Here is a 133,874-nt window from a genome sequence, read left to right as displayed (position 1 = left end):
ATGTTTTATTACTATTTTTCATGCATTTTAAACGAATTAAATATAAATATTATTGAAAAAGCTTTGGTTTATATACTTTTTAAGAACTATTATTTGTTCATCTTTAATTTTAATATTATAGTCTTGTAAATGTTAAATTAGTTTTACAACTTAGTAGTTATAGTAATTATATTAAAAAAATTAAGGAGTAATAAGTGAGTTTGGACTAAGTCCAATTAAAGCTCACAACCCGAATATTATGTAAGTTTGGATTTTACATTTATGAACCCGAAACTCATAGTCTAAAGCCCAAAAATATTTTAAATTAAATGAGTCGAGATTGAACTTATGAAAGCCCGGCTCATTAGACTTGATTGAGTGGCCTAGGTCCAGACAGTCAAAACGTAGACAGTAGCCATTGGTTGGGCCAACACAGCCAGCCAACGACTAAAAATTGACATGCATTCATTTTCACAAGGCAGTAAATTATATTGCCATTTCGTCACGGCTAATTTCTTTGAATATCAAATGAAAAAAAATAGTACAAATATTGAGCTTTTCTTCAACTCTGCACAGGTTTGAGAAATATATTTAAAAAAAAAAATTGAAGACTGCTGGACCGACTCGCTCAGGATGTTGTTTTGAAAATCAAAATTTCGTCCAATTTTAAGAAAAAAACAAGAAAAAAGTAAAAATCCAAGGGGTATGCACTATGCAGAATATCAAATAAAATTTTTAGATGACAATTATGAATTATCTAACTGTCTAACATAATAATTTCATATAATAATATGATTTAACCAATTTTCAAGCAATATTTTCTGGAACTTATAAAAATTGAAATGAAATAATTAGTAATATTATTGATAGCACAATACCACTTCAATTACCAAAAAAAAAAAAAAAAAACAATATGAAAGGGTTTGTGGAAGACAAAAAAAGGTCTGCCTTTCCTTCCTTTCGGTGGATTTTCATATGTTTTCATTTCACCTGCACCCAACAAAAAGAGAAAAAGGAAAAAATATATATATATATAAAAGCCAAAGCCAGCAAAGCTCTCTCTTCTCTTGTCTTCTGTCTCTCAGCACCAGATTTCTCACTCCTCACAATTCACAGCCCTACCACCGACCCTTTGTATATCTTCAACTATTTCTTCACCCGAATCAGTAATCAAAGGGATCATTTCAGGATCAGACCCCAGCTCGATTCTTGTGGCAGAATACCAGCTAATATTTTGCCACCCCTTGCAATTATTGTCACTGTTTTGGCTTAGCAAATCAAGAAATAGCCATGGATGCTGAATCTTGGAGTGCCCGTTTGTCTTCTGCCTCTAGGAGTTATAAATCTGCTCTTCAATCTCGATCTGGTAAGCCTTCCTACACCCCGCTCCCCCCAAGAAAAGATTTTCTTTTTCTTCCTTTTGTTTTGTGTGAATTTGGGATTTGTTTTAGCTCAGATATGGACTTTCGTAGCTTGGATGCTGTAAAGTTTGGATTTTGATGATGGATTTTTTCTTTTTTCTGAGTTGTGGATAGGTGGGACAAAGTGGGATGGTTTTGATGCAGAATTATTGATGGGGTTCGAGGAAATTGAGGTTGCAGATGATGATATCAGGGAAGAATATCCATGCCCTTTCTGTTCAGAGTATTTTGATATTGTCGGACTCTGCTGCCATATTGATGATGAGCATCCTATAGAGGCCAGGAATGGGGTGGGTATCTGTCTTTGATCACTTTTTCTTTTCTTTTTTTCTGGTATATGTTACCTAGACTGTATTGCAACTGTTAGGAGCTCTTTTCCCATATATGGATGTCTAAAGATTAGATTTTAAAGAAAAGGTTAAAAATTTTTATTGCAGTTTTGGAGTATGCTTGCTAGCCAGTTTCAGTAATTTTGACGTTTTTTTAATATTAAAGAAAATAAGACTGAAACTTGAATTACTAAGAAAAAATAATAAGTATCATTTCTAAGGTATGAATATGGATAAGTATCTTTATTGCCTTTTGGCTTTGCAATTTTCAATTGTACTTTGTCAAGTTTGATTGTAATTTCAGAAGTTTCAGAAAAAGATTTCACGTTTCAATTTCTTTTCCTTTCCCTTAATCTTCAACAAATCCTAGGTCTTCGATGGGGCTTTTGAAATCTTTAGTTTTGCCTTTTCTACTATACCTATCCCATAGGTATAGGAAAATGATTTATTTGAGATTATGGATGACTGGTTACACAGGAACCATTTCATTTTCGTAGGCTGGTCTGGCCTATTGTTCTTTCTTTGTGCTTATTTCCCTTTATGGGGTTGGCGTAAAACAAAAAAAATCGGTTGATGGGACTGGGGGCATACTATCTATAATGATTCCACCGTTAAAAAAATAAAAAGAAAAGCCATTCTATTTCGACAACAGATCGACACCCAAGTTCCATATCTTTTGGTCCGCTATCCCCACCATCGTTTTACAGTCCATTCAGTACTAATACTTCTCATTTGAGTCCTTTCATCTCTAAATTGCAGTGTATCAATTGCGTATAAATATTATAACAACTGATAAGGTTGCGTGGTTTGTCCTGTTATGTTAGTGCTCATATTCATAGAGTCATTTGCTTATATTGCTATCTAGTCCTGTTTTTTATGCATTTGGACTACTGTTAACCAACTTTGGAAAAGAAATCACCCTATTTCCTTTCAAATAGACTACAATTACAATGAGGCAATTTTACTTGATAAATGAATTGACAATCATTTTAGAGCTGTAAGAACTCAGACAATCTAACATCATGCTTGCGCATATTTACTTGCTCAGTGACACAGCCTCAGTTTCTTTTTATGATTAAACTTTGGTGAAGAATGCCTTATATATGACATCTTGCTAATTGATATTTTCGTGTCCGTGCAGGTTTGTCCGGTTTGTGCAATGAGGGTGGGGGTTGACATGGTTGCGCACATAACTTTGCAACATGGGAACATCTTCAAGATATCCTTTCTTTTTAAGTCCATGTTTCTTTGTTTTTTTTTTTAGTTTAATCAATATTCTTTTTGGTGCTTAAAAATTTGTCATGCATGCTGCATGCTATGGGCTTTTCTAACTGAAAAATTCTCTTGATTCTTCTACAAGACTCCCCTTTCTTTGTTGTATTTTAGACAGGTTGTGATACATTTGCAGGTTGATTATACATTTTGGCCTTGAGGGTATCCGGTTGTTCTTTTGAATTCTCTAAATACACTTGCTTTATTATGAAAACTCAAATATCTTGCCTTTTTGAGCTTAACAACTTGGCTTTGACAACTGAAGGAAATAATACTGGTTTCCCTTTTTTGTATATTAAGTTTTTTATCATGATGAGGATTTACTTGTCTACAATGGGCTCCTTGACCGTAGATTACATGCAGCGCAAGAGGAAATCACGTAAAGGTGGCTCACATTCAACACTTTCTATGTTGAGGAGGGAGCTGAGAGAAGGAAATTTGCAGTCTCTTTTTGGGGGATCTTCATGTATAGTTTCTTCAAACAGTGCTGCTCCTGACCCGTTGTTGTCATCATTTATTCTGCCAATGGCTGAAGATTATGGAAGCCACCAATCACATTCTTCTACTGATACAGTTACTGTCAAGAAAAGCAGCAGTGAAGTTGCCGCAGAAAGGTATTGCTTGCATTTTTAAGCAATTTATATACCAGTTTGTTGGCAATGTATGAATACTGAAAAGTCCTGCTTCAAATCCAAACCATGAATATGGGGACAAATCACTTGAGCAAATGGATTCAGACCTGTAAAAACTTAGGCACTAGGCTTTTAGCTGTTTATTGGTCTAATTGAACTAAACTTTCTCCATATATGCTTCAAAGGAAGTTCTGAACTTTAGATTTTGATTGCTTATAATTGCTTTGATTTCCATCTCATTCTCATTGCTGATCATTTGGTAAATTCTGTCAGTATGCCGGACCTGGACGTTACTCAATGTTTTTTATTTATTATCTTCTTCAACTCTCAGCTCGAAAAATTCCTTTAATAAGAGGTTTTTGGTGGGAGGGTATTTTTAATAGGGCTAGTGTTTTCTTTTTTTGTTTGTCATGGTTGTCCGGCTAGTGTGTTCATTCATTTTAAATAGTCTTAGTGTACATTTTTTCTATCAGAAGGCTTCCTTTTTTTGCAGTATCACCTCTTTAAGCTTTTTTTTGATTCGTTTGCAATTTAGTTATTTGTTTGTGAAAGGATTGCATCTCCTTCCAATTTCCTTGTGAGTTTTTTTTTGGGCCCCCTTTTGTGTTTTGCTTGTTTCCATTGAGTGGGAATGCATGGTTGAAGTCTTTATCCCAAGGTTGCCAAACTGAATTTTGGGAACTCAGAAGAGTTGATGTTAGTTGCAACTACAAATCTTGTCAGTAACAAGAAAAATTAGTTATTAGCTGTTTTTATTATAACCAGAAATGACATCTTTTCCGGGCATGAAATTTTTAGCAGACATTACTTCATTTGAGATCGCAAACAAGATCTAGAACTGTTTGTTGGCCCTTTGGCTTTTCTACATAGTTGATCGGTGTGTATTGCGCATACAGTAACAGTTGGGCAGAAACCTAAAGAAGTAGGTGGGCATACGTTAAACATCAAATTATACTTTAGATTGAATTAGAGGAATTTTTTTTTACACTGCACTGTAGGAATGATCAAGTCATCCCGACGCACAAGACCTCTGAAACTTGGGTTCAATTAGTTCCATCAACATACAGAAATAGGTAAATTCCTCAGCTGCTGCAATCATGTCGGTGTTTGGAGGCCGGCAGCATTTAGAGTTGGATATTCATATTGCAGCTCGTTGTTGCAAGGATATGAATATTTGGCATTTTTTTCCTGCCTCTATCTTACCCATTCTCCCTTCACTGATTTATCAGTGCTTCAGTTTGCTTGTATTCCTTTCCAAACAGATTCGGAAAACTTTCATCCTATCATTTTGTGTTTACTTCAGCCATCCTTGTATCATGCATTTGATTTTGAAACAAGCTTGAAGCCATGGTGGCTAAGCTCATTACTTTGTAAGTTACAACAGTTTCAACTGCCTTTTTTTAACCGTTGTTCTGATAAATATTGATTGAGCACCAAGAGCTAAAACCAAAAATCATGCTGTATAGATTGTAAACAGACGCAATTGGAGAGAGTAGGAACTTAGTTATGACAAACAGGACATGTTAGAACTGGTTTACAGTGTTTTTGAATTTAAACTCAGTAGTTTGTGTCTGGATCACATAATTCTGGTCTAAAGGGGGTTTGCTTAGGTAGTCACCTGAACTGAGAGAAGGAATGCTTGTGCAATCTCATCATATGATATCTGAAGTGCCATCTTTACTGGAAGACTGTGAATAGCCTTTTTGTAAAAGATGAATGCGAAAGGAAACTCTTTGGGCAATCTGGTCCTAGATACCTCAAATACTGGGTTATCTCAAGGACCACAAACATATGCTTTTTCCTTTTAGGAGCAGTCTTAAAGGACAACTAAATTCACCCCTTGGTGGATAATCTTTCGTTCAAATGCTGAGCCTATTCAGTGTTGTACTAGCTGTATGATATATAAGAGATTTGCAGGGCCTTGAGTGATGTATTTCTTTCTCCTTCTTTACACCCGGGTTGGGGATTGCGAAAGAAAAAGAAAAATAAATCACACTTTAGTTAGGAGAGAATTAAACATTATATTGTTATTTTCTTTTGGTAGGAAGCTATGAGGAGAAAAGAGGTAAACATGTATTGCAGTGTGGGGTTTTTCAGGCTTATTATTCATCATCACACAGAAATAGGTAATTCCTGATGTTTGTTTGATGGGCAAAGTGGCCCTGCAAATAGTTTTAGTGCTAAATCTACTTTCTTATCATTGAAGCGTGCAGAAAAAACCGGTAAGAAAGCTGGGCGTTTAGACCCAGAGGAGGGCTGGGAGGGGCTGGTCCCCACCTAACCCCCCCCGCCCCGGGGGGCAAAAAAGATCCACTAATTTGTCTTTTCACCTGTTAGAAAGTTAACATTTCTGATACAACTTAAATAGTTTACCAGCGTAGTCTTTAAATAGTGAATTCTATTCCGCCTAGGCCAGTGTATTTTTTGCTTTCTGCCTGTGAATGTGAGTTTTAGGATCTCTCCATGCTTTGGCTTATCTCCATCTTATAACTCCTAAATGAACAAACATTAGATTTTTGTTTCCAAATCTTTTCTTCTATAAGTGAAAAAATTGCCTATTTCTACGAGTGACAGTTTTAAAATTATGCATTTTTTATCAAAACAATCTGATAAAGAGAATGTGTTGAGTGTTATAGTAGCTTCAAGTTTTAGTGTAAGCTCTCTTCTCTGCACCTCATAATGCTGCAAGAAGAAATTTCAGTCTGTTCAGTGCGAGCATGAAAGAGGTGTTTCATCCTTTCATTTGTTTCCGTTTATTTATTTAGCTATTATACTATTTGGTGTCACATAATACGGTTGTTAACTCTTTAAGAACTTGAAAGAAGGGTTACTGTGAATTGATTTGAGCAGCTTGCTTTACTATTCTTAGTTGAACATTGTATAACAAGCCATCTCAGAATCTGTATTGGATGCTCTGTTTGCAGAAAAGCCCAACAACCTCCTTTGTCTATTAAAGATCAAGAGGAGAAGACGAAGAGGTCTCAGTTTGTCCAAGGACTACTCTTGTCTACAATTCTTGATGATAACTTATGAAGTTCCAGTGGGGGATGCTTCGGTCAGAGAGATAAGTTTACCAGAGAAACCGCTTGATCAGTGGTTTGTCTCTAGCGCTTATGCCAGTGTATGGATAAGCTAAGATTGAAATAATCTGTAGTAATAAATGTAATTTATGTTGCCTGTAGAATTTAGTTATGTAGGCAGGAAAACAAAGGAACTCGTGTATCATCTTTCTTCAAGTGCAGTTTATACTTTTGATAAAGATGATGAATAAACCTACTGGTAGTGCCTGTATGAGTTTCTGATCTGTGTTTTGATTTCTTCTTTGCTCATCTCATTTTCATGGAGGTGATCTTTTATTTGACTGCCAATCAAGCATAGAAGGTCGTCTACTGATGGAAAACCTTCATACTGGTATTACTAAGTCGGATGATACTGTATTGTAAAACTGGTATGTTACAGAAATGAGCTTTATGGTGAGGTTAACACCTCACTTATGGCCATCAATACGGAGTTTCATTTGATTCTTGCCATTACATTTCTTGTTCAGGAGGTTTGATATCTTCTCCATCGAACATTTCTTGTCCATATCATAACATAAACAACATGATGACTGATCTTTTGGATTTGGGGCCTCAACAGGCTGTTCACAATCTAGGCCATCTACTTACACCTCACTTATGGCCATCAATCCAGAGTAGTTTCATTTGATTCTTGCCATTACATTTCTTGTTCTGGAGGTTTGATATCTTCTCCATCGAACATTTCTTGTCCATATTACTACATAAACAACATGATGACTGATCTTTTGGATTTGGGGCCTCAACAGGCTGTTCACGACTCATATAGGCCATCTATTTACACACACATAGATACATATATTTGTACACACAAGCGCGCGCGCACACATATATACATGCATACATGAAGAGTTCGCACGGCCTAGATAAGATTGGGGAACATCAAACTTGGCTTAATTGGAGCCATCAATTGCTGTTGACAGTTGCCACAGGCAATCACCGGACAGCAGCCCCTTGACTGAATGAACACTTGCATTAGCCACCATCTGATCTGAAAGGTTTGATGTTTGCCACTGACAACCATAGACAAGTTCAATTAAGATAAACAACGCCCTTAAAACTCAAAAGGATTTCACAACCCCTTCCATCAATGAACACTTGCATCTGTCATTAACTGAGGTTTGATGTTTGCGACTGAAACAAATTCAATCAACAGAAACAAACGCCTTTAAAATAAAATAAAACACAAAAAAGGGTTTTCACGGGTTAAAAAAAAAAGCAGGTTTGCTTAAAAGGGATTTCATTCACAAGAAAAGACATGGGGCCTCAATAATTGGTAATTTTGTGCCAGTAGTACAATATCGTGCACGGTTGCACACCTCCTAACCATTTTCACAGGCTACTAAACCTCATGACAAACTATTTTAGTGAACCAATGAGCTTCAGTTCAGTGATCCAGTCTGTCTCGAGTTTGAGGCTTTTTTGGAATTTTAAACTGCACAATCATAATGTCAACTCTCATGCTAAACAACATGGCTAATTGAGACTTGAGACTACTCCATCCATTGTCGATACAGGCTGCTAACTTTCTGGAAGAAAGAAGTTAACAATTGAAATAATTTGCTGCTATCTACAATAATAAAGAAATGAACGGTTAAGGGATGCTTAAGAAAAATTCAACAATTTTACATGAAAGACAGTGGAAATAGACTGTCCCACAGTCACAAAATCATCAAGTTTGTCAAAGAATACAAATCTTTAAATTGATAGTGGGAAAGCTCGCAATTTCTCGAGAAATGGCGACTAAAAAATGTCTCCTGTATAGACAACAATGACTAATTATTGCCCCCCAAAAGTCAATGATTGACAAGGAGACGACCCATTCTTCTATAATTCTTTCCATTATCAACAGCCTAAGTAGAAAAAATCTATAAAAACGAGTTGCCCAATGGGGTCAATGGATGGACAGAAAGAATGGTAAGCCAAGCAATATCAACCTAACTGAATCGAGCCCTTGGAGGAGAGTGCAACTCTGGTGCTCATTCTCTCTCTCACCACATTCCTCACAAGCAAATCAAAACAAGATGAGCAGTGATCTTTAGAAGGACTTGACTGTCCACCTGCCTTTTGCTCTGCATGTGAGCAGATTAAGAGTGCTTGCATAGGGTAGACTTCATTCAAGCGGTGCTCAAGCCCACATGCAGCTAAAATGGTGTGTGTAGAGCTCCTTGCAACATCCTTGAAGGTACTGTAGTCTGCAGCAACGTATGATAACATTTTTCAGCTTTGCCGTTATCTTAAACTTGAAGAAAGAGATCAAGGAAGGGAAACGGGAATAGAGGAACAAAACTTCTTTAAACCATTAAATGATTGGAAGACGCACTTCTAGGCACTAGAAAATTGTCTTATGCTTGACCACTTCAGGACTAGAAAAAACAATATGATTAAAATTCACAGGAGAAGGGCATTTTCAATGTAACCAAGTGTTGCTGCATATTAAACTTTTCTATTGGAAAGAAGGCACCTAAATGTTCTGATGGAGGACAAGAATCAGGAAAACAAAGAGGATACTTCTAACATGAGTATGCCAAGATGGCCAGTTAGCTTTTAAAACGCGTGTTTGCAAAAATGATAAGCGTTGGTTGTTGTAACTCAAGACTCAAGATAGGCAAAATGCATCTATCATTTAACTGACTGCAAGAGCTCAGTAATAAATGTTATATTAGAACATGAAGAACCCTTCTAGTCTATTGCATATTATTTAGAATTTTAAAGCGCACTTCTGCCATATGCAGTTAAAAGCGGATGATTTCAAACTAAACATACCTAACTCCAATTCTCGAGATAAGCTTTTTAAATGACTTTTAACCATTGATTGCACTTGTTCCTTTCCAACATTACGTGGGCTCACCTCTCTACATTGATGAAGAGACAGATTTGCATCAGACCCAATATTGGATCTACCATTGCAGGGATGTATTTGTTGATGACCAGATCCTAAACTGTTCCTGGTATTGAACCCAGGAAAACCATTCTGTAAGGATCCACCAAAAGAACCATCACCAGATGTTGAAGCTTGAGATGGAGTCACTGGTGCTCTCAAATGAGTCGGTATAGGAGGAAAAGCATCCCTATTTTGCACAAGGTGTGTAGCAGTGTCCTGGACTCTTCCCTGAAAAGTTATATGAGATGCTATCCTTTCATCTGGCACTACTGCATGTTGAGGTGCTAATTCCCGAATCCGACCAACTTGAGAGCCAAAAAGGCCATTCCCGGAGACTGTAGGCCGTATACCATTAATTCCTGTGTCCTGTTGTCTTCTGTTGGAAAATATTTGGTGTATCTGACGCTGTATTCTGCGTCTTTCATATAACGTAAAAGCCCCAGATCCAGAAGCAGGTGAAGTTGCTTGAAAGTCTGCGCCAAAAAGCCTAGGAGATGGCTGTCCAGCTACCTGAGTCAATGGTGTGTCAGGAACATATGCTTCATTGAGATCGAAAGTCTCCCTTACAGTGGTAATGGGGGATGATACACCTGCCAAGCTGTTACTTGTTCTATGATTGGGTGTAGGATTCAGACCTTGGGGATTCAAGGAATCAAGAGCAGTTGGTCTGCAGCCTTCACAATACCAGTTACCTTCAGGAACTTCACGTCCAAGCCCAACACAATAGGTGTGAGCAGGTGAATCACATAGATCACAGAGAAGCATGAGAGCGTCATCTCCCCCATGGTTGCATTCAGTACATATTACATTTTCATATGGATCCAGATAGCCCCGAAGCTCTTCCTCAGATGGTTGATAAACCTGTACACCAAAAAAGGACATTCACTAGAAGAACAATACAAGTTGCACACTTCAATTGAAATATCAAATTATCTAATTTTACTCCCAGGAGATTTAAATGAATGGCTGTATAATACCTGGTCACGCTCAGGAATCTGAATAATCATAGTCCTCAATTCAAATCCAGTGTCTGACCTTGCAGGTTTACTTATTGTCGCAAACCTTTGCTTACAGAGGGGGCAACGGGATTCCACCTTAGACCATTCAATAATGCAAGCAAAACAGAAGTAGTGACTGCAACAATTCAGTGTCCCTCTGACAGTCCTCTTCCCTTCTTCAGACAAACAAATTCCACACACCTGCTTTCCTGTTTCAATCTTCAAATCCTCTTCCTTTTCCTTACCCTTTCTTACTAGACGTTTTCTTTGCGGATAAACAGATTCTTCATCCTCCCTCGACTTCTTTACAGGAGTAGAACTCCTCAAAGTGGTCGTCAGACTTCTGCAGAATTCATTAGCTTCTCTAACCTGTTCTCTCTCTTCCTCCGAGATTGTATACTCATAATCAGATAAACCAGAATTGACAAAATCTGAATCAGAATCCAAAAGCACCCTCCTTCTCCCTCCCCGTCCTGTTATCTTCTTGTTCTTTTCGACCAGTCTAGTTTTACTTTTTCTAAAGTCCCCATCAGTATTATGCCTTGATTTCCTTGGCAACCCATGATTCTCTCTTTGTTTCTTTCTAACCATCTTCTTGGAAACCTTGGTGTTCCTCTTTCTTTTCTGACCTTTGGAAATCCTCTTCTCTGGCATCCGAGGCCTACCCAACTTTTTATTTTTCTTTCTCTCCACCATCACGTCTTCATCATCTACATCATCATGAATTTCATCAAGCGTAAACTCCTCATCATCATCGTCGTCGTAATCATCATCTTCTTCATTCAAATCATCATAATTGTCATCATCTTGTTCTCTATAAGAAGTTCTTTTTTTCTTTCTTGGCTCTGCAATTTCATTTCTCCTTCCACCAACATATTCATCTGAGTCATCACACTCATCTTCTTCACTATAGGAAACCCGTTTCTTAGTTTTTGGCTTAACAGCTCCATTTTGATTTTTCCGAGGGAAACGCTTTTTGGGTCTACCGACCTTCTTCACTTTGTTCAACTTCTTTTGTACAAATTCCTCTTCCTCATCCTCCTCTTCTTCCTCAAACTCACCCAAACTGTCTTCTGATTCATCCTCATCGACAAACTCCTCTTCTTCTGACTCATCAAATCCTTCATCCTCACCCACTATATAATCCTCATCTGACTCATCCGAACCCTCATCTATTCGCCTAACCCTCCTCCTACTTCCCTGCTTGAACCCAACCTTGCCTCCCCTCCCCATCAATTCACACACCGACTGGAACACAAAATACCCTGTCTTCAAATTAAATCAAATCATATAACAAAACCCTTGACCAAATCAAATCAAAACTGGTAAATACAAGATCCTATCAATACTTCCTCCAAAAAACACCTCTCCTATTAAAAACCCTGATTCTCAACACCAAGAAGGTCTCCAATTTGAGCTATCTAGGCAACAAACAAATCTTCTAGTTATTCTCCAAATTTATTCACTTCTAAATAAGCACCTTCCCATATGGCAACTTACAGCATCAAGATCAGATTTTGATCGCATATAAATACATGATAACAACAATATTCCGATCTGGGATTCTCCAGAAATGAAACCCCTAGCAACAGAGCACAAAAAAGCAAAAACCCCAGATCGAGATAATTACTATGCTACAGTACCCAGCTTCAATAATACCTCCAAAGCTCCTTAATCTTAACTTAAGGTTCAAATTCAGGACCCAGTTAGATGAGTTTCTTAGTTAAAGAACAATTCTAACCATATATGGCAAGGTCAAATTTTCTCAATAGAAAAACCACAACTTCTTGTTGAAAATAAAGGAGATAAAAAAAAAGAGGGAATAAATAAAGGGCGGGGAGAAGTCGGGAGGTTTGGTACCTGCTTTTTGGGGGAGAAAGCACCAAGAAGCAAACTTCAATTTGCAAAGATTTTTTCCTCCTCATTATTTATACAGACATAGATGGGAATACATACTTATACGTACATATGTACGTACACCTGTACGTAAATAAACGTAGACATAGGGGCCGAATACGTATGGTGGCGAAAGAAAGCCAAGCCAGCGTGGGGTGTGTGTGTGTGTGTGAAAATTGTAGTGTAAAGTGCGTGTTTCTGTCTTGATGATGAGACTTGACAACGTTAAAGCTTACGAGAGGAAAACGTATATTAGGAGGTATCTAATCCATATCTTAATCTAATCATAGAGTTAGTGGGGGGGATTTTGATTTGGGTTGGAAATGGGGTTGATGTGAGATTACTAAAATACCCCTGAATGCCGGTTTCCGTCCATGCGTTGAACTTTCGATCTTGGTTTGGTTGGGCAAAAGTGGTTGAGGAGCCAAACTAATAAATTGGGAAAAAGGCAAAATTGCTGTAATGGGACCCCAGATTTTGGAACTTTTCTATTCCACTTGGACAAATGTTTTTATTTTGGTCCTCCAACAATGACCAAAGTTTTCAATAGATTGAGTCCCTAAAAGTGAAAGAGGTTTCAATTTGACCTTCCAACATTGAAAAGTTGTTAGAAAATTTTACTTTTTTGGATTGAAGTTTTTTCACAGAAAATTTTTTATGTTTTTCTGGTGATCACTTTTTTTTTTTTTATCTCATATATCAAATCACTATAGTATATCTTTTGACAAAATTTCAGAAAATGGAAATCCATTAGACAAAAAAGAAGTTGCGAAGATAAACAAATTTTGTTCTTTAAGGGTCAAATTCGAACTTTTTGACTTAAATTTGGGGTCTCAATTGAAATTCCTTACTTCTTTAGAAGGTCAATATAAACTCATCCATGATTTTTTTTTTTTTTTGGAAGTAATTAATCCCACTGTCTATTATTGCTAATGCGTTATCGCCATGAAGATTTGTAGGTTTACTGTATTACTAGTTCGTAACCCTACAAATTCTCATTCTTGGAACCAAAAAAAAAAAGGCATTAATTTATACACTGAGTTGAAATATGCATTCAATAGTTCTTGAGAATTGCATATTCATAGAAATTTTATTCTGTTTGTTTTCCATACTGTATGATTTCATAAATATTTTTTTTAAGGTTTGAGGGATCTCAAAAAGATTATCCTGTAAGAAAATCAATGGCATGATGCTTGACCATGCTTTTTATAGCCAATCACAATTATCTATATTTATAGAATAAGTTGATTTGTTACTCAAAACTAAAGGATATTTATTAGCTTCAAAAAAAAAAAATCTTCAATCCAGTATAAGTATCATTTATCCTTAAATTTATTGTTTGTAACTGAAAATTGTGTAATTAATAATTCTCAAAAAAGGTTAGGTGAGCATCTTCACAATTAGACACTTGTCTCAATTTCTTTACACATGCACCAAAGTATTTAGCTAAAAATGTTTCACTTAGAAATTGGGACAAACTTCAGAGTTGAGCATGTGAGATTGGAGAAATTTTATTTTCCAGATTGTACTGGGAAATTCTTGCAAGTTTCTATACAAGAAAAAAGAAAAAGAAATTCTTACAAGGCTATGCATATTTGCATTCTCAATAGACTTTAATGTACTCCATATTTAGAATTGCAATTATGAGAAGCAAGGCGATTACGTTATTAATTAATGTATATAAGATTTACTTTGTTTGTTATATATGTACTTTCTAAGACCGAAATAAATAAATTGCGTTTCTACTCTTTTTTCTCTTTTTTTTTGGGGCAAATCAGCTTCATTTTATCACACACAAGTTTGCTAATTACTACGAACTACACGCAGAATGGACACGATGAAGGCTAACATTCAACAGAAATAGTTTCGTTTCAATGAAACATTCAATTTTGAAGGAAGGAATGATATATTTCTATATATAAACCATGCAGAAGGGATTTGATATTAAATTTTATGTCATCTCCTGGTTTTCTCCCAGTTGGATTGTTATTTTCTGGAGTTTTTGTAAAAAAAAATATACTATAGCAATTTAATGTATATCAGATAAAAAGGTGATTAAAAAAACATACTCACGAAAAACTTAAAAACTTTTGGTAGAAAACTCTAATCCAAACACCAAATTTATCCTCACCATATTAAAGATTTATTAAAAATAACTACTTAAGTTTAGCAACTTCTATTTCTTTCTATGTATAAAGCATGATAGGAGATTTGGTTTCAAAATTTTGTCTCATCTTTTATTTTTTTTTTTTAAATTTACCCTTATAAAAGTAGAGATTTACTAAAAATAACTACTTAAATTTAATAGCTTTTAATAGCTTCCACTTCGAATAGCTTCCTTTTTTTTTTTTGTGTTTGCCAAAAAAGAATAACTTCTTCTTTTTTTTTTTTTGACAAAAAAGGGGCCTTTGATAACTTTCATTGGTTTTAATAGAAATAATTTAATTTTTTTTCTTAATTTGCACGCCACACAGAGCATATTCGCCTTTTCGCTCTAGTCTCAGGGTGTGGCAGCCAAATAGGAGTGACGGTGAAGATCAAGTCCGGCCGTGCAAGTTGGATAGTCATTGATGGTTAGGATTTAGGCACGTCAGTTTATACTAATTTATTTCTGCTCCTATATTGGATTCCTTCTGTTCAGTGCATAAGATATCATGGGAGCAAAATATTCCGATAGCCATTGAACTTTTTGAATAGTTAAAATTTGGCCACTAAATTATTAATAGTACGTTTTTATCCATTAAACTATCAAGCACGTAAATTTTGGACCATTCTGTCTGATTTCACCGTTAACTCTGTCAAATCTAAGGGTCTACACGATTTACAAGACATACTATTAACAGTTAGATTTTTCAGAGTTAATAGTAAAATCAAACAGAATGATTCAAAATTTACACCTTTAATAATTCAATGAGAAAAAAATATACTATTAATAGTTAAGTAGCTAAAACTCAACTTTTCAAAAGGTTCAGTGATTACCCGCATAATTTGCTCAATGTCATGGTAATGTCAAAGTTTTCAACTGCGTTATCATGCGACTTGGAGCGGCGGCATCTGCGATTACGCCCCACATTCACCACGGCTTCGATTATACATGTGGGGTTCGGGGATAATAAATTTCAGAAGAATTTGTCAAGATCTTTTGGTAGGACTAAACGTTAAATTCATTGTAGAGTTTGCAATTAAAACGTACGTATTAAATTGAGTATAAAATATGCGAGATAATTATTTTATTTGTCAAACTATTGAGGTACTACTTAGAGAAAAGGATTGGTATTATACTCGTAATAAAAAAAGAAAGAAAAAAAATTCCATACTCCCTACCTTTTAACCCTCAAGAAACTTAACTGCTTACACATAATATATGCAGACGCATATGATCTTGTATATTAGCCCATTACTAACTGCTAGCTATCGAGACACACTTGATGCGTGTGCAATTTCCAAAAAAAAAAAATTATTAATTAAAAAATCAAAAAAATATTGCAAGTGAATATAACCATTTTGTGTAATATGTAATAAAAAGTGTATGAGAATTAGAGAGAGGTGGTTTTCGCTGTACAGAATTTGTATGTCAGATGATAATTATGTTATGTATAGTTCTGCTCAGTTGTTGTACATGTTTAAATTTTTGAATATTTTATTCACATAAAATACTTTTATTTTAAATATAATAATGTAATATAATTATGCATCAAATAATATAAAAAATATAACAGTCGGGAATCGTACTAGACTCCAACTGCACTAGCCCTTCTCCCCCAAAGATATGGTGTCGTTCTATCTTGAGTTGAAATGCATGCTAAGTTGTTGAATTTAAAATTTCACAAGCTTAAAAATCGATGACTAAAATTGACCCGAACTCGTTTAAGTCGATGTGAGCCATGTATAGGATGATACGATTAGTAATACGATTTGTTTCAAAACCCTACCCTTTTATGTTTCTAAACAAATTAGAAAATAGATAGACAAAAAGCTTGTGAGGCCTGATCTCTAGATCCACAAAAAATAGATAGAAAAAAGCTTGTATAGCCTTGTTCTCTGGATCCACTTAGAGATCATGTGATAAACATAATAGTAACTGAATTTTCTTATATATTTTATATTGCTATCTGTTATTTTTTTTCTAACATCATCATACTCATTATTTAGTTTTTCCTTGTATTATCTTATGACATTTTAACAGGAAGCATTATTAATCACATCATATTACCACATATTTTAGATTAGCTCTAATAAATTTGTTAAGCCAAGTGGGGGAACATCTAAGATGCACCAAAATTTCTTTTGCTATCTCTTTTCCTTTACATCTTAGTAGTTAAATGAATAAAAGGTCAAAATTGAAGCAGAAATCGAGCTAAAATAACCATTGTAATTGACTTGATAAATGCTTCTCATTGTCCTTGCTAAATACATCTCTCTCTTTTTTTTTTTTTTTGCAACAATTATTTGATTGCTTGATTTTCCTTCAAGGAAATATAAATTACTCGAACTAATCCAGTGTAAAATTCTCAACAAAGAGGAAATAACATGATCAAACGACTCAGATTTTGATTTTGAAATCTGAACCATTCTCTGAACATATTCGATGAGTAATGATTGTTTATTTGGTGGTTAGTAAACAAAAAAATTGATTTCCATGTGATCAAGAGAGTTTGAGAGCGAAAGAGTAGAGGTTGCAGGTGGGCTTGGTAGATCAACAATAGTAGCTTTGACTAACAAGAGTAAAATTACCTTCTTTTTTTTTTTCAATTTCTTGATAAAGCAGTATAATTTTCTTTTTGCTACACAGAAATAAAGCCAGCCCACGTAATGTAGAAGATATATTATATACAATCCAAAATATTTAGCATAGTTAGATAGTAATTAAATCCATTTCTAGCTTGAGATATCAGAATTCAACTAATTTCTGAGGCTTTTTTTTTAATAATAAGAAAAAATAAAAGTAGGTACTCTCGTACTGATTTCACTTATAGTGACACTCAAAAAAAAAAAAAAAAAGAACCACATAATCATCTGGGGAACTGGTTAGTTATTAATTACAATCCAGCATAAAAGTCACAAGATAATTTAAAAAAAAAAGCTTTACTGCAACAATTAAATAAATTTAATTTTAATATTTGATGGCATTTGCTTATGGATACTTCTTTTTGCTATATATTTGTTTCAATGATGATGAGTAAATTAAGTATATTGTCTTAAACAAGGGGTATCTAACGTTAGCTATTTATATTGTTAGCTTTGCATATTCATGTGAAGCATCTAATTGTTGAACAAATCGACAATTTATTCATCACGCTTATGATCATAAGATTTTCATGCTTTATCTAGTGTTATAAAATATGACAAAAGGATCAAGATTCAAACATGCTATGCACAATCTCGTCTCAGGCTTTTATTTGGAAATCATTTGTATTAGTATACTTGGATAGATCAGATTTAAAAAAATTTAATGGTCTAGATTGTGTCACATTATGGTGTGGTGTGGCACAATTTGGACGATTAAATTTTTGAAAATCGGGTCTACCCGAGTTCTGAATCTAAACTAATACACGGTATTATTTTTTTTCCCGAATTTTGGACGATATAAAAGCTAAAATTATTACTAAATGCCAAATTCACATCAAATTAAACATTTCTCAAAAAGTTGAGTTTAATTTAATTTCATACCTCACTATTTGAGGGTTAAGTTGTAAATCTATTTACATTGATCCGACCACAATTGACTGAGTTGTGAACTTTACTTTCTTAAGCAAAATGATTATGAACGTGCCATTTTTGTAGATTTGGGACTTCCACAATAGCCCTTTCACACACACACGCTATATAGTATAGATTCTCTTTTCTGCAATCTTCTAATCTAGAAGCACTTAGATATCGTTTACTTTATCATACATGAAGATTTGAACGTAATAATTGGCTCAGTTCCACGAGGAATTGAGAGCCAATCCAAATGAACCAAATGAAAAGAGCTACTTCTGGACAGCTCAGTTGGTCATAGAAAGTCTTCTGGACAGCTCAATTGATCATAGAAAGCCTTTTAAGGTTCTGTTGTTCATTTTTTTTCACTAGGGATCAAATCTCAATGATTATCGATTCGAGGGAATGGAGTCTCTCCTCTCGAGACTTAGGAGGATTAGCCGGGTCCGTATATCTGAAGCCGGGATATCCCCTGAGTAGAATAAAAAAAATGAAAAGCAATAAATAGACAACTCACAACATTTAGCCGACATGCAAATGAATACAAGAAAAGAACAACATTTGACTGGTAGAGTATACGTGTGGGTTTCGGCTTCTTAGCCATCAAATCTGCTACAGAATCTAAACGTGCATGAATTTTTGTATTTATGTGCCGCCTCAGAAACAGTGGACTGACTAAAAGTTGACAGCTATGAATTGGTCCTTAGTCCCTGGCAAAGTTGGGTTAGAAGATTAAATGATAATAGGCCCAAATGACAAGTTGACAACTATACGACTGGAGTCACTGCCTAGGTCCAATGTCTCTAGTGCTACGTTTATCCAAGCTAATCTAGGATTCAGACAATCCAAAGATTCCTGAGGAACTTACATAATCAGTGTAGATTGTTCATCAAGTTCGCGTTTAATTTAGAATCTCTTGCTTACGATTACCATTCAATCTAACCCTTCTTGAAGTCGACCGTGTAATTGAACACATGTATGAATATCAAAAAATACTTGAAGTTTTTTGAATCAACAGCTAGTTGGTAAAGAACAAAGCGTTTAGACTCGTGTGTGTTATGGGATCGCTTTTTCAGCGGCGAGTTAGAGAATTAACAAGTGAAATATTTTTGCATCATTGCAAATTGATTGAACAAACAATCACCTCTTTGAAGAAATGGTGTGGTTTTGACGATAGTGGTGTTGTTTTATTACTTAGAATGTGAAGTGGACTTTCTGTGCCGGAATGTAGCTTTTTAGTCAGCCCACGAATTTTTGTTTTTTGGAATATGAATGCTATGACAATGTTGCTCATGGAGGTGGAAAACTGAACAGAACTCTTTGGACATTCATATAATCAAAAAGATTCTGTTAAAAAATAAATAAATTTCAAAACTTCACTTAATTAGATCCTATTGCACATCAGAGATTGTGTTAACCTCATGAACAATTTAGATTGTTCAGTATAATATTCACTAGCAGAATTTAAAGCATTGGGATTGCGACTGCGTTCCTGCAAGGCTGAAGGAGAAGAAGAAGAAGAAGAAGAAGAATTTTGTTGAAGTTGATGATTCCTTTTTCTGGTTGGAGGTCATAGGTACTTTCCTTATGATTCTTCTCCTGTTTTAGAAAAGTCTTGATAATGCATTTTCAATAGGAATGAGGCCACTCTTCTTTGGTCCCGTGAAGCAAAACATTTTTACATAATTCATTTCCCAGCAAATGTGAAGCAAATATATATAAATTTTTTTTATCAACTTGGGTTAATCACTTTTTTTTTTAATTTTTTTTTTTTTGTAGATTCGTCTATCTAAATGATCTGATAATACGTGTAGTATGTTTTGTAAGTGCTAATTCACCATAGTTAACAAAAGTTTTATGTTTTAATGGTTAATTATCTTTACATTCCCTCCTAACCTTTTTCGCTTTTTGTCTCTGAACTTTATTTATTGATGTATGGGGAGATCCTTAATCCTCCATGTATGCAGTTTATCAGCTGAAATTGAATACAAGCACTTGCTTGCTGTGGAGTGTTACTTGTAACGATTTGAAATATCATATGATATAAAATAAGGGGTAAATCACCTTTTACCAATTTGGTGTTTATCATATATCCCCATAGTTTAAAAATTTATATATAACTGCTTCATAGTTTGGGTTAATTAATATGTCATCATTAGTTTTCTGTTAAAACTAACAGTCAATAGTAAAACATCAAATTTAAACTAATAAATTGACAAATTTATCCTTCCATTACTTCTATTTTTTCTCCAAACATAAAAAAGAAGAAATTGAAATATAAAATAGATAAATAAAAAAAAGAAAATACCATTAAAGATTTGGTTTGAAAACCTACAATCATATTTGTAGTAAAAAAATATTTTGTATTTTTTGTATCTTATTTATTTGTTTTATATTTCCCTTCCTTCTTTTTTGTTTCTTATTTATTTATTTTTTGTCTTCCTTCCAACTCTTTTGTATTTGGAGAAACTTAAGCTTTTATGAATCAAAGAATAGGATTTCAAAATCATCTCCTCTCTTCCCAAAAAAAAAAAAAAAAGAGAGAGAAAGAAAAGGAAAAAAGGAAATAGAAGAAAAAGTAGTGAAAGAGTGAATTTGTCGATTTATTAGTTTGACTTTGACTCCTTACTATTAACCATTAGTTTTGACAGAAAAACTAACAGTAACGCTTTAACCTAAACTATGAGGGCGTTATATATAGACTTTTAAACTATAAGAGAGTTATGTGGTAAAGTACCAAATTATATGGGGCAAAAGGTAATTTACCCGAAAAATAATCAAACGGACGAATTGAAAACTTAAAGACCAAAGTTCAATTTGTTCACAAAATTGGAGGTCTTTCAGTCTATGTAATTATCGTGGGAGGAAGGTTGAGTCGGATAGTAAAGGGGAGACAGATTGTAAGTAGGAGGTGTTGACTTCACTTAAAAAAGAAACATAATTAATCAAAAGTACACCCTTACTTTGTTACATTCATTTTGACACTTTAATAACCACTTCATATTTTGTAGAGTGTGATATACCAACGCTTGGTGTGATGTGATCTAAGTTCTAAATTCTAGTGTTGGACATGCCTTTCTGTCTTTTTTAAGTACATAGAAACAATTCGCTTTCTCCAACATTGTGCTTTAGAAAATGTCATTCGTCTCCTTTATAAACATGGCAGAGGGAACTTTAGAAGCGTTGAGTTGTTCCAGTTCACTGATTAGCAGAATGAGGGGGATATGCTCATGACGTCCATATGTTTTTAACTAGTAATAATTAGCTCAAATTTCTCAATTTATCACATCAAGGCCTAATCAGGGGACCGAAGTGTGTATAATAATGGAAAAAGTAGTATTTACAGCATGAAGAGACGGAATAAAGATGGTTTATCACTTCATAAAATAGAAAAAAATGGGGACCTTGCTGCTAAAAAGAAAAACATCCCCATTGAGGAGAGCCAAGTCCCTGATTATCAATTTGCAGTCAATCCTCCCCCTCACTGCCCTCAATGCTGACACTATCTAATTTAAAGGTTTAAGGAGGTAGGCGTGGATTATAATTAATTTGACCTATTGCTTTGCCAAAAAAGGATTATTAAAACATGTCAATCAATTAGAGTTATTGTTTAATTATTTCACTTGATTTTAGACTCTAATGATTGAACTTCTGATGTTCTCGTTTACTTTTGTGAAAGCCAAAATCTAAAACAAATCCAAGAATAACTTTTGTCGATTCTGATTAATTATCTTTTTGCAAAATCAGCAACAACAACCAAGAACAGTCCCTATGTAATACCTTTGGCTGTCGCATCAATAACATGGCATTTTTTTTCCCCCAAATCTAGTGAAGCATTATTTTTACTTAAAACGGATGAGTAGTTAGCTAGCCATAGTGCCTCCCTGTTTGTCACTTGAGTTTTTTGTCTACCACAGGCTCCGTTTGGATTAGCTGTTTTTGGGGTTGTTTTTTAAAAACAGCACTGTAGCATTTCGTTTTTGAAATACAACTCCGTTTGGATTAGTTGTTTTTGGAGTTGTTTTTCAAAAACTATATGAAAAACTTTTACTGTAGATGTTTTTTGGATTATTTTTAGAGGTATTTTTAAAACATATTTTTGGATATTTTTATAATTTATAATACATTTATAAATATTTATAAATAAATATATTTATATATTTGCTAAAAAATATATAAATGTATTATAAATGTATTATATTATATATAATACATAATATACATATATTTATAAATATATAAGTGTATATTATTATAAATGTATAAATTATAAATGAATATTATATAAATGTATAAATTACAATTTATAATTTATAATTTTTATATTTTTATATAAATATACATTTATGCATTTATAATACATTTATAAATAAATATATTTATATAAAATATATAAATGTATTATAAATTTATTATATTATATATAATACATAATATAAATGTATTTATAAATGTATAAGTGTATATTATTGTAAATGTATAAATTATAAATGAATATTATATAAATGTATAAATTATAAATTATAAATTATAATTTTTATATTTTTATATAAATATACGTTTATGCATTTATAATACATTTATAAATATTTATAAATAAATATATTTATGTATTTATATAAAATATATAAATGTATTATATTATATATAATACATAATATAAATATATTTATAAACGTATAAGTCTATATTATTATAAATGTATAAATTACAAATGAATATTATATAAATGTATAAATTATAATTTTTTATATTTTTATATAAATATACATTTATGCATTTATAATACATTTATAAATATTTATAAATAAATATATTTATGTATTTATATAAAATATATAAATGTATTATATTATATATAATACATAATATAAATATATTTATAAACGTATAAGTCTATATTATTATAAATGTATAAATTACAAATGAATATTATATAAATGTATAAATTATAATTTTATTAATATATATTAGTATTAAGTATAAATGTATTAATATAATTAATATAAATGTACAAAATGTATTAATATTATGTATAAATATAAAATTAATATTATGTATATTAATAGAAATGTATAAATGTATTATAAAAGCATTATATTATATATAATACATAATATAAATGTATATTATAAATAAATATACATTAATATATATTATGTATAAATGAACATTTATATAAATGTATAATATATATAATATATAATATATGTTATATTATATATAATTTATATAATATATAATATTCATATAACTATATAAAAATATTTATAATATGTATAAATAAATAAATAAATATTTAAAATATATAATATACATTAATATTAATTGTAAATATTATAATATTATAAATATGGTGTTTATATAATATTTCAATTTGTAATATTTATTGTATATTTCATTATATAAATATTCATATAATATATAATATTTAAATTTATAATTTATAATTTTCAATTTGTATAATATACATAATATTGTATATATATAATATAATATACATAATATAATATGTTATATATAATATACATTATTACATTATTACATATTATGTCTATTATATATTATACGTAACACTATTATACATTATTATACACAATAATGTACATAATAATATTATACATTAATAATGTATATATTATAATATAATGTACATAATATAATATGTATAAATATTTACACATTTATGTATACAATATTACATATTATGTATATTATATTATATTATGTATAATATTAATTTATATAAATATTTATATAATATATAATATATATAATTTTCAATTTGTATATTTCAATTTATATTAATATAATATAATATATATTTATATATATAATATACATAATTGAAATGTACAAATTGAAATATACATATGTAGTTGTTTTTGATATAATATTTGGATATGGTGTTTTTGGAGTTGTTTTAGAAATACACATTTACTGTAGCATTTGGAATGTGAAAAACAGTTTTTCAAAAACAACCCCAAAAACAAGGGATCCAAACACACCCACAAGTTTTTAAAAAACTTTTGCTACAGTAATCGCAAAAACTTCTCAAAATTTTTAAACTATACACTTCAAAAATTTTTAAAAAAACTTTTACAGTAAACTGCAGTAACGTTTTAGACAAACACCCAAAAAACTCACTTGTCAAACGGGGTTTGGTTAAGATGGCTCTATTGAAAATGTAGTACAAAGAAAGATTGGAGAACATGAAAAGTTTGAGATATCAAGTCATTTAACCAAATTCTGATCAATGATGGAGATAAATATTTAAATTAGACCTCCTACTGATAATCCTTCTCGTCTTACCGAAAAAAAAAAAATAGCCTTAAACAGTATGTTTGCCATAAGCCAGTTAACCTAGAGAGGACCTAACTGTATAGTAAGTAAAGGGTAACTAGCACACATGTTTGTAATAGGTGCTGAATATACATTCTAGTTGTGTTCATTTTCTTTTTCAATCGGCCTGTTCATGTGCGTTGATTGACCCTGCCATGGCAGATAAATTTTTACCTTCCATTATTTATGTGCATTGATCAACATTATCAGATATTCAAACTCTAACAACAACACTAGATATAATACTTTTTCATTGTGCTGATTTTGTATCCTCCAACTCCTGTGCACCTAAAAGGATATCAAGTAAGTTACACATATTTTTCTTGTTAAGCGAAGTTCTCCTAATGCAGTAGAGGTTGATGCTGGTTGTAAAAAGCTCATACTTTTCTTGTACTTTCAACTGCAATTCGTTGATCCAGACAAGATAATTTGTAAAGAAATGCCAGTAATCATGATTAAAACTCGGGGGCCATAATGATTTGTTGGGAATAAATTCATCAACTTGTTAGTTTAGTTCATTCTTTAGCTTTTTTGAGCTATATACTGCATGATTACTCTTAAAAAGTCTATGATACTTCATCAATTGCTGGAGATTGAGGGCTAAAATCTTATGTCTTTTGTGTCAAATAAATTAATCAGCGGAACTTATTCAAATGCAAAAGGATGGGGGAGAAGAATGAAGGGCCAGGCTGCAGCAGCGGCTCATAGGAAATAGGAGGCCATCTGTTCGAAAAATATTCAACCATGACTTTGGAAAAGAAGCAGTCTTGACTAAATAAAGTTAAAACTTTTTTTAAAAAGAAAAAAAAAAAGTAAGCTCAGAAAATAACCTATCAAGCTATTAGCTAGGAGCTAGGGGCTAGGAGCTAATGCTTTTGGTTTTTGTCGTTTAGGACTTGAAGAAATTAATAATATCACTAGAAATTGTCATTTTCATATGCAAATTTTGGTTTAATTATTGCAATTAAGAACTATGGTTCAAGAATGACAAATGTTTCTCAATCTACAACTTAATCAACCTTGAACCATAAATCTCTTGACCTATTTATGGCCCTTGAGAATATCAAACAAGATAATAAGACTTTAAAACAAACTATGGTTAACATTCACAATTATCAACCCACAAATAGCATTTAGCCAGACTTGAACGCAAAACCTCTTATTCCTGATTTTCAATCCCACTTTTAAAACTTGATCATGAAGACCTCATTGCCCTAAAAGGGGACCAAAATTTTGTGACAATCGTTATCAAGAGTCAGTTTATCGTTTGGTAAGGAGCATACACTTTTGCTTCTCAATGCCGGTACCAAAAAGATGTGTCACTCCTCTCAAAGCTTTGGGGCATCAAGTAATTGACATGATAGTGATTAAGAAAGTGAGCCCTATACATGTCTGAATCTGATGCCAAAGTTGCTGAATTTGGAAGAGGGTGTTTTGACTGTTTTGTAGAAGGGAAAGAGCGAAGCCTTTAATCTCCTAACATATTGCAGCAAGGATAGATGGCATTTACCTTCACAAGGAAAAGGCATTTTTCTGTGAATGGTCCATCCACAATGAGGGACTAATTTTGTTACTTCTACAAGTTATGCCCACGATATTTAAGTTGGAGTTAATTATACACGAGTATACCATGTGATTGTTGATAATTATACAACTTTTTCATGTAGTTTTAAATTTACAGCATCACGCTTTTATCTTTAGGACCGAGAGATCTCGAGTTTAAACTCTAATTGAAGCCAAATAGTACTAGTAAATGTTTTATATCATGTTTGAATTTGAGTTATACATTGTTGGTTTTAGCAAATGGTTTGATTTTAGGCTTTCCTTTTACAAATAAGATTGGCAAAAGAGTAATAGCAACGTGAAAAAGTTGATAGAGGAGGCCATCATAAATCCAGGAAACCATAGAGAAATGTTTTTGTATTTTATGACAAATTTTAAGGAAGTTCTAGAATTCTTGATTACTAACATTCCTGCTGGCTTTAGAAATCCCTGCATTGAATTTTTTTTTTGCTTGATTGTATTCTCCTTTGGTTTGTGCTCGTTAGTTATTTGTACAAGCTTTCTGGAGATGAGTCTACTCGAGATAGTTAGATAGATTCACCGAAAAAAGTCAATACAAATTAGTTCAATTGATAAGGATGAACTGTTTCTCCATAAAAGATCGTAAGCGATGTATAATTTGAGTAGTGATAATTGCAAGAAGAAATTATACTACAAATGTTTGGGATTGACCGTTTCCATGAACAAATGTGAAATTTATAAGGGAAAAAAAATGAAGTGCAAGCCTAGAGGATAAAAAATTCTTAAACTTACGGGATATATTTGTTTAATTAGTTTTGATTTCCACTTAAACGATTTCAATTCTTATGCCAATTGCCAAATGGATGACAAATGGAAGAACCAACGGCATCAAAGTCAACTCTAGAAAACACAGACACGATCCACCGAAACGAAAAAGGAGTTATCAATATGATGAGAATATTATTTATTTATTTAGTTATTATAGTTTTTCTCTCCTATTTTTCACCATTGGCTAATTTAAATTTGCTTTTTTCCCCTCAAATCTTCCAATCAGAGGAAGAGATATTTGGGATCTAGCCTAAAATAATTCTAAATGCCTTATTTTCAATTTTGATTGTAGAGGAGTTAATTTTTTTTCTATTCTCAATTACTTTTCAAAAATATGTTCTTAGCTCTGTCATAAGTTTTTTTTTTTAAAAAAAATCAGAGGTGGTACAACTTCGAATTCTTTTTTCTTTCTTACTTCTAATTCTATTTTAAGAAATCATATTAAATTCAAAACAAAATTTATGATACTTCTCAGAAAAGGGAAGGTTGAGTTGGATGATAAGATAAGAGAGACTGTAAATGAAAATTTTAGACTCAGGATCTCCCACTTACAAAAGATTTAAAAAAATATTCCACATAAATAATTTCTTTCAATAACATAATTACACGAAACATCAGCCCAAAAAGGATGATATTTTAATACAAGTCTATTATTAATTCGAAGGTGCCAAACCGGAAATAGTGCTAAAATATTGGGTGACCAAAATAATACTTGCTTCTTTGCTAACATGTTTTGGCGGGCCTTTGGCCAAGCGTTGGGCCCCTTTTTGCTGCAAAAGATAGATTTCCCGCCGGCCGCGGGCTGCCGGCGAGCACGTTGGTAAAACAAGCCTAGTCCGAACCTAATCATCGATAGCTTCGGTTCAACCCTGTATTTAAACTGATGGTGTTTATTAATTGACCATAAAGCCCCTTCGCGGCCATGAGTTTAAGCCAAATCATTTAAAGCATTAAGGAGTGGGGAGCAATTAGAGTAAATTTCAGTTAATCACATGTTTATCTCACAAGAATCTATATTAAATGAGGATATTGTGCTGTTTTGAAGTTACCATTATAACAAGAATGTGATCATGTTACACATCGATCAAAATTTCCTCTGAATTCTTTTGTTCTTAGCCCTTAAGGAGTGGAGCAATTAGAGACATTTTCTCTTGGGCTAGAATCTATGGTTGGCCTGTTCTTGGTGGTTGTGGAGTGGAGCATGCAATTAGAAGTGCGTTATGAATGTAGATATTTGGATCGTTTAACAAGGATTAACAAGGATCGTTTAACAAGGAGTACTTCTAAAAAAGAATACAAAAGAGTTTGAGAGAGTGTTAGGAAAGATACAACTATGGAATAAAAGTAATGACAGGAGGGGAAAAAAAGGGATGGTTAGACTACCATAGGTTAGAATTTCACTAACATTACAAGAGAAAAACTACACTGCATAAGTTTTGGACTCAAAAAGCAATTAGTATTCATATAACTCTTTGGATGACGTTTAAACAACTCTTATTTGTAATTATGGCCAACTATTTACAGCATCAATAACAAATTAATGTATTTTTTTGGGGTAAAGTATAACATATAAATGTCTTTGACATACTATGTGTTGTCTGACTAATTCGTTATGATGTTTGATCTCTCAAGATTCCTTTTTTTTATTCGTAACTTTTCTTGATATCTTGAAGATATAATTAGAATACATGTAAAACAATATGATTTGAACTATTTTGCATACCAACTTTATTTCAAACCATAAGGTTTGCTTTCAAGTATTAACAGAAAACATATTTTTTGCCAATTACCTCGTACAGATCTTCTGTGTCACTCTCTATTTTACTTTTTATTATATTGCTATTTTTCCTTCATAAATACCATGTTTTAGTTCTTTTTTTGTTTCCTTAACATCTAATAACTATTAATTGAGTAAAACATAAATACCATAGTTTCAAAAAAGTAATATATAATGGAAAATTAAAAAATACAGTAGAAAATTCATAAAAAATCTAAAATTTTATGCATTTTGATTTTTTGAGTTTGTTAAATTTTGTATATTACTCAATTAATAGTGATTGGATTTTAAGAAAATAAAAAAGAACTAAAACATGATGTTTATGAAGGAAAAATATCAATATAATAAAAAATAAGACCGAGAGTGATACAAAAAATGAAACAGAAGATCCGTTATGCAATTAGCCCCAGACTCACTTTAGGAAATAATCCATCCATATCCTTGGTTCCTATAGTGGACATCTCACGTGCTTCTTTCCCGCAATCTCATTTTGTTCTCTCTTTGCAGGAATTTGTGTCAATTAACAAGCTTCACAAATCACATATCTTGCTCTTGAAAGGAAAAAAATAAATCTTGAGAAATGCTTCAATATTGGAATATTGACGAACATGGCATGTGATCCCAATCTGTTTGTGCAAAAAATTTGATTCATCGATCATTCTATTCTTATCATTTATGTTCAATGAGTGTAATGTGAGAGGTACAAGACATATGGCGTTATCCTTTGCGGAAGCATAATTTGTCCTCCTTTTTCCATCCTCAGTCCTATTTTTCTAAACCTGTCTTCATATCCAGTAGTGGAGTTGAAAAAGAAATCTTTAGGTCATACCTACAGATGTACAAGGTCCCTCATATTGCACTTCTTTTGCTTTTCCATTGTATCTGTCCAAAGATTTCCGTATACTTCAGTTTAGAAATAACCCCTCAAGATAGGACTTCTCATATGATGGGATAAACTTATGATTATGTGTTTGATCTTTCGGATTTTGGACCATTGCTGGAAAGGAAAATGCCCTTTTTTTCTCTTTTCTATCCTCACTTAAACCAGAACGTGGTTGGGGGTCAATTTTGTGGACTAATTTCACACACTGACAATTTAGTTTGCTCGTAAAACTTTGGCCATTGTAGTTGAATTTGCTACAATTACCTCCCAATATTAATTAGTATCTTGATTTGATTCTTAAGATATCATGCCCTGTAATGTTAGGACAAATACAGCCACTTCCAATTGAGCAAACATTTCCACCTGAGTTTAACTATAGTATATGGGTTGAGCTAAAATTAAGCAACCAAATGACGATAGGGTACAAGCTACTACAAACTAAAGTTAGAGGAGTAAATAAATCACAAGCATAAATGATAGCTAAGATCTGAAGTGAAATTACCCAACTTTGGTTGAATCTTGGGAGTTGTTAGCTTCCTAATAATTGGGACGAAAATGTATTCTCATGAACCATATTTATTCTTGTCCCCTCGGGGCCATCCAGGACAGGAAGCAACATCTCTTATCTAAAAATGTTAGCTTTAAGAGATGCAAACTTTTGCAATGATTTTGTGAATTTAATTCATGACTAAATTTCTTTGTCCATGGCTTCCTGTTTTGTTGGTCAGATATCTGATGTAGCATATACTGATGGAGAGAGGTGTTAACAAAATCATTAGTTACCTTGAATACTAATTAAGACGTGGAGTTGTTTAATGAATCTCTATGGCATGGTAGAATTAGATGGTCCTTAACTATTAGAATTAGTTTGTTTGAAACAAGGCCTAGTTCTAATCATGGTTTCATGTTGAGCCTTTATATGTAAGTAAAGGCAATTCTCTCTATCAAATGTTGAAAGTGATGCAAACAATCTTTTCCACCATCATCTTAGTTGCAGTCAAGAAATTGTCCATATTTTTCTTGCATGTTTAATTAGAATCTAATGTTAAATACTTATTTCAACATACAATTATGGGGAGATTATTAGAGGATTAAGCTACGGGTGATAATCATTTGAGAGGGAAAAAGGTACTTTTAGGACACCTTCTTCACAACATGGAAGTGGAACCTAATACATGGACAGATACTTAGGTTTAATTAACTAACTTCAAAAGTCTGAAAAAAAAAAAATACATGGACGGATACTTAAACTACATATAAATTATGCTCTTAATCATATACTAACCAAATATGTACTTATTACTTCAATTGTACGAATTGACTGGATGTATAAAACTATATACAAGAATGTAATTTTGAAGACTCAACGTATTGATGATTCATTATAATTCAGTTGAACAAAAATAAATAAGAATGGTAAGGTTGTAGATTAAGCTATTATTGCTTAGCACTTAAAGTCCATAATAAACAAACATGTGTGAAAAAAAAAAAAAACTGAATTAGGAAGTAAGTTTTTAAGGGCACATTGGAATATAATAATTTTAATCTATGGCTAAGTACATCAAAAGTTGGAAAGATTTCCGTTTAGATGATTTCGGATAAACTTCCTCTCCTGCTTGATGTTATTAGCATTTTTTTGGATTTTACTTCAAATTTACGTTTGGCTGATGTGTAACCTTCATAACAGTATAGCGACTAATTAAGTTGTTAACCACCTAATCACGTAAAGAAAGTGGTTATAAATTCACCATGGATGACAACTTTTCAGTGTCTAGGTCTCAAGAATACAACTAGATTTAGATAATCATGTCATTACAAGCATTAACTTCTTCTTCTTTCTCAATTAAAAGGTTTGTGAAATCCTAGAATTGGTCCAAACTTATGAATGATGATGAAATAAATAGCTTTTTGAACTGAGTAAATGTGTATATGGCTACTACTTACAAACTATTGAGTTTACACATAAGAGGATGCAAATGAACTACTGATACTCTTCATCATATGCATGCCATTATCATTGTCTAAGCAACATTCTGACAAAGTAATAGTGAGGTCGTGTCGGGTTGCAATTTTTTAGAGTTTTTATAAAAAAAAATGTACTGTAGCGATTTGATATATATAAGATAAAATGATAATTAAAAAATGTGTTCACAAAAAATATAGACATTTTTTTTTTTGGTGAAAAATCCCTTTCCAAACAATAAGTTTTCATGGTTAAAGAAACATCATCTATCCTAATGCTTTCAAAAGCACCTTCAAGTATTCGTGGTTGTGGTCTTCCTAGTTATCCAAAGCATAGTTGATCAACATTGCCATATTCTAGGGTTTAATACACAAATTTCTGCAGGTATTATAGAATAAATTAACCAATTAGACTACAATGCCCTAACATCTATCATAAAATAAAAAATATGCTTTTTAATTCTCTAAAATTAATTGTGAGAAGAAAAAGAGAAAAAAAGGGTAGTCATAGGTGTGTAACTAGTCTTTTCAATAGACCACTAGCTAGAATTACCAAGAAATTTTTTTTTTCCTTTTTTTTTTGTGTCTAAAAGTAGACTCCAAACCTTACAAAAGGGAAGGAAAAAAGAAAAAGATCTGAAAAAAAAGTCAAGCCAAGAACCTCAAAATAGCTTGACTAATGTCTCTATTTGCTAAATTAAGCTATCTAGACCCTAGAAAAATGGGCAAAGTCTATAACATGTCTATTTTGATTCTAAATGAAAAATGAGTATGCATGAATTATTGCTTTGAACTCGATTTTTTATTCACGACTTTTTTGACCTTGAACGGCTGAACCTCTTGTCTAGACGAACTCTTCAAGTAAACTCACTTTTAAAAGTTAGTGTAATTAAAAAAAAATGGGGATTAACCCAAATCTAATTATAATGCACTAATAAAGAAGTAAATTTTATAATGCTACATAAGATTAGTATGAGAAACTTAAAAGAAAAGTAAAAGGTTAAAAAAAAGAACAAAGGGCAAAATGGAAACAAAGATATCCCAAATAAAAATGAAAAAAGTTCTGGTTAGTGAAATACTCCCTCTAAAATATGGGTGACATTTCTCTCTCCAAAACAGGTGGAATATAAACCATCAAGAGCCCGAACCACAAGGCTAGGAAACTGCCTCGGCCTTCTGGTTTACTCCCATTTGCCTTCCTCCCTTCTTCCCTCCGCCACCTTTCTCTGCATCTAAACACAAAAGTATAACAAGAAAATAAAAAGAAAAGGATCGTCCCCCAACAGTCCCCTCCCAAGCAATGTAGAGGACAAAGAGTATTAACTATTCTACAGTTTCAAAAAAGACGAATTTTCAAATACAACTCAAAGAAAAAAAAGGAAAAAGAAAGAAAGAAAGGGAGAAAAAGAACACATCCCGGTTTTTCTTTTTCTCTCTCTCTCTCTCTCCTGCGTTGCTATAACTGGCCCTTCATTTTCCTCTGAACATTCATCTTCTTCCCTTGACAAGCCTCTGTTTTTCTTTGACGTATAATTATAAAAGATTCAAACTGGAAAGTGATATAGGCATGCATTGTGGCCGTTTTGGAGATTTGGGATGATGAAAGGTTAGGATTCTTGAATTGTTCTTGAGGTTTTTGATCAAGGATCAAGTTTTTCTTTCTGCAATTGAACAATGGCTACAGAGGAATTACTGGATTTTTCTGTGGCGTCAATGGTGGAGAACGTTCTTCATCAGCATGGAAAGAGGCTTAATGACATTGATTTGGCTTCAAGAAAGGCTGAGGAAGCTTGTATGATCATTTTCAAAATTCATGTCTTTATTGTATTCTGCACTCTATTTTTGTTCATTAATCTCCGTCTCTTTGTGTTTATCCTATCCATGTTTTAATCTTCTAAAAAATGACGCGATTCTATTCTTGTGGGTTGTAATGCATTCTTTCCATGTATGAGGTGTATTTATGTGATCGTAAGTGTAACATTCACCTACCCGAATCAGCTTACTTTCTTTCACATGTACAAAAGATTCCAGTCGAATACTTGTGTTTCAGCATTGTCCATGTTATCATAGCTAATTGGGGTGGGGTGGACATTGGTTTGTGGATTCATCGTATTGTGCATAGTTTCTGTTTTTTGTGTGTTTGTTACCTGAGGATGTATAATGGTGTTGTAGCGTTGAGAAGATATGAAGCAGCTGGATGGTTGAGGAAGACAGTTGGAGTTGTTGGGGGCAAAGATTTGCCGGCAGAGCCTTCAGAAGAAGATTTTAGACTCGGATTGCGAAGTGGAATAATACTTTGCAATGTTCTAAACAAGGTTCAGCCTGGTGCAGTCCAAAAAGTAGGATTAATTGAGCTTTTTAATTTGGTACGGTGTTATTTTTTGTTTGGTGGTTCAATGTGTTGATGAATTTTTTACTTTTCTCTTTGGCTTTTAGGTAGTTGAAATGCCTTGTGATTCTGTTAATGTGCCTGATGGGGCTGCACTTTCAGCATACCAGTACTTTGAAAATGTGAGGAACTTTCTTGTAGCTATAGAGGAGATGGGGCTTCCTACATTTGAAGCCTCTGATTTGGAACAGGTATGTGGGTCATCTTTGCAGTTGCAGGCTACTACTTCTCAAAATACACGTAGGAGATAATCAATTTCTCCAATTTGATGCAAAATGCTCACATGAATTGCAATTTCACAGTTATATGCTGCAAAATCCGTCATTTTGCTTGGTCTTCCATGACAAATTTTCCCATGTGTTCAATACTTAGGGAGGGAAAGCCTCAAGAGTGGTGAATTGTGTACTAGCACTGAAATCATATAGTGATTGGAAACAAGGAGGTGCAAATGGATCGTGGAAATTTGGAAATGTCAAAGCTGCCCCATCTGGAAAGCAATTTGTACTGAGAAATTCAGAACCATTCATGAATTCCGTATCAAGGACTTCGTCCATGAGTGACAAAACCCTTGATAGGTCATTGAGTGAGCAGTTGTCATTCAGTGATCTAGGATTGGAAAACAGTGAAATGGTAAGTTACTTTACCAAGTTGCAAATGTAATTTTCACTATGTTATACCAATAGCATGTAAATCTTCTTCTGCATTTTCATTTTCAGGGTAAAACTCCATCTCTAAACATGCTTGTCCGTGAACTTCTTTTGGATAAGAAGCAGGAAGATATCCCAATTGTAAGTCATTTTAAATCTTATTTATTGTTATCATCTAATTTTTTAGCAAAGGGTTTTCATCTCATAGGTTGATCATGATGGCCTTGCTTTGCCTGTCTGAGCATTCAGTCATCATTGTTAACTAGTCTGCTTTTCTAATATAATTTTAAGAGACAAGCACACTTGAAAAAAATGCAAAAATAGCATTTTTCTGACAAAATGATTTTATGAGATGTTAGCATGTCATATATTCTTTCTAGCTTTTGTTATTTGAGGATGTGAATCATTCCTCTTAGATCCCATGCCTGAGAGGAGAATTCTCACACATCCAGATGAAGATGATGCGGCTGTAACCTAATAGACTAGCATCAATTGCTTTGATCCTTGACATGGTTATATCTTATGTCACTTTTTAATGAGTTTGTAGTATAAATATCCTTTGTGCCGGATTACCTTTCCTGTGTCACAGAGTCCACTTTAAAAGCACATTGACATTGTGAAGAATTTCTCCCTTGCATCTTTAGGTAAGGTAGATTTTACATGCCAAGTGCCCTTTTTGAGATTGAAGATTTCCTCCATTTGTTACAGGTTGTGGAGAACATGCTAAGCAAAGTTATGGAGGAATTTGAGCACCGCTTAGCGACCCAAAATGGCCAGGTTAGCTGAACCTCTCATCTTATTTCCACTGTAAATGACAATTATATTGCCTAACAAATTTTTTGATGACTTGTTGATATTTTCTTATTTCTGTAAGTTGTTATAATTGATCTTCTGTTATCTAGTCAAATAAATATTGATAGGTTTGAGCCTTTTGTGGTTTAGCAGATACAAGCATCTTTAAGAGAAAAGGCTGTTTCAGGTTCTTATGAATCTCCAATGATACCATCTCCTATGGAGGTATCCAATTTTTATCCCAATCTCATCTTATTTCCACTGTAGATGACAATTATATTGCCTAACAAATTTTTTGATGACTTGTTGACATTTTCTTATTTCTGTAAGTTGTTATAATTGATCTTCTGTTATCTAGTCAAATAAATATTGATAGGTTTGAGTCTTTTGTGGTATAGCAGATACAAGCATCTTTAAGAGATAAGGCTGTTTCAGGTTCTTATGAATCTCCAATGATACCATCTCCTATGGAGGTATCCAATTTTTATCCTATTTCCACAAATTCAATTGGAATTTTATAAGATAAATCTAATTGTGGGTTATCTAACTCATCTTGAACTGAATTTTTATGGATCTTATCTAAGATGGATCATGTGTTTGTTTCTGTTTTAATGGTTAAGATGGAAACTAGGACACCTCCTGAAATACTACACAAAAAATGCTGTGACAAAAAAGACACTGATGATGGAATATCAGACAACCAGAAACAGCCTAAACAGACACTGGTGAGGCAAGTGAAGTTGGTTGAGAAGCAGCATACAGAGATTCAGGTGTGCTGCTGCATGACTGAATTCTGAAATACTTAATTGCTTGTGAGTTTTGGTGCTTAGCATGATGATTTTGATTTTAAATAGGTATTGAAGTCTACCATCCAATCTACAAAAGCAGACCTAAACCTTCTGCAAATGAAGTATAATGAGGAAGTTAGCAACCTAGGTACATGGTCCGTTTCCTGCTGGTAGATATTTGTCGATAGAGATTGAGAAAAGAAACTATAAGTCACTGCTCCATTTTCCTTTCCAGGGACGCACTTGCGCAGCCTAGCCCATGCTGCTTCAGGATATCAGAGAGTTCTTGAAGAAAATAGGAAGCTATACAATCAAGTGCAGGACCTCAAAGGTAATCATTTTAATATCTGGTTGAAGTTATATGCTTCATGGCAATACTTCTCTATACCATACAATGATTTCATTTCTGTACAGGAAATATTAGGGTTTATTGTCGAGTGAGACCTGTAAAAGGGCAATCTAATAAACTGAGCTCTGTGGACCACATAGATGATGGTAGTATTACAATAATTACCCCTTCCAAATATGGAAAAGAAGGGAGGAAATCATTCACTTTCAACAAGGCTTTTGGTCCATCTGCAAGCCAAGGTCACTAGGTTTCCAAATTTACATTCTTTACAGATCCTGTTTATAACCATTTTTTAGCACTAATTCTTTCTTTCATTTTCTGTGGATATATAAACAATATGCAGCGGAAGTATTTGCAGACACTCAACCTCTAATACGATCTGTCCTTGACGGTTATAATGTATGCATATTTGCTTACGGTCAAACAGGATCTGGGAAAACTCATACGATGGTTAGACTTTCTATGGTTACTGTGCTTGAAAGTTCAGGCATTTAATGCATCCATCTAGCACATTCTTTTCCTATAATTTGACAAATGCTACTTATTTGGTTTTGAACAGACCGGACCTGACGTTATTACAGAGAAAACCATGGGGGTGAACTACCGGGCATTGAGTGATTTATTTATGATCTCAGATCAAAGAAAAGATACGATTTCCTATGATATCTCAGTTCAGATGATTGAAATTTACAATGAGCAAGTCAGGGATCTTCTAGTGGCTGATGGTGTTAACAAAAGATATCCTTTCTATTACATGCTGGTGTCTTCAACTATTATTATTATTATCAACATAAGTTTTACTGATATTGTACTTGTGTCCTTAACTCCTACAAACATTAGAAATTCGAAACAGTTCGCAAAATGGTCTAAATGTTCCAGATGCAAATCTTGTGCCAGTAAAATCATCTACTGATGTCATTAGTCTGATGAACCTTGGACAGAAAAATCGTGCAGTTGGTTCCACAGCTATGAATGATCGCAGTAGTCGTTCTCACAGGTATAGACTTTAATTATTGATCATTCAACACAGTCCTTTGTTTATCCTGTTGGATGTGGAGGTTCATGCAATGTGCTCTGTGTTTCTTTTATGTGTGGTAATTAATTAAAAAGGAAGAGATTTAATGCTTTATCTATGTTTGTGGAGCAAGAAATCAATTGATACATTGAGCTTGGGAGTCTTCAGCTATCCTGGTCTGCATCTTTATCTTGCATCGGCTTAATTTTGCAGTTGTCTCACGGTTCATGTTCAAGGAAAAAACTTGTCGTCTGGTACACTCCTTCGTGGTTGCATGCATCTTGTTGACCTGGCAGGAAGTGAAAGAGTTGAAAAAACTGAGGCAGTGGGTGAACGATTGAAAGAGGCTCAACACATCAATAAGTCGCTTTCAGCACTAGGTGATGTGATTTCTTCTCTCGCCCAAAAGAATGCTCATGTTCCCTACAGGAACAGCAAACTCACACAGTTGCTGCAAGATTCACTTGGTAATTTTGTGGTATTCTAGTTTTTTTCCATAAAGCGGTTGTTTTATTTTTCCTTGCATAAATATAGCTATTGGCCTTCAAAATTTTCAGGAGGGCACGCAAAGACATTAATGTTTGTTCACATCGCCCCTGAGCATGATGCTATTGGAGAAACGATCAGCACTCTTAAGTTTGCAGAACGGGTTTCTTCTGTTGAGCTTGGTGCTGCTCGAGCAAACAAAGAAAATTCTGATGTGAAGGAGCTAAAAGAACAGGTCTTCATTCTAACTTCTTTGAGTCCTTCTAAACCAACTCGCTCGTTAGTCCTCTGTCTTTTTAACAAAAGATCAGAGGAAGTTCTATCATTATTTCACTCATACAACTTGTTCAGAGCTACCACTGTTTCATTTCATTCATAAAACTTGCATAGAGCTACCACTGCTTTCATTCTTCTCTTATAAGTGGCAGTCACCTTCTTGTGGTTTTCATTTTTAGTTTCTCGCCAAAAGAAAATTTTCATTGTGCTTTTTTTCTTCAGATTGCTAGCCTTAAGGCGGCTTTAGCAAGAAAGGAAGGAGAACCAGTGCGCCTTCAGTACTCAGGATCTAGCAGTCCAGAGAGATTCAGGTTGAAGTCTTCAGCTGGATCTTCACCTTCGCGCTCTAGTTGGCAAAGTTCAAGTATCTCTGGTGATCATAAGCAACAGATAGAAGACATGGATAACCTAGAGGTATGAACTGAAATTTTTTTTCCTTATTGTCAATATTTTGGATTACTGGGCTGCTTGAATTTTTTTCAAGTTATTGGTTATTCATCCTGGAACAAGTTGCCATTTTTTCCCCTGCAGGGGGAGGAGGAGTGTTGTCAGGGTCAAAACTGATAGTCTTTGTATATGCAGTTTCTGCGCTACTTTCTTTTTCTTTTTTCTTTTGTCTTTAAAAATAGTTCTTCAAAAAATGTTTTATTTTTGGTGAAGCAATGCACTTAATCTGCTGCAGGAGTTGTCTGCTGGTACATGGTTTAATGTGTTTGCTCACATCTACTCAGTCATTGTTTTCCTTTTCCCTTTATCCTTTTCCAAATGTGACCCCTGTCATCCTCGGCCCTTCTCTGTCTTTCTGTTTCGTTCTTTGTTCCAGAAGCTGCAAATCGAACAATAACTTGCAAAGGCAACACAGCTTTGAAACCACCCCAGACAGGTTCTTAAAGTGATGGCAAATTTAAGAGACTTGAAGAATTTCTCAGAGGATTAGAAGATTACTTTTATTTATACACATTTCTAATCAATGGCAGTTGATGACATTGGAATTGAGGCTTGACAATTTGCAATCCTATCTGCAGATTATGAATAACTGTGCATCAAAGCCAAAAAGGAAAAGCTTAGATCTCCAGGACTTACTAATGAACTCGCCTCCTTGGCCACCTGTTGGAAGTCCTGGTCTGAAGGATGATGAGAAAGAACGTGATTGGGTGGACAAGGTTATGGTTATTAAGCAAGAAGGTGGAAGAAGAGATAACACGCTAGGATCATGGGAAGAAGAAAGTAGACAGCTACCCGACATGTTTTATCATAAACAGAACAGTAGAAATCAGATGGTTACAGATGATTCTGATGAGTTAGAAGCTACAACCAGTGATTCTTCTGAGCAGGATTTTCTTTGGCAACCCAATGTTCACAAAGTTACCAATGTGTCCAACAGCACAGGGTCAAAGTTAAAGAAACCTAGTCCAAAACAAGTGAAGAGCTCTCCAGAGATAAGGTATTGCAGCTAATTTTCTTTCCTGTTTCTCTTCACACTCCTATGACAGTCTTTCCTTTTTAAAATCTATTTCCACCCTTTTGGCCACTGGTTTGACCACTGAAATGAAAAGCCCCTTTAGAAAGCATATAGATGTTTCATTCCAAATCCAACTTCTTAAGCAGGAAATATATGATTATCAATTTTCAAATTAAGGAAGGCATAGTTGGTAACAAGACCAAATGTGATTGAGGGATTGAAGAAAACTTTTCCCTGGTGTTTATTGTGTCTTCAGAATTGTGCAATATTGGTCTAATTTGTACGTTTTGATGTTATTAGGAGTTTAATTCCTGCTCCACCATCAAGAAGACTTTCCAATGGGATTAATTCACCAATAACAAAGGCTGGGAAGCAAGCACTTTCCAGTGAGGCAAAAAGAAAAGCAGGGAACAGCAAGTGAGAAACACGGTATGAGATTTGCTTTTGGGGCAATAGAAAGGGCTAAAAACAGCCATGCAGTTTCTCCGGAGGGATTTTGTTTCCTTGCTCTTTCCTTTCTCTTTTCGTGTTCACAAGCTTTCTGGTGTGGATTGCAAAGACAGAGACAGAAAGACAGGAAGATACATAGACAGAGAAATGACATGAAGTGGTAATAGAAACAGTTCCAGTAACTGGGAGTGTCCAGTGGTGATCTTGAAATTTTTGGTGCCCCACTGATGAGTGTGTTACATAGTTGTTTATAGTAGTTTTTCTTGATTTTCCTTCTGTAAATTTGCTGCCTTTCTTATTGGCTCCATAGCAGAAATGGGGAGAATATATGGATAAGAACAAAACTGATATAGAAATCATTTATGTCGTCTGTTCTTTACTCTCTTTTTCTGTTGTATGTACCATATTCAGCAAGATTGTTCGAGCAGGAGGGGAATAGGAGATGAGTAAACCACCAGGCATGGTTGGTGCATATTTCTGCATCTAGTTACAGCAGTTTTGCATTCATTGAGATAGATCATTGAGTCATTGACCATGAGATTAATATTTAAAAAAAAAAAAATCCAGAAAGCCAAATCTAATATATCACAAGTGGATAATAGACCTTCAAGCATGTAGTCCACCACTTCCATGATGTTAGGAAAAGCTCAATTGGTTTGAGTGTGATTGTATCCCAAAAATTAGCAACTGAAAGCTGATGCCTAGAGACTGATTTAGAATGATGCATGATGAACATTTCAAAAAAAAAAAAAAAAAAACCTCTGATATTAGGTATATGTTCCAAATAATCCAAAAAATTAACTATTGATCAAGTGTAAATCCATACCAAAAAAAGAAAAGAAAAATTAAAAACAAAGCCAGCATGGTTCCATCACGACCTCCGCCATTCATGGCCAATCATTCACGCCTGCAATTCTTGATTCCCTTTTCCTTTATTAGTTTGGATAATCCTTATGGGTTCGCCTGTCAAGGCATATTCAAAGAGACTTTGGTTCAAGTACAATGCCTTTAAATGTGGTGTTGTTGCGATGTTTGGTAGTATATAAAATTAGTACTTGATTTCTTACCATTCCTTTATGACAATTTCATGATTTCGTAAACATACTTTTCAATCATCTTTTTCATCTCACATATATCAAATCATTATATATTTTTTCTACAAAAATTACAAAAAAATTGCAATCCAAACAGACAAACTTTATTTTTTGAGAAGGTGAACAAAAGGGTTCTGAAAGAAAAAGAAAAAAAGAAAAAGGGATTTATCTCTTGTTTCAAGATCAGTACAAAATCATTCAACACTCGTTCTCTTTAATTTTAATAGACCAAAAAAATTCTTTCATAGATGTGGATTGCATCGTCACAAGTAGTACCATGTTGTGTTTAGAAGAATTTGTGTAGTTTGGTAATGGAAGTCATTGATGCAAGAGCTTGCCTTTGCCATCTTTCATAGTATCGTATGCTATAACATTAAAATTAAACTAATCATTTGGCCGGTTGTATTCCTTCAAAGTGTCTTCGAGGTTGTGTCAGGTTCATCTTATATTTACCTCAACTTTAACAGGTACTTAAAGATTGGAAAAACTTCTCATTTTTTTTTCATCCCAAAAGGCAAAGCCAAATAGCCAATGTTACGCATCAAGAAGGTATATGGTTGGCTTGTATGGAAAGTGGAATCGGTGAAGGACATTTTGTCGTCCAAATGGCACTTAAGTCCGACCATTTCGTACAGAAGGCAGGATCTAATCATTGTTTACAAGAAGTTTATGTATCTCATCAGCATGATTCCGTATCAGCTCAACCAATTAGCTTGTAATATATCTTGGGTACCCATCAACTCTGATATTGATATGACTAGGGCCAGGTTAGAGAATTTTTGAGTGGGAAAATTTACCTCTCATGGTTTTTATATGTTACTTGACTCGATTATTCGTCCAGCAGAGCTCAAATGAGTTTTTATCAAATCGAATCCATAAATACCAAATTTTATGCTAATCGAGCCAACTTTGAGTTGAGTTATAAAGTTTAACCAACACGAACAAATTCTTATTAGGCTAAGTTTGATTTTTAGTATTAAGTAATTTGGTGCATCTTTCAACTGGTATAATCTTTTTTTTTATCAATTGGCACTTGTCTTTTAAGACATGGATTTAAACTATTTAAAGTGACAATCACGTATAATGGCAAGTGGTGGGAGGCAATATTTGAACCCTTAACGTCTCGCCCAACAGCCGGTTTCAACCGTATAATCCACAATTATGAATTCAATACACCATATAACTCATTGAAATTGTAACTGGCCCTCACACTCACACTTACTGTTTGAGTTCACAATAGTGAAAAATACTACTCCCTCCGTCCCACATTGATAGTCCTGTTTCTTTTTTCACACAGTTTAAGAAAAAGTAGTTAACTTTGTTGGAAAAGTAAATTTAGATTGCTATTTTCCTAAAATACCCTCACATTAAATAGAGTACAACTTTATAGGAACTTGAATTGATGGTAAAAAAAGAATCAACTCTCATTAAATGGGGTAGGTTTATAGCAACAACAACTTGTATTGAATAAGGGTATTTTAGGAAAATGAAAATACAACTACATTCTTCAATTGGAAAGTGGACTGCAATTTGGTACAGACAAAAAAGGAAAACAGGACTATCAAAGTGGGACGGAGGGAGTAATAAAAATTTAAATAGAATTCAAAAATAGTAAAACGGCCGAATGGTCAGATGTTACTTCTGTGTATGAATATGTAGTCATTGGTTGGTTTTATCGCCACAGCAACAATTGCGTAAATGTCAGAACCAATTTTTTTAATACCTATTAATAACCTTGTCACAGCAGTAAGTCAATTCTTGTAAAGGTGATATGGACATTGAAAACAACATTGCTGTAGCAATAAAATTTGGCTAATAACAATGGGTTGACTAACCGCTGCCCTTAAGGTAATTGTCAACACAATTAGCATTCACCTAACCTATCATATATATATATATATATATATATATGCTAAAAATTATTATCCTTCCTTGTATCTATATACTTTCCCTATTTAATCTTGCATAGCCTCTCTTGTATTTTTTTTTATTTTTTCTAATTAATCTTATATTTTAAAAAATATAGCACCTGAAATATATCTTAATGAGTACCCTATGAACACTTGTTAGACAAACTAAATAACAATATCATTTTTTTCCTCTAACTTTTTTCGGCGGGGGAGGGGCTTATAGCAATATCATTTGCTGTAGTTTTCAGAAAATATCAGGAAAGAGATTTTCCACCAAAAATCTCTACGTTTTCAGTGAACATATTTTTTAATCACCTTTTTATTTCATAGAAATCAAATCGCTATACTACATTTTCTACAAAAGAAACTCCAAAAAATTGCAATCCAAACACGACCAACGTTTAAAGGAGAGAGATATTAAATATTTACTTATATATTTGCCATAATTTGGGAGAATTAATTTGTTTAAGGGTCTATTTAACGAGTATTTATTAAATAGAGTTTAGTATTGATATTTTGAAAAAATAGAGAGTGATAGGGAAAGTATAAAAATGCAAGATATGGTAACAACAATTGGTTTAGTGACTATAGTTTAGTTGAGGTCTCAAGATCTAAAGATCATGAGTTTGAATCTCTTATCTCTCTTTATTTATTAAATCTCACTTCTGTACTATTAGAAAAAATCAAATACAGGGCAATAATTAGTAATAGATGCACTTGCATAATAATTTAGATATGTTAGTTTTTACTAGACAAGAAAGGGGCAGTGCGGTTGGAATCTGGTATGGTTCGATTGTTGTACTTTTTTATATTGTTAGATTGATGTACCTTTTTTTCTATTTGAGGTAAAAGTGATGTACATGAATAGAGGGAAATCTTATACTAAGGGACAAAAATAAATTAAGGGATAACTCACCTTCTTGATTTTAGGATTTCCACATTTGTATTTATTGGTTACGAATGTCGTGAGTTGCTTTTTATAAATAGACTCATGAATAAAAAATTTGACATATATTTAGTACAACTTTATCTTATATTTATACACTAAAAATTTAAACATATATATAATTAGATGAAACCTTATAAAACACAATTATGTTGTGTACTTGTCTTCCACCAGACGCTTGTTAGAAAATCCCGCCTTACGGAGACGGGGCAGGGGCGGTCATCAGAAGGATCGTCCCTGCACAGTGCACTACCATGATTTGGCCCAAAAAAATTATACGGTCCAGATCACTTCTTATATCTCGTTCTTAACAACGTGTGTGGGATCCAAAAAAATTTATTCTAAAGTTATGCAGTGTGCAAACAAAATTAAGCGGTGTGCAAAATGCACAAAATTGCTAGGAGTGGTTGCACCCCGTGGTCCCCCACGTTACATAGTTTTCCACAAAATTCCATGACAGCCTTAGAATACTCCGGTCCCAGCAGGTGGACTTCAACACATCACAATCAACCACCATTAGCAATTATCTCTCATAATCTCATTCCTTTTGTTTTGATAAAAAAAATTGTATCAACAGATTGCTTGAAATCCTCCAACATGATTTGATTTATATTATTATCTTAGTGACGGGTTAAATATGTAATAAAAATTACATATTTACAATTCAATATATACAATAAAATTTGAAAAAATTACTAATAAAACTTAAAAAATACAATAATTTTCATAATTGTCTTCTAATAGATAAATCGCTACAATTCTCCTCTGTGCATATTGTAATCTCTAGATTCTCTAGTTTTAAAAAGATCATTACAACAAAATCTCATTAAAGATCGTGTCTTCATATTTAAAAAAGAAATTCTACTCTTATATCATTATTGCTCAACAAATTACTATAACTCCAAGAAATTTTATATGTTTCTTGTTATTTTTTAACCAAAAATTTAAAGCTTCTAGCCAAAAATTAGTTTGAGAAAATTTTTATTTAGTAATTTTCTCAAAAAGTTAATGCCTTGTTTGGAAAGCCATTTTCAAATATATATCAAAGCCATTCTCAATCATCTTTTTATCTCATATATATCAAATATTACAGCATATTTTTTACAAAACTTCAAAAAATTGCAATCCAAATAGGAGATAAATACATCAACATGTATCAATGATCAATGATTAGGGGATCATAGTCCATTTTTACCGAAAAGAATATTTTGATTTGAGACAAGGAAAAAAGACATAGGTGTGTTTGATAAAAGCAAAATCTGAATCTATTAAATTATTAATTTTAAATCAAATACATTTGAATGTATATCATTTTCAATGATATGTAAATACTTTCTTACTCATTTTTAGAAGCAAGTTTTGCCTAGAAGATTCAGTGTTACTTAATTAATTTAGATGTTCAATTTTTGGTTATTAAATGCATCTGAATATATTAAGATATGAATTTATTAAAATTAAATATTAAATTAGGTTATTAAACATGGCCATAAATACCAGGAAGAAAAGCAAATTAAACTTGGAGATGGACTATTAATAGTAGCATAAAGGAGTCTAATTAAGTCCACACTATTACCTTTCAAGCATATAAATTTTTTTATATTAGTAGGTTTAGATTATGCCACTTAACATAAATTTAAATTTGAGTTTCAAATCATGCATATGTGACATACATTTATAATCACTACGCAATTGGTACATAAAAAATTAATCCTTACCATATGGATTTGTTTAACAAGATTGAAATTGTATCTAAATTCAACTTATTTATTCTTTAAGCTAAAGTTAATTAATGTGAATTATTTACATATGAATTATCAATTTTTTTTACAAGTATAAGTCGAGCTCATGGTATGTTGTTCTATAAAGGGATTACTTTAAATGAGTTTTTTTTTAGTAATTTATTGCTCTTTTAACTTCAGGTGACGTTTGGTTCGCATGTTGGAATCGGATTCGGATTCGGAATCATTCATCCTGGATTTGGAATTGAATCAATTATTACAATACATTTATTTGGTTAAGTGCCAGGAATGTATATCATTACTATAGTTGATATTTGGTTCGTTGACTCTTTGTAAATGGGATATGAGAAATTTTCATTAATTAAATATATTGGTAAATTTAGTATAACTAATTAATAATTTCTATTAGTAAACATGTATAATTATTAGTATAATTAATAATGTCAATTATATTACATTGATTAATATATATTATATAATACATATAACTAATAATAATATTATTATAAGTTTGTAATTAATTAAATTAAATATTATATATAATTAAATATAAATATACAAATGGTATAATATAAATATATAATCATAATTATATAATATATACAAATATTAATTATACAAATATTTTATATAAATATAATATATTACATATTAAATATAGTTATTAATATATATTATTATATTTAAAATAATAATTATAATTATAATTATATAATTTATTAATATTATATACATGTATATATTATAATTATATGCACATATAATATACATTTATAAATATACATATATATTATAAATATATTATTATATAATTTTGATAAATTTATAATATATATTATATAAATATAATTATATTTAACTAAATAATTATAATATATAATTATATAATATAATAATATCATTATTATAAGTTTGTAACTAATTAAATTAAATATTATATATATAGTTAATTATAATTATAGAAATGTTATAATATAAATATATAAATATTAATTATACTAATATTTTATATAAATATAATGTATATTACATATTAAATATAGTTATTATTATATATTATTATATTTAAAATAATAATTACAATTATATAATTTATTAATATTATATACATGTATATATTATAATTATATGCACATATAATATACATTTATAAATATACATATATATTATAAATATATTATTATATAATATTACTAAATTTATAATATATATTATATAAATATAATTATATTTAACTAAATAATTATAATATACACTTATATAATATACAAATATTATAATAAAATATTATACTTATAATAAATTATATATATATATGTATATATTATAATATAAATATATAATATATAATATATATAAATATTAATTATACTAAATATTATGTAATTATAAGATTTGGGAATCACACTTGGGTTTTGGACAAAATCCACCAATTTACTAAGGAATGGTGGAATCAATTTACTAAGGAACGGTGGAATGCTGAATTTTTAGACATCATTCGAAAATTTCAATTCCGATAATAATGAATCAAATATGAATCATGGGATTTATTCCAATTTTCCATTTCGAAACCCTTTTACCAAATGTCATTTTCCAATCCCACCCCTCCCCCCCCCCCCCCCCCCCCCCCCAAACACACATCCCCCGCTTAAAAAAAGAAAAAAAGGAAAACAAGTTATCCAAAAAAATTTTTAAAAACATATATGTCAAAATCTAAATAACACTTGGGTTGAACCCATCAATTCCCTCCTTTTTTCTTTCACATTATATTTTTCGTGCCCAATCTCCGCGTCTTCTCCTCGTCTCTAGATTTCTTCTCTCGCCCCAACCCAAATCAAATCACAGATTCAGCTCAGCTCAGCTCAGCTTAGCACTCCTCTCGGACACAAAAATACAACCCAGTCACACGCTCTCCCTCTCTCTCTCTCTCTCTCTCTCACACACACACACACACACAAACACTCACACTCTATCTAGGGTTTCCAAATATCCCCAATCCAGTCCACCCCATACATTCTACTAATCTGCTACTGGTACTGCAGTTTCCACCATCTTCCAGCTGTTGCTCTATTTCCTTCTCAATTTGATTTCCCCTCAATGCCTTCTCTGTAAGTGTAGGCTCTCTCTCTCTCCCCCCTGATGTTCTTCTTTACACATTTTTGTATTTTTCCATACAAAATTTCCTTTTCTCTTTTTGTTATTTGGTGTTTCCAAAAGATTCTTATGATTTATGAAGGTAATGTAGTAGTATATGAGATTGATGTATGACTGTTGATTGAAGAATTAAGCTCTCATTGTAATTCATCTGTTGATCTGTGTGCCGGGTTTTGCTTAATTCCTTGTCTTTTGTAAAATGCTTCTCAATTGTTCGATGATTTGGTTCAAAGAAAATGAATTTTTGCGTTTTGTGATTTATAGTCTATTTTTTTTGGGTTAATAGGGTGGGGACAATGAGGCTTTGGCACTATTGGGACGAAAAATAGAATGAGTAAAGCGGAGATTTCGAAGATGAAGCAAAAGCCACCACTTGTTCCTCTTGGGGCTCTGATTGGTCGTGAGCTCAGGAATGAGAAGGTGGAGAAGCGCACTGTCAAGTATGGGCAGACTGCTCTGGCCAAAAAAGGGGAGGACTATTTTTTGATCAAGCCAGATTGTCAGAGAGTTGTCGACAATCAGTCGACTTCTTTCTCGGTTTTTGCGGTAATTACCAACTTTTATTAATTTTTTTTTAAGGAGTGTATGACTTTGGTAAATGGGGTTGCTGATTGTGTGGCTTCTGTTTTGTAGATTTTCGATGGCCATAATGGTATATCGGCTGCTATCTTTGCGAAAGAGAATTTGTTAAAAAATGTTTTGAGTGCTATACCTGAAGGACTTGGTGGGGAGGAGTGGCTTCAAGCCCTTCCTCGTGCATTGGTTGCTGGGTTTGTGAAAACTGATATAGAATTTCGGCAAGGAGGTACGTATCATTTTATACCTACTATTAGATTTTTGGAGGATCCATCCCGTTTACCTTGATGGGTTTCTCAGTTTTCGGTGATTGATATGTATAACAGGTGAGAAATCAGGAACAACTGTTACATTTGTCGTGATTGATGGGTGGACTGTGACTGTTGCATCTGTTGGAGATTCTAGGTGCATATTGGATACACAAGGTGGTGTGGTTTCTCTTTTAACAGGTAACCATAGATTGGAAGAAAATGCTGAAGAACGAGAGCGTGTTACTGCTAGTGGTGGTGAAGTTGGCAGGCTTAATGTTGGGGGAAATGAGGTACGGGCGATATGTTAGTTATTTGGCATTGAAATAGGTTATAGCTGACAAATTTAGTCAACCAAATGATCCATTTGGAATCAAAACTTCTTTTTGGTATCTAGGTTGGTCCATTGCGATGCTGGCCAGGTGGATTGTGTCTTTCCAGGTCAATTGGTGACACGGATGTTGGAGAATTCATTGTACCTGTTCCTCATGTTAAGCAAGTGAAGGTTTGTATTTGTTGTAAAATCATTTTTCTTCTTTGTTAGTATGTTTCTTAACCATACTTCCTTTGGTTGTCAGCTCTCCAGTGCTGGAGGAAGACTTATAATTGCCTCTGATGGTATATGGGATGCATTGTCATCTGATCAGGCTGCGCAGTCTTGCCGGGGCTTGCCAGCCGATCTTGCTGCAAAATTAGTTGTTAAGGTGATGTGAGATGGAGTTTTTTTTTTTTCATTATTTGAAGTTCTTTTCTCTTTCACTTAGTTCTTTGTACTAATTCTTGCTTACTTTTGACATTCAGGAGGCTCTTAGGTCACGAGGTCTGAAGGATGATACTACCTGCTTGGTTGTTGATATTATTCCTTATGATCACCCTGTCTTGCCTCCAACTCCTAAAAAGAAACATACACTTCTTAATTCACTTTTCTTTGGGAAGAGGTCCGAGAATTCTATGAACAAAGGAAGTAGTAAGCTCTCTGCCGTTGGGGCTGTGGAGGAATTGTTTGAAGAAGGCTCTGCAATGCTTGCAGAAAGGTACTGAAGTTTCCTTTTCATGTAAGCCTTATGAAATGAGAGTAGGATGTTTAATTTTATCCAAATGAAGAGACACCTAGCATGCAGAAGTTAAGGTTTAATTATAAGTGAATGTTGTAGGTGCAGGATCTTTTGTGTTGGTAATCCTTATTACTACTCAATTTTCATTTTTGCTGGAGCACATATTATTTAAAGGTGCCTAGGTGCTTAGGAGTACATTGTGCTCTGGTTTTGGTTTCATGATGGAACCTATAGATGTGGGCAAGCTGGGTGACCAATACTATATTACATATTGTCTCTGCTCTTTATTAATATGAAGATAATTTTGTTCAATACCTCAATAACTCTAATTGAGCCGTCAAAATCTAGCAGTGCCTACAGGCTATTGTTGAACTTCTGTTACATGGGGTGTATAGAACCTTATGTGTCATTCCTTCTTCTTAGGCCTCATTCAAATTTTACTTTCTTTGGATATAGAAGTGTATCTTCTCTTGCATTCAGAAGCTTAAAAGTATGGTTTGTCTATCATCTTTTCTTTGGACTGGTGAAAAATATGCCCAGAATTTGATGATACGAAAGGTTTGCATACTCTATTTTTAGCTCCGGTGTGGTCTGGTTGGCTTCCAAAGTGGTATCCTGCAACAGATGATCAAATGCACAAACTCTTCATTATTGCGTTTTGGGTTAAACTGCCCCATGATTGCATTTGAAGTTGTCCTAACTCACTGGCTGTTGCTGAGCTAAAAGTTCTAATTTAAAAGTGCTATTTAATGCTGGTTTCCTTTCTCTGAAGCTGGGTAGTAAATTGATGACTTCTCAGAGGGTGGATGAGTTGATATTCTTGGGTATTTTTATGAATTGAGGATGGAAAAATGCCACTATTCTTCCTTGTTGATAATTTTTACAGAAATCTGTTTAATTGTCTTTGTGTTGATGCCTGGCAAATGATTTTTTGTGAATGATAGACCTGAAGTGTCAATCTGTTTATGGTTTTGCTATTTGTTCCAACTCCACACTTGGTGGGCTACTGAGTTTTTATCTCGTGGAGATGCATGTACGTCCTCAAACATATAGCTGCTTTAATTAATGCGAAACTATCTTTCCCCCCAATCCTGAGTTAAAAGGCCACATGTGTCATGTTGCGTTATGCCTGTTTTTTAAACTCTGTTCATCTTGACTACATGCAGGTTAGGTAAGGATTTTCCTTTGAACTCAAATTCTGGGCTGTTCAAATGTGCGATATGCCAAGTGGATCAGCAGCCGGGTGATGGCTTATCTGTTAATTCAGGGCCTTTTTTCTCACCTGGATCAAAGCCATGGGAAGGGCCCTTCCTTTGTGCAACCTGTCGTAAGAAGAAGGATGCCATGGAAGGAAAAAGGCCCAGTAAACCCGTGATAACTGCCTAATCCGGTAATGAAGTATATATAGATATATTTTTTCTCTGGCAATGTGAGTTGTCATGGTTACTCTGCCATGGATATTGTTATAGTTTCATGTAAGAAATGCTGTAGCGATATAGTGAGTCGGTAGGTGTTCCGGAGAGTGGTAGAAGTTTGTGATTGTTCTGGTTGTGCTTGGCTGTTGGACTAACTGACCTTGACAGACATACTAATAGATATGGTTGTGGTAATCGGAACACTAATTGCTTGAATTTGTGTATTTAAAGGATGAAGTGTCGAAATGCTATGTCTTGCAGTTTCTCTATTTTTTTTTCTTGCATCTGTCATTCATGTTAAAATGTTCGCGCTATGCTTCCAATGGTCGTTACCATGCTTAATACATCTATTAAAATCTACTCGGAAGTAAACAAAAACAGCTCTCTCATAATTAAAGTCTCCTATACCTTCCAGGACTAAATCCTTTTTGCTCTCTTGCTTTCTCTGTCTGCGTTGGTGGATTAGTAGCCACCTTATTTTCTACGCCACTATCATCATCAACTTGTAAGCATGTCTTCAGTTTGGATGTCCATCTTGTATAGCGTTGTACTCCAGCTGGAATGATTCTAAAGATAATAAAACTGTCAAGGGATTGTTGTAGGGCTTGTCCACCCATGTGCTAGTGTCTATTTTGCACTTTGAAATCTGTGGTGGTGTAGGCCCGCGGGCCCTATGCTTGCAAATGGGGTGACTTATTGCCAGCATTAGGTACCAAATTGGCATATTTCTTTAGGATTTTTTCCAGTTTGTTTGCTGGCTTAGCGTGTGACTGGAAGTTATTTTTAATATCTTTGTGGGCCATATTGCATGTTCTTTTCTTTTCTTTTCTTTTTTTGTGGAAAACGATGGCAATATTGCTTGTTCAATTACCAGATTTGGTGTGGAGCTCCCCTTTTCCCTAAAATATATTATTGTTCAACTTGATAAGATAGCCAAGCTTGAAATCTTGAATTCAATTGATTTAGAGGATCCATCCCAAAGGAAAAAAAAAATGTCTGATTATTACTGTAAAGCTTGCTCACTTTGTTTAATACTATGTTATCGTCTTTCATAAAAATAATCAACGTGTAAGCAGTGTGAAACCTGGATTGCTTCATGATTAAGTTCCTTTAATTCTTGTCAATGTTTCTTACATTCTTTTATCACTATCAGCGTGTCATATTAATTTATTTTTAGGTTAATTTCAACTATTTAATTTAACATAAGAAAGAAATAGTCCAAGTTTCTGCATTAAAAAAAAAAATTGATAATTTGTGGGTGACACGTTTGACTTTTAATGTTAGGGCGATGCATTGGATCTTTTAGGTTGGGTGTTACGAGGAGTAGAGAAATCCAATGGGTAGACTGATCAAGTCCTTGAACTATTTCTAAAAACTTCAAATTGGCTTTTTTTTTTTTTTTTTTGGAAGCGATAATTATTGTATAACCTAATCTATCCTACACTAGAGGGAGGGGGCGGATTTAAGGAGGTTCAGGGGTGATTCGGAGAGGACTGAACTATCACCGGATTAAACGGGTCTAAATTTTTTTAAGTAAATCCACTTCAAATTGGCTTCGATCTCAAACTTTTTCTCTCGAGACTTTCTATTGTGAAACGTGGATTACTTAATTTCTAAACAGCACTTTAATGTAGTTTGAGAGAGTGAAATTGGAAATTCAAAAAATTTCTGTTTTATCTCCGAAAAGATAAAAACTGTCAAATAAGTGAAGCAAAAAGAATCGGATGAAATCATGCTCACCTGTCTATTTCTCTTAATTCTCCCGTCCGCCCCAGTCACCCCTGCAAATGTTTGATCACCCGACCAATGCCGCCACTCGCCTGCATTCTCCACAGAACTCCCAATAAAAGCAGCTTGCCTGCCTACAGCTGTGGCCCCCCGGGGGTAGTAAAAGTGTTATAAGGTAAAAGAAACACAGAAGTATCATCGTTCTTTCTTACTAGTATTGCAAACGAAACGAGTCGAGTCGAGTTAAATTTTGATTTAATTAAATTGAGTCGAATTTTGGTTTAATTGAATCGAGTTTTGATTTAATTTTATCAAATTTGAATTCAATAAACTTTTAATGTAAAACTCAGGTTTGAGCTCGACTTCAAATTCGAACTGAGTCAAACTCGAACTCGAGCTTAAAAAGAATTAAAAATAAATAAAATAGTAAATTTTTAATAAATAATAAAATATTATGAATATATATATGTAATTTTACTATTAAAATAATATATATATATATATATATATATATATATATATATATAGAGTCGAATTGGTTCGCGAACTAACGAGTTGAGTATTTTTAAACTTGAATTTGAGCTTGAACTCGACTTGGTTAGCTTGAGCTTGATTCGAACTCAGTGTTTATCGAATTTGAGTTGAGTTTTGACTCGAGCTGCTCGCGATCAGGAGCCGATCGACTGATATGCAGCCCTATTTTTGCTTGCAAATTTGATTTTGTGCATTCATATATCTCTCCAAACTAGGGTCTAAAAGCGCCCGCAAAGTCTGACTTTTACTCGAGGGTGATCGACTCAAGGCGTTATATACCGGAGTCGAACTTGCAACCTTTATTGACTGTTGAGGTGAGAATCTCATTCAAAAACAACAACAATTAATTCATCAAAATAACCAACTGTAGCTTATGAGAATATTATTGACTGTTGGACATGGATTCACGGCTTAGGAACGCAAGTCAGAAGACATGGTTTACGTCGTCTATGTGGGGCTTTGTTAGGGATAATTTATTGTTGAATGTATCGTACTTGATAGGGAATAGAATAAAAGAGAGAGTAAACAGCAAGATTCTCTGAAGGATCTAAGAGATTTCACACAAAAAAAAAAAAGGAAAAGGCTTAATATTTCGATAAACATGTTATGTGCTTATATTAATTTGGAATTTTGTAAACGAAAGATCTGATTCAGCATTTTGTAGCATATAGCAATTTCGTGGAAACAAATCAGAAGAACATTAATCTTAGGAAAGAGGCTGGGCTGGGTGGCTTCTCCGGCCTGCCCGCCTCCCCAGGGTCTCCCAATGGCCCGATTTCGCCTTTAACTTTGTGCCACAAACATTTACACATTTTCATTCTTCATGGAATCTTCTCTGTTTCACGCGGACTTACGGAGTCAATTTCAGAGTATAAATCGTTCACATCTGCAAAACACAGCACAAGTCATGAGAATTAAATGTAGAGTGAGATGTCCAAGAAAATTCTAACGTATTGTATTGTTTGAAGATGTGTAATCCCATGTGCAAGATCCTATCTTAAACAAAATAGTCATTGTCAAAACTAATTTTGGTAGTGAAATCCTTGGGCTGATACAAATTTTAGGCTGCCATTATTGCAGGAGACATTATACTTGAAGTTTTCACAGTTGGCAGGGGATATGGAACATCCATTTTGCCACATTTGGATCATTGAGCAAATGTTCATGCACAACTTGATGAAACAAGTGAAAGAAGAATCAGAACTAACATGGTTAAACTTCTAATGATTGAGTGTCAAAGTACCAACGAAGCAAGAATGACTAGAGTCTTACATCTATTTATACGAAACCATTACACATTACATCACAAAAAGAAAAAAAAGGATAATCCATGCAATGCACGAAAACATGCACTAAATGTAATTGTCCAAATCGACATGGTGACAAATGATAGGTTGGTACAGTGACTAATAGTACATTTTTGAACCGACCAATAATTATGTGGCACATTGAAAGTTTATCATATGTGGTAGAAAAGGTATAGTATTTGGTTGAAACTCGATTACACTAATAAAATTAGGCCGATGATACATTTACTCCAAATTTAATTGGTTTCTTTCAATCTTTGCCTTTTCTCATCCATTTTTTTATAAAAAGAAAATTTTATTACTATGATTGCTAGAAATTGTTTAGCAAGAAATGATTGACAAAAGTTGCAAGAGAATTCCAGAGGGATTGAATATAGTCAGAAGATTTGACATAAAAGAGTGAATTCATGGGTAACTTTATTTGCATCTTCTAAGAACCCAATTTATATCAATGGAGTGATGATCTGATAAAAAACCATTCTAATATCATCAATCAAAGGCCCCAATAGAAGTGTCGCGCCCCATTTTTTGAAAAATAAAATTACGGGTTATAAAAAATGAATTTTTGATTAATTTTGAGTGAAAATGAGCTTTTGATTTTTTAAAAAAAATAAATAAAAAGGGTCTAAAATGGGACTTAAAAAATGGGACGATTTGGATCCAAAATAATAGTTTAAAAAGGGTTTTAAAGAAAAAATAGGAATCGACATTTGGTATTGAGTTAAGGTGTACCAAGTCACCCAAAAATGTATTTTTAAATAAAAAATATAGAAAACCCTTTTTTAGACCACTCCAAGTCTTCGAAAAGCAAGAAAAAAGGGTTCGTGAGTCACGCCTGAAAAAAAGGAAGGCAAGGATAAAATCCAAGACACCCTTTCAATCTAACCAAAGCTAGTTGCGTGATTTAGTCGAAAATTTTCTTAATTTAACGTATAAAACTTATCACATTTGGATGTTACTATATGGATGCAAGTCTAGACCTAATGAATATCCAAAGGGTCGGAATGTCTCTTCAAAATTTAATTGGTGCAAATCACATTAATTGTAATGCCCCAAAATGACCCTAAGAAAATATCACGAGCATGCAAAGTGAGATTCGAAGAAAAGAAGAATTATAATATATAAGATAAGTATATGTGACCTAAGAGAGGGATGCAACATGACGGGTACGGGGGACTAAATTCGTGACTAGATTTTCCTTTTTTTTTATAGAGGAGATACGAGCGTACTAAGGCTAAGAGGCCATACTCGTCCATATCCAATATTTGAAGGATGACTTTCCTATTTAATCAAGCAAATGCACTAACCTATTTCTAATTTTCCTTAAATGGAATACAAGTCTAAATGTTATGTTTCACACATAGGGATAGGGAATATACATATAGAGGAAATATCATGCAAATGGTAAAGATCCTAAAAAGTAGAAAATATGCATGAAATGTAGTGATTGTCACGTAAATATGATTTAGCGCGTGGACGGTCTCTAAGTGTCTAGTATTGGACTAGCCCATGTCTATAAGTTCTCACTAGCGTTGGACTAGTGAGAAGTCGGAGAGAAAGGCCACAACTAGCATTGAACTAGTATGGTGACGTCGTGCATTTATTATAAATAAATAAATAAATCATATAAAACATGATAAAGCAAGTAAACACATAGAACACATAGTACATAAGCATGATATCTAGATGCAAAGACTCTAAGAAAGCGAGTAAACACACAAACATGCAAGCAAATAAAAGCAAATAGATTCCTAACTATTACATTCGGGGCCCTAACTACAATCTAAGGGGGGAAAAGATAAAATAATAAACCTAACTATTACATTTATCTAACTAATTATACTTTTGGTAAGAATTAAAACCTATCTATAACATAACATATCTAAATACATGTCTGAAACCCCTATCTATTACAAGTTGGCATTTAAATGCCTATCAAATAATCATCAAAATTAAAGTAAATATATGAAACTTAAAACAAATAAAACGAATAACTAAAAGGAAAATCACTCAAAAAATATGCAATTACACACATAAAAACACATAAAGGCACATAATGTGATTTAAAATAACACAAGAAGATACCTCTCTTAAACTAGTAGCTAATTGAGGAGGTGGATTTGCCTTATTTAACTCCAAAATAAACAAAAAATGATCAAGACACAAATTTAATTAACAAATAAATCACAAGGAAATGAAAATAAATATGAGATCTATCAATTTAGGCATTCAAATGGAATATAATGAATAATTAAAAAAAAAGCAACTTCTATTGAGAAATCAAACAAACAAGTACTAAATTGTAAACAATTGAGAAAGTTTTGAGGTCAAATCATAATTATCACAACTATTAAGGGTCAAAATCAAAGCAAAATAAAGCTCAAAAAATTAATTAAGCTCTAATTACCTTCTAAAACCGGAAAATGAACTTGTCCAAAACATGGTTAATATATTAAAAAATGATTGAATTTAAAAGCGTAAAATTGATTATTTTTTCATATTTTTGGGCCATAGTAGCATTATGGGGAACTTGAGGGGCTGAAGTGGAATTTTCAAAATCGTTCATGCATTTCTTCGCAACCATTACTCTTTCTTCTGCAACATTCCTGTTTTCCGGCTACCCTTATTCAATCACAAGAAAATCAGCCGCAAGTTCAAACAAAATCCATTCCGGCTACCCTTATTCAATCACAAGAAAATCAGCCGCAAGTTCAAACAAAATCCATTGATTCATCAACTAACATAGGAACTTCAACCCAACAATGTAACAACACGAAATTAATGGCTTAAGACCTCCCCCCTCTCTTACTTTCCTTCTCGGGTTTGCAAATAGAAAAAGAAACAGAAAACTTTCATTTACAAAACCTTGAAAACGTGACTCAGATCATGAACTATAGAACGTGTTAGAGATAAATAAGAACAACACTGATGACCTTTACATCAACTTTCCAGCGTTTTCATCTCTTTAATAACATGCATCAGACCCAATAACACGCATAAGGCAAGTGCAAAGAAAACTCATGAAGAAATAATCTGACAGGGACCTTGTTTAATGGGTTCAACTCTTTTGCATGTGGATTGCACCAAGCAAGGGAAGGTTTAAGATTAACTTTTGATGCTTGAAGATGCAAAATAAACGCACGAAATCCAAGGAAAGTGAGATTCAAAGCTAAAATCTGAAAATCAAAACCCTTGTTGCAGAAATTTCAGCATTGATGATCTTGTTATTTTGAGCTGCAATTTGAGAGGGTTGAAAACGTTTTTACTGATCGATTTCTAACAAAAGTTGTTCATGGGTATCCAGAGATGGTGCAGAAAAAAAGAACTCGCCCAAAAAACCTAGAAATCAAGTCGGAAATTGATCAGGAAAGAGGATGGTCGATCAGCCTGATCCTAAGAAAAAATTTCTGCAAAATGCTCTCTTCCTTCTATCCTCTCTTTTGCCTTTCTTTTGCCTTTCGTTTATTTTGCTGTTTTCCTTTCTAATCTTCCCTAGATTTCCCCAGGTTCTCCCTTTTTCCCTTCCTTTTTTTCCTTTTCTTCCTCTCCTCCTCCCTTTCTTTCTTTCTCTCTTTCGTTCCCCCCTTTTTCTCCTCTCTTTGCCCGAACTCTCTTCCTTGTTTCATCCTTTTTTTCCAGATCCCTTCCCCCCCCCCCCCCCCCGGAAGCTCCCTCTCTCTTTTCTTTCTTGTTTCCAGATTTTTCCTCCAACCCCCACATGTCATTGCCACCTAGCCCCTATATATTGTGGTGTGTAAAAAGCCAAAACCACATGCCTCATTTGCATGCATTCCACTTAACTATTTTGCATGTATTCCACCTATTTTCTTATTATTTTTTATTTTGTTTTTCTTTGCAAAGCCAATTTAGGGTAAACAAAAATGTTAAATTCCTATTTGAGATTGCTTTGAAAATTTGCATTTATTTTGAAGAAATTAAATTTGAAAAGATTAAAAACAAATTTTTGTGAGAATTTTCTTTTTTCGAAAATTTAATGCAAAAAAATGTTTGTTTTGTTTATTATTTTTAAAAGAAGATGAACCTAATTCAATAAAAATAGCTAACTATCATTTTGCGAACTTTGGTTAAATAAAAAAATAAAAATAAAACCAAATAAAATAAAATAAAATTTTGGTGTGTACAAGAAGAAAGGATATCCTCAATAGAGTGCGTAATTTGAATGACTTCAAATGCATCACAAACAAATTTTTGGCCATAACGATAACTTCCCTAGGTGCAGTTGCCTCGACCATTTCCGGAGGAGCAATATCCGAAATTATTTTGTTAGGCCGGGGATGAAAATATCCCTATCATCATATCCATATGAAATTACCCCTACGTACCCCTATGGAATGAATGGATATTTGAAATGACTATTTGACTCTAAAAACGGAGTAAAAGGGAACTCATGAGCCCCAATCCCGTCCCTTCGACTAAGCCTCAAAAAGAAGCGAGTTGGTGCAAAAGTGTATTAATGGGTGCATTATCATCCGAAAATACTACTATATGCGGCCATAGAAACGTCGTGATTCAACATTAGTGGCAAGCTATTAGAAATTCTTTAGATAGTACTAGACACTTTTAGCACCTTTTCAATTGTTTTTCCCTTCTACCAAATCATCGCACCCCAACTGCCACGATGAGATACAGGACTCCCAGAGTAGTAGGTCACCTTTTAGAATGCCTCTTTTCCTTTCTAAAATCGGTGCTCTTGAATTGCCACGTTAACCAAATTTGGGTGGTTGATCATTTATAAATATTTGTTTGCTTGTACCATCAATATATTTTTCTACTATCCTTTTATTTTATATGCATCACATAAAAAAAGTGTTATAATATTTTTTTTTTAAAAAAAATTCTCTTACTCTCATTATTGGCAATTAGCCAATGAAAATAAGCCAACTGTCAAAGCCCAAAAGAAAGTATATAGAGTTTCAAATAGCAACGTGTTGATTGCATTCTCTGAAGTTTACAAGGCATCAATAAGTGGATTTCTTTTTTTTTTTTGCATTATCTGAAGTTTATAAGGCATGGCTTACTCCGTCCAGGACAATGCATTCATCCACCTTCCAATATGAAAACTTTATGCTTACTTAAATTAATCAGACGGATGGCAGATTCCAACAATATAATACACCTGCAAAAATCCCAGTTGTTTTGTCCACTTTGCGGAAGTTTCTGTAGAAACCATCATGTTGCCTAGTTGTGAGGGAATATTCACCAAAAACCCCAAGAACTTTTTCTTTCTTTTGTTTTTATTTTAAATAAAAGTTGGAAACTTGCGATCCACCAGAAGGAAAGTTTCCTAACGTTTGTTTATGCTGTCAAAAATATGTTTGGCCAGCTCCATGTAACTAATAATGGACGTTATGGTTGGTACAGTAGCCCTACCCCTACCCCTACCCTAGAGATTAATTCATATTTTCTAGTCTTCTATTGTGTCATCTCCATCTTGCTTTGGCTAATTATGAAAATCTTAAAATTATGCTCTCGAGGAATTGCATCCCAGTTCTTAAAATTGGAAGATGATATTAAAGCTATAATAGGAGTTAGCAAGTTTTGAATTTCGTAAAGAGAAGCTTTTTGGAATTGATTTTCAAACTTTGTAATGCAAACCTTTTCATCAGTTCATCAATCTTGGATGATACCGCGGGTAGCCTGGTGGTTGGACCTTGGATGTCTAGAGATTAGAGTTTTTAACTCCTACAACTAACGTGAGAAGTAGTCAAAAAAATGAAAATTTCAATCTAGTGTGATATGATATCATAATGATGAGTAGCAAAATATGCTTATTGCTGATAACTCACCAGAGTTTAACATGTTGGATTAATCTTGTATATATACAATGAGAATGTATGCACTAGCGAATATTGATCATATATTGATGCATGTTATATATATATTAAAGTTCAAATTCAATTTAGAGTTAGGTTGTATGTATCCATACCTCTAGTATACATACTGTCAGTATATATATAATATTAATCATTTTTTTTTAATAAAGGTGTTCCTTTTTGTTGGATAAATTTTTTATGCTCTGACCATATATACACTAGCAGGTTTAAATACATACCATATATGCCAAAATTAGTGTTCATGTTCAAATTCAAATTGAGATGATATGGTATGTATCTAGTTCATCATTGTATAAACTAATAGTGTATGAAAGATTAATCCTTTTTTGTTAATTATGTTTTGAATTAATCTTTCAACATTGACAGTATACATACTAGCGGAAGTGAATGTAATCTACACGTGTAAAATCTAAAGTTCAAATTAAAATGAAAATTACTTATCGTGGATCAAATACCCTTCAATTTGACCTAGACAATCCTGACCGTGTAACCTAATTGATTAGAATGGGCTAACTCGCTTTGTACGCCCGAATTTGTACAACTCTTTTACTTTACTCTCTAAACTTTAATTTTGAATACTTTGCACCTTAAACTCTTAATTGTGGACACTTTTTACCCTAAATCTCAAATTTGCCCCATTTAAATCCAATCAATATAAACTTTAGCAAAATTGATGGAATAAAAGGAAATCAATGACAATGTGCTATAAAAGTGCGAAAAGGAGCAAAGGATCGCAACTAGAATAAACTTGTCCCATTTAATAACTAATACTGTTAGCAAAACAAACGAGATAAAAATGATGCAAAACAATGATATTTTATCATTTTGTTTAGGTTGCGATTCCTTTGCACCTCTCAACCACTTTCAGCATATTGTCATTATTAATTTATATGCTCATCTATTCTGTTAATTTGTCTAATTTTGCTATTAATTGAATTTAAATAGGACAAACTTGAGAATTTAGAGCGTGAAGTATTGAAAATTAATACAAATTCAGAAGTGCAAAGTAGAGTTAATTGATGTGCATCAACATTCAACCAGTGCGCCTCACACCAACGTGCATAACTACGTAAGCCACTCGCTCTGCTCTCAACAATCCAATTAATTCATATCATCATATGGTGTAAAAAACCTAAACATTCAAATTTATCAGGAATAGTTATCATGAATCAAAGACCCCTAGTGTACATACATCATCAACGTTAGAAACAATCCATTTTATTTTTTTTAAAAAATAAATCATATATACACTGACTGATGACTGACAGTATATATATTAATATCATTGGATTCATGACATATGTGCAAAAAATGAATTTTAAATTCAAATTTTGTATAGTTATCATTTATCAAATACTGACAGTGTAGGAAAGATTAATCTTTAAATCAGACGCGATCAGCTTATAGCCCCAAGGTACAGCTTCTTGCTAGACCCACCAAAAGGGGCTGAAGTGCACATTCGGAAGGTAGAGCTTAGGATTAGCTTTGCAATAGCGAATTAGCTAATAAGGACCGGCCTACAATAAATTAAAAATCTAACCAATTATTGTCGTAAAAAAAAAATTTATTCAGTGCCTTATCCCACTTTTCTAAACATATTAGTCACTGTACTCGAGCACATAAATTTATTTATTTTATTTTTGATCCAACGCACTTAGCTTCAATTGATACCTGCAGCAAGATTATTTGATAAAGAGTGATATACACGAAAATCTTAAATTTTGTTTAGTTAAGTAACAAAGGGGCTAAAATCTACCAAATACAAGCTTTAGCTTACTTGAATTATTCTCAATGACCACTTCTGACAATAACACATTTGCATAATCTACAGCAAACAAGAACAAGCCTAATAATTGTGGAATAACATAAAAAGAAGGGAGTTGAGCAGGCATAGTAGACAATCATGGTCATGTTGCTACTGCAATATGTGAACACTATCAAGTGTGAACAGCCACTGTTACTGATTTTCATATATATATATGAAAAGGGACAACCATTGCAGCAGCTATCACGGCACAATACAACATCCCCAGGATGCATCCCTTGGAAATTTGTGTGCCATTCGAACGATACATCACTTTTACACTCCCAACCGGAGGAGAGTCTCAGTTGGAGGTAGCCATTGCAACTCAATGCCAAACAGCCAATCATCAACAGTGGAGGATTTTAGATCAACTACAGAGGTATAAGCGCTGCATCCTCCAACTCTGATTCTTATTCTATGTGAATTCATGGATGAATCTTTGAGGTAAGAGCAGCAAAGCGTGTTTCGACATCCCTTTCCCTCCTCAACCTTGCCTTCAAACAGCCTGCAAGGGCTTGTTACAGAACAATTTAGTGGTGACAGAAGAATGTCATCAGAACAGTTAAACAGCATCACGGTGTTTCTTGAAGAAATATTGAAAGGAGAGTTATCATCTATCCTTAGGCCACCTAAAGAAAGATCAGAAGATCGGCAAGTGCGTTTTTGAATAAGGGGAGGGCTGATGATTAGCCTATTTTCAAGCTGATTAATACTGAGGATTTGGTAGTAGAGCCCTTCAGCTGATAAGAATTCTAGGCTGCCATTCTTGCAGTAGACCTTATAGTTGGAGAGTCCACAGGTTTCACGGGTGCTAAGGGGATAGGGAACATCCAAATTGCCACATTTTGGGCATGCATTACTGAGTAATGATGCATGGGAAGTTGATGAAACAAGTGAAAAAAGAATCAGAACCAGCATGGTAAAAGTAACAGTGATTGATGGTGATGCTACTGATTATTAGATTACCAATGGAGCAAGGATTACTATATTGTTGCAGCTATTTATAGGCGAACCATGGAGAGGGACGTATTATGGCCTACCCTACCTCATGCTATATACCAGGTACCGAAATATTTTAAACCAGAAAATTTATGGATGACTGAAAGTTAGTTTGATGTTCGTGAAACCAATTGATATGATGAGAAGGTAGATTCGTATCCTTTCATTCTAAATCCACCCCATACAAAGTTTTTTCTTTTCTTTTCTTTTCTCTCATACAAGTTATAAGATACAAAAAATGTATGGGTTTAAGATGAAATAATAATAACTCAAGTAGTCAAATTTTGCCTTTGATTAAACGAACTTTCCAAATAGTAAGGGGGCAATAAATTATTTTTTTTTCTCATGTCAATTGATAAAGTCCAATATTTAATAAAAAAATTTATTACCAAGACAACCAATTCTTCGCACTACTTAATCTATCTTTCCAAAAGCGGAAAAAACAAAAAATCTTATTTGCCATAAGAGTGAAAGAAGCACAAACTTGAACTTCTGCATATATAGGATTGATGTGGTACGTAGTTAAAAATGTCTTTTCTTTCTAGACTTACAACGAGGGTTTTGGTTATCATGGTCCCCCTTTTTCCTTCCACCTTCTTTCCCACTCCTCCCCTTTCGAAGAAATGACAAAAGGGGTTAAAAAAAAATAAAGGATTGCCTTATCATCCTAATTGGGTTAAAAAAATAAATTAATGCCTTATCATCCTGATATCCAATCCATTTCAACAAAAATATCTTGTCTCAACTTCCATGGCAAGATACGTATCAATATCTTTAATTAATTTTTAAATCATATGTAAAGGTAGGGTATGTCTAACGTGAATTCACTGAGAGCTTGTTAAAATATATTTCAGATATTAGATTTTTGAAATAGCTTTGTTTGGATATCATATTATTCCAAATAATATTTTGTTTGCATCACAAACACATTTCTAACCTACCTTTTTATATTTCCAACCATCTTTTTATCTCACATACGTCACATCACAAAAAATGATACAGCGATTATTCCAAATAATACTCTATCCAAACAAACATAATTAATAATTCTTTATATGTGGATAAACATAATAGATTAGGTGAAATTTAAGTGTGTTAACGGATGACCATCTATTAGACAAAAACCATACAGAATTATAGTTCAGCCATCAGTTAAGCTGATCTCCATGCTTATTGAATCTGATTAGCTATTTCTGTCACTTGGACTCAATGAGTAATTTTCTCCAGATACTGGGACACTTTTAAGTACTTTTCCATTATTTACTGCCTTCTAACAAATCAGGTCCTCCCAAATGGCCCAACAAGAGAACAGAATTCCCAAAACAATCATTAACCATTTAAATTCCACCTTTCTTTATATGGTTGGTGTTTTCAAATTGCCATTGGATTCATATTGGGTTTAGAAATGGAAATGGGAAATCTCCAAACAATTTAGTAACTTATCTCCTCTCCACGTTTGCTTTCTTTTATTGGTAGGTAACAACTAAATAAAAGGCCAATCGTCAAGCCTGTAAAGGAAGTGAGTTTGCGGAAAGGCCACTGTGCATGAATGCCAATGACATATTATAGGGTCTGTTTGGAACCCATGTTTTTTATCCAATTTTTCTTCTACAACTATACTTATAGTGATATCAAAAACTCCCCAAAATTTTTTAAATACACACCTCAAATACCCAAATAAACAAACAAATTTTTCCCTTCTTTCTTCTTCTTCCTTCTTATACCTCAGTCTACCACCACCTCCACCAACGCCAATTTTTTTTTGTCTTTTGCCTTTCGTTCTTTCCTTCCTCCCTCTTTCTCTCCCTCCTCCTCCTTCTCATCCTCCCTCCTTTCCCCTCTTCCTTCCCTGCTGGTCATGTGATCAGGTTTGACCAAATCCTTCTCCCCCTGCTGGTTGCGGAGAAGGTTCTGGGAGGAGCAGAGGAGAGGAGGAAGAGGGAGGCAGGGAGGGAAGGAGAGAGAGAGAGGGAGGAAAAAAAGAGTTGTTGGTGCCGGCGAGGAGAGTGGGGTGGTGGCAGTAGGAAGGGAGGAAGGAGGGAAGAGGGATAGAGGAAGAAGAAAGGAAAGAAGAAAAGGAAAAGAAAAAAAGAAAAATTGTTTTTCTAATTTTCAAATACACAAAAATTTTCTATCGCTTTTACAGTAAGTTGCAGTAAAAAAACTTTATACAAATACCTAAAAAACACACCTTTCGAACACAGACCCTAGTAAGCTCAGTAACCCTAGAATTCTGGGACCATGTTCAGTATAACCTTAACCAGCTTGGGCAGCTGGCCATGTTCTGTTGTTATATAATAGGAGTTCAATTAACAGCTTCAAAGATAAAATCTCTTACTCAAAATCGACAGAAAAAATCAGCTGCAACATCAACAAATAGTTGGAAATCCTCAATTTGCCTGCCTAATCAAACTTTATCAATTCACTCATAAGCTGTATACAGCTAAAAAATGACTTGCACCACATTCTCTACACCCGGAAATTGTTTCTAATAGTTTCTTACGTAAGTGCTGACCAAGTTCATCACCAGCAGGAGCTTTTATTCAATTATTCAGACGCTCGTTAACGGCTTAACACTACAATAACCCTACAAAACCCTGCACTACTACAATGTTCGTATTTTAATTCAGGGTTCTTGAGGGACCATTTTGCCTGATAAGGGAAACCCTGCACTAGCAGTACTGAGCTCTCAAAAAATTATACAAAATGTTAGAACTTCATATACGAGCAGAGAGACAAAATTATAAGTTACAAAAGTTTGCTAATGTTTGTCATAGCCTGTCGAGATATGATTGGCCAACTGAATAAAATCTATTCACGCTATTGTCATACCTCTACACATTACTATTTTCCACTGACCAATGTGTCATCACCATGATGATGCCTTCCTTTGGCTATGACAACATTCAAACATCATTTTTATTTTAATCTTTTTCGTCAAGCAACAACAAAAAAAAAAAAAAAAAAAATCGCTTTTCTTGAAATCTGTTTGCTGAGTTGCAATCATCATTCTTGGTGTCAAAAATGGTCTAAGTTGCAGTATCTAAGCCTGAGACACATGGCAAGGGTGACATGCAACACATCTGTTCTGCCTTTGTTTCTTTTCACTAATCCTACTTTCCACTCTCAAAATAATGTGCTTGTCATATGTTTGACCATGATGACTTCTTGGCTGTGGTAATTCATCCTGCAACGCGGAATTTAGGTTCTAGATATTTAAAGAGATTTATATCTGTCAACGGAGCCTGAGATTATTAGAGAACTGATTAGAGGAATGTATGCCGTGTGGAACCTAAGTAGGCAGTTCTAACACTTGGGCTTCTACAAAAACAGAAGATGATTTGAAGATTTTACTGATTCTTTTTCAGCAGGTTGTTTTCTCTTCTTTCTTTTTTTCTTATAGGAATTTCAGCAGATTTTCGAGGAAGAAAGAGTCGCACACCCGAGCCTGGACAAGCAGTTCGGCTTTTTATTTTTTAGTGCAGACACAGTTTAGGGAGTCCTTTGCCAACCCTTCAAAATGCCCTGTTCTTCCCATATTCTTTGATGTCGAAGGGGTGGGTTTCCTGGAGTACATAAATAAATGTATGATTTGGTCGTCTTAAGTCAAAGGGGGATAGGGCTAATGCCACAATAACAAATGTTTACATAAAGATCAAGTGGAAGGCTATGTAATGATCCATCTTCCTTTGGCATAAGTTTGGCCATCAATCCTGCTGCATTATCTTCAAGATATATGTTAATCCAAGAATCTTAGGTAACAAAATATGTATTCAGGCATCCGTCCTAGACGTCCAATTCTAATCCAGAACTGAAAGTTTTAGAAACCCACGCAAAGCAAAAACATGATATTAACTTCTTTGCCAGCAAAAGAAATATATCAATTGACATTTCATGATTCTGGATAATATTCAAGCCATAAAACAAATAAACTCTAAAGCACCTATAGTCGCCAGATTGGAAGTTGCAAACTATTCCCAATACCATGAGTTTGCGAAAGCTACGCAAGCCAGTTAGACCTTAATGCATAATCTGGCAGCAAATCATTGAGGTAGGAATAATATAGATTCTTGCAGTAGTTAAGACTTGTCAACTTCCCCATTTTTCCGAACCATGTTTGTCCAAAATGGAATTGGACATGACTACAGCAACCCTTCACCTGCCAGCAACATATGGCAGTATTAGGCGTGTTAGAACCAAAGTTAGAGAATCAACCTAGTTTCAAACTACAGGGATGTAAAGAACATATCCAAAACAAAGTACGTCATAGATATTAAAGTAAACCTTTGGCAGAGCATGCATTTCCAAATTGGATTCAATCACATACAAAGATTTGAAATTCATTTTTGCCCTGGCCAACTCAGTAATTGTTGAAATAGCAACAGATTGACCAGTAATAAGAAGTTTTGAGTGGGTAACAGTAGCAGCAGCTATAGGGATGGGTAACATCAGGCATCACCATCGTAGCTGACCAATATCCGAAAAGTACAGTGTCACTTACGGAGCTCTTCAAAAGAAATATTGCTGATACCCTCTCCTGGTTTTATTAGCCGAACCCTTCCTGCAAGAGAAGATAAAAGCATGTTTAAACCCTTTCAAATTACCAGTACTCCACATTTGTGGTCTATTATCTATCATATGGCCAAAAACCATGAGTCCAATGCAGAGTGCGCCCTTTGCCTTCTGTTTCTGTGGCGAACAGGCAAAACGTTGAATTGTTACATATGTAAGAGAAAGCACACTCATTATTATTCAACAAATGATAAAAGTTTAAAATCTTGTGACATTCCTTCAAATTGGAAGAACATAGAGAGACAGGAGATAATTTTTGCAGCATACATACAGCTTCAAGTAATGGCCAGGATCCAACTTAACGAGATCCTTATGCAACTCTCAATATCAAAAAGTGCGGCTCAAAACTGCAAACCAACCAACCAAGCCACTAACTAACCAGGAAAGTTATGCTTGACTTGGCTTGCTGAGTTCAGCACTAAGTCAAGTGGTACTTTCATTGCATGAAAAGTTGTTAAAGCCAGAGACGAGTAATAAGAGAAATGTTGCTAAACTGGCAAATACACGGCAACCCAGGTTCTTCGGCCTACACCATGCAGGTACCACAGATGTTAGCTTACAAAACTGTGGGTCATGTTATAGCAATAATATTTTAATGTATCATATACATTCTTAAGTAGATCAAATTTTGGTCTCTGAATTACAAATTACCATTTAAAATTCAGCATTAAGAGTTGTAGATGTTTATTTTGTGTTTAGAGTTGTGGATGGTAATAGTTCATTTAAGGTTACCATATTGATCCCACCGCCTGAATGAGCAATTCTAAGATATTGGTTCTCTCATTTTTGAGCCTATCAGGTAGTTGTCCTTGGTCTTTGCAAGCATGGCAAAATTACATCAGCAAATGGTTGATAAACCAAGACAAAAGTCCAAGTTGGATGTAAATTGGGCGAAAATCAAAACAAGTGAAGGGTCTTTTTCATCCTACTTGTGACATTAATAATAATTTTAAATCACATGCTTCTTTTAGTAATTCTTTCCTAACCATATAAAGGATGTTTACCCATACCACAAAACTTCAAGGGTAGGACACATAGAGGGTACTTAAAGGAGTTTAAGCCTCTTGGACAAGAAAAGGGTAAAACTCGAAATGGAAACATAACTTTTTACGCTCCTTCCCCCGAAATGGGAACATAACTTTTTACGCTCCTTCCCCTACCATTCCTTGTGCTAGAAGACATTTAGAAAGTTAAGTACCCAAGAGTTCTCTATCCCCTAAACATGATTTTGCATCAGCCACTGAACACAAAACTAGTGCATGTTTGGCAGTGTACAAATAAAACCTCTGTATCATGATGTGACATTACAGCAAATGGAAATGAATAAACGATAAGAACAGAATGAGCATTTTTAGCGATTGAGAAACAGTTACATGTTAGTAACATCGTATAAATTATTAGTTACTGACTATGAACTCAAGCAGTAAAGCATATCTAGTGGAACACAGAAAAAAATGTCTGCCTGAAATAGGGATACCAATCAAAAGTCAAAAAAGAGGGCAAAACATAATTGTTTTGTTGCAAAAAAAAAAAAAAAATTCAATGAAACTCCAAAAGCAGACAAAGCTTTAAATCAAGGATGACGTCCTATAATAAGTAAATTCTGTTCTCAAAATTCGTGAAGCAATTAGACAGATCAACAATTTATTTATGAGAAGCATTTTTACACTTGCATAGGTGAAATTACAGACATATGAAAACGTATTCCGTCAGTTCAAAAATAACTGAAGAGCTCCCAGCATGGATATTGACCATTCAATTTCAGTTCAGTTTATTCTAATGCTGGCATGGGAAGGAATGATGCCTACTGACTGAATACCCGTGATTTGAGTAGTAAGAGTAGCTCTAAGATTTCTTGCTCAGTGGAAAATGTGGTAATCTAGGTATGGGTTTCTTCAGCTCACATTTTTCACTTGAAGAAATGGGAACCATGAGAACAGATAAACCTTCAAAATTTCCATTATTTAGCACGCTTTTTTAACCGGTTTCTTTATTGAATTTTTAAGCACATCTGGCAAATTGTTGATTGCAGACACCAAAATACTGTGGCTCATCATGAAAGGCCGGGAAATTGCATCATTATTGATGGCAAACAAAATGAAACAATGCCCTCTCTTGCAAGCTACAATTTGTTGCCCTGTTTGAGAATGGGTATATTCCTGCTTCTTATGATATTGAAAGAACATAAATGGCATACCATCACGGCGCACACAAATTTCTGGAATGTTCTTAACTGCACCATTGATACTGTCGTTGTAGACTCTGGTTTCAATTTCACCCTCAACATACACCGAAGAGCTGTATAGGTTCTATGATTAGATAGACACAAAAAATTCAGTATCTAGTACATCAAAACGATTGATCCATACTTTTTTGCAAGCTGTTGAACTGCGTAAGCCCCCAGCATTTCATTATGAACTGCAATACGATGCCACTGAGCTGGTTTTGGCAAGTCTTGAGCTTCTGAAATTCTCTGATCGTACAGACCCCCAGTTCCAACTGTAAAGATTGTTACAGTTCGCCCATTTCTCAAGATCTTCTGAACCGGGGCTTGCCCAACTTTGCCACATAGATATGCCTGACATAGAAAGCAGTAATTAAAGTTGACATGACATCTAAAGTTCCAAACTATTCCAAACCAAATATAATTCACAATCAACCAGTTCGTACAGTTATAAAAAAAAAAACTCTTCTCATTTCAAACAGCATGTACCTTGTGGACACCCCGATAATTCCATCCCCTTTTCGGATCCACACCCTGAAGTTGTAGCTCAGGCTTTTCAGGATGAAAATCATCATCCTCAATCTCTAAATCATGATCACTGTTATCCTCCTTGTCGTGATCATTATCAAACGGCCCAGATGAGTAACACAGCTTTAAATTTCCTTGCATACCCAGTGCTACATTTCACCACAAAAAACAGATAATGAATTCAATGCACCAGAAAAGTGCATAAACATTAAGGAATACCTAGCAAAGCCGCACCAACTGTTTGCAAAAACTCCTCAGAGAACACACACGAACCAAAATGCAAAATAGAGTAACCAAGATACTTTTTTTGAACTCAACCCATTAAAAATAATCGGAAAAACATCCAAAGAGATGAAAACTATTTGATTTGGGAAGCAGTATCCTGACACGTCAAGAAATGCACAGTCATGCATGTGTGAAACACTGAGTAGAAGCGGGCGTGTATGTAAAAGGTGAGAAACTTTACCAAATGGAGATGCAGGTTTTATACTGGGAGAGATTCTTAAGAGTTTGACGAGTTTAGAACTGAGAGAATTCATTGTCTCAAACCAAGAAGAAAATTTCAGCACAGTGGGGTTTTGTGATGAAAATGGAGGGGTTGAAGAAGGGTTCTAGGAATAGTTCATTTTCATGACGGGACTTTATGCGGGTCTGGGTTACTGGGTCGGAATGATTCACAAGTTTCAGGGTCGAACCTTTCACTGGGCACACAATAAGGCAAGTATGGTACTTTTCTTAGCGAATGTGCAAGGGTAAAAAGTAAAGGGGTTTATTGATGACACCACCTTATTCATCAATTGCATTCCCTTTGACTTTGTTTGACATTTATATTTTAGATAAAATTGCTTCTCTCAATTCATTGAATTTAAAAAGGACCTATCTATATCTATATAAATTTGAGAACGGATCTTTAGCAACAAACCTCTACGCATCTTTTCACTATCAATTCCATTTTTCTAGTATTTCATATTTAATTTAATTTATAAAATATATTTCTCTCAACTTCCACATCTACTTTTCACATTTGAAATTGTTGATTATTTTTTAAAATCATTTTATTTCAAATTGTTGGTTAATGTGCATGTTATTCTATTTGAACTTCAACCCATCACGTTTCGGATTACCTTGCATTATTTATGATTCTACAACAATTAAAACTTCTATAAGACCATAAGAAAAGATAATAAATATAACATCCGTTCATGCTTTCTTATTAATTTAAATGAGTAAGATTATTTACAGTCCATTTTTATTATTCACACTTCAATAATCATTTTGATCATATAATTTTCATTAATTAGACTATATGATAAAACAAATGGTGGAATTGCAAATAATAAAAAAATGGAGTGCAAATAATATTTTCTTAAGTAAGAAGTGGCTTCCATGCCTTTCTAATTTAAAAAAGTAGTGGCTCCGATTATATAGGAATTTAGTTTGAACTTTATTTGTGGGAAGGTAAATAAAAAAAAACATTGCCAAACTTAGTAAAAGTAAAAAAGTAAATGATAATATTTTATCCTTTAACTAAGTAATCCTAAGTAAAAGGGTAAAATTAAATAGAAAACAAAAAGGAAATAATGTCCTGGATTTAAAAAATCAAGAATGGTACCATTCGTGAAATCCAAATTATAAAATCACTAAATAAAAAATAAAGTACTACTAGCCTCCCACATTAATTCATTGTTCAGACCAGCACATTAATTCATGCAAAAATCGTGCCTTCTCATTTATAATACAAACTCCATAACATTCAACAAAAATAATTAATCTCCCAATATTGGTGTTCGTACTTAGAGTTGATTGGTGTGAAAAATGTTCACACCTTCATAGAAGATTATCAAATCGAATGCAAAATGTTTGTAAGTATTTCATTTATTTATCAAATTATACTAAGGGAAAAAGCCCGCGCCATGCGCGGGAATTTAGTACCTATAAGTAAAGATAGTTAATAATTATTATTTAGTATTTTCTAGTATAAGAATTGAGGTATGACAATTTTATTATGTGATATTAAACAGAAAAATCATAAATTACATATTGAGTCAAAAAATATAATATGCAATAAAATATAATTATAAAATATGATTAATCACTTTGCGTCTAATATAATAGAATAAAAGATCTACTTATATCTGCTCATACATTTTAGGGATGTTAAATTTTGTCGTTTAGTTTGAATTTGATCTTGATATGAGGGCAATCTACCTCATTATCTTGTCATCTAAGTGAGATTTGAAAAATTATCATACTTGAAGAAATCATTGCTAGTGGAATTTCGGTTCTTGCAAGCCAAATTCTTGGATTTATATTGATTCCAAGGACATATCATCATGAAAGCTCCACATTGACAAATCAATCAATTATGATTTATTGTATGATTTAGGACATATAGCAAAGTATCTCCTTCTCGATAGGAGTTACAATCACAAAACATCAGTTTTTGAGCTAGTTGCAAAGATATACAATAACTAACACACTAATCTAGATGAATAATTATCTCAAAAAAAGTACTAAAACATCTTAATCCACTCAATTCAAAAAAACAATTAAAAGTAATGAAGTACATACTTTAGATTTGTAGCCAAATAGTTTTAAGTAAATAGCTAAACATATTGGCAAATCAAATGAAGTGAAAAATTGCCTAAATGGAATCATCAAAAAAGTAGTAAATGATTTGAAAATTACCGTAACTAATAGTTAAAACAACAAAAGAAGTAGATGCAATCTATCAATGAAAAAATTTATGATGACAAATTTATTCTAAACCACAAATAACAATTAACAAATGTGATCTCCTCCCTATTAAGCCTATCTAACATGGGCAATTGAATTAAAACACTAAAAAAAGTATTGCACGTACAACTTGCAAGATTACAAATTTCTTACAACCAAAAAAGTAAATTAGCTAAAGAAAACAAACCTATTGAGAAAGATGTTGCAAAATAGGAAAGAGTAGTAACTAATATAGCAACATCTGAATTCAATAGACTACATGATTGTAGTGGAACAAAGTTATAGGTAAATGAAATGAATTTGAATAGATGGGGGTTACTATGGTTACAGCCAAGAAACCAAACTTCTCTACTAATCAGCATTAATTGTATCTTAACATCTATATATCATGAGTTTGCAAATAACTGTTGAGAATGGCTTTAAGAAATTAAGAGACTTAGATGTTAATACAATTAAATGATTAAAATGATTTTTATGTAATTCCACTAAAACACAAGTTGAATTCAATTGTACCGAATATTTAATTGGATATCGAATACTGTCACATATTAAACTTACCCATAGGTTTAAATGTCTGAGAGGACATTTAAGTAATTATAAAAAAAAAACCAAATCAGCTATAATGATTCATATTCAATACTACAATTGCACTTCAAATACTCTCATATTCCCAAAATAGCTCCATTCTTGCGGTTGAAATCTTTGCCCTAAACTCATTCTTATATAGTATAAGGAAAGGATATTCAATTACATTTAATTGGACCCTTGTATTGCTCGATTTGTGATATACATTTCTACTTTTTTCAGGATCCAACTTCCATCAAAAGTGATAGTTTATAAATAATAGAGATGTTTTTATCATACTTTGAACCATAGCTACAAAATTTTATTTTTTAACTATATTTTGATGTGCCCTAAATGGTACGAGCAATTACATAAATTTTTTACTCTTTTTAAATTCCTTCCTCAATTATAATTTATTCCAAAAATACAACTTATTGTGCACAGCACAGGTGTTTAGACTAGTTTTTTATGAAATTGCAGAGCAATTAAAATGAAACAAAATGGCATTTTTATTCTTTCACAAGAGTTAAACAGTTAAGGGAACGGTTATACGAAAATGAGAGTGCCAATAACGTTTTCTTAAAATTATTACCATTCTATCACCTATAATTTTTATGTCAATGGCCTATTTATGTTGACATCAAAAAGGTTTTAAGTTTGAAAACTGAGCTTTAGTTCTACTAGTAATTACTGATTAAGACACATTCGATCTGCAACTTAAAAAAGATTAAAAAAAAATATCCGTAAAGTGACAGATATTTTTATCTTAAACTTAGATTTCTATAGAGACATATTCAACACTCATTCGTATTCCCTTAGTGATCGATCTCCAAATAATATAGTCAGCTTCAAATTCTTTGAAGTCAAAGGAAAAGAAATTAATATTACATAAATTCATAATCGACTTGTATGTTATACAAATTTTATAAGTCGAATCATAGGTCAATGGTTCACTGGCTTATTGAAAATTTTAACAATTGGAAAGTTGTTAACAGCTGAGACTCATTCTTTGCCTACTCATCAACAATTCAACATGTTCAACTCTTCATCAGATGATGATTTATTTAGATTGTGTTATCTGTTGCTTCTTCATTTTATGGTTTGATTATATGTTCGGAATTACAATTCTTGACTACAGTACTGACTAAATAAGAGACTGGCGAATCTGGTAAAACATTATTTCAATATATCCAAGCAAACATGTTATAACTATTAGGATTGGCTGAATGGCCAAGAAAGAACTTTTAGAGTTTTTACAGGATTCGAATCAATTCTGCGTCTGACAGTTGGATGTGGATAGAGGTGGAAGAGGACAAAAAGGGAAAAAAAATTCAAAAGAAATACACATATTATATCCTCCCCAACTCCAAAAATACAAATATGTCATGGTTACAGGAAACAAATATCCTCTCTTTTGAAAAGAAATTTTGTTCAAGGAAGCAAATATGTCATGGTTATAGGAGTCTATTCATCGCGCATAGATTTTAGGGGCATTGTGGCATAACCCTAGAGATGAAGTCGGGGCCTAAAAGATCAAATAAAACGGTATATAGATAAGTTAATCTCTTATGAATTACAAGATACTCCCTTAATTATTAAGAATTAAGGCATTCAACATTCAAAGGGAACCAGACTACTCAAGAATTTTACGCATCTTCATTTATTGAATCAGATATTGAATAAAGAATTAAGAAAATCAAAATAAACCAAAGATGTAATCCACGGAATCTTGCTTGGTGCTTACTAAGAACTTGAGTAAGGAGATTCAAAAGTAGTACACATGTTATATCCTCCCCAACTCCCAGAATACACACCTTAAACATTAAACAATACAATAAAGAAGTAGACCCCAGAACATTAAAAATTGTTTATTAATGATCACCCAAAAAAAAAAAATGAAAAACACAAGCACTCACAGCAAAAGATCGACTTTGGTTGTCAGCTTACGAAGCAAATTATTATTATGAAAAATAAGATAATGTAACTTCTTTATCATGAAGAAACAAACAGATTGAGAGTGATTGCACAGTGGACTAACACAGTCATAATAAATTGTGATAAATGCAAGTTTCATATCTTGCATTCACCAATCAGTGGCCGGAGATACCACTTCTGCATGATTTTTCATCAATACACCGTCGGCAGTCAGCATCGCTGCTGCATTCACGGTAATAACACGTCACTTCTGATAGCCCTCCTTGCATCTCTGAGACAGACAAAACTGCATGTTACATAGAAATATAGAATAATCAGATACAAAAATGTTTTCCTTCAGCCACGAAAAAGCCAAAAGAATTATTTCGATCTTTCCCGTCAAACCAAATAGACACAAAGGGGCAAATTGGAAATTATAAGATAGCACTAAAGGGGTTGGTCACACTAAAACTGTCGTGCTTTGTTATTAATATATAATAAAAGGTGGAAATTGGCTACTTTACCTCAAAATGCCTTCCAGCCCAGCAAGTCTCCCATAGATTTTCTACAGTATCACCAAGAGCATTTGAAGGAAATGCAGTTTGTCGATATTGAAAGGGAAAAGCGTAAAGAAGGGACAAACAAAGGATCTTTTGCCGAGAAGGGAAGGAACATTACTCAAGGAAAAAGCTAAATGCCTCTAAAAAGAGCCCAAAAAAAAAAAAACTCAAAATTAAGGGCAGCAGTTAGCCCTGAATTTAGTCTCCATTGGCGACCAATCTCCATGCTCAAAGAAATCGAGCTCTCAAAAGTTCTCCTGAATGCATTGTATTTTAACGTCTAGATGATGATGACCAGGAAGACCTTGAGCCGCTACCACCACCAAAACCATAAGTGGGGCGTCGATCATCACTGCGCCACCTGTCACTTGGTTGGGAGCGTTCATCTGCCCTTCCATTGCCCCACTGCATAGAATCTGGTGTAGGACCCTGCCCAGGATTGTCAAGCCGCTGCTTAAATTTAGGAACATACTTTCCAGGGGGTGGTCCTGCTGATGCTGCTGGAGCGGTAGCAGATGTTCTGGAGTCAGATCCACTTCCTCCACCATTCAGATCAGAATGTCTCGCAGGGCCCTCGCTTGATTTTCTCAGCCTTTCTTCTATTTCTTGTTCCCGTTGCCTCTGCTTTTCTGCTATACGATCTAACTTTGCTTGGTGCTCAGCTGCTTCCTTCTTTTGCCTCTCTGCCTCTGTATATATAAATGCAGAAATTCACAAATTGAATACACAAGCAAGTACACACACCTCAGATGAATAAAGGAGACGATTTAGGCATTCCCCTTTCTTATAAACTCCAAATCAACTTTAAGCTTCTCCGAAAAACTTATCATTCAAATAACAATAGAATCTTAAGTTGTAATTGTGGATAGATGAAAAGGGCAAAATTGTCACAAAAATGAATAAAAAAAATAAAAAAGAGGAGTATGTGAATGAAAATGGGACTGCAAAAACTCTCCTAAAAAAACCATATAGAAAAAAGTTTAACCTACAAAGCATAATTTCGAGATTTTAAGAAAACAGCTTTCAATTATAGTATTGCATGAGCTTGCAATGATTATAGAGTTATTCTGTAAGCAGTAGTACCGTGCCGATTATCACCAGAAATTGTCATTGCAACAAGAAGCATCAGATTATGACTGGCCCGCGCAGCTAATCTAGGCTGTTCTAAAAGTTAGAGATCAAGAAGCTTATATTTCCTCAGTAACAAGTTACTAAGCTTGGTATCCCCATATTAGTTTCTTCTTTAATTCCAGCCCATACATATATAGAAAAGCAACAGAAATACTCGAAGTAGAATGCCGTCACTTACACGAGTGTATATTAGCAAAACAAGATAGCATAATCATTCTTTTTAATTCTCAAACAAAACCACTGACTAAATGAAGGAGAGCCTACCTTCATGCTTACGAGCTTCCTCCTCTTCCTGCAATTTTTTCAGCCTTTGCTCTTCAGATTTCAAAAAGAACAACATCTTCCTCTTAATTTCCATCTCCTGTCTCCTCTGTTGGAGAATGTGATTGATCCTTTCTGCTCTCTCAGTTTTCAGCCTGTCATATTCTGTCTGCCGACGGTTCATGACTTTATCCTGGAACTGGTGCTGTACAGATAAGGTGAAATTTCAATACCAAGTTGACTGAAAATCAACACCAACATCTCTTCATAATGTAAGCCGTGTAGTTAAAAGTAACCGTGCTTAACCAACATATGATCAACTGAATAAAGTTTGCATTTCATTTCAAAATTCAAAAATTGCTGTTCACTTATGCAACCAGACAATGTTGAAAGGCACAAAGAAAACCTACAACAAATAAATAAGTGTAGTTGCTCATCCCTCGAAATCTACAATTTTACCTCCTCCTAAGAAGCTGGTAAACTTTTCATTCATACCATGCCTATCTTCATTATGCACCCAACTTTTTCAATTTCATTTGAACACAAGGACAACAGATAAATTTAATAGTGCTAAAGCGATATCGACAACCAATGACAACTTTCCAAGTCAATCTGGCCAAGGGTACTTATATACAGTGACATAGAAATGATGGATGTGATAGCAAGCTTTCAACTGGATTTAACAAAAAGTTTGGTGGCTGCCGGAGCAAGGTGCAAATTAAAGTGGAACATGGTCCACTAGACTAATTGCAGCATTCTCTGAAAACAAAAAGTAAAACGAAATAAGAAAGAGGCATATTGAAAATTATTGTAGCAACGTCATTTTCTCAATAGAAAACCACAATTCCAAATTTCAATTATCATGCCAATCAGAGACAAAAGAGGAGCCCATCTATCTGTATCGCAAATCAAGATTCTAACTGACTTGGCAAGGGTATTAAGAAAATTTGAAATAATACAATAACTTAAAGAGAAAGCAGAAATCAAATATGGAACACCACATTAGTCAATTCAAGGCAAATGCAAATTCTGAAATACTTAATATTTAACAGGAAATACTTTTCTACAAGAAAGCACATTTAAAAAGGTGAACAGATATTAATACACTTAATATGGGATTGAGGGGCTACAAACCTTATGTTCGAACATCCGCGCCAATCTTTTCTTCTCCTTGAGATCTCCATCATGGCGCTCTCTACTCAACTCAATTTCTTGCTAAAGCGGCACCGATTTAGTAAAATGTAAATTATGGCAATTGTGATAAGAAAATATGTTGCAAAGTAGAAACCAAAAAAAATGTTGCAAAGTTACAGTGCAGTAATACTTTAAAGCAAACAAAAATAGCAAAAAAGAGCCCTCAAAACAATTTAAGAAACTTAGGTATCAACAGCTGCCAACCATGGCAGCAGCAAATTGACAAATAAAAGCCATACCCGCTGTTCGCGTTCATGAAGGATCTTCTCTTCAATCAGACGATGTTGAAAGGCAGATTCAATTAAAAGGGCTGCTTCTTCTCTTTTTGCTCTTTCTAAAAAATCCATTGTCTTAACAAGCTTCTGCAATTTTTTTTCCATTTCCAATCTTTCTCTGAGTTGCTCACTCAGTGCCAACTCCATTAGAGTTTGCTTTGTCACTTTTTCCTGAAAATCAAACAATTGTGAATGATGTATTTTTTAACTCTCAGATGAGACATAGATGATAGTGACAATTGACTTACTCCCTCTAGGACAGGCTTCTTTCCCTTCTTTTTACTGCGCTTTTCAGCCTCCTGGAGTAATGCTTGTGCTTCTTCAAGTTCTCTCTCCTCTATTTCTTTAAGTATTCGTTGATTCTTCCTTTGTTCATACTCTGATGCAAGCCTCTTTTGTTCTGCCTCTTCAGTTAACTTTTGTAGTTTTAGCCTTTTAGTTTCCTCTTCCCGCTCCTTTAAAAAATCATTCATCCAAATTATTATTAAAAAAAAAGACAGGTAACTGTCAAGCATTAAAAACAAGCCAAAATGGTCTGAAGATTCATCCATACCATCTCCAAAAGTAGGCGTTCTTGTTCTTCCTTGCGTTTCTCAATAATTGACTTCCGAGCAAGAAGTCTCTTGTGCTCCTTTTCAACAGTCTCTGACAGACCTGGAAGCACAAGTCCGATTTTAGAAGCTTTCTCTTCTGGTCGGTGTATCATTGCCCTTGATTTATTCAATAACTCAGCCAAAAACATCAGTTGGCCCCGGAAGCCCTCAGCTTCGATATCCTGAAACCAAATTATCATTGTTGTTACCCAATTGGTAATTTGAAGATTCTACTTATTGCTCTTATGGACAACTCAGGCAATTGAGCCACAAAAAAAAAACAAAAAAAAAAACCTACTTTAGCATGAAGAAGCTGTAATAAGTAAGAACGAGGCAGTTGAAAATGGACAATCTCCAAATCCATGAATTCTTTAATTGGCTAGAACACTTAGAATGCAATGTGTTCTAGCTCTTGCATTATCCATCAAAACAAAATTAAAGTGAATAGCCACCAACTTGTTCCAAAAAAGAAACAACCATCTGGATACATGCACCAGTTTTCACTGATAAATCAAATTGCTGTCTGCATAGACCACCCTGATAGAAAGGCATTCAACTTCTTTTCCTGGCTACTCTGTAAAAGTAAATGTCCTAATACCCTATACAAAACAAAAGAAAATCAACCCAACAAGCTCAGAAGTGCCGCTGGACCGAGAAACTCATATTTCCAAAAGTCTAAATGCTGATCAAGAATGCCGCCAGACAAAACACAATTACCCTGTGTTTCTAGCTCACCCAAAAGGAGAAGCTAAATCAACTTGCACCTAGGTCTTGCTTAAGAGTTCTAAAAGCACGAAAAAAAAAATGCCAAACAAGAGACAGCTTGCTTTCTAAGCATCATGCATAATAAAATGTCCAGGAAGGCATTCCCAAATTCCATGTCTAAAAAATGAACAAATATCATATCTTTTGCACGCCAGTCAAAAAGAACTCTTTATAGGTCCAAAGTGGGAACTGGAAACTATTAGTCTTGTAAGAATCAACTCACCATGCTACTAAAAATAACAGCATTCTTTATGTGATCAATTTTCATGGAGAGAAAATTGTACTTGACAGCATCCATAGAAATTTTCTCCAAGAAGGAAAATTCAACAAAGGGAATCATCTTGCATAAGCTGTCAATTTTCATTGTCTGATACACTTCAGACACCTGAAATGCCAACACAAGATAAATGCTATTAGCAAGTGGGACAGCAATGCTGTCAAGAAGAGTCCCTACAAAGTCATTGAAAAAAAAATTCAAAGGGCTTATTGACCATTCTTTTGTGGCTATGCCAAGGTGGAGATTTTGTGCATTGACATGAAAAAAGAACAAAATGAACATCTATGGCAGTATGATTGGGCAAGAAACTTGTTATAGTTATACTATAAACAAATGCAAGGACAACCTCCTAAAGATTTGTCACACAGCAGAATAGCCTTCCAGATACTATACTATCTCAAAGACAAACTATAAGCTATGGATGGAGAAGCCAATCAATTAGAGGTTGAAACAAAAACATTCACCTGCTTCAGCAATCTCAGGGCAGCTAGTTTCTCCAGTGCAGAAACATATTGTGATAGCTGCACTTCTGGTAGAGAGGATGCTGAAGAAAGTTTACCACCAATCTTGGATATCTTGGACAACAACGGCTGTACTTTTGATGCAAGATCAAGAGGAAGAAACTCAAGCTCCAAAAGATAATAGAGGTCCTTTACTTCTGGCATTACACAGGACAGGATACCTTTGGAAGCCTGTCAATTTGTACAGAGGGAGGCAGGAAAAAAGACAATATCTAAGTGAGAGAAGAAAAGAAAGAAGATGCAATTTGCTTTTGAATCCCATAGAATTAAGGCACAAATCCATATAGGTTTGCAGTAATATAGAATCAACATCAGCAATAGAAACATTGAAGCAGCTCGTGGTTCCTATTATTCCCCAAGGGAAAAAGAAAAAATGAAAATTATGGTGGCTGGCAGACGTAGATTGTGCTTGATATAGTAAATACAGCACATCCTAAGTACTTTGCATTGTTCTGAAACCTATTCAATTATTCAGGCTGGCTTAAAGAAACCACCATAGGCCTCTGCATGATCAGGAACAAAGGCCTCAAACCAGCAATAGTCAGCTAGGAGGGGACATCATGCACTCACAGACAGCCAATGGCTAAACTATCTCTAAGCCCATAAATTCTCCTATTCAGGCTTCAGTCTAGGATCAGCTTGACCATCAAACTTGAGATCTTATCAAAATTGAAGCAACAAAAAAATGAAAATTTTGTTTAGGTATTTGGATTCAGGATTAAACTATACAAACCAAAGACTTCAGATCTTACCACTTCTGACAGAAGGGATGACCGTGAGAGCTGAAAGAAGAACAAAGAATCATGTTTAGAAATGAGGAACCATTTGAAAGATATAATGAACGTCATCAACTTTCAATGGCAATTACCACTTCTCTACCCTCAAGTTTAGGGTCAAGTATGAACCCTATGAGATTAGCCATCCTTGAGTTGCGTTCTTTTCCATTTTCTTGTTCCACATGAGATGTCCCATGCCCACGATTATAGGGAGGAACTGAGAGAGCAGCTAAGACCACAGCTGATGCAATTAATTGTAAATCCTTCTGAGTCAAGTTTTTATTGAAGCTTTTCTGAAAAGAAAAAAGCTTCAACCAAGCATAAGCATGATACAGATGGCTAGAGGACATCCAAAATATCTCTGTCAACTTGGCATAGTAAACAACCAGTAGAGATGGTTTTGGTTGCTTTTTGACCATGCACATTAGTCCATGTATATCTTCTACTGAACGAAATGCTTCCTGCAGAAAACCATTTCACAAAATAAGCAACATATAATAACCAGCAAGAGCACAGACCCCAGAGTGAAAACTGTGTAGTAAATGCATACTCTTGTCTGATCAGAAACAAACTAAGCACAAACCTGCCAGAGCTCAAGTTCTGTTGCAATTTTTAACTGCTCAAATCTCGTATCAAGATACAGTTGCAGGCTTTCAGGAGCAGATAGATCAGGACGGTCCCTTTGGTCCCTGTACTTGTTAAGGTTTACCAGATGGTTCCGGATTATCTCACACAAGCGACGAAACTCTGTCGTGCGTTTGTATTGTCTGCAGAACTGAAAAGCACGGTGTGCAGTCATCTACAAGACAAGACATGGAGTTACATAAGGACCTGCTGACTTTATATTCAACTTTAGAAGGAACAAAACACAGCACAAGCTAATATAAACCAAACTTCTCTCAGCTTTTATTAGCCTCGGAAAGTAGGTTTTAGAAAAGTTTAACCTCCAAATTCTGATGGCATTATTAGCTTAATGAAAGCATTGCTATCCTAGAAGTATTCCATCCATTTTCCATTGTATGACACCTTTCTTGCCTATCAACATCTATACCATAAGAGGAGCATGTGCAATTTTCTCCAGATTTCTTAAACTGCTCAACAAAATATAATTTCCCAAAATGATGCTTTAAAAATAGCTTTTACAAGCACATATCCAAAACTTTCAGCAATCCAATATTTTAAAAGTCCAAAAGTTATTTTCAAAAACACCTTGAGGATTGATTCTATTTTTTTTGTCCTTTTACATTACACATATATTTGCATAGGACTTCACACTGCCAATAATTATCTCAAACTGCAACTGGGGGGTGGGAAAGAAAAGAACTAGTGTCTGTGTGATCAACATCATTCCTTGCAACAAGGCAGAAGAGTGTTTGTCACTACCAAACAGCAGTTGTTATCAAACAAAGTACAACACAAAGTTTACCAAGACATTTGAAGTCTACCCCGCTCAGTAATTATTCTTGTAAAATGAAATCGCATACAGCCATGCCTCAAAGTTCAAGTTGCTACATGCTCAAATAAGCAGATTTAGCAAATTCTAAAACACAACAGGTTCACAGGTTTGTGCCAAAGAAGTTATTTACTCATATGTGCAATGCCAAGAGATGTTCAATAAGGCCATACCGCATAAAGTGCCTCCAACTTTGAATTGTTCCGTAATATTTCAAGCACTGTTCTGTAGGTTTCCCATAAGAATTTAAACCACGGTGTCACAAGCTCTCTGTCAGACCTATCCTTTCCCTTCTGGCCACTGACATAACTCAACATCAGATCTTCTGGCCTCCTATCAGCCTCTAGATCATCAACATCAAGGGCTTCTTCCAAGGCATCAGCCTGACTACGAGCCAGCTCAGCTCTCTCCGTAGAAAGATGCATAAAGTGCTTTATGACTTCTTCTAATGAGCTGACATTGACTTGCTGGCACATAATCCGATACTGGTTCAAGCCATCCTTGGCACCCTTACGCATTTCAACACAAAGCTCAATATATTTGAACATGATTCTTTCAAGCGTCTTAGTCCATGCCCTATATCTCCTTGAGGTGATAAGTCGATGAATGGTATCCCAGGCTTCTTGCTTCTGTCCGACATTTAACAACTCTAAAATGTAGAAATGTTAAATGAGGTTAGTTAAATCATAATCGGACCAAAAAAAAAGAAATGTAAGATAAGGATGAAATTAAGGCCACTATTTACCTTCAGCACGCTTCAAAGCATTCTCTGGCTTAGCAAATGCAGTCGTCATATTGATCAGTTGAAAAGTTTCACTTACTGAAAGTATGTGGCGTCAATCAACTCTGACCTGTTGCACAAGGCCAACAGTATCTATCAAAGAAAAAGAATATTATCGTCAAAAATCCAAAATATACGGAAAAAGTAGAAATAATATAGAGGGCTTGTCCTCGGTTGATTATCTTAGCTGATTATAGATTCTGATTTTGAATAATCTATTATTGTGATTTTCTCGTCTGCTTTTCTATTAGGTTTATAGATATTTTAATAGCCAAAAAAGTAAAACACATAAGTAACTAAAGAGTAGCATTTGTTGATTCTAATTATTCTTTTTAATCACTTTTCATAATCAGATTTTGCAAAATCTAAAGCAAATAAAAACAATGCCACAATGCAAATAGAAATATCGAACAAAACGAGCGAAAACCCAAAAAGAAGCAAAAGAAAAGAAAAAGCTGAGAAGAATCAACATGACATCTAGAACAGAATTTGGCTTAGCATCAGAGTCACCTAATAAATCAGTTTAACAACATAAATTACAAGTCCAAACAGATGAAGACTTCTCAAGAAAACAACAAATCTTAAGAGATACCTAAAGAACTTTGTAATAGATAAATGATGACTGTAACTCTCTCAAGCCATTGTCCTACCATTTTCTTTACTTTTTCACTCTTTACCCTCTTTCTGCTGCCAAGTACTGGCTTGCCTCTTTTATTTTATTTTGTTTTTCTTCCCATTGCTTACCTTTTTATTTTATTGTTTTTCTTTTTTGCCTTTTTTGTTCCCAAAAGAGGAACTATTCCATTCAGTGGTTCTTAGCACACACGAGAGCTTAGAAACAAACAAAGCTGGCACGATTTACAAAGTTAATGAGCCAATCTAAAATCCTTCACTGCTGCTTCAACTCTCCATTACAGCAAGACAAACTTTCAATGAGGACTGACTTATTACTGTGATATGTTATTACCGAATTCGAAAAGGTAATCCCACTAAATATATAAAGTCAAATGGGAGAAACTACATCCCCCGGGGCCCTCCTTGCATTCGTTGTTTCACACGAAGATAAGCCATTTCAAAGAAAACATAATCACTACAAATTATATTGCCTTAGCAATCCTAATACGTCATTTGGGACAAAAGTACCAATGCTGTAAAAGGTTTACTAGACCATATATTATGACTGGGTTATATGCATATGCAAGTTGATTCATACAACAGAAAAGTAATTATTACGTCCAAATTGTAGTATTTTCCTACATTGCCTAGAGCCTAATGTCGAAGCATCATTCAAATAATGAATTTAAACCACAACGGAAAAGAAAATCCAAAATATCAATAGAAAAATAAGTAACTTGGCAATGCGCACTCAAATCATCCATCATATAACAACAGCGATAATCATAATCACAATGCACGAATATATAATTCAGATGAAGTACAGCAAATCCGAATTAATTTTATTTCCAGATGTAGTTCTACTGAGCACGTAAAACCCGCGACTGATATAGACTTACTGAGAACGAGGAACTCCGCAGAGCAAAAAAAAAAGTTTATTTTCAATTTGCGCATGCGAAGGAAAGAGTTCAAAAACATAAAAGAAATTTACCTGAAAAGGTCAATGCGGCGGCGTTTGAGGAGGAGAGGACGTGTACGGCGATGAAGCGGTGGCGGAGAGAAGTGGAGGTGCTGTTTTGGCGGCAAACGAGGGAGACTTGCACGACGCGGCGATAAAGTGGCTAGGGTTTATTCGAGACTAAAGATGCATGCAAAGTTAACGCCTAGCGGTGGAATTTGTACCCAAGTCCTTAAGGATTCATCTGATTCAAACTTTAGCACTTTTTTGTTGGATAGTGTTAATTTACGCCCATCTTCTATTTTCCCAAATGCAAAATTCCCAAATCGTGAAAAACTACTTGATTAGAAAATATGTACATAAATAAGCGGTTAAAAAGCTGTTTATAGGAGGAGAGATGGGTTGGATGGTTCAAACAAAAAAATGTAAGTGAGAGATCCCGAATTTGAATACTACCATTTACACTACAAAAAAATAAGGCTATTGATAATTTGTGGTGCCTCAAAAATGCTTCCTTGAAAAAAAATTTCCATAAGATGTCATATACCACATTTCAATAAGATGTCATACTCTATTTCAAGGAAAGCATCTAGTTTCGACGAGAGTGAGATCATTGCAGTGGGTCCAATTTCTAATGGATTGTCAAAATGTATTGCCAAAATATGGGCGTCAATTCACAATGTAAATCTGCCAGAATGGACGAGAGTGAGATCATTGCAGCGGGTCCAATTTCTAATGGATTGTCAAAATGTATTGCCAAAATATAGGCGTCAATTCACAATGTAAATCTGCCAGAATGTACCCGTTCGTCAGTTCACAATGCAAGCATCTAGTTTCGATGAGAGTGAGATCGCTACGATGGAGTCTAATTTCTACTGGATTACTAAAATGTATTGTCAGAGTGTACTCGAGCGTCAGTTTGCAACGTAGATGTGTTAGAGGAGAAAACTCTAAAACTATTATGAAAAAAAAAAAGTTTTCCATTTGAGGGGTTGTTTGTGTTGGGGTTTCTAAGAATAGGTAGTTCGCATTTGCTGAATGCGAGCTCACAAAAATTTTTGATTTTGCAAAAATCTAAAAAAAAAAAAAATTGCTTTAGACCTCGCATTTGGCATCCAAACCTCCATCTTTGGACTTCTGAATCAGGTCCGACCACATCTGCGTTTCCATGTTTCCAATAAATTTCCACACACTTAACATGAATAGTTTGCAAAAAGCGTATAAATGCATGTAAAAATTAGTACTAATATGTCTGAAACTGAAGTCCAGGGGAGGAGAGCTGTACAGACTTGCGAAGTGCTGCGAGGATAATGGATGGCATCGGAGATTAGAACTTTCCATTTGCCATCGATCATTAAAGCACGGTGATCCAACGTAACATTGGCAGCGAATGATGCCAAAATGGCAGAAAGAAAAACAATTATGAATAGGAACAACACCATTGTTGTTGTTCCTCTCATTTTCTGCAAATTTAGCTCCTTCGTTCTACTATCTTTTTTTTTTTGGTTTAAAAAAAATGCTAGTAGTTCGACTTGGAGGATATTCAAATGGTAAGTAATTAATACTAATAAATTGAAATTTTAATGGCGGGTATAAATTTTAGTAGTAGAAGTAGACGGCTTTAAGAAGGGAATGGGGAGGAAACAGAGGAGTGAAGGCAGGCAGCTATAGTGAGCGGGGAAGGTTGCCTGACCTCGCATCTGACAAATGTGAGGTCTAAAGCAATTTTTTTTTTTAGATTTTTTCAAAATCAGAAATCATATATATATATATATATATATATATATAATAAAGTTGTATCCTCATTCTTATCCTTTCATGTTTTCTCTTTCCTACGTGGTTTAACAAGACGATTAGTAGTTTCCTAATAGGATTCTTAATAAATCATATATATATATATATATATATATATATAATAAAGTCGTATCCTCATTTTTATCCTTTCATGTTTTCTCTTTCCTACGTGGTTTAACGAGATGGCAAGTAGTTTCCTAATAGGATTCTTAATAAATCATATATATATATATATATATATATATATATATATAACAAAGTCGTATCCTCATCTTATCCTTTCATGTTTTCTCTTTCCTACGTGGTTTAACGAGTCGGCAAGTAGTTTCCTAATAGAATTCTTAATAAATTTTATATAATAAAGTTATATGCTCATTCTTATCCCTTCATATTTTCTCTTACCTACGTAGCTTAACGAGACGGCAAGTAGTTTTCTAATAGGATTCTTAATAAATTTTATTACTAAGTGCGTTATCAAGACATAGTGCATAGCACGGAATTTATGGAAAAGAAAAGTTAATTGAATCCAATAAAATTTCACAAATCATATATAGTCCCTCCGTCCCGAAATAATTGTCGCACTTCGGGAGTTATGTTTATTTTCAACAGTGTCTGGATTTCAAACGATTTTGGTGTAACTTCCAGCAATGCCCCTATCTAGTTTCTATGGAGCAGCGTAACTTATTGACTATTAGAATGATAATGGAGTGGTGACAGACCTGTGGGACCCATGTTTCAACAATGTCTCAGCCGCTTTTTTGGAATGTTCCTTGCACGACCATTGTTTCCATTTGCTGTGAAACTCACGCATATCAAGTGCAATCCTTGTAATTTTTTAGGACCCATCAAAATCTTAAAAGAATCTGTTATATTTAAGGGTATGAGATGGAAATGGGGGAAAGTTTTTATTGTCAATTGTGGTAAGTGACATTAATTTTGGGACAGATCAAAAAGGAAAGTATGACACTTTCAATGGGACGGAGGGAGTATATAATAAAGTCGTATTCTCATTCTTATTTTTTCATGTTTTCTCTTTTCTACGTGATTTAACGAGACGGCAAGTAGTTTGCTAATAGGATTCTTAATAAATTTTATATAATAAAATCGTATTCTCATTCTTATCCTTTCATATTTTCTCTTACTTACGTGACTTAACGAGACGACAAGTAGTTTCCTAATAGGAGTCTTAATAAATTTTATTATTAAGTGCGTTATCAAGACATAGTGCATAGCACGAAATTTATGGAAAAGAAAAAGTTAATTGAATCCAATAAAATTTCATAAATTTGAATTCATCGATTTCAATGACCTCTCTTCACGATGTCAAGTTTTTACATTCTTATCAGGTATAATGTAATAAGTTAATAGGGTAAATACTACTTTTATAAATACTACTTTTAATTTTATTTATTTGAAAGTAGTGATTCCTAGATAACTATATGTGTTATACTTATTCATTTGTGTGTAATATAGATGTGTTGGGAAGACTTTCTAAAGTGAGACCAAGTTATGAAGTTTTGAAAAGTAATGGAACTGTAAAAAAAACGAGATATTGCAATTACTAATAAAAGGTACTTGCTGAATTTTTTTTAATTTAGTCTACTAAATAAATTAGTTATACTATGAAGATCAGGTCATATTCTTATTTGAACAATTAATTTTGAGTAATTTCTATTCAAGTATTAATTTTGAGTACTTTACATTGATGTGGTGAAAACATTAATGTCACGTTATAGGGAACAACATCGAATCAGTTCGATGATGAGACTAGTTTTGTGTCTGATCAACCATTAGTGTTGGTGATCTCTTCACTGACAGTTAAACAATTCAGAGGTAATGACATAAACATCAGTGAATTTCTCTTAATAAACATATTGTTATTTCTTTTCAGTAGCATTCTTAATGGATCTCACAATAAATTGTTACTCAGATTCATACTATCTGTCATCAACAACTCCCATACGAGTATATATGAATCTAAATATTTCTGAAGTTGCAGATTATTTGAATTGGTAAAGCTATATATCTTTATTAAATGTTTGTTTAATATTTTCATATATATTGTATATAAGTAATTAAGATAAGATTGTTATTAGCATTCATAGCACTGCTCCTCAAACTATTGAGGTTTTACATCCTCAAAAACGCGAGAAGCTATACAACAACTAATGTTCAAGAATTGAAAATTATTATCAGAAATATATCAGATAATGGCCAGTGTTCAAACAAAGGTACAATTAAAGTTACAAGTTACAATTATAGCACATTAGTTTTCACAATTAAAAATATTAATTATTTAAATTGACTGCTTAAATTGGTCATTTCTCTAGGAATTGGTTTACACTTCCAAAGTGACAATTCTAAAAGTTGATTTCAATAGTCAACTGCACTACAAAGCATGTCCAAAATGTCAGAGAAAAGTGACATTAGAAAGATCTAATTTTGTGTGCAATGCTTGCAACCAAAATGTGGAGTATCCTAAATTGAGGTATGTTGTAGGTGTTAACTTTTTTATCATTTTAATTGCTACAATATCTACATAAACATAACTTTTAGAATATGTATATTTATACAGATATATGTTAAAAGCCTTGGCAAGTGATGCAAACCAGTAGTGCTTGGTTTGTTATATTTGATCAAGAGGCTAAAAGAATAATAGAACACAAACTTTCTTTTGTTTTTGAAGAATTTAACAAGGTAAACTTATATCTAATGTTTTAAAATATTTTTAATAATAATAGACAATCCGACACTTATTTTAGCCATTGAATATTCTAACAAAAAAAATCTATTATGCATTTCATTTTCAAGAAGGATTTAGCAATGAAATCGTGTCATCAATAATAAATAAGATCATGTGGAAATCTTTTGTGTTTCAAATCAAGTTGAACAATTACAATCTGGAATAAGATAGTAATAGATTTATAGTGACTAGATGGTTCTACTGTAATTTCGAGAGGGAAACGCATTTCATGCTTTCACAGGTAATGTGCAATAAATTTCTCTTATATTTCACATATTATATCTCACATAATATTTTTGCCTTTAATTTTGATAAATCATTATCAGATTAGTAGAATCAACAACCAATACCAACCTGAAGCATCTTCTTCCCAGATCCCAATTAGTATAACAGATGATTCTAATCAACAACATTTCAATACACTTCATATGAATCATTCATCAGACGGTTCAACAAAAACCACAGAGGAAGGGAATCCTCATAAAAAGATTTGCATGAGAAGGTAGATTTAATATACTATTTTACTTTCTTAAATTATAATCTTTACGTATTGTTATACACAAACTTAAATGCGATAAATCATTTATTTTTTTATACTTAGTTATCCTGCTTTGCTATCATGCAGTGATAATGGAAAATCAATAAATGCTGATTTACACGGACAAATCAAGGAGAATGTTCAAACAGAAGAAAAACAAAAACAAGTTTCTGAAGAGTAGAATATTATTTGATACTATTTACTGCACTTTTTATTTATTTTCAAGTTTTTAAATGCTATGGTATTGTTGAATGCTATTTTTTCTATTTTTTAATTATTATTCACTGAATTAAATGTTCAAATTTATATTATAAGAATACTTTATATTACAATGCGCACATAATAATATACTTAAGACAAGTTATAATAAATTATACATTAAATTTATATTTTATATCGACATTTTTATAAAATTAACTAAATAATTTATTATTTTTCGATGATTCCCGTTCAACGAACGGGTACAAAACTAGTTCAATAATAAATCGCATTTGCCGAATGCGAACATCACTTAGACAGAATGCTACACTCAAAAAGCCTCGTTTGTAGAAAAATTTTAAATTTCATCATAAATTTAGAAATTCTGCTGTGTTAGAGTGTACCTGATCATCAATTCATAATATAGATCTATCTAATTTCGATGAGAGTGAAATTGATACGATTCGATCCAATTCCTACTGGATCGTCAGAATGTACTCGGACGTCAGTTTGTGACATAGTTTTTCAAAAAAATAAAAGATACCCGTTTAATTTCCCTAACTTATATAGGGTTGCCTGGTCTAATTGCAAGAGGCAATATTGAAACCAACACAACAAATATAGATCTTATCAAGGTTTTAAAATCGAATTTAAATTGGGGCAATTTAGAAGCCATAGATCAGATCATATCTACTATCAAAGAATTAAAACTCTACTAAAAATATTAAAAATCAATATCTGTTTATTTGTAGTTTATAGTTCATGATCTATTTATTTGTGAGTTTATAGTCATGAAAACATATATGAATAGATTTAGAAAATGAAATGTTAGGCAAGCAAACAAATTTCTTCAATTAATGTATATAACAGTTGTGCTCTTCCCACCCGTTGAAAACAAACTGAGAGATTTTATAGCTATGATCAATCGCCATCTTAACAGATTGGCATATTTTGCCGTGGTAATTCTTTAAAAATGTGCGTAAGAAGAGTTCTAACGAGTAATTATTTATCACTAACCGGAAAACCCACCTTCCCTTCCCTTCTTCACTCACCCCACTCTCCCCCACTTCCATCTTTACACGGAAAGAAACTGCACATAGATAACAATGCCCACTCAAGTTGCTCAGAACCAAGGCAGCAGCATATTGGCAATGAACACCTAGAACCTTGACAATTGTACGCCTGTTGTCCTGGATAAAACTTCTTTCACATAACTCCATCCACGCAAATAATCAGCTTATCCATGTCTCTGCTTAAAGTGAAACTTAAGTTACTCATCCTGTTGTTGAGAAAAAGGAAACCCGAGTCTAGGGAGAAAAATTCTGGGCATTGCAGCAAGGGAAAAGGGTGGTCGAAAACCAAAAGCTTTCTGTCGAAGCATATTGGCTCAGTTTTCTCCGAAGCTTTAGGTAACGAGTCACAAGAGATGTTGAGCATCTCCCAGGAACAGGAAGGAAAGCATGATAGGATTGACCGTTCTACAACTAAGGAACATTCGGAAGGACAAGGGATTGCACCAAACGATCAAGAAGTCCATGGTAGACGAGGAGAAGTCTTTGGTGAAAGAAGTTTGCAGCAGTCAGTTAATGCTGGTAAGCCCTCAAGTTTCATATCTTCTTACATCACCAAATGCAAATGGAAATCGAATGAAGTATACAAATACTGACACTGGTTTATCGATAGGCAATAGTTTTTCTGGTAGTTTTGCCACCAATGTCAATCTTTCAGGGGAACAGGAGAGGTCAAAGCAATTGGCTCGAATTCCAAGCAGGAGATGTAGCAGTCACAAGAAGCGTAGGCACGCAAAGTTGAAGCTAAAGAAAGGCATCCAACAGGGTAAAGAAAGTGAAGAAGAAGATGAAGAAAGCGGAGGAATTGAATTGTGCAAGAAGAAGATTCTAATGGGAAGAAAGTGCCGGCCCCTCAACAAATCAGGCACACTTCAGTATGATGAAAATGGCATTCTGTTGCCAGAAGTACCATAAGTAGTGCTCAACATCCTTCTTGCACGTTATGTAATTAGGGAATTGAATCCGCTTCATAGTCCTTACGCCCAACAATATTGTGAGCTAGACTTTCTTGCATGTTATGAAATAGCATCCGCCGAATGGTCCTCGTACCACTTCCAGAACAGAGACTCATTTCTCCAGCCGGCCGAAGCATCTGCAATGCTCTTCTATTTCTGTGTTCATATTCGTTTTAACGCAGTTAGGAAAAAAAAAAAAAAAAGAACTTGCACATTCCAACCTCTAGTTGTGCTTGGCCCATTTGCACATAATAACAGCAAATACATACGCTCCTCCATACTCACTGTAGCTTCGGAACTTACTAGAAGCACTCCTGTTAAATTTGATTCACCTAGTTTGCATGGAAGGCAACTTTAATTTACTTTTACATGTAGCTTCCACGTATCTGCTTCAACAGAAACTTTTCTGTCCAAAGTGGCCATCTCAAGTACTGATGGCCCCATGCAAATAATTTAGTTGAACAAGCTAAATCCAGGCCATAGATCATTTCTACAGTGGTCACATGGAAAAAATTTGGAAGTAAGAGCAAGTTGTCTGTACAAATACACTGCCAATATCACATTAGTGAAGCAAACAGATTTTGACAAACTATCCTTTTAATAATAGAAACCAGCTAAAGAAAATACCAAGTCCTGATAACGATTTCAAGTAGCAAATCCGACATAAGAGCCCTGGTGTTTACCAAACGCAAGCAAGCAATAACACACATAACACATGCAGCTACAAAGTTTTCTAATTATAGCTTCAAAGGTTTCAAACCAAGGGATGCACGAAGTCTATTTGCCTCTGCAATCTCTGGATCTGGATGGTCAGTTCCATCATCCTTCTTCTTCTCCTTCTCTTTCTTCTTCTTTGGCTCATCCCGAGTGGTACTATCATCAGGTCCATCCCCACGCCTTCTGGGACTGGCACTGCTGCGAGCATGTCTCTTACGACGCTCTTCATCACGGTCCTTGCGATCTCTACTTCTACTTCGGCTCCTTGAGTGACTTCTACGCCGGCCACGATCCCTGTCTCTCCTATCACGTTCCCTACCTTCTCTTTCACGTTCTCTCTCCCGACCATATTCCTTATCTTCTCTCAGGCGATGGCGGTCCCTATCCCTCTCCCGCTCTCGATCCCTATCTCTATCTCGTCCCCTGCCACGATCCCTGTCATAGTCTCTATCTCTATCATAGTCCCGATCTCGATCATAATCTCGATCCCTATCATAGTCTCGGTCATAATCTCGATCCCTGGAAACACAATTTAAATTAGAAACATTGGCCAAGCAAGAACATCACAACTGTTGATCAAAAACTCTAAAGGCAAAACTATACATGTTACTTTCACTAAATTATAGTTACTGGAAGTTTCAGTATCATAAAAGTAAGCATAGAGAAATATTTGTTGCTCGGTAATTTTTTTTCTTAATGCCTTCACAGACCTGAGATCCATTAGTCATTAGTGGATTGCTTCTTTTATAAATACCTCCCTTTTTTATCCTTGGTATGTGGAGAAGAAAAATTAAACCAAAAAAAAAAAAGAAAACAAATCATAGTGAGGTAGAATTAGGAAGAGAACAAACAGCAGAAATGTAAAAACAATTGAAAAGGGAAAAAAGATTAAGAAGTTAATAGAAATGGGAGCACTTGCATTCCAGTAATTATAAAGATGTATGACCCATCATACTTCTCACTGCACACTGTCAGTGCAGAGAAACCTGGCAGGATCATGAAAAATTGTTCTAGGAAGCTGTTTTGAAGCCATGATGGGGAACCAAAATCCACAGCACTGGCAACACCCTTTATTATATTATATTTAAACATGGACGGTACAATCTACTATGTGCACGTGTGCATGTGGTACAGCAATTCTCATGACAGCTTCCACTAGAAAATAGCTAAGACTAAGAATAATACTCTATTGAGAAAGCTGTCAGATATTCAAACGCATCATCTAGCAATATCTTAAAACTGACAGAAAAATAGTACACATCAAGCTTATGCCAAATACTTGTGCAAAATGGGAATGAGCATTCCACACCATCAAGCTCAAGTACATTTGACTTTAAGATGCAGGTAAGAATAAATTCTGCCATGTTCCAACAGAGCCAAAAACTGAGGAGTACTAATAACCAAAATTTCTCCCCAAGCCATGATGAAAAGGGAACAGAAGTAAAGAGCAACAAGAACAACCTGTATCTATGACTGTCTCGTCTTCTATCCCGATCTCTTTCCCTTGTTGGACTACGCCCGCGGTAGTAATCCTGTTTCCCAAAGAAAAACCAAGCATATGAAAGTTAGGAGACACTTTCAAATTTCAAATGCAAACATATTTTCTCTCAACAAAAATCAAGCTAAAGAATGGACCTTCTCATGATCCCCATCATCTGACCCTGCAGCTAGTTGGTCGTCTTCATCCTTTTCTTCCTCTTCCTCAAAATCATCTTCCAGAGCACTTCTTCTAGGTTCTAAAGAACCTAAGGCTTCAAGAGTCCACCTGGCAGTAAAACAAGAATATGCAAGTTAAGAGCAGAAAATCACGATAAACCCCAGGCTCCCCTGCCCCACGGGCCCCGGGGGGGTGTTGTTGGTGGGAACCATATCCTAAGTTGGAGTTTGTAAACAGAAAGTCCAGATCCACTTGAATAACCAATCAATCCCACCCACCTACAAATTTATCTGCACTGGAGCCGCCATAATCATTGGAATTCATATATAATCCAAACAAGAATTCATTTGAACATGTTGATTCTTCATTATACCAAACATGTACAGAAAGATTTCCCCAATTTTAGTTCTATCTAGTAGTAAAATGCTCCCTCTTCAATTCTAAGCATTCATACAATTTCCTGCAGAACTCAGTGATGTTCAACAACCACATGATGGAGTGTGAATAAGATTGTGCAATCACTTTATATCCCATTCGCCATGCACTTACATATTGTTCTAGTCACCAATCACATATGTTCTCAAACATGTAATACACAATTCACATTTGGGACAATATAGATAGAACCTAACCTTTTCTTGATACGGGGCAATGAAATATCACACGAGTAATCTGTTGTCAAAAGTTCATCAATGAACTCGTCCACATGAGTCAAACCGAATCCTGAAACGAATCAACAAACACAGCTAAGCAAGAAAGACCCCAAACTTTGAACTAAATTAGATTGGGGGAAAAAACCCTAGAAAGAGCTCAATTTACTTACTTCCATCATTCGTTTTTTGCCTGAGCTTTCTATAATCATTATACAAGGGCTCCAAATACCGATAAACATCAATATCTGTCCCTGTCAATCTCAAATAGAATGCTCCAAGAACACGGACATATCTGCTCAAACAAAATTGTAAATTTCCCAAATCAACGAAAAGGTATTCTACCAAAATTTTCAAGAAAAACAAAAGAAACTGAACAAATACCAATTAACAAAAACCCACTTGTAATCTTCGTTCTTGATGAACTCGACAACAATCTCTTTGTCAGGTTGAATTTGGAGCATTTTGGTGACAAGGCAAATGAAAGGAGTGGGTTTGCGACTGCCGCCGTAGGTCCCGCCGAGGTGGTCGAGCTCCATTGCTTTATCGACTAGGGTTTCGGCCGTAAGACCGAAGCATTGCTCCTTCCAGTAGGTGTTTTGGTAAATCTTGGACCGGACAATCTTCTCCACCAGATTTTGAGGATTCGTCCCCCTTATGCTCTTCGCCGACGGGTCCGTCCGGTTCGCCATCTTTCCAGCCTCAACGATGTTGGAGCCAGAGGATTTTGAGAAGATGGTAGGTTTAACAAGAGTTGTTCTACATTATCAAAAAAAAAAAAAAAAAAACCAAGAGTTGTTCTTTAAAGTACTAAAAGAACATCATTCAAAAATCTGTCTTCTAGGGTAATTTGGTTAGTGTTTTACCACGTAATCCTCCGTAATTTAAAAGAATAAATCTTATATACACTAACGATACGTACATTATCATCGTTAGATCCATAATACATATGCAAAAATTGAATTTTAAATTCAAATTTTATATCGTTATCATTCATCCAACGTAAAAATATTCATCTAATTTAAAAACGTATATATAACTTGTCTATAATTTGGGTTAAGGTGTTACCGTTAGTTTTTTCATTAATCCTTTAAAACTAACAATTAATATTAAAGATTTAAAATCAAACTAATAAATTGATAAATTCACCTTTTCACTACTTTTTTTCCATGTTTTTCTTTTTTTTTCTTTTCTTTTTCTCTTTTTTTTCGAAAGAAAAGTGGTGATTTTGAAAACTTATACTTTGATTTACAAAATCTTAATTTTCTCCAAATACAAAAGAAATGGAAAGGAAACAAAAAAGATGGAAGGGAAATATAAAACAAACAAATAAGAAACAAAAAAAATACCTAATCTTTTTTTTTACTACAAATACCATTATAGGTTTTTTAGCCAAATTTTAATGGTATTTTTTATTTTTTATTTATCTATTTTTTATTTTTATTTCTTATATTGTATATTTAGAGGGAAAAAATAAGTAATGAAAGAGTAAATTTATCAAATTATTAGTTTGATTTTGACTTTTTACTATTGACCATTAGTTTTAAGCGATGACACGCTAACTTAAATCATAAGGGAGTTGTATATAAGTATTTAAACTATTGGAGGTTATGTGATAAAATACCAAACTACATGGGGTCAAAGATAATTTATCCTTTCTTTTATGATCTGTTTGATAACTGAATTCAACACTCAAAGTTTATGGATTCAAATCTTAACATGTTTAACTAAAAATAGAACATCTTAATTAACTAAGTAGAGTGATAAGCTATTCATTTATCATTTAATGTGATACACACTCAAATGTATCAAATTTAGTATTTAACAATTCAATAATTAAACGGATTCAGATTTCAGACTTCAGATTTCATATTTTACGTCCCAGTTTTCAAATTTCAATTTTATCAAACGTTGGATTAAACTTGTATACAATAATAGTTTTGGATTAAACGTTGGATGACACGCTAACTTAAATCATAAGGGAGTTGTATATAAGTATTTAAACTATTGGAGGTTATGTGATAAAATACCAAACTACATGGGGTCAAAGATAATTTATCCTTTCTTTTATGATCTGTTTGAATACTGAATTCAACACTCAAAGTTAATGGATTCAAATCTTAACATATTTAAATACGTTTAATAACTAAAAATAGAATATCTTAATTAACTAAGTATAGTGATAAACTATTCATTTATCATTTAATGTGATACACACTCAAATGTATCAAATTTAATATTTAACAATTCAGTAATTTAACGGATTCAGATTTCAGACTTCAGATTTCATATTTTACGTCCCAGTTTTCAAATTTCAATTTTATCAAATGTTGGATTAAACTTGTATACAATAATAGTTTCGGACTAGAGCTGCTTATGATCGGGTATCCAAATCTAACAACTGGATAAAAAATCATATAATAACCACCCCCATGGTCATAGTTGTTTCTGGATACCTACATGGACTCAAACCAATATTTAAGTTAGAAAGATTATGTTTTAATAATAAATAATTAAAAACTAATTAGAAGTGTAAAAAAATCATTATTAATTCATCATTCATTAATAATGATCACATAACATAACCATCAATCCTCGCATATTTACATTGCAAACAAGTTTTTAAAATAAAATTTGTTTATTACAACAAAAAATAAAAATTTACATAATTTAATAGATCCAACAAGTTAACAACCTTACACCGTTGAAATAATAAAGTACCTCATTTCGAACATGAAAATTTGATGAAAGATGGTTAGGTTTTCCTCCATTAATTTTAGTTTTAATGAATAAATTTATAAGTTTACCTTTATATATCAAGTGGGTCAAGCACCCGTGGGTTACCCAAAAGAAAAAAAAATGTGAACCACAACCCGACCCTATAAAACCCGAACCATAATCCACCTCTCTCATAAGTGGATTGGTTACCTAAGATTTTCTGGATCGAGACAAGTTGATTTCCTCCATTTTTTTGGTTTTTCGACTCAATTTGAACAACCTTAGTTTGGATAGCAAGGTTTTTTAAAATATTATTCTACTTGCATCATAAACATATGTTCCCATCACAATTCTTTTATATTTTTAATTATTTTTTATTTCACATATATTACATCACAAAGAAGTACTACAATAATTAATCTTAATAATATTTCGAATAATAATTTATCCAAATACACTAGCTCACATAAATGCACGTCCCCTAATCCCAAATTGAATTTGAAATATGTGCACGCATCCATGGCTGCTAATATATATATATAATCCCAACATCATATTCGTCTAGAAGAAAAAACAAAAGTTGCGTTTTCATTATGATCTTATAGAATGACAATTACTTAAATATGTTGGTATCACCCGAAAAGCCAAGGCAAGCCAAGTTTTACTACAATTACTTGAAGCATTAAACTTGGCGGACCCAATTTTCAAAGACCCAATGGCCCGAATTGTACTATACCATCTCACCAAGTGGTATGGCATAATTTAGGCCATTAAATCTTTAAAAACCAGGTCTACCTAAATGTGAGTCTTACTTGAAATGCATTGGATAACATCCTTTTTCAATTGGGTATAGCTTTGACTATTCCTATATAACATCAATGTGTATAAGATTAATCTGGATCTTTTTTTAATTTATTCAATTTTGGCTTGTATATTATTCAAGCCCAACGCCTATCTCTTTGAGTTTGATTTAATTTTCGAAATTTGAATATTCATATTCGCCTTAGCTGCTGCTATTTGAGTTTTAATCTTATTTTTATACAAGCTATGTGTTCTTTTTTTTAGGGGGGTATGAAAGGGATATAATATTACTAACTACTTAAAGATACAATTCTTGGAAGAAAAAAGCCTCAACAATCTAGATCTTTTTTTTTGTCAGCAACGATACATTTGTATAACCTACTCTATCCTAATCTAGCAACAATCCTAATCTAAGGAAGCTGTTGTAGGGACTAGTGGATATACAGACCCGACTAAATCAAGGGAGTGTTATGGTACAATTCTTAGATTTTTTCCGCTGCTGCTGAAATTTGAACCCTCACCAACAGTCCAAGGAGAGACCCTCCCTGGTGGCCACTGAGTCATTGGCCCAGTGGTTCAACAATCTAGATCCATTAGATAGGAAAGTTCTACGGGTTTATTAGTCAAAAACACAAAAGTCTTCAGCAGTTTCAGCTCTCTTTTTAGCCAGAAAGTCCGCACACTGATTTGCTTCTCTGAAAATATGCTTAATAGTAATTGAGTGGAAGGTCCTCGTGATGGTCCTGCAATCATAAACAATTGATGCAAAAAGCTGTGTTAGATCATTTTTACTGTTTACTAAAGCCACTATAATTTTTGCATCCAATTCAACTTGGAGATTTGTGATTTTAAGGCCCTTTGCCAAATTGAGACCATCTCTTAGTGCCCGAAGCTCAGCCACAATGTTGGCAGTGTTGGAAGCTCTGCCGACATTCCTGTGGAAGCCTCCAACCCATTCTCCATCATAGTTGCGAGTGATACCACCTGCCCTAGCTGGACCTGGACTACCAATAGTTGATCCATTTGCATTTAGTTTGCAAACTCATGGAGGGGGAGGAGTCCATCCCACCAAAATTTACTCTTTTAACTTTTATCCCTTCAGTTCTAGGTCCCAGGTGAAGGAATTGCACTAGCAATTGCATTAGAGAATGAATGGTTATTATAGTATTGGTTATCAAACAAACTCCTATTTTTATGATTCCAAAGCGTCCAACAGGAAAAGGCAACTAAAGTACCCTAAGGAATTCTAAAGAAGGGGGAGATGCCCATATTTAAGCATGCTCTTTTCAACCAAGAGCAGACACTCTCTCTGGTCTTTGATTGGAGTGAGATTGGCAGATTTAGCTCTTGCCAAAAAAATTTTGACCCTCCACAAAAGGTGCAAGGTATTCTCCAATTCATGGTTACAGAAATGGCAGCCTTCCTCCTCGACAATTTTCCTCTTAAAATAAAGAGGTTAGCTTTAGTGAGAATTTTATCCTGGCAAGCAACCCACAAGAAATGTTACACTCAACTGTTTGCTAACACTTTTCAAACCCATGAAATATCTTCCTTAATCACATCTTTGGATTTTTCATTCTCAAATAGATGAACACTGGATTTTAAAGAGCACTAACTCTTAAAGTCAGCTTTCCAAGAGATTTGAGTCTTGAACATCTGACATCTGACTTTTAGGAGTAACTTTAATGATATTTATGATATAATCAAGAAGCTCAAAGGAAATACAATCAAAATTTCATGAACTCCTATCACCAAAGAGAGAGGAAATAGTGAGGGAATCCTCTCCAAATTGAAGTGGACCAGAAACTAGGCTCCTTAGATGACCAAGAAAAGTCCAATCTTCCAACCAAATCCTAGCATGTTTACCATCATTGGTGGCCCTTCCCACTCCTTAACCATATAGTGCTAAGGGCGGACGCCCGGTGTCCACGTCGGACGTGGTCGTCCTCCGCGTGGCGGCTGGGGATTCATTTGATGGTGACGTGGAACGAATGCGTTGGTTAGCAACTGTTGTAGATGCACCGGATCATTCCTCCCGTCGTGTGCCTGCTTTCGTCTCTTCCTTTATTTTTTTGGCACTGTTTTCTTCTTTCTTCTCAGTGGGTGGTTGGCTGAGCTCGTCGGTCACCTCTCTGCCACTTCGTCAGTCTCTTCTGTACTGACTCCACCCAGTCGAAGCTTTTCCTCGTGCACTCTTCTTTGCACTCCAAGTTTCACCTCCTTCTGCACTCAATTTCCCCCTCCTCTCTGATGCTGTGTTTCCTCCGCATCCTCAACCTGCTCCTCCCCTCACCTTGCTGTTCACTTTATGCCCTTACACGTCTTCCACCTTTGAAGACCCGTCTTTCATTGGCCCTGTTTGCCTGCATCCGTTAGGTTGCCCCCGTCAGGCACCTCTCTGCTTGCTGGCTAAGCTCGTCTCTACCGGCTCCATCTTACTTCTCTCCTTCTTTCTCTTCCATCCTCGACCACAGATTTCCTTTTCTTTCAGCTCCAAAATTTATCTTCCGTGTCCCACATTTTACCAAATTTATTTTCCCTCTTCTCTTCTCCATTTTTTTTTTGCCATTACATCGCTTTGTCCACGGATCTCTTCCCCTCTTTCTCCCCAATCTACGCCTGCATCGCCTCAGCCTTTACTGTTCCTCTTTGTCCCTTACACGTCTTCTCCTGTTGCTGTCTCGTCCTGCCTGCTGGCAGATTAGGTTGCTGCAATGATGACCCATGTAGTTGCTTCTCCTTTCCTTTCCCCACGATTAGCCATTTGTTCTTCCGTTCCTGTTTTCCTCCTACTGCTTCTCCTCCCCCCTTCCCATTTCGCTGCGCCAGGTAACCTCTCCTCCTCTTTTGTTCATCTGCTTTTATCTTTTTTTCCATTCCCCTTCCCTGTCATCCTCTGTCTCGCCCTCTGATCGCCGGTTTGTCTTATGCATTTTTCTTTTCCGCACGATGTTTGTTCATTACACCCCCAACCAATTAAAGCCTCTCTTTTGAAGAAATTCCCCCTTTTCCCCCCTCCCTTTCTGATTTTGAGTTGGCTCCGTGTATTCTTCCCTCTCCACCTCCTTTTCCCCTGCTCCCCCCAAATTCCTCTTGTATGCTACTTTAGTGCTAACCCCTCGATTTTTTCCCCCAATTTGCTCTTTGCAGCTGATCCTCAATCTTTCGTACGGTTTTTTTTCCTTTTTTTTTTAAAAAAAAAATGGGTTGTAGTTGTCTTATTTACATATTTCTGATGTTGCAGGTGACAAATTGGAAAATACCTCTGGGGACCTGATGAGATCTTGCAAGCCTTTTGTTTCCCTTTCTTTCTAAAGTGCATTCTGTATGCTTAAAAGTTTTGATTCTTCTAATTCCTCCACTTTCTTATGTCCGACTTCTTTTGTACCTTTTTTTTGCTTTCTAAAGTAGCCGTGTTGTGGGTTTTTCTATTTTTTCCCAATACAGCAAGGGATCAATGATAAAGGAGGCATCTTTTTCAGGTTTGAGGTTATGTTTAATAGTTTTTATCAATGATTTTTTAAATCAATAGCCTATTGTTGTTTTTTTGCTTGAACTATTTTTATTTATCGGTAGCCTTCTTGATTTCAGGTTTAGAAGTGATTTTTGCAGTTTTTTTGGGACAAAAACAGCTTCGATCAGTTTTTAGGAAAATCGCCTCGGTGAGTTTCTTGCTACAGATTTATGTATTTTGGACTATTGTTATCTAAGCGTTTTTGTAGCGTTGTCTTTTTTATGAACTGACTTCAACTTTTTTCCCTTATTTTTTTGTAAATGCTATTGATATATGCTTTTGCCGTTGCGGTGAGTTCATTTTAGAATTCCTGCCTTTTTCTTTCTATTTTTAGTTTTTCTTTCTATTCTTGTGATTGCCTATTTTACATCCGTATGGTATGCTTTTCTTTGTAGAATTTTCTGGCCTTTTGATTCTTGCGAGGAGCCTTCTTTGAAGCTATCCTTTGTCATTTGTATAGTTGTACCTTTGTAAACCACCACTGCCGTCTATATTATTTGTCCTTCAATTTTTGTTTCTTTTTCTGAACCACACGATTTCTCTTTTAGCTGATGGTCTCGAGACCAGAAAAGGTTCCATCTTTCTCTCTCCTCTTTTCATTTCCTCCTCTCTTCTTTCCCTCTTTACTTTTCTTCCATAGGGACAAGCCAACAACAGTCCAACCGTCAAATGTCCACCTGTTTGAGTTCAATTTTTTTTCCAGATATCATGTCCATCTGTTTGATTTATATTACAGCAAGAGAAATGGGACAAAGAAAAACGTAAGCCATGAAAAAAAGAAGCAGAAAGGGAGAAAATGGTTCTTCATCAAAACATGTATGCTTTTGTTTTTACTTTTTTTTTTGTGAAATTTAAGCTGGTTCTGTGAGTCTTTTTTTCATTTAATTTTTGTCCCTGATCAGAGAAAGAAAATGAGCAGAAGAATAAGCAGATGAAGAGAAAAGTATAAATTCTCAGCCTAATCTGTAAGTTTATTTTTTATTTTAATTTAACCAGTTTTTGTAAGGTTTTATTTTAATTCAAAATATATTTTTATCTGATTTTTTGAAATGAAAATAAGGAGATGAAGCAGATGAAGGGAAACAACGGATATCTGGTTTGAATCAGTGCTATACATTTTTTCTTTACTTTTTTTGTAACTTGAGCAGTTTTTCTGAGATTTTTCCTTCTTTGCCTCTTTTTTAAAATCTGATTTTCTATTATTGAATCTCAAGCAAAAAAATAAAGAAGAAATCATAACATTTCATAGTCCTAAGTGATTTTTTGTTAATTTGTGTAAGTTCAATCAGTGTTTGTGGAATTGGTTATTAAAATGATTGAAAAATTAGATTTTGATGAACTCCTTGTAGATGGTAAGAGCTTGAAAGTAATTGATTAGAGAATGCTTAGGATCATATCGGATTGTTTCTGCTTTGAGTTTTCATTTTTTGCTGGTTTATTCATTGTGCAATTTATTTATTATACTGACAATAAGATTTGATTTTGATGAGATTGTTTGAGGATTCTAACAGCTTACAAGCAAACGATAAAGGTAGACAACAGAATCATTTATACTTTTTGGTTTGGGGTTTCATTTTAATATGTGGGAATTAGGTACTAAAGGAGCTATATTTTGGGATATGAATGTTAAATATCATTGGATTTGCTAAAATTAGCGCTTATTGTGTACATTTAAAGCTTAAAGTAATGCAATTACCTCGGATACTCATGATTTATCTAAAATAGAAAGATAAAAATATGCCACATACTCATTTATCCGAATCTGTTTACTGAAACTTATATGCAAAATCCCACTTTTTTGCCAGAAAAACTATCAAAAAATCTCAGGACAAGAAATGTACGGAGACTTTTGTGAGAAGGCTGGATGGGCTTTAAGTTTAACCGCCCTTGTGGAAGTGGGATCATCAATTGTAGCTGAGGCTTAATCTTTAGTGAGTTATTCTTTGTAGTTCACTGAACCTTCAAATGTTCTCTCCTTAATTATCTCAGTTGTTCATGTCTCCAGTGTAGTTGAATTGTAACATTAATTACAATTTATCTCTCATTTAGGGAGTGTGCATGCTTGTGTGCGGAAGGTCTGATGAGTTTTATGCATATTTTTTGTGTTGAAGGATCACTACTATGGCTTTGGTTTGGCCATTTGGGGAAAAATCTGGGACTTGTAGAAGAAAATCTTTTTTTTGATTGATTAGAGGAAAAAATGTATATCGTGCTCATTGTGCTTTCTGTGTAAATCTTCCCAACAATAGGAACATTCTTTCCAATAAATTTAAAACCAAGTTTGAATGATGTTACAGGCTTGACCATTGTGAGAGGAGTATAGGGTTCTCTGACATTATTTTATGCTATGTCTTTATAACAAAGGTAGCCAGCATTGAATTGGGGGTCGAGTTAATTGAGGCCTCTCTGCATGCTGGCCTGTCATTTCCTAATGATCTACATTTCGATATTGTTACTTCATATTAGAGATTAGTAATTGTAGAAAGCAAGCTTTGAGTTATGTGCGGCCTGCAATCTCTGTAATGCGATACTTTTCCTCCATCTACTGACAATCTATTGTTAAAGGAGATAGTGGGTATGTGTAAGTTTTCTCTAGAAGGCATTAGGTGTGATGTCAAAAGCCGTGAACCTACTTGAAATTGATCAAAACATGATTCAGGGATAATGACAACATATTTTCAAGCTCCTTTTCCCATCATTTATATTGTCATTGATCTTCATTCTCCATCTTCAGCACTTTTTTTTGGGTCAAGTTTTAATATACTCTACTTGAGTTACTTGGCCTGCTAAATATTGCAATAAGTGTTGTGCTACTCCATTTATCCACTTTTTAGTTATATCTATGTGTATTGAAAATTATTGGACTACTTCTCACATTCATTTCGCTTCTATAATTTGGGGGAAATATGTAACAAAGATTGTTCTTTTTGGGAAATGGAATTGTATGCTAAATGAAGTTCATTTAGTTGTCTTTCAACTACTGATTGATTTTAATCATGACTTTCTGATTTGCTGGACAATTTAAGACCACCAGTTTTGGGGCTAATTACTCAGAATATCGTTGAAAAAAAAAAAAAGTCAGACATTTATAGCTCTGACAAGAGTGTGCTGCAAGCCAAAAAGGCAAATTTATTTTTTTTAAAGCTCTGACACCGTTGTCAGCCCGGCAACAGAAACACGAATTTCTGAAAAAAATGAAACTGGAGCTCTCTGATGCTATTAGTCATTGATACTCTAGAATCATTCTGCTTATAGCCAATTAGAAGTACTTTTTCTTTTTGTTGTCAATTTGTTCAATTGGCACTGGTATGGGTTTAGTCTTACCAAGTAGATTTCCTCTTTATAGTGCATGTACATGCATTTCATTATTCGTTTGAATAAATTGTAAAAGAAACTTATTGCTATTAAATATCCTTTTCTAAGAACTGACAGCTTGATTTGTGGTTTTTATCAACAAAAAAGAAACTTGTTGCTATTAAATGTCTTTTTTAGGAAATAACAACTCGCTTTGTATATTTCTTCGAACTATATTTTTTCCCCTTTTCCTATCATTTTTTGTATATTTCTTTTTGTAATCGTATCACTACTTTTCTTGATTTATTTCTTGCATAGGAATTATACTCTTTAACTATTTTAAGAAATTTTTTTTGTCAAATCTTTCTTGAGACAATCTATTAAACAAAAAGATCATCTTTAGTAAGATTGTTAACAAACATTGTAGGTGGAGTTGGCTTTATTTGTTTTGCTTGATGTTAGATTTCATCATGATTGCTATATGGCTTTTCTGGCGATTCGAGTAAGTATTTTCCTTCTAAATTATTTCTAAAAAAAAAAAGTTGAATTGGATTTTATCAATACGCTTCAGCACTACAGGCAATTTTGACTGTGGGGCGGACCAAATTATAGTCAACGGATACAAGTATTTTGCCTGTGATTCTAAAAAGATTGTCATCTTCAAACTTAATGTGAATATATATATATAGGAGCTAGCTAATTTTTTCTTTCAAATTTGATGGATTAAGTGCCTAGATTTTGGAGCTTTGAAAGCGTATGGAGTTCTTAGTTCGATATCTTTGTTTTTTTCCTTTGTAATACTTTTAGTAGGTTGCTCATTATGTATCCTAACAGTCAATGCCTATAAAAATTCCATTTTCTCTTGGTTTTATGATGATTTCTTTTAATGTTTCAATACTTGTGCTTGATGATCTGACTCAATCAAAATAAAGTGTACAAACAAAACTATTAGCTTCTCCTTGATTACACGTGTTTTTTTTTTAAATTCTATTTTCATTCTATTCAAAAGCAAGGAGCATTCTAATGGTCTTAGTAGTCTATTCATTATATTGTCTTGCATTTCCTTAGCAGATTACTCATATTCACTACTTAAAAAAACTACAAAAATAGAATGGCAAAGTTTTTGGTGCACCTGTGTAACTTTCATACTTAATATCCAAATTTGTTCAGATGCTGTAATCAAACAAGTTACAATGATCTTCTAGGCGTTCATCAACTCAACTTCCACAACCTAAACATTCAACATGAAAACTAAACTTGTTTGATTTTCATATTTTGAACGCCTGTATAATTACAACCTCTTTCCAGTATTACTAATTTTCCCTAATATTCCTGTATAATATAGTTCAATTTTATGGCATTAATTTTCATTCTCGCCAACATTACTAGCTAAACATTAACTGGGCATATATACCACTGCGCACAGCGCGGTGATACCACCTAGTCTATTATTAAGATTCACTCCAATCATAAGAGTCTTCTGATTCACAGATCCTTTAGTATGGTTAAGGATCAATCTTCTATTATGCCTAGTGTCTAAGGAATTCACGTATCTATGATTCAGAATCTTAGCCCAAGGTTGATCTTTCTCTTGCATAATTCTCCAGCACAACCCAGCCATTAGGGGTGTGCATCGAATTCGAATTCGGTAATTCGGAATTATTCGGAATTTTGGTATAGGAATTACCGACCGATTTCGATTTCGAATTCACTAATTCCGATTTCGATTTGAATTCGGAATTCGATAAATTCGGAATTCGGTGAATTCGAAAACCTTTTTTCCTTTTTTTCTTTTTTATTAGATGTATTGTTATATAATATAAATTTTATATTACACATATTATAAAAATATTACTATATATATAAATATATATTAATATACATATTATAAAACGAAATTGAAATAAAAATATTATTATATATATAAATAAATAAATATTAATATATATATATATTATAAAACGAAATTGAAATCGAAAATTCCGATTTCAAAAACTCCATTACCGAATTCGAACCAAATTCGCATAATTCAAAATCGAAAATTCCGATTTCAGTATCAAATTCTGAATTACCAATTTCGAAAATTTTGAATTTAATTCGAATTCGGTCAGTAAATCAGAATTTTTTTATTTTGCACACCCAGCCATTGCTGCATCATTCACATTAGCTGTCTTTCTAATACCAAGACCACCAAGAACTTTGGGAGTTTTAATGGTCTCCCAATTTACCAAATGGACCTTCTTATTCTCTAAAGATGACCTCCAAAGAAAATCTCTTAAAGTGTATCAATACTTTCACAAATGGTTTAGGCAATGTTGTTAAACTCGGATCAGATAGCAACTCAGCTAAACTACTAAGTCAAAGGTCAACTGGTCGGATCGGTCGTACTGTTCTCAAAAATCTGCTGACGTCAGCATGATGTTATAATTATTTTATATTTTTATAAGTTCCAAAAATATTGAAACTAAGTTGTTGATTATATTTGGCCAATCATGAAAAATGTTCTAAAAATATTAGACTTGCAATCAAATATACACCTAATAATTATATATAAAAATATAAATTCATGATTAAAATATGCCCATTCTCCAAAATTACTTGAAAAACTAAATTAAAACAAATTAATGCAAGTTTGAATCACTGATGCTAAATTAATGAGATCATAGGGATGAAAACATCTTGATTTAAAAATCATTTAGAAAAGTGAGTTGATAATTACACTAAATGGATGACTTTTCTTATTCCTATTAATAAATGAAAGTGTTACAATTTAGATAACTCAAATTATGTTTAAAGAAAAGTAGAAAGAAAAGTTTGAGAACTGGGTCAATCAGTCGAATCGAGTCACCGATTTAGTCGATTTTTGATGATTTTGATAGATTTTTGACCAAAGTAGTTATATAGTACAAACTAATTTAGAAAGAAGGTCAGTTTACGATCGGATCGACCGAACCGATGGATCCGGTCTGGGTCTAACAACACTGGTTTTAGGGAGAGGTATGTTTTAGGCATAAAAGTAGGCAATAGCAAATGAGTTTTGCTGAATGGTTGCCTTTCTTCCTGCAAAAGACAACAAATTTGCTTTCCATCCAGCAAGTGTGCTTCTGATTTAGTCAAGAATAAAATGGTATTTATGCCTGGCTACCTTTTGCTGACAGACAAAGATTCTCAAGCACAAACCAAGATCTAAGGTACTGATAATACCCAAAAGGTTCTTGTTATCCTGATCAGGCTATGGAATATTTTTTGAGAAGAAAATTTTTTATTTCTGAAGATTAACTGTAAGCCTTGACCTGAGGCAAAGATTGTCTAGAACTTCCTTAACAGCAGAGATTAAAACTTGTTTACAACTTGAGAACAAAATGATGTCATCCGCAAATATACAATGGAATATTAATGGGCCACCCCTCCCTATTTTTAAAAGGTTCCAGACTTTACTGTTTACAAATTGTTCAGTACTGAGGACAAGATACTCCATATAAATTTAAAAAATATTGGAAGAGATAGGATCTCCCTGACGGATCCCTCTAATCGGGTTAATCCACTTGGTAGGTGCACCATTAATTAGAATGGCAAGTTTGGTTGAGGAGATGCATTTCAAAATTATAGAAGTCGGTGGAGGAGGGAAATCAAAATGGCTTAACGCCTTTCTTATAAAACTCCATTCCAACTTAGTGTACGCTTTCTCCAGATCCAACTTAACGGCACAAAAGCCACATCTCCCCGGCTTTTGGTTAAAACAAACGTCATCAGCCCCCCCTCCTACCAAGAGAAACTTGTTTTGAGTTAGCAAAACAATGGACTCCATGATAGGTCTCATCCTCTTAACTAGAACCCTGGACAAAATTTTATAGTATATTACAGAAACTAAAATTTGAACTAGTTTTTTTTTTAATAGAGCTCAACTCGATTCAAGCATTAAAATAAAGCATCAAGCACAGATTACTATTATAACCTTAGATACTAGTTGTATATGTGAAAGGGATAATTGCAGAAACCTCCCCTGACTTTTATAGTAATAGCATTGACCTTCCCTATCAATTTTGAAATAGCACTGACCTCCCCTATCAAAAGTTGGATGCAATTTAATAGGCAAAAGTGGGTCAATTTACTAAAGTACCCCTTACATGATTTAATTTTACCAAATGAATGTGATGAGTACTTTCATCAAACCCAACAAAACATTTGTTAATAAAAATTACACTAAATTAACTATTTCTGCATAGTTTAACTAATTAACTAAATAACTAATAATCTAATTAATTAATAACTAATTATCTAATTAACTATTAACTAATTATCTAATTGTTAATAGTTATTAACTAATCAAACTATTTCTGCATAATTAAACTAATTAACTAATGTCTGTTTATCTAATTAACTAATCTCTATTTATCTAATTAACTAATTAACTAACGCTATTGTCTGTCCGAAACTAATAAACTGTTTGCATGTTAAACTAATTAACTAATTAGCTGCTTAACTAATTAACTACCTAATTATCTAATTAATTAATTAACTAATTAACTAATTTTTGTTTATTTAATTAACTAATTATCTATTTAACTAAAGTTGTTGTCTATCCGAAACTAACAAACTATTTGCATGTTAAACTAATTAACTAATTAACTGCTTAACTAATTAACTAAAGCTGTTGTTTATCCTAAACTAACAAACTATTTGCATGTTAAACTAATTAACTACTTAACTAATTAACTAACTAATTATCCAATTAATTAATTAACTAATTTTTGTTTATCTAATTAACTAATTAACTAAAGTTGTTGTCTATCCGAAACTAACAAACTATTTGCATGTTAAACTAATTAACTAATTAACTGCTTAACTAATTAACTAATTAACTAAAGCTGTTGTCTGTCCGAAACTAACGAACTATTTGCATGTTAAACTAATTAACTAACTAATTATCTAATTAATTAATTAACTAATTTCTGTTTATCTAATTAACTAATTAACTAAAGCTGTTGTCTATCCGAAACTAACAAATTATTTGCATTTTAAACTAATTAACTAATTAACTGCTTAACTAATTAACTAACTAATTATCTAATTAATTAATTAATTAATTTCTATTTATCTAATTAACTAATTAACTAAAGCTATTGTCTATCCGAAACTAACAAACTATTTGCATGTTAAACTAATTAACTAATTAACTGCTTAACTAATTAACTAACTAATTAACAAACTATTTGCATGTTAAACTATATGCAGTACGCATTACCTATTTAAAGTATCGACTCTTTATAGGTATTTTACTTTCAAACATTTAATTTATGATGAAAATATCAATGTTTGTAAGTAAAATTCAAAAAGTGTTACAAAAAATATCAATATTCTTACTTTCAAACATTTAATTTATGGCCCTATACCCCTCCCTTTTTGTAAGAATATTACTGTAATAGAAATTAGTTAATTAGTTAATTAATTAATTAGATAATTAGTTAATTAGTTAATAATTAATCAGATAATTAGTTAATAGTTAATTAGTTTAACTATTAACTAATTAGATAATTAGTTAAGCAATTGTCAAGCAAATAATAATTGTCAAGCAAGAAGAGGGCAAAATTGAAAGAAATTTCTTATCTCACTTCTACAAAAGCTGTCAGGGAGGTTTTTGCAACGAATTGTTACTGTTCGGGGGAGGTGAATGCAATTTCTAAACCTAGAGGGGAGGTCAGTGCAAATGTCAGAAATCTCAGGGGAGATTTCTGCAATTATCCCTATGTGAAATTACTTCTGATTTGCCAAGTCAGATTAAGCAACAACTTCTCTTTATTAAATTAATATGCATCAGACGCGCTTAACTTTTGATTGGTACCGTGCAATAGCTCATGGTACAACTAGTAGTTCAGTTTTGTTTCACACCACTAGACGTACCCAAAATTTTGCCTCATCCATACAAGATTACGAGTAACTCTCATTTTCCTTCACTGCTCGTGCCATGCATTCACAAATTTGTATCTTCGACTGCTACGAGGGAGGAGTCAACATTTGAAGTGACTTTGTTTTCTCATTAATCGCAACAGAGATTCGTACATTGAATAGGTTAGGAGTTTCAGTGTGTGATGCCGGGTCAAACTCCAAGTTTGGAATCCGGCCATCATCATCAGTCAAATCAGGCAATGAAAAGCACTGAAATTTCAACCACCAATATGATTTATACAATTTCTAGCATCAATAGGAGGCATTAAACAAAATACACATAAATCAACAAATAGCATGCAATTACAAATCTCTCTAATTTAATCTCCAATCTAAACCTTTGACAAGGGACAAAATGCAAAATCCTAAAAAATCTACACCTGATAGGATTACAGAATCAGAAGACTGAAAAAAATACAATTGACTTTTATCTCTGGACTGAATCAGGCCCTCCATGGTTGCTGGTGGTGGATGACGATGCCGCCCTACCATTTAATATCCCGTTGTCCACTGGAGGAGTTACTCCCCACTTTCCTTCTGATTCCTGGGGCTCTATCACTTTGACAGACCCATCTGTCAACCCAATTGCAAATTGGTTCGGGTCTTGAGGATGTGCCGCAATGACAAGTGGATACACAGCTTGACTTCTGTCAGAGACCAAAGAAAGTACTATCAACCAAACATACACCCCAAAAAAAAAAGGTTTTTTTTTTTTTTTTTTTTTGCCGCTTAATAAACCATCAGGAAACATTGGGATGCAAACATCCTGTTCTTACCCATTTAATACTGCCTGGGATAAATACGCCGATGGAGCAACCCGACATCTTAGCCTTAGGGTATCAGCATCAAAGACCCCAATATTCCCATCACAAAACGAAGCATAAACTAGTTGACTGTTGCAGGAGTATGCAGCATATGAGATGGGAGCAGAAAGAACATCTTGGGGAACCCACTGCAGAAAACATTATCCATGCAAAACTTTTAGTCATCTAACAAGCAACCTTGACCCCAAAGATTTACAACACGTCATACCTGACGAATGCGATCAATCTTAGCAGCATCATACAATGCTAGCTGTGTCTCATGTGATACCAGCAAGCGGATTTGATCAGAATGGAACTGAACTCGAGTGTCACCTGTAGGTGCTTTCCCAGCAGGGAGTTGGATGGGGACTGATTTCCGCTTGTCCCATGTATCAATACTCCAAACACAAAGCTGCAGGTTTGTATACGACAGTTTAAAGATCAACAGCCATCTTGGCACACCATAACAGGAAGACAAGTTCCAGTGAGTACAGAGGAACAGAAAAATGAAAACAACTGACAGGGCTAGCATGCTTTTAGGATTACCAATAATAATTAGTTAAAATAACCAACAATGGATCATGGGGATCAAATTTCATCTCTAAGAAAGACGATGAAAAACACATTTTAATATATGACCCACAGCAGAAGAAACAAAGCAACCTTAGACATCTTGTAAATGAAAAGGTCCCTTTAACAAACACAATTTTCCCTTTTTTTTTTTTGAAAAAAAAACCTTTTGTTTTCTATTCAATATCTAGAAACCCACCCACCCCCCCAAAAAAAATGGAGGAGAAGAAGAAAATCTCTTCACTTGCTCTTAGCCATAAAAAACAGGAATTGCTTTTTACCTGAGCATCAGCACCAGAAGAAACTAATATATTCAGGGTGGTGGAAAATGCTAAACCAGTTATGCGCTTCTGGTGACTTTTCAGCTTTGATTTCACCTATACAGTGTCATTTGATTGACATCATTGCCGATTATACAAGTGTCAATAGTGATCTGAGATCATATAAAGTGATGGAATCAATACCTCATCTACCCTAACATTGTAGATGTGGATGGTGGAATCCTCCATACCAATGGCTATAATGTTATTATCTTGAGGATGGAATGCCAAGAAAGTTGAAGCCGGTGGTGGCGCCATAAATGTCGTCATCACCTTCAGAGGAAGCCACATTGAAGACAATTACATTATAACTGCTAATGTATCTTTGAAAATTTTGATCAGACAAATCGTGAACATACTATATGAAGACATACCTTAAAAGTCATCATATTGAACAATGAAACCTTTCCACCAGCAGCTGACATTACATAAGAATCATTCTTTGAGAGAGCTATGCACGGAACTGCTTCCTCAAGGTTGACACCTGAGACATCATTAGTCATAAGAAGACCACTGTTTGGTTGCCAATGTTGTGGAACAAGATTGGCAGTGGCCTTTAGACCCACATTTACTTCAGAAACTTGTTCATAATATATTTGTTAGGAAAAAAATGGAGGAAGGAAGAAGAGATAAACTCCACAACAATATAGGGAATCATTCCCATTACCTTTCCAGAAGGATTTTGCTCATTTCGCACCCACTTCCACAGCTTCTGAACACCATTTGATCCCAGTGCCAAAAGGCCAACACCAGAGTTTGTATAAAGAAGCCGAGCAACCTATATATGAATGTCAATAAAAGCACATTCTTCACAAGCAACACATGCAACGTAAATGACAGTTAATTAGTCCACCCACCTTGTTACCAGCATCTGTGCTCTCTGGCATCGTAACCATTCGGCAGTGAACAGGATCTACAATTTCAGCCAACTGCCAGGGTTTCATTTTATCATTAACATCATCTAGCGTTCTTGGTTTCTCCATGCTTCTAGACATTGAGTCAACTCCATTCTGCAGATTTAAAAATAAATAAATAAATAAATAAACAAAATAACCAAACAGACAAAAGAAACACTTCCCTAAAAAAAAATTCAAAATATTGAGATTGAAGCACCGCATCTGGGCCCACTATATTGACCATACTCCAGTAAGCAGTGTTACATGAGAACACAGTAAACAACACCAAAGCATTTAACTCCTACACCATATAGTACGACTCAGACAAGTGAAAATTCTTCATAGAAAATCAACAACAACACATGATTGCAACATCAATCGTACCTCCTGCCAGGGAATAATTCAGTAAGCTAGTCAACAAATTACCTAAAGTCAATCCTACAACTAACGTTGGTAACATTAATCTACACTCGGGAAAGAAAATGGCAAGTTAGCCAACACGTACCCAAAGTTACTCCTACAACTAACATTGTTACCACCAATTCTGGAACACATTTTTTAAAAGAAGAAAAAATTCAACGTACAAGTATTGGAGATGGCCTAACAGGAGAGCTTCTTTCAACTTTGCAATTAACAGGAGGAACATTTGCTACAGAAGAGCCAGAAGCCTGCTCAGCAGACACAGATCTCAGTTGATTATACATGGTGAATAAAAGAACAGAAGGATTTGAGTTCATTATACAAGGTAAATAAAAATATGATCAGGACAACTACTTACGGCCTTCAGTTTTTTTTTTTGGGGGGAGGGGGGTGGTTTGGGCTTAAAGTGGCGAGAGAGAGAGAACCTTAATTGCAGCTGCTTCCATAGGTGACCGCAGTGCTTCAAAACCAGGGTTTTCAGCAGCTCTTAAGGACCTCATACCTGCAGCATTTGCAAGTATCTTGATTCCATTGTCTGCAGTAGTAACAGCAAGGAGATTCCCTTCTTTGTTGAATCTCAATCGAGGAAGACTCTGTAGCAACAGAAGTAAAAAGTTGGTCAACTTGACTCTTGGTTTGTTTATACACTGACATTTTCTTCTTTTTTTTTCGGCTTCATTTTTTCCTCTTCCTTTGATCTCTCTCTTTCAAGTTTGATTCTGTTACAAAGCTAACAACCGGGAAATATAAATTACTGTAACACTAACCGAAAGACCACCCTCTGCATCTGTAAAGGTAAGAATGTTATTGTTGTCCATATCCCAAAACTTGATCTGGCTATCTTCACCCACAGCCAAAAAGTGATTTTGTGTTGTATCAAACTGTACAACCCCATTTGACTTCTTTCTGAACCCAGTGTACGTCCTTTTTATGGCCCCTTCACTTTCATTCCATTCAACAAGAAAAGAATCTCCTTCTTTACCAGTTCCACAAGAGAACAATCTAAACGGAAATGAATCAGAAACACCATTAGCCAAATATACTTGTATTAAGTAGAGAGAAAGCGAGGTCTTTACTGTAGCCAAACCTCAATGGCAACAAGAGATTTTACAAACTGTTGATATTGGGGAAATCGAAAAGCACGTGGATCCTCAGAACAAAGATATATCGCTAATCTTACCTGCTTCCATCAGCACTGTAAAGCATTGTGGTACACCAATGCCCAGGAGCATCATAGTCAACTCTGGATCCCATATTGTCATACAACCAAGCCTTAATTTTCCCATCGATAGCAGTTGAGAAGATAAACTGAAAAAAAAAAAAAGAAAAAAAAACACAGGTGATTCTCTCAATAAACAGTTGGTGTCAGGCAGGTTAACAATAATATGATTCACCTCACAATCACGGTCAAAGTAGCTAATCACTTAAAGAACAGTTAAACACAGGTGAGAACTTCAAATTTGTTTTGCCATCAAATATACAATTCCCAATTTTCCACGTAGATGCTAGAGTGGACTGAAAAAACGATATAATGCCTGAATACAATATCAACATATTCCAACATCTTTTGCAACAGAGTGTCTTGTGACACACTATAAATTATTGATTCTCTTGATAAACAGTTGGTTCTGCTTTTCTTTGTCATACCTGAATATTCTCCTTTTGATGAGGACATATAGAGAATACAGGGGCTTCATGCCCTTCAAAATTGAATAACTTCCGTCCTGTTAAGTCCCAAACCTGTTTCAGAGTTTTCCTTTAGCTACCTAATAGATAATAAATTCAACTAAATTAATTCGTTGTTTCTTTTTTAAAACTACCTTGATCAGCTTGTCATCTCCACAGGTTACAACACACAACTGTTTGTTTGGATGGGCAAAGGCCAAATCATTTACTCCTCCAGTATGGGCATCAATCTGCAAGCACAAGAATATGCAAATAAAAAAAAAGATTGCAAAATTTACCTTGTCACAGTCCAGCAAATTGTAACATACCTCCAGATGCTGGCGCAGATCATTTGGTCCAGCATAGGCATACAAATGGACTAAATGCTTACTGAATGCAGCTCCTGCAGCATGAAATAAGCAATAATTATAACTGTTCACATGCACCTTCCAGACCAGTTTATTTGTGAAGCCACATACCAATAAAAGTGCCATCTGGACTCCATGTAACCCGGCTTACAGAAAAAGGTCCCTCTTTTGCAACAGAAGCCTGTTCCAGACTCTTTTAAGGTGAGAACCAATAAGGACACTTTACAATTTTGGATAATAGTGCGGAAACATATTAATACTAGTCAATAGAGGACTCATAATTACACAATGGATCATAGAACCCTTTACCACTACAGCTGCCACGTGGGTGAAAAACCAACAAATACAAAACAGAGCTTTTTATCCTCCTAAGTGCTATCATTGTTTAGTTTCAATTTTCAAAATTACAACTCAATCCATCTTTGTCAATTTCTGCTTTCAAATCATGCTACAAGAAAATGTTAATGATACGAGTATTACGCATACATAAAGCAAAATATGCATATACATATCTAACATACTGCAATAAACGTCCCATAAATGTATATACACACGTACATAAGTGCCACTCACACAAATCACAACTTCTACATGCTTAACTACATATGGATGAATACAACTACATGAATATTAAAAGCCACAGATGAGATATGACCTGAAACGGCAATGTACAAGCTTGAATCTCCCAAATCTTAAATGGCTTTGTAACCAGCTTTTCTCGCATCCCAACCTCCCAAAGTGTAATGTCACCATTATTAGAGCCCACTATTGAGAAAGGCCATTCAGATCACAGGCCACAAATGTAAGTATGCTACGAAATTTTAGGTCCATAGAGCATAAAGATAGCACTAAAAAGCTTCTATAAACCATCATTACCGAGAAGCAATGTATGGTGAGAAGGATGAAAATCCATGGTTGTGACGGTAGATCCTTGATGCATGGTAAAAGCTACATTTCTTGGTAGGTCATCCAGGGACCAAGATGGCTGTTGACGAACTGTAGGATAGGTGACCTGAAAACAAGAATATACTCTTAACTAGAAGACATTTAATACAACAAATTATCAGCTAGACAACCGAAGATGGTAAAAATAAAAATGAAAATGAAAAACGAAAAAAAAAATCCTCTGCATCACCTCCTCAACTGACTGTGCTGGACGTAAACGTTTCATTAGCTGCTCATGCTCAGCATTCTGGTAATCAACCATTCCCAATGTTGCCGGAGGAGTAATTGGACGCTTCAAGATTGACACTGTTCAAAGGCGAAGCCAATTCAACATGACCAAAGCATTTTAGCAAAAGACTCAGATTTCTCGTCAGGTCTAGTACAAGAAAAAATCAAGAATTTCCATGAGTTTTTTCATTGGGCTCATATTCAAAGACAGGTTCCTGGTGTAACAGTTGCCATTGAAGGTTGAAAAAGAGCTAGACAGACAACATCAGAAATAGTTTAACTGCTCACCTTGATTTGGTGGAACTGGTAAGGATGATGCAGTCACAACAGCTGCCTGAACAGACGAAGATGCAGCAGCATTTGCCATCCAACCTGCTAAAGCATTTGCGTTGGCAGCTGCAGCAGTTGGTGGAAAGGGCTACAAGAGGCAGAATGAAAGCAAAATATATATTAATAAGCATCCTCATATGGAAGCAAGGTTCAAGTTGACGTCAGGATATATGCCTTTTTATCCACAAGGAATATGGATTTCATCCTCGTATGAAAACTAGGTTGACCTGAACATCCAGGATTTGAGCTTTTCTCGTTAAGAAAAAAGGCTTTTTAGAAGCTTTTTATATTTTTACGTCCCCTTTTTTTCAAGGAACTATCTTTTGTTATGGAGGAGAAGGTGGATACGGGCCACCATGCTGAACAAAAGGATAAATCAGAATTAGCATGAGAACATTTACCCCATGCGTTCCAAGTGACGTATAAGCAGCAGGTTTTGCCACTGCAGCAGCAGGAGGCATATTCACTGGAGTTGGACCAAGAGCCCCATTTGGAGGTGTGCAGGTATGGTCTGTGAACAAGGTCTTAATATCTGGGTTTGGCCTCGGATTCTTGCAGAGCTGGTGCTGCCAGTTTAAACTGCAATGGCCACGTCATCAAAACACATCTCTCACTAAACGTATGAACAGCACGAGTATCTTTAAATTTTTTAGCATTGTCAGCAGCCATTTTCGCCATCACTCTCTCAATGGAGTTCATGGCAAAAGCAGCAATCATTCATGATTTAGAACACAGTTAATTCATATGATGATAAAAAATGGCCACTAAAGCCGGTAGTTCAAGGCCATCAAACCTTTGATTTATTAAGGTCCGCAATCTAGATGCTTTTAAGGTTGGAAAAACAAGCTTTTCTCGAAAAAGTGGATTAGCTTCAATTAACTTTTTCAGCTCTATCAACATTATACTTCGGGCGGTCTTGGTGTCACCATACTTGGATAGCTGTTCATTTTCCCTGCAATCAACAAAAACAATTAGAACAAACATATTTTGATCAGCTACAAAGTAAGTAACAAGCATACTGCATTTAGAAAGAAAGTCATGAACTATAAGAAAAGCAGGCACCAAAATTTCAAATTTACAAAAATATAAGTGATATCTAACAAAAGAAGATATTGCTTCCACAGAAAAACTCCAGAATTTTCAATTCAAAATAAGTAACTTAACCTAGGTAGTGCATACAGATTAACAAACAAACAAAAAGCAACAGGAGAAACCATGCCTGCTAAACTGCATGCAAAATAATGCACCATTAACTGTGCAGCAACCAACCATCATTTTCCAGTTTTAAAGTTCATTAAAGACCGATCTATCTTTAATAAAGTTGAAACATACATATTACATGATACAGCTATAGCTGTAACTAATTAAACAAATCTATAAAATCTTCAGCAAAACATAAAGACCCATCCTTTGCATGTTCACCCTTCTAGTCATTATTTGCTGTTGAGAACTAAGAAATGTTTTCCAGCTGTGCATCAGTACCCGTTTTAGTTAAACACTTTTTATTTCTTGAACTAAAATAAATTATAGAAATAACTCTTAACAACTTGGCCTCCAAAATATTCAAGGCACAACATTCTCCTCAGTGACTGAGCCTTTAGGTCCTTCGTCAAACAAGCAAGACACACATGCACACACAACCTGTCCATGTGGGCCACATGATGTAGACAATAAGATCAAGCTATTGTAAGCATTTAGAACTGTCTTCAATCTTTAAAAAAAAAATAGAGATAAAAAACTTAATGCCAATTCAAAGATTTCCTGCCAGTATCTATCAAAAACAGTAGAGGGACCATGTCTTTTCAGCAGCAATAAATATCCTATAACACGGAAGAAAAGCACACTACCTGAAATTATTGAGAGTTAACAGCTGAGTAATCTCTTTGTACAAATCCTCATTGAATGTTGAGAAGACTTTCAAATCATTAACCAGTATCTCAACTGCCTTTGCCTTGTCTTGCCTGCAAAAGAAGTCAATATTACCAAAAGAACAATAAAGATCAAATTCAATCCAGGAAAAAACCTAGCCAAGGTAAAAATGTAGTATGAATCTCGACATACCGATCAAGGGCTTCAAGATACTTCTGCTTCCTTATTTCGAAAAATATCTTCATGGAGTATCTATTATCATCGACCTTGGTGAATCCAGACAAGTACTTTTCAACTTCTTCCCATTCACCAGCATGTACTTTTTCCTCAAAATACTTCATGTTAAAGAAAAACCCTGATTCTTGCTCAAGCCTACAAAACCATTATGTACATTATTCATCATTGGCTAAGCATTCATTTTTTATTCAAACCAATAAGTATATTATTCATCAGTCGTAAACCATTCACTTCTGTACTTAAAATTCTTTTCACATAACACAACTCAAATTTAATTACTTCTCCAAGTTTCTTTTTTTTTTATTTTTAATTCTCATGGACAAAACCAACCAACATTCTCTCCAGTAACAAAAACCCTACAAAAAGTTCATAACTTGACTAAATATCCAAACTGTTTACCACTTTCCCAAAATGCCAAAAAAGACAAAAGAAGCTTTCAGTACAACATTTCCATTTCTTTATCCGCATCAAAATTCACATGCATAAACCCAATTACTAAAATCAAAAAAAATCCAAAAAACATTCATTTCACATCCATGCAGAGCAGTAATTTTTAAAAATTGTTTACAGCTGAACTAAAACCTCAAACCCCAAGTCAAAAAATAATTATTAAAATTAGCAATCTTTTCATCATTTCCGAATTTCCAAAATTAACAATAACTAATCGCTCAAAATTTATCCAATCTCAACTAAACAGTCTCAAAATTAAGTTAACATCAAAACAGAAATGTAAATGAAAAAATTAAAAATTTAACAAATATAAGCAACAAAACAATATAAAAATTAAAAATTAAAAGAAAGGGAACGGAAAAAAGAAGCAAAAGAGTTTACTTGTGAACAGATTCCTTAAACTTTTCCTCTTCTAGAAATTGAAGTATGAGGAAAACCAATTCTCTACTCAACGACGACATTTTTGCTTCACCCCAAAAACCCCTCAAACCTCCACCACCGATTCACCAAATCCAAATCCCCAACCACTCGCAATCAGATCGAAGCCCTAGAAAAGCCCGAGCTCCAGCCCAAACCCGAACAAGCCGACCCGACGCACCACCGACGTCGATTCTCTAGGGTTCCCGAAAAAAAAAATCGCCACCACAAAAGCAGCTGCCGCTCGAACAAGTATCCAGCCTCTCACACAACAGAGAGAAGAGGCTAAAGGCAGAAAGTAGTGAGAGAAAGTTAGAGAGAGGAAGAGAAAGAGAAAGGAGAGCTAAGAAGAGAGGTTTTTGGGTTGGCTAGAGAGAGAAAGTCGAGAGATTTATAGAAAGGAAGGAAGAAAAAAAAGGGAGGTGAGGTGATGGTGGTGGGGGACGGACTTGGTCTCGCTATCTTCGATGCGTTTGGCAGGAGTCTATCTTTTTCCACTGACCTATCTCTGATAAGAACAATTACTTATCAAGATGATCCGCATAGCTTATCAATAAGCTGAATCACTTATCATTTCGGGGTATGCACTTATCGTTGCGTGAAGTAGGGGAAAAAGGTGGAGCGGATTTGAAAGTGGGGATTCAAATGGAGTTGAATATTCAGGTTGAGTTACGTCCAAGTCGTCAGGGTTTAGTGGTGGTGGTGGTACTACTATGGCAGTCGTAGTTAAGTAATTGTTCTTTTGCCCCTTTTTTCTTCCCGAGTTTTCGGTTGAGGAGATATTGATGAGATGTGGCGGGGAACTGTCGCTTTCGGGGAGCATTTAATTCACGGGGCTAATTTCTCGTTATATTCGCGTGATGTTATCTCGGATTGGTTTTCTTTCTTTCTTTTGTGTGTGTGTGTGTGTGAAGATTGGTCTTACGACATTTGTGTCAGAGAAGGAGTTTGGGAGTTCAGAAAAAGGCCGGAAAAGGAGGATTGAGGTTGTGAGTGGGCGCGTGGAGTACACGATCCTTTTGAGATAAGGTGTGGGGCCTTGGAAGTTACTTGTCTAACTGTACAATTCTCAACCTAGACGTGTTTTTAAGGTTAATTCATATTTGAAAAAACTTACCTTATATTTATGTGGACGATAAAGGCCACTTTTTAGGTAAGAACTGTGAATAAAAGGTCGAATTCTTTATTTGCGTCGTATATGATATATATATATATATATATATATGTGTGTGTTGCCTTTTTTTTTTGGGATTGAATTAATATCCTTTCACTTCAAATTCACACCGTCATTCACCAAATCAATATATCTTTTTTGGCAATTATGTCCCGCCACATGACTTAATTAATGCACCATAATAATTTGAAAATGTTTCTTCGACAAGAACAAATTAAATGAATGTGTTACCAAAAAGGACTATTGTAATGATTTTCATTTTGGGAAAATCCCAACTCTCACTTTGATTTAGATAAAACAAAGACAAATAAAAAAAAAGAGAGGAATTTAAAATTAACCGTTATTCTTTGATGTGTTGTGTCCATGTATAGTTTAGTTGAAGGACGTTATGTATATATCTATATAAATTTGAGAAGAGATTTTTAGCAACAAGCTTCTACGCATCTTCCCACTATCAATTTCATTTTTCTAATATTTCACATTTAATTTAATTTATAAAATATATTCCTCTCAACTTCCACATCTACTCTTCACATTTGAAATTGTTGGTTACCTTTTAAAATCATTGCATTTCAAATTGTTGGTTAATGTGCATGTTATCCTATTTGAACTTTAACCCATCACGTTTCCAATTGCCTTACGTTATTTATGATTCTACAACAATTAAAACTTCTGTAAGATCATAAGAAGAGATAACAAATATAACATCCTTTCATGCTTTTTTATTAATTTAAATAAGTAAGATTATTTACACTCCATTTTTGTTATTCACACTTCAATAATCATTTTGATCATATAATTTTCAGTAATTAGACTATATGATAAAACAAATGGTGGAATTGCAAATAATAAAAAATTGAGTGCAAATAACATTTTCTTAAGTAAGAAGTAGCTCCCATGCCTTTCTAATTTAAAAAAACAGTGACTCCGATTATATAGGAATTTGGTTTGAAGTTTATTAGTGGGAGGGTAAATAAAAAAAATATTACCAAACTTAGTAAAAGTAAAAAAGTAAATGATAATATTTTATCTTTAAACTTAGTAATCCTAAGTAAAAGGGCAACATTAAATAGAAAACAAAAAGAAAATAATGTCGTGGATTTAAAAAAATCAAGAATGGTACCATTCATGAAATCTAAATTATGAAATCACTAAATAGAAAACAAAGTACTACTAGCCTTTTAATGTGGAATTTTTTTTTTGAAATATTCATTTTTGATTAAAAAATAATGATAATAACAACACCAATTCTACCAAAAATTTTAAAAAAGTAATATTATAGTTTAATAGAAATATATATAACATTCAACCCTAAAATAGTACTGAATTTGTATATATCTGGCCCAAATTTGACAATAGATTTGAATAAGAGTGCAAAACCCAAAACTAAGGATAACTTTTGGTATCATTAATTATTTTATGTATTCTTATTGCTGTCTTCATATGTAAATATGTATTTGCTATGTTAAAATATATATATATATATTGATTGTAGTACTTGAAGATATTATAGATATTATCAGTTTTTCATTTCCATTTTTAGATACTAATAAGTGCAACCATTGTAATTAATTTTTAATTTTATATTTTCATTATGATAGGTAAAGTTAAATGTATTGGGTCGCAGGGATATGAATTTAGAGGTTAGGTATATGGGGAAAACGAGGCAAGAAAATGGTGAGATGTTGAAAAGTAATAGGAAAAGTTGAAGAAGAAAGGGGATGGTACCATGATAGAAGATATAAAAGTCGTAGGAGGTATCTGATGACTAACTGACGTACAAGAGAAGAGAGAAATGATGGTGATTTTTAATAATTTTGAGAATTCGAAAAACACATATTACGGAGAATTTTTTTTAAATATACATTAAAGTTTATGAAAAATGCTAACCTAAATGCAGTCAACAATTTTAGGTGGCACAAGATAGGAGAAAGATTTTTTTTCTAAAAAATGAAGAAAATAAATTGTTTATAATTTATTTTTTTATATTATAAGTTTTGATATATGGGTATAACATAATATGTTTTGTTGGATATTGATAAATTGACTTTTTTTAGAAAACTCTTCTCACCTTACTACCCAACCTAACCCTCTCCTTAAATGCATTAACAATTCTTTTATCATGTAAATCATTATATATTAAATTTTTTTTCAAGATATTAGGCATACACTTCTTTAAAATTTTTAGTCTATATATATTTATTATTTTGTACCACAATATATAAATATATAAAATATTATTTTGATTTGAAATATATGCACGGGTCAAAATACTAGTTTGTCTAATTAGAGAATGGAAATAATGAATTTAGAACAGATCTATGTAAATTTAGATCACTTCTAGTTGTGTTAACAGTAATGTATATCTTTTTTTTTTTATATTTATACCATAGAAAGTAGATCAAACATACTCAAGTTAATTTCTCTTAAATAATGCACGAGGCATATATAGGATCAAGTTAATTACACTTCTTTAGAAAACTAAGAGTCTATTTCGATTGTCATTTTCTGAAAATTTTGTAGAAAAATGAATTATAATGATTTAATATATGTGAGATGAAAAGATGATTGAAATATATATGTTTACGAAAAATAATAATTTTTTTTAGAAAAAATGACATCAATTCTCTTTTAATGAGTGTCTATTGGATACTTGGACATATTATATAGAACTTATAAATAATGTAAGTAATGAAACAATGTGGACAGCATTTTCAACTTCATAAATCACCTATACGTATGATTTAAAGTTTTGACGATCCCTTGCAATTTCATTCAGGATTCACTCAAAATTTTGTTTTTATATTTTTTAGACAAAGTTTTTGAATTTGTAGTTGCCAAAACAAAATATATCAATCTAAGCCGAGTTTAAAATAGTTGATTAATAGATTTGGCAATTGGAGATATTCACAAAATTTTTGAGGCTATTGTGTTCTATTTGATGTTTGAATATGTTTGGACCTTTATAGTAGATTTTTTTTTTCAACTTTTCAAATCTATAATATCTGTTATTCTTTACATCTATTTTATTTTTATATGTATAATATAATTTCTATCATTCCTGTAAATTTCATTGTTTAACGAAATCATGACTTTTTTTTGTCAAATATAATTCTCAGGACATGATTTAGAAGAAGGAAAATATAAGTCAATTTGCAACTCATTAAAATTCTCAAGAAAATTTCCTGATGAAATTAAAGATAAAAATCAATTGCAAAGCTTTTTAGAATACTTAAATTATATTTCCAATTTTGTTCAAAATTTTAGACAGATTTATGAGCCATCCCTCATGATTTTACGAATGGAGGAGAAAATTGGAACTACAATTGAAATTCTATCTCCACTATTTCGTCAAGTTTTCCATTTAAAAAAAATTTATATGTCATGGGTTCTAATCTCCTCTCCCCTCTCCCATACTAAATATACATATAAATACATACACACAAATATATATTAATTGTATCCCATTGTCTACATATTTATTACTCTATGGTCTATAGAGTTGCCCAACCTTCTAATATCCATGATTCTCGGCAGTCGCCATTAAGAGGTCATCCAATTAATTAGTGGTCCTAAAAATTGCATTCATAGCAATCAATTAAAACGTGTGGAGTCGCTGCGCTTCTGTAAATTTTTCCTACGTTCTCTAACTATCACTGCAATCTTATTCTTCCTGCCGATTCATCTGTTAGAGCTAATATGTACTTTAGATGTTAGATATTTAAAAAAGTAAGATTAATTAGGAAAAGTGTATCAATACAATGGTGGATAATAATTATTAATGCGTGTGTATACATGATAGGTTAATAAAATTTTGATATAATAATGAGTGCTCATTGGACACCCATCAAATTTTTTTTTTTTTTATATATAATTATCAACCGGTGAGGTCTTAATTTATGTGTAATAGCAACTAAAGCTTTCAATTACTGGACATTTCGATCCAAAGATTTTTCTATTATCCTTTTTGGCCTTTTGTCAAAATTGAAAGCGACATCATCTTTGGGATAAAGGCGGTCGTATTTTATGCTTTTTTCCCAAAATATTAGTCTTAAGAATGTAACATTTTTTGTTAAAGAGATACTTCAAAACTTATATGAAAAGAAAAAAAAAAAAAAGAGCTTGAATATCAAATAGGATCTCACCGTCACTTGACTAAGCCCCATTTGGGATTGCAGTATTTTTGGTAAAAAAGTACTTTTAAGTGCTAAAAGTACTGTTTTTATTAAAAGTTTTACTACGAAAGTACTTTTCAATATGTTACCGCAACCCTAGACGGGCCTTAATACTTCTAAAGCTACTCGAATAGTCTTTTAAAAGCATTTGCACAGATCTTATTTAAATCTTTTTGCCCATTAACCAATCTGAAAAGAATTGCAGGTTATGAGAAAGATTATCACACTGCATCCTTCTTGTATTAATTTATAGATAAATTTTTTATACACTGTGAGTATATCATTTTTTTTTACGTTAACACATTTACAACATTGCCACATAATATAAATATAAAATTAAAACTCAAATCACGTATACGTGGCATGCATCCATAACTATTAGTGTAAAAAATTCACTACATTTTCAGTGCATAAAAAGTTAATTATTAATTTATTGCCCTTTAATTAAATAGCCCAACGTTTCTTGTGCATAACTTCTCTGTAGTTATCTATCAACAACCATTTAATAATATGTGGCCCTCAACACAAAACCTGATTTGACATCAATCTAATGCATTGTGCAGTAACGGCTAATCCTTTCCATAATTTCCAAATATCATTTTCACTCTTATTGTTGTCATTAAGTTTGTTGGCATTGAAAGAAAATAAAATGAGAAAGGGCCAAACAAAAAAGTTTTTATTAAAAAAAAAAAGAGGTTGTTAAGAAGTCTTGCCTAATGCACCATAAAGAGAATTATTCAGACGTACCTTTCTTGCATGGAGAGCTATAAAAGAAATTGAATTCAAAGTCTGACGTTTGCTCCAACATGTTGTTTATTTTTCTCACTCTCATGTTCCAAACATTCATTGAACAATTAGTCAATTACATCTAACTAAGTCATAACTTTTGTCCATAATCCACACACTTAATGTATATAATAATCCTGTAATTGTTTTTTTTCCAATGAAGCCGATTTGCAAACTTGACTTTGAAGTTTGAAAGAGCAGAACCGATCACATCCATGGATCCTTTTCTATAATGGCTTGCATGTGACAAACAAACCCTCCCACCAAAACCACTGCTCCCAAAACCCTAGCATTTAATGTGGAAGTAGTAGTGATCGCCTACGTCGCAAGCCCAAATAACACACCTAGGTCAATGACGTGGCTCACCATCTGAGTCCTTTTTTTTCTTTTTCTTTTACTACTGGACTTGCCATCATGCACTATTCTTTACTAATTAAGCGTCTTTGTTCCAATTAGATGTGAATGCTAGGCAAAGTTAGATTCATACAGCAGTAATTTAAACAAAAAAAATGTGAACATCTGCCGTTCAAATTTTGGGCAGACAAGGAGGCTAGTATGCCATTCAAAAAATTTGGTCTAGAAAAACTGTCAATAGTTTGTCCTCGTCAAAGGGTAAACTCCATTTAGGTGGATTAAGTATCAAAAATCACTAGTAAATTATGTGGTATATTTAATGGGTATTTATTTTTTTTTCTTTTTTTGTCATTATCATATATGATTTAATTTTATGGACAGTTGTCGATTATCAGCTGAATCCATAAGTTAATGATCAAAATTTAAGGTGCATTTGATAAAACTAAAGTTTGAAAACTAAAATCTGAAATCTAAATCTATTGAGTTTGTGAATTGTTAAGCACTAATTTTGATACATTTGAGTATATTATCACATTAAAATATTTTTTGGAGCAAATTTTATTTAGAAAATTCAGTATCACTTAATGAATTCAAATGTTTTAATTTTGGTTATCAAATGCATCTGAATTCGTTAAGTGCTGAATTGGAATTTTTTTTTCATTATCATATATGATTTAATTTTATGGACAGTTGTCGATTATCAGCTGACAACTATCCATAAGTTAATGATCAAAAATTAGGTTGCATTTGATAAACTGAAGTTTGAAAACTAATTTTTGGAGTTTGAAATCTCAAATATGAATCTATTAAATTAGTGAATTGTTAAGTACTAACTTCAATACATTTGAGTGTATATCACATTAAGATAAATGACAAAGCAAATTTTATCTAAAAAATTCAGTGTTATTAATGAATTCAAATATTCTAATTTTGATTATCAAACGCGTCTGAGTATATTAAGATCTGAACCTATTAAATTTAAGTGTTTAATTGAATTATCAAATAAGAACTCAGTCAAGGGCACAAATGTTTTAAATTCACAGCTCTTGTAACACTACACAATAATATTGACACGTATAGATCCAAATGAACAATATTGGCATTTACAATTCCCAAATCCTTCTTGTAGAGTTCAAATATACTATTGTTATGATTATGCAGCTTTTGACTTTTGAAAATATCACACAGCAATTAATAAGTGACCATATATAAACCGAGTTTATCTAAATAAATAAATAATAATTTCTCGCTTCAAACGAATGTGTGGTGGAAAGAATACTAAACAAGGAGGTGGCACCTGTAGAATATAGCAACTCCCAAATAGCACCGGTCAATGCTCCGAACCGCTACGTCTCTTACTTCATTTCCTCCCATCTCACGAAATTTCAAGAACTTTTCGGGAGAAATTCAACAAAGCACGAGAAAAAGAAGTTTGGAAAATTCTCCGTGTTTTTTTGGGAGGTTGTGGAGAAGTGTTGGTGTCAGGGGTGGGTCCCAGAAAAGAGGTCATTTCAATTTACAGAGCCACCTGTCTGATCGATGTCTTTTTTTTTTTTTTTTTGGCCGGTTTGATCGCTGTCTTTTGGTGGGGAGGGAGTTAGTTTTATTTAATCCACGCGCCAAGGGTAAAGCGTGGTGTAAAAACTCTCGTCCTTTTTGACGGAAAGGTGAAGTAACGTATGGGGCGCACGTTGTTGTTTGGCGGATAAAAACGGGAGATTGATGGCGATGGGTCTCTCTCACAACGTACAAGCGCGTTGGGTATGTTGCGACGCGGGATGCTTTGATGCAGCCAAGTACAATTAATACAACCAATAAAAACAAGTTTTTTCCTTAATAAATCGAAAAGACAGCATATTAAAAGAGGTCTCCAATTCCTCTTGCTAATTTCGATGTTTATTCTAACATAGGGGCACGTTTGTTTTTCTTCAACCCTTCCAAAAGAAAATTCTATAAAGTGGAAATCAAAAATTTGAAGGAAAAAAAGGATAATATTAATTAAGTGTGTTTGGAGTGCTAAATTATCTTAAATAATATTTCGCTTGCATTATAAATATATTTTTCAATCCACCTTTTTATATTCCCAACTACTTTTTTATTTCACATACATCACATCACAAAAAATGCTACAGTAATTATTCCAAATAATATTTCAAATAATACTCTATCCAAACACGCTAAACTAATATTTATTTTAATTTTTTTTCGTTGATCTAGAGCATGTATATATTTTAGTGTAAGTGAACTTATGTAGAGGATGATTTTGCCTAGATTTGTAAGGAGGACTAGTGTAGTACTTATTCTCACTTTCTAGAGTCTCGAAGATTGAGCCCGTTTGAATTACTATTTTTAGTAAATTTTATTTTAAAAGTTAATATATCGATTTAATATATGTAAAGTAAAAAATGATTAAAAAAGTGTTCACAAAAAACATAATTTTTTTTTGATATAAAACAGCAATCCAAACAATTTTTGAAGGAAAAAGAAGAATTCTTCGATAGAGAAATTTTTGGATTAAAGTTTTCCACATAAAATTTTTACGCTTTCTATGACTACATCTCTCAAATATTTTTTAATTTCACATACATCAAATCACTATAGTATATTTTTTACCAAAAATATCAATCCAAATGAGACCTAAGATAATAAATAATTTTATTTTAATCTTTGCATTGATCTATTATAATTTAGCGAGAATGATCTTGTTTACTGGATGACTTTGCCTTGGATTTGTATGAATAAATCATTATGGTACTTACTTAGAAGATGATTTATCCTAACTCAGTTTAATGCTCCAATACGCATTGGATACAATGGAATACGTGGTTTAACAAACGAGGAAAACCTTCTACCATAATATAAAGTTGGTTAAGCATGAGTGATACAGATGCATAGATACTTACAAGTGTTGCTTCAGTTGGGAGTCACTTTGTTACAATAGATCGTGTGTTTGAACCTTACAACCAATATAAGAGCTGTGTCGTTAGATGATCTATAAGAATCTTTGTAAGCAATTTATGGATCTGGAAGCATGCCAAATTCATAGTAGTCAATTTTTTTGTGATCAATATATATAGATATAGATATAGATTAACATCTTCACAGTTTATATACCTTTGCATTGGCCATATTGCCACAGCAATAATTTTATTCTCAAAGCAATTTGGATTATCATACTAATATGTGAGAATCTCTTGGGAACTTTTTATATGGATAATGTAATCTTTTAAAGCAAAATTATGCTAATATTAAAATCTCAGTTGTGACACTATCGTTTTCGAAAGGCAAAGCATATCACAAAACTTGGCCAAAACAATACTACGCACTAATGCCCAATGGGTTAGGATTTGGTCTAATGGTTGAGTTTAAAACTCAAGAATTTAGGGACCTTGGATTTTAATTCCTCTTGCTCCTTTCCCGCTGCTTAAAGCCCACCCTTCCTCCGTTGCTAAGAAATTTTTTTGCAAAAATGGCTTAGGTCTCCATTAGTTGATTTCACAATTGATGCAACATTACATGCACTTCTAGTTTACTTGCACGCAAAGTTGGTTTGTGCCCCATGTCACTAGGGATTAAAATAGAACCCCACCAAAAAAAAAAAAGAAAAAAGAACTAAAGAGCATATATATATATATTAGAGGGAAAAATTGGGGGAAAGAAAAAAAGAAAGAAGCTGAACCGATAATGATTCCATAGGCTTATACTATTTTGATTTTGTATACACAAAAGAAAGCGAAAGCCCCCCTCTGTTTCACTCAAATGACTCGTGAACCCGCTTGTCTCCATTCTCCAAAAGACTAAAAGAAGGGACAAGAACTTATTAGCTGGTATCAATTGAATGGTATGGAAGAAAATATAAATTTCAACCTAACCATTTGGCTTGTTAAATATGTGTCTAAATGGATATCACGTATGGTATGTGTACCTAATTAAATGTGATTTAAAGCAAAGATAAACCACTAAAAATGAATATTTGTTTTCCCTTACCAAAATTTTTGGAGCAAATATTTTATACCATCACATCAATATTTTTATTGGTTGTGATATTTACTTCTTCATTGTTAGAAAAGTAATCAAATTTTTGCCTTATTTGAACGTTTGCCATCTTGCTTCCCTTTGGACCCCAAGTGAAATAGCTAAGCTGAATACATAGTCCATGCGCTTTTGGGGACATGGACTCTCTGATTAATTTGTTTTTATCTACATCCCACGTATGCTTTCCATTCTCTCATTCGTTGAACCTAGCAGTTTGGGGACAAGTAAAAGAAGGAAAAAAAAATCATTCTTTTCCGTTGTTCCTTTTTTTTTTAATCCTATGTTTATTTATTTATTTATTTTTTTGTGTCAAGGAAGCTGTTTCCAAGATGTGGTTGTATAATTTTCGTGAGTTAACCCCGTCTGAATTGCTATTTTCTGGAACTTTTGTAAAAGAAATATATAAAAAAAAATTAAAACATGTGTTCACGAAAAACATAACATTTTTTTAATGAAACACTGCAATCCAAGCACCAGATTTTCCTTGACTAGAATTTTCGTGTGAAATTTGTCATACAAGTGGCACACGTTCTATAGTTATAAGCGATTGATGACTTGAAGGTGACTTGGATTTTTATACCCCAAAAAATGGTGAGTGGTGACGCAAAAGTTTTTTGTTTATTATGACTGTGACTTTAGGATAATATGTTTTGCAGAAGGATATGCCAAAAAAAAAAACAAATTAATATGAACCTTTTGCAAGCTCTGAAAAATCTGTCCATATGTGTGGGAAATTCATATATGGCAAGTAACGTGATTCCAATTAAATGCACATCGCTTAAATTTGCCGGTTGAAGTCATTTTCGGGAAATCAATTTGAATGGGGTAACTTTATACTCTTTTCCCATATCCAGCAACTATAAAAGAGCAGACCAAGCAAAGTTACTGAACAATTAAAATGCAAAGTTGCAAATGACTCTAGTCTAGTGTGCAAATCACCCTTTTTGGTAGCCGAAAGGAACAGATCAATCAGCGCAAGTCCATACAAAAAGAAGAAAAGAAGAAAGGTTAATTGA

At 33.8% G+C, this 133,874-nt stretch overlaps 10 protein-coding genes and 1 long non-coding RNA gene across 32 annotated transcripts; 5 read left to right on the top strand and 6 right to left on the bottom strand.

The window, feature by feature from the left end:
- The first annotated feature begins 1,068 nt into the window (after positions 1–1,068).
- On the top strand, positions 1,069–6,932 carry LOC113727757 (protein DEHYDRATION-INDUCED 19 homolog 3-like). Of its 2 annotated transcripts, none has more exons than XM_072076340.1 (5): positions 1,069–1,345; positions 1,515–1,690; positions 2,871–2,950; positions 3,361–3,615; positions 6,558–6,932. In XM_072076340.1, the coding sequence occupies exons 1-5, from the start codon at positions 1,270–1,272 to the stop codon at positions 6,664–6,666; spliced, it is 696 nt and encodes a 231-aa protein (XP_071932441.1). In that variant the 5' UTR covers positions 1,069–1,269; the 3' UTR covers positions 6,667–6,932. The 2 variants fall into 2 exon arrangements, with proteins under 2 accessions (XP_071932441.1, XP_071932442.1); XM_072076341.1 differs by lacking the exon at positions 6,558–6,932 and adding an exon at positions 5,678–5,754.
- A 1,365-nt stretch (positions 6,933–8,297) lies between these two features.
- On the bottom strand, positions 8,298–12,678 carry LOC113727756 (uncharacterized). 3 transcript variants are annotated; one of them, XM_072076339.1, is made up of 4 exons: positions 12,453–12,678; positions 10,572–11,857; positions 9,477–10,455; positions 8,298–8,905 (listed from the first exon to the last, which is right to left on the bottom strand). In XM_072076339.1, exons 2-4 carry the CDS (start codon positions 11,823–11,825, stop codon positions 8,643–8,645), a joined length of 2,496 nt encoding a protein of 831 aa, XP_071932440.1. In that variant the 5' UTR covers positions 11,826–11,857; positions 12,453–12,678; the 3' UTR covers positions 8,298–8,642. The 3 variants fall into 3 exon arrangements, with proteins under 3 accessions (XP_071932440.1, XP_071932439.1, XP_027107886.1); XM_072076338.1 differs by having other exon boundaries at positions 10,572–11,861; positions 12,453–12,589; XM_027252085.2 differs by having other exon boundaries at positions 8,600–8,905; positions 9,562–10,455; positions 10,572–12,484.
- Positions 12,679–32,685: 20,007 nt separating this feature from the next.
- Positions 32,686–40,572, top strand: LOC113727755 (kinesin-like protein KIN-14I). The gene is given in 20 exon segments (XM_072076337.1): positions 32,686–33,296; positions 33,677–33,843; positions 33,941–34,084; positions 34,266–34,523; positions 34,610–34,681; positions 35,249–35,317; positions 35,486–35,557; positions 35,734–35,805; positions 35,953–36,102; positions 36,187–36,268; positions 36,356–36,451; positions 36,535–36,708; positions 36,813–36,919; positions 37,029–37,295; positions 37,297–37,466; positions 37,698–37,951; positions 38,042–38,205; positions 38,469–38,660; positions 39,272–39,690; positions 40,009–40,572. Coding segments are annotated over 20 exon segments (3,168 nt in total). The 5' UTR covers positions 32,686–33,178; the 3' UTR covers positions 40,130–40,572.
- A 7,019-nt stretch (positions 40,573–47,591) lies between these two features.
- On the top strand, positions 47,592–51,564 carry LOC113727753 (probable protein phosphatase 2C 5). Its single transcript, XM_027252080.2, has 8 exons — positions 47,592–47,955; positions 48,288–48,547; positions 48,635–48,806; positions 48,904–49,118; positions 49,223–49,330; positions 49,404–49,529; positions 49,627–49,859; positions 51,047–51,564. The coding sequence occupies exons 2-8, from the start codon at positions 48,332–48,334 to the stop codon at positions 51,264–51,266; spliced, it is 1,290 nt and encodes a 429-aa protein (XP_027107881.1). The 5' UTR covers positions 47,592–47,955; positions 48,288–48,331; the 3' UTR covers positions 51,267–51,564.
- A 10,938-nt stretch (positions 51,565–62,502) lies between these two features.
- On the bottom strand, positions 62,503–63,469 carry LOC113724635 (wall-associated receptor kinase-like 20). Its single transcript, XM_027247518.2, has one exon. The coding sequence runs from the start codon at positions 63,439–63,441 to the stop codon at positions 62,800–62,802; it is 642 nt and encodes a 213-aa protein (XP_027103319.1). The 5' UTR covers positions 63,442–63,469; the 3' UTR covers positions 62,503–62,799.
- Positions 63,470–67,519: 4,050 nt separating this feature from the next.
- Positions 67,520–71,516, bottom strand: LOC113727752 (single-stranded DNA-binding protein, mitochondrial-like). Its single transcript, XM_027252079.2, has 6 exons — positions 71,313–71,516; positions 70,808–70,995; positions 70,464–70,672; positions 70,292–70,392; positions 68,024–68,083; positions 67,520–67,681 (listed from the first exon to the last, which is right to left on the bottom strand). The coding sequence occupies exons 1-6, from the start codon at positions 71,383–71,385 to the stop codon at positions 67,665–67,667; spliced, it is 648 nt and encodes a 215-aa protein (XP_027107880.1). The 5' UTR covers positions 71,386–71,516; the 3' UTR covers positions 67,520–67,664.
- A 4,560-nt stretch (positions 71,517–76,076) lies between these two features.
- On the bottom strand, positions 76,077–86,571 carry LOC113727751 (eukaryotic translation initiation factor 3 subunit A). 3 transcript variants are annotated; one of them, XM_027252078.2, is made up of 15 exons: positions 86,254–86,571; positions 84,612–84,717; positions 84,040–84,515; positions 82,997–83,212; positions 82,506–82,874; positions 82,390–82,419; positions 81,581–81,808; positions 81,063–81,224; positions 80,035–80,256; positions 79,730–79,936; positions 79,446–79,652; positions 79,147–79,227; positions 78,016–78,217; positions 76,585–77,309; positions 76,077–76,367 (listed from the first exon to the last, which is right to left on the bottom strand). In XM_027252078.2, the coding sequence occupies exons 2-14, from the start codon at positions 84,658–84,660 to the stop codon at positions 76,894–76,896; spliced, it is 2,865 nt and encodes a 954-aa protein (XP_027107879.1). In that variant the 5' UTR covers positions 84,661–84,717; positions 86,254–86,571; the 3' UTR covers positions 76,077–76,367; positions 76,585–76,893. The 3 variants fall into 3 exon arrangements, with proteins under 3 accessions (XP_027107879.1, XP_027107877.1, XP_027107878.1); XM_027252076.2 differs by having other exon boundaries at positions 84,612–84,740; positions 86,254–86,570; XM_027252077.2 differs by having other exon boundaries at positions 76,077–76,352; positions 84,612–84,740; positions 86,254–86,570.
- Positions 86,572–92,548: 5,977 nt separating this feature from the next.
- Positions 92,549–93,673, top strand: LOC140036046 (uncharacterized). The gene is made up of 2 exons (XM_072077314.1): positions 92,549–93,085; positions 93,177–93,673. The coding sequence occupies exons 1-2, from the start codon at positions 92,737–92,739 to the stop codon at positions 93,476–93,478; spliced, it is 651 nt and encodes a 216-aa protein (XP_071933415.1). The 5' UTR covers positions 92,549–92,736; the 3' UTR covers positions 93,479–93,673.
- Positions 93,674–94,023: 350 nt separating this feature from the next.
- Positions 94,024–97,318, bottom strand: LOC113727750 (uncharacterized). Its single transcript, XM_027252075.2, has 6 exons — positions 96,946–97,318; positions 96,717–96,838; positions 96,526–96,616; positions 95,872–96,001; positions 95,698–95,768; positions 94,024–94,755 (listed from the first exon to the last, which is right to left on the bottom strand). The coding sequence occupies exons 1-6, from the start codon at positions 97,233–97,235 to the stop codon at positions 94,257–94,259; spliced, it is 1,203 nt and encodes a 400-aa protein (XP_027107876.1). The 5' UTR covers positions 97,236–97,318; the 3' UTR covers positions 94,024–94,256.
- A 4,788-nt stretch (positions 97,319–102,106) lies between these two features.
- Positions 102,107–105,865, top strand: LOC113723719 (uncharacterized). Of its 16 annotated transcripts, none has more exons than XR_011839626.1 (7): positions 102,107–102,891; positions 103,307–103,544; positions 103,654–103,724; positions 103,882–104,392; positions 104,479–104,541; positions 105,067–105,107; positions 105,382–105,865. It is a non-coding gene; the product is annotated as an uncharacterized lncRNA (long non-coding RNA). The 16 variants fall into 16 exon arrangements; XR_011839624.1 differs by lacking the exon at positions 105,067–105,107 and having other exon boundaries at positions 102,110–102,891; positions 105,382–105,507; positions 105,688–105,865; XR_011839622.1 differs by lacking the exon at positions 105,067–105,107 and having other exon boundaries at positions 102,111–102,891; positions 105,382–105,507; positions 105,626–105,865.
- A 7,144-nt stretch (positions 105,866–113,009) lies between these two features.
- LOC113727749 (topless-related protein 3) lies at positions 113,010–122,794 on the bottom strand. 2 transcript variants are annotated; one of them, XM_027252073.2, is made up of 25 exons: positions 122,299–122,794; positions 121,423–121,602; positions 121,209–121,322; positions 120,155–120,313; positions 119,763–119,940; positions 119,320–119,449; positions 118,994–119,109; positions 118,735–118,870; positions 118,514–118,623; positions 117,970–118,039; positions 117,820–117,893; positions 117,646–117,741; positions 117,473–117,565; positions 117,006–117,133; positions 116,593–116,827; positions 116,251–116,418; positions 115,990–116,073; positions 115,367–115,519; positions 115,177–115,287; positions 114,884–115,063; positions 114,654–114,782; positions 114,471–114,566; positions 113,849–114,031; positions 113,593–113,768; positions 113,010–113,463 (listed from the first exon to the last, which is right to left on the bottom strand). In XM_027252073.2, the coding sequence occupies exons 1-25, from the start codon at positions 122,376–122,378 to the stop codon at positions 113,244–113,246; spliced, it is 3,399 nt and encodes a 1,132-aa protein (XP_027107874.2). In that variant the 5' UTR covers positions 122,379–122,794; the 3' UTR covers positions 113,010–113,243. The 2 variants fall into 2 exon arrangements, with proteins under 2 accessions (XP_027107874.2, XP_027107875.2); XM_027252074.2 differs by lacking the exon at positions 115,990–116,073.
- Positions 122,795–133,874: the final 11,080 nt, after the last annotated feature.

This window comes from Coffea arabica, chromosome 2c, assembly GCF_036785885.1.
Source record: "Coffea arabica cultivar ET-39 chromosome 2c, Coffea Arabica ET-39 HiFi, whole genome shotgun sequence".
NCBI lineage: Eukaryota > Viridiplantae > Streptophyta > Magnoliopsida > Gentianales > Rubiaceae > Coffea > Coffea arabica.
Note: the sequence above shows the minus strand (reverse complement) of the source record. Positions and strands in the feature narration are given on the sequence as shown.

Bases quoted from the DNA above. Each gene is read 5' to 3' on its own strand.
- LOC113727750 (XM_027252075.2), bottom strand. From the start codon at position 97,235: ATGGCGAACCGGACGGACCCGTCGGCGAAGAGCATAAGGGGGACGAAT. The intron at 96,617-96,716 runs GTAAGTAAATTG...GATTCGTTTCAG, and splicing joins GCAAAAAACGAATGATGGAA to GATTCGGTTTGACTCATGTG. The intron at 95,769-95,871 runs GTCCATTCTTTA...TTTGGGAAACAG, and splicing joins ATGATGGGGATCATGAGAAG to GATTACTACCGCGGGCGTAG.
- LOC113724635 (XM_027247518.2), bottom strand. From the start codon at position 63,441: ATGCTGGTTCTGATTCTTTTTTCACTTGTTTCATCAACTTCCCATGCA.
- LOC140036046 (XM_072077314.1), top strand. From the start codon at position 92,737: ATGTCTCTGCTTAAAGTGAAACTTAAGTTACTCATCCTGTTGTTGAGA. The intron at 93,086-93,176 runs GTAAGCCCTCAA...GTTTATCGATAG, and splicing joins GCAGCAGTCAGTTAATGCTG to GCAATAGTTTTTCTGGTAGT.
- LOC113727757 (XM_072076340.1), top strand. From the start codon at position 1,270: ATGGATGCTGAATCTTGGAGTGCCCGTTTGTCTTCTGCCTCTAGGAGT. The intron at 2,951-3,360 runs ATCCTTTCTTTT...CGTAGATTACAT, and splicing joins CATGGGAACATCTTCAAGAT to GCAGCGCAAGAGGAAATCAC. The intron at 3,616-6,557 runs GTATTGCTTGCA...CTCTGTTTGCAG, and splicing joins AGTGAAGTTGCCGCAGAAAG to AAAAGCCCAACAACCTCCTT.
- LOC113727756 (XM_072076339.1), bottom strand. From the start codon at position 11,825: ATGGGGAGGGGAGGCAAGGTTGGGTTCAAGCAGGGAAGTAGGAGGAGG. The intron at 10,456-10,571 runs GTATTATACAGC...TTTGGTGTACAG, and splicing joins AGATTCCTGAGCGTGACCAG to GTTTATCAACCATCTGAGGA. The intron at 8,906-9,476 runs GTATGTTTAGTT...ACGTTGCTGCAG, and splicing joins ATCTCGAGAATTGGAGTTAG to ACTACAGTACCTTCAAGGAT.
- LOC113727753 (XM_027252080.2), top strand. From the start codon at position 48,332: ATGAGTAAAGCGGAGATTTCGAAGATGAAGCAAAAGCCACCACTTGTT. The intron at 49,331-49,403 runs GTTTGTATTTGT...TTTGGTTGTCAG, and splicing joins CTCATGTTAAGCAAGTGAAG to CTCTCCAGTGCTGGAGGAAG. The intron at 49,530-49,626 runs GTGATGTGAGAT...TTTGACATTCAG, and splicing joins CTGCAAAATTAGTTGTTAAG to GAGGCTCTTAGGTCACGAGG.
- LOC113727751 (XM_027252078.2), bottom strand. From the start codon at position 84,660: ATGACGACTGCATTTGCTAAGCCAGAGAATGCTTTGAAGCGTGCTGAA. The intron at 81,225-81,580 runs GTGAATGTTTTT...TTGGCATTTCAG, and splicing joins CCCTGAGATTGCTGAAGCAG to GTGTCTGAAGTGTATCAGAC. The intron at 79,228-79,445 runs GTATGGCTTTTA...GTGCCGCTTTAG, and splicing joins TTCATGAACGCGAACAGCGG to CAAGAAATTGAGTTGAGTAG.
- LOC113727752 (XM_027252079.2), bottom strand. From the start codon at position 71,385: ATGAATTCTCTCAGTTCTAAACTCGTCAAACTCTTAAGAATCTCTCCC. The intron at 70,996-71,312 runs GTAAAGTTTCTC...GGTGAAATGTAG, and splicing joins AAAACCTGCATCTCCATTTG to CACTGGGTATGCAAGGAAAT. The intron at 70,673-70,807 runs GTACATGCTGTT...TTTCTATGTCAG, and splicing joins ATTATCGGGGTGTCCACAAG to GCATATCTATGTGGCAAAGT.
- LOC113727749 (XM_027252073.2), bottom strand. From the start codon at position 122,378: ATGTCGTCGTTGAGTAGAGAATTGGTTTTCCTCATACTTCAATTTCTA. The intron at 118,624-118,734 runs GTAATGATGGTT...CTTTCTCAATAG, and splicing joins TCACCATACATTGCTTCTCG to TGGGCTCTAATAATGGTGAC. The intron at 116,828-117,005 runs GTAAGATTAGCG...ATTTCCGTTTAG, and splicing joins TACAGTGCTGATGGAAGCAG to ATTGTTCTCTTGTGGAACTG.